This window comes from Amblyomma mixtum, chromosome 3 (genome assembly GCF_055824585.1).
Source record: "Amblyomma mixtum isolate Tamu chromosome 3, ASM5582458v1, whole genome shotgun sequence".
Taxonomy (NCBI): domain Eukaryota; kingdom Metazoa; phylum Arthropoda; class Arachnida; order Ixodida; family Ixodidae; genus Amblyomma; species Amblyomma mixtum.
Window position 1 is genome coordinate 241,119,859 of NC_143014.1, and position 121,896 is coordinate 241,241,754.

Consider the following 121,896-nt stretch of genomic DNA (forward strand, 5'->3'; position numbering starts at 1 on the left):
TCGTCGTGCACCTTGGAACCTTGGCTAAATTTTCCTTCCTCCATGTCGATGTGTGACGCTGCAGTGGCGACACCTCGAAAGAGTCAACGTCTGAAAGAAACAGCGCACGCCAAATTGTCGCGGCGCAGCTCATCGTGCGGATTCTTAGCGCCAAATTTCAACCATACATGTAAGTGATCTTTTCGTTTGGTCACACGGTTTTTTTTCTGCCATCAAATGACGGTGTATTCAGTAAAAATGCTTTATCATGAATTGTGTGCGCGAGCCGCTACTTGTTGCTATTCCTTGTTTTGAGCCGGTGGCGATGCGGCCGGAGGGAGCCGATTCGTGTACAACGCACGACCGCAGCGGCGCATGTGCAAGCATCTTTCTTGTGCTTTATTTTGCTGCAGGCTCTGATCCTTCGTCTCCTGTGCGCAAGAACATTGCCGGTCGTCTCTTAAACGCAATGTAGTTGTCCCTGCTCACGACCATTCAGTCAGGTAAGTCCAAAACAGTCTCCGTTCAGAAAGCGGCGAGCAAATTAGTGTGCACGCTTCTGTGGCACATACTGTGCGCATTGCTCACATCTACCGCAGCACTGTATCTGATTCTCATTGAACAGTAATCCTGTTATAACTGTAGCGCTACAAGACGACTCCTCCTGCCGGGTCGCTTTTTGGGATGAATGAACGGCGTCATTTATTTTTTTACCATGGTGTAGAAAGCAAACGATAAAACAATAAACGTGAAACGTTGAAAGCCAAAACATTAGCAGTTCATTTGGGCTCTGCGTTTCCTAGCGTGCGGCCATTTTCGCACATACCTTGCAATATTCTTTGCTAACCCAATGACTTATCATGCCAGCAGTTTTACTGTTAGAATGGCAAAGTGCGCTTGCGAATTATGTTAAGCTCACTCGGGCCGAGAACTAAGGGTGAAAGGTGAACTTACTTAGTTCTTTTTGACAAGTGAAAAGGTCTGGGCTAGTTGTGACCAAGCATTAGATCACAAAAGCATACAGTCTACTCACCTTTTTTTGTGCTCTTGTATTCTCTTAGTTTAGTTGAGCGCTCAATCCTTGTGGGAGAGTGTAGACTTAGTTTGATGTCACTGTAAGAGATGGAATTGGAGAATATGCAGTTTCTAATTATTTTCTGTTATGAACAATAATGATTTTGATCTGGGCTAGTTGGTTCATTGTTTTTCATTGACAGATTACCAAAGCGCTATGGAACACGGACAAAACAGCGTCCGTCCTGTCTTGCATGTCTTCCTTTGTGTTTTAAAGCGCTGTGGTAATCTATCGACAAAAAAATTCTGTTATGAATAGTCAGTCTCGGAAGCATTAACAGTATAGTTTTTTTTTATTCGAGATGTTTGTCATTAGGTATAATGAGAAAGGGAGAGAAAGTTTGAAGGAGTGTAAACAAGCCTTGCCTAAAAAGTGGCAAAAGTTCTTGATAAAGCGATTATCATGTGCCCACTTGCGATAGTCACCTGCAACGTCCCATCGCAGGCCTGCCTTTCTTAGGAAGCGTCGTCTCACGGAGGCTGTAGCCGCGCAAGTCCACAGCAAGCGTTTTTCGTCACACAGGTTTGGCACAGCACAGCAGTGGGGACACTTGTCAGTCACTTCTAAACGTTTGTCACTCCACCGATGACGCAGAAAGGGAGTCAGAGCCGCTGCTGCCCGAATCCGCTGCACAGATACCTCCTCCTCCCGGTGAGACTACGGGGGAGGGCGTACGAACACGGAGAAATTAGAGCGCGTGTTCGCTGACGCAAAGCCTGTTTCTTGGAAACATGGGACAGGAATGGATCTGGGGGAAAAGGGGAAGGTGGGGCGGAGGTCTGATGTGTCAAGGTATGTCATTGTATTCACATGAATATTATGCGGATCGTGAGCATGGCCGCGAATCTGGTGTATGCGCATAGGACAGGGATATTTTGTGCAAAGTTGGTGAATGGATTGTGTAACTTGGAATGTGCTCCGGACAGCCTTAAGCTGCTTAAAGGTGGCAAGAGAGTCAGTGTGAATGTGAACAATATTGAAAGTGGGTACGAGTGGAAGGGAAGCGATTGCATTGTGTATCGCCTGAAGCTCCAAGGTAAAGGGGGTGCAAGTATCCGCGTGAGTGAATTGAGAGGAGTGAAAAATGAGTGAATTGAGAGGAGAAACTGATGTGGGAGACCGAGATCTTGAAGGGTACGTGCCAAGAATTGCAGAGTGAAGGATGTTGTCATATGCTTTTGTGATGTCAGTAGCGATCACCGTACGAACAAGGTGACTATGTGGAGAATGGTTAAGTGCGTCCGCAACAAAAACAGCAGACCGTCTTCCGATCCAATTTGAGGAAAGAACCCAGTTTGAGATTCTAGATAGCAGTCATTCGATTCCAGCCACCATGACAAGCTAGCTGCTAGAATGTGTTCATAAAGCTTTCGGATAGTAGGCGTAAGTGAAATAGGGCGGAGGGTCGAAAGAGAAACTGGTGGCTGACCTGATGTGGAGATTGATACAAGAATAGAAGGTTTCCACTCTGCAGGAATTACTCCAGAATGCCACACCTCGTTGAATGTATTGAGTGTATCAAGGAGGGACTGTAGAGCAGGCCCTTCCAAATTGTGAAACGAGTTGGGTACGCCATCATGTCCGGGAGCAGTGTTTGTTTTGAGGCGATCTATGGAGGCCATAAATTCTGTCATGGTAAAATCTGTAGTAACGTCATCAAGAGGCTCAGAAATCGATAATATTTGAGAAGGGGTAGGAACGCTGTCATGATGTGGGAATAACTGACGGGCTGCCTGTTGTGCAAATGAAGCTTCATCTACATTCAGAGTCAAGCGAATACTTTCGGTATAATCAGCTACTTGAGAAGTACGTTCCATGGCGTGAAATACCCGTCAAATATGTCAGTTACCCTGTGTTGAGGAGAGGCGGGCGCACCATACAGCCCAGCGTTGTCTGCTAAGTCTCTTTGAGTAGCGCCGCGCACGTGCAGTAGCCCCATGGAGAGCTGGAAGAGCTGAAGGGTCATCAGCATTACGAGAAGCATAATGATCCGCCCGGCGACGAAGAGCCCAGAGATTAAGAAGGTGCATGTCCAGGCTCGAATCATCCTCATTTACAGTGGTGGAGAATGTTATGGGGGACTATTCTTGCAATAACGCTCAAAGGGCTAGAAGCAGTTGTCGCTCTCTAGCACCAGCGTGCCAGCCCTAGCAGTCAGAGCTGTGACCCCCAACCCGCGGTGCGGTGAGTCGCAACCACGGCGGGTTCGGGCCAGAGGGGACAAACACGAGTATGCTACTCGGAGGAGCGTTTATTGCTCCCGAGCAATACAATGCAGCAGCAACAATACAACCGCCGTAACGAGCGAGGATGTTCCGCTCGCGTACGGGGGTGGAAAACACAAAGGGCAGAACGCACGCAAAAATGTGGGGGAAGTAGGTTCCGCTCACCTCGCGTGGTTCCTCGCTCACGGCCCGCGGCGGTCAAGTCACACACGCTGGCCGGGCGATAAGGGCAGCGGTCTCCGTGGCAGATCTCCGATCCGTGCGTGTGCACGGCTCCCGCCAGAAGACCAGCGAGCCTCGGGAGAATCGCGTCTCCTCCCGGGCTGTGGAAGGAGGTCTCTCCGTTGTAAGAGGGGAAAGAGGGAAAGTCTCCGCGGCGGGGAGCGAAAGGAAGCGGGGGTGGCGAGAGTGCCCTCCCTCGCAAAACCTCCCGAACGGCGCGCGCAAAGCATCGCGTGATAATTACGCGCGGCCGTTACAATGGGGCAGGGGATTCATGTGTATCCCCACAATGTGTGAGTCGACAGAACAGCCAAGAGTGTAGAAAGAACAGTAGATGGGTTCAATGTAGCCAACCGATTATCTGAGCGTACGGAATCCCATGATGTGAAACGCACGCTGCGATGTATTTTCCGGAGACATGAAAGTGTGATGGAGATTAAAATAGGGCCGTGATCACTGCCCTAAGTATCTGGTTCAACAGTCGAACGAAAGTTGCCGGGCCTAGCCACCAAGACAAATCAGGTGAATACAGACCACCCCGTGGGCGCATTGAAGTTTTTGGTTGATTTAGTAGTACAAATGAATGATCTAGAGAGGTGCCATGAATGTGAGCACCCGGGGAGGAATTCAAAGGGTAGCCCCACAAAGTGTGAGCGCCGTTGAAATCTCCATTAAAGGGATACTGAGGCGGTTTTTGAATCAGCCAATTTTTAGGGTTTGGAAGTATTGCCATTGCTGATCACGCCTGTGAAATTATTTTTTCGCTTTTGGCTAAAACAGTGCCGCAATCACCAATTGAAAGCGTGATGTTTAAGTCTCCCGCGCCCCCCGCGAGCGCAGGAGAGGAGAACAGCGGAGAGGGAAATCTCGTCCATGTCGGCCAACGTGACGTCACGTTGAGGAGCCGGGGATACTTCGGCGCACCTGAGCGAGCTTTTAGCGCGCGTTGTTTCTCGTGCTGCATGCGTTGTTCGTCATACTGCGTGTGTTGTGACGTACAAAGCGTGTCAGCCGACCTTGAGAATCATGTTCAACACGAGGTACTACTCTGCGTTCGTGTCCACGAACAACCACGGCCGCGACTGTGTTGTCTTCCTGTTTTCCGCCATAAGCTCGCAGCGCAAGCGCTCGCTGCTCTGGCGAAGAATTCCAGCCGACCAAAGCAAGCGTACTCTGCTCGAAGCACTTTCTTAAGTGCGGCTACATGCAGGGCTTGTCCCTAATAGGGTCTCTGGAGATTTCTGTCGAAAAGGCGCGACTGAACCATGACATAGTTCCTTCAATTTTCTTGCGCATGAGAGGCGTGTCACCACTCCGAAGAAGCGCCTCTTCTAAGTAGAAACATGTTCACTTAGCCCCTGCAGAAACCTCATAGAGGCTCAAGCATATGTCGCTCTCCTCAGCTTAGGTGATGGCCAGACCACCTGAGGCGTGCTCAGCAAGGCTCGGTTAGGGATTTTATACTCGGTTCGACGTGTCCAAGCAAGCAAGCAAAGCAAATCACAATAAAGCAAAGCAAGCATCAAAGCTCTTCACATGCAGCATCTTGTTTAATCATAGCTAAGCGATTAAAATGAAAGCGTTCAACGTTCTGATTTCGGATGCAAATTTAAGAGAGAAATGAATGCCAACCACGTTTCTGCAAAAAAACACGATGTTTCACATCCTTATTCGGTATCTTCATCAAGTTGTGGCAGCGGGCGAGTTGCAGCCAGCTTGGCTTTTAAACACACATATAGTTGGCCACCACTTCACTGAACCTAAACTGCAAATCTAGGAAGGGCGAACGTTTCCGAGGGAGCGATTAATACTTTCTGGCATCTGCTGAACGCGCCACGAGTGAAGCAGCAGCCTTGTGCGCGTATTTGACTTGGTTTCGAGCGCACAATGATTGCGTCACTATCCTGTGGTCACATGCCTCGCAGTGCTTGGCCACTGCGCTTTGCTCATTTTGACATCAACTTTGTGCTGCTTCATCGTTTCCTTGAAATACTTTCTTGCCCCAACCTACAACGCTGGGTACCGAGAACAGGATTTTTTTCTGCACAGCGCTTTGGGCCTTTTCTTTAGGATGACGCTCTTTCGGGCGAGCCAGGAAGCGTCCGGTAGTGGTAATTGACTTGAGTATTTTTCGCACCCCTTCCTTTCCGAGAATACGAGCCGAGGTTGTCTGGCACCTTTTACGCATGGTCTGCATACGCGCCTTTCATGCTGGAGTATGCTTGTGCTAGGCGTAGAATTTTTTGCTTGTGTCTTTTTCGGTTTCAGGTAATACGTGGAATGAACAAACTGTAGTATACTTTTGTTTGGAGGCCAGTAAAAAAATAGTCGCCATATTCGCTTTTACAACACCACGGAAAGCTGCGATCTGCACTCAACGCAGCGCCGGATCCGCATCGGCAGCTTCTCCAGTCCTCAAAGTGTTGTCACGACTTCTCTTGACCAATCACGGGCGGCGCCGCGCCGCACGATGTGCCCGGCGGCACAGGCCGCATATTTCAGCTAAAAAAGGCAATTCGCGCTTGTTTTTAGCTTATTTGGATTCGATATTCCAGTATACAGCATGAAAAACTATAGGATGCCGCTGCCAGCCTGATTTTCAAAAAAATTGCTTCAATCTACCTTTAATTAAAATAGGGGTGCCCGAGTAGGAAACAAAACCAACCTAGGTTGGGAGATGCTGCTCCCGGACGACTATAGAAAGTTACAAGTATCATTGGTGTATGTGCAGGTTCTACGAGAAGGCCAACGACCTCTTGGCTAGTGTTACACCACCGTGAAATATCGATTGGTGTATGGGGAACAGAATGGTGAACATAAATTGCAGATTTACCGGGATGGAGGGAGGAAGCGATGCAGCGGCGATCAGGGATGGAAGGAGAATGGCACACGCACAAACCAGAGAGGGAAGGATATGAATTGTGCTCTTGGAGAAGGAAGGCCCAGGCCTTGAGTTTGCCATTGCACAGGCGGATGTTCACTTCAGATGACTTATTAGCAAAGCCTCGGCAGTTCCATTGCACCATCAGAGATGATGCACTATCCATGGCGAGGTCGAAGAGCTTCAACGATCAGGGTGGCGAACTGCTTTATGAGGGCATTATTTTGTCCACTGTTGGGGAGTGCACATTTAATGGGACCGGTATGTGGCTCTGTGCTGTTTGGAGATGCTTTGTGAGGATGTAGCTCGTTTGTTGTGCTTCTCCGAGATGGCTGTGAGTGCCGCTGTTCTCGGCGCTTAGTGAGTTCCTCTAAATGGTGACGAGCCTCTGCGAAAGCATTCTCGAGAGCTGTGTCTTCATCTGTGTTGTCCATGGTTTACGTGTTGATGCGGCCTTCCTTCCTCGACGGTGAGCAGCTTGTGTGTAAGAAAGTTGCTGAGCAGGCACGTTGAGAGTTGGGGAGTCAGGTGTAGGAAGTTCGGGGAAGTCGGTCTTCAACACGCTAGAGCAGCGAAACGATTGCTTGTGCTGATACCAGTGCTCCCAGACAGCTTATTCAACTTTTTTGCCTTCTTCTTCGGACAAGCTGGAGAACGAATGTTGTGATTTGGCAATTTGCAAAGGGCACAAAGGCCTGCTGTCTCGTCCATATAGGCCACTGCTGCAGGATTGGGCAGGTATTTTGCATATGTCCTTCTTTATGACAATGATAACAGAAGATAAGGCGTGGATGAAAGGGCTGTGGCTTGACAATCGTGCCATTGCAGGTTATGTAGTCTGGTAGATTGGATGGGCCTTGAAGGGCGCCCCGTAGGCTGGGCTTGGAGTACTGCGTGTGTTGAACAGCGGATATTTGTTCTCACTTCCTCAGGAGGGCTTGTGCTGTCCATGTGGTAGACGATGCATCGGAGGATGTCAAGCCCGGATGCGTAATATATTTGTACGGGTACATGTTTACTTGAGTCCAGTGGTATCTGTGTAACAGTGCACATTTTCTCAGCGGCCGCTAAGGATGGTAGGTTCACCACGATAGTGTTGGGAGGGTGATGAACAACAAATCCACAGTAGTTAGATGAGCCCAGAACATGATCAATAGCAGCTTGAACATAACGGGGAGGGGTGGCAGTTATGTCAAAGCGCAATGTAGGCTTGATGGTGACGCGGAACAGTTTTGGAGTTGGTAGAAGTGCACCTCAGGCGCTACTACCGTGGGGTTTCTGTTGAGGTGGTACGGGCTCAGTTGGTTCAGTCGGTACGGGTGGCCTTGGTAGGGAGGACACAACTGGTTCCACAGGCGCAGTTACTTGAGGCATCTGACGAGGTGTCGGGCTCAGCCGATACTGTTGACCTTGGAAAGGGATACGTAACTGGAGCCACGGGCACAGTTCCTTGAGTCAGTGCAAGAGGCACGAGAGTCGTGGAGCTGTCCATGTCACAAGTCGCAGAGTCGGAAGACGCTCCAGCGGGCAAGTCCGTAGCCGCCGAAGCTTGCATTAACGTGGAGGCAGCAGATGGCCACGTGGCTGCCACCGATGAAGCTGAATCTATGAAACAGGCGGGTAGCATGGCCTCACTCAGCAGTGACGAGCTAAGCCAAGCTTGCGCCTGGGCTTGTCGGTTAGGTTTTTGCTTACTTGAGATTTTGCCCACCTTGCTGGAAATCTATCCAGAGGGGTGTCCTTGGCCTTCGTTTGCACAGAAGGCAGTTCGTAGCCGTCACAAGATGACCGTGAACAGGAGAAACAAGAATAAAACACAGAGCTCGAGCCCTCAAATTCTTTCGTCCTTCTGCAGTTGCTGTTAGAAAATATATTATGTTAGGCACTTAGTGATAATTCACTGATACTCAGCCATTGTGCTGTAGAAGTTTGTCTAGGCTTACTGTGTCAGCAGCTGTGTGGTATAAACTAGTGCACTGCGTCAATTACGCCTCTTATAATTATTTGGCAAGTGCTGTAATGGATAAAATTTGGATTGAAATGTTGTAGTTTCTCATTTTCAAAATATTCCTGTTGTTTTTTGAGCGTGTGTGCTGCCATTATGTAGTTTAATGAATATACAAGTTATGACCATATATTGCACTAATGCTATCAATGATGCCTCTGTTGCAGTGCACCTGGCAGTAGGAAGAATGCAAAGGTGCGCAAGCACTGTCACCCTTGGCTCCGAAGTCCAGCCTGGCTTTTTCCAAACCGCACAAGTGGTCGAGATGATTTGTGTGGTATGTACGTTATTATGTAATTGTGACATTGTAGCAAGTTCATCATTGCTTGATGTCATCAATGAACATAGTATGCTATGTTGTGCAGCTACAGCCATTCTATTACACAGGTTTTGGAGCTGTTCAATGTTTTCTAGGACTTAATAGTGAAAGAATTTTTGAATATTGGTTTGAATAATTATAACCTCTTTTTATTGCACGAAGTATCAATGCAGTTTTTTTTTTCTGCAAAAGCAGGCTGGACTTGAGCAAAAATTGAGAGGCACTGCCTTCAGTTCATGTTGCTGGAAAAGTCAGAAAAAAATGACGCACACTTATGGTAATGCTTGGCAGGGTGGCATGCTACCAAGCTAATATGACTAGCACCGTTCATGCATGTGAAGCTTAATCTGATGTGCAGCTGTGTGAGAGTGTTAATCTTCCTTGCACAGTTCACACTTCCTTTTTGAGCAGGAAGGCGATGTTCACTGATATGAATAATTTCCAGTAACTCGCATGAACCCATATTAGTTTTATTTTCATAGTGGAGTGAACTTAAAATTTAATTAAGCTCACGTGGCCTGCACGTGACAGCAGATATGGAAGGCAACTGTTTTAATAGCCATTCTTGCATGCTGTTAGTCAGTATTTACAATTTCAATATGCTAGGCATCTAAAAAGATGTTATATAGAGGTTGCGTTCTAGTGTTTTGGTAAAATGTAATTTATGGGAATTGTTCCTGTTGCATATGCTGCAAGCATTGGATGAAGCAGCACTGTCTGTACAAAAAGTCGAGGTTTGTAATTTGCTCAAGCAAAAATAGTACTTTGGAATGAGATTACTTTATGCTGCCTTTGTAGTTAAGATAGTCTTTCAGTGAAGGCCGGTGCTGTAACCAAAGCTTTTTTGCACAGGCATAATGTAGAGGTGTAGTATGAAACAGGCTATAAACCTGAATAAAAGGTACCTTTATTATAATGGTCTATATAATTTTGTGTGTATGACGTCACCTCATTATCATATGAGTGGAGACAACTCTTAAGATGTGTAAGTTGGCTTTGCTATTATTTCACGCTTAGCCAGAAGCTTTTCCTTGTTTTCCAGGAGCAGTATACTAAAATTTATAGCACATAGCCTTTGTTTCAGCCTTTCTCCAGGAATTTAAACTGTATCAAAAGGCGGCGACAATGGGATGCACCCAGAAATGTCATCACAAGCACAAGCTTCCTGCTGTTTACTAATATGAAATGAATTCACAAGTAATATATGCAGGGAAAGCAGAACATACTGAAATTTACAGCTGGCAATATCACTCATTGACGCTCAGATAATCACCTACACTTCCTTTTTAGGAAAAAAATTCACACTATGCGCAACAAAACAGTGGCTTCAGAGACCAGAGCCATATTGTTAGCATGGGCTGCATCAAACCTTAAATACCATAAATATGGAGAACTAAATGGATGAGAATGGAGGGAGAGATTTGTTATATTGTATTTCATTTTATAACCTTTTAGTAGCTTCCATTTCATGCACGTGTTTTTCTGTTTGTTGACACGACCCTCTTAGTAGTCCGGCATCCGGGATGCCTACAATTTGACCCTGCAGCTGGGAACAATATTCTGGATTTTTCAGATTCCTTAGTGTTTTTTGTTTTCTTGGCCACAACTTGAATTTTCTCCTGAGAAGCCAGTGTGCTTTTGATTACATCACCATATCACACGTCAGCCTGCACTTATGGCATTGTTTTCATGCGCGTCTCTTTATCCCTGTCTTTTCTGCAGTTTGCATTTTAGTCATGAACTAAGTCCATGGCCAAGTCGTACTGAGTTTAGTGGTTGCAAAATTTATTACATGTTTTCTTCTCTGCAAGTTAAATACATGGTGCATACTGCCCCAGCTGTATAGAGAAGATTGCAAGGGTCATTGCTGTAATATGGTGTAGCATGATTGTTTGGTGAATTCTTTGTGTGAATTTTGCAGTAGTACCTGCACCTGAACAAAAGACGACACAGCCAATCTCGCATGAAAGATTTGTCGCAACATTTCGATACTGCCTGCACTTCCAGAAAGACTATGGCTTATACCATATGGGTCTACTTTAGTCCTGCATTCAGTGGGCATGCTTAAGCTATGTATGGGTATTAATACTCTTGTGGGGACATGTATATACCACCGAATAATGCGTGGACACCCTTTGCGATGGGGCATTACCTTGTACCACTAGAAGGGTAACTTTATCCACGATGTGAAGGTATAAGCTTGCGCAACAGGGGGGTAAACTTGGTTCTGTTTATGACAGCATAAGTTTACTCTTTGACAAAGTAACTTTGCACTTCTAGACTTAGCATAAATTTACCTGCTAAAGGTGCAAATTTACACCTTTCATGCTAGGATATGTTTATGCTGTCCTCAGACTAACATTTACATCTCTTAGAAAGGCGTAATGTTATACCTAACTGGATTAAAGTTACTCTTCTAATGGCAGTGTAAGTTTAGGCTATTAGAAGCATAACATTACACGGCGCATTCTAAAAAGAAAAGGTGTGATTGGGGGCTTAGTCACTTGTCGCTGTGAGACGGAACATCTGTGAGAGGGGAACATCTAGTCAGCCGCTGGTCGCTGAGCGCACCACGAGCTTCGTCGTCTCGGTGTGACACTGCGACAGCACACACGGGGCACTCGTCGCGTGGGTCCTTCGCCAGCTCCACCGTCTGAGTCAAGGAGTCGGCTTCTGCCCAACAGCGGCGGTTGCACATCGACCTGTGAGGCATGAACATCCAGTCAGTTGCCGAACTAGCCAAGCCCCTTGTTGTCTCGGTCCGACGCTGAGACAGCACACACGGGGCACTCGTCGCGTGGGTGCTTCACGAGCTCCGCCATCAGAGTCAGGGAGTCGGCTTCTGCCGCAACAGCGGTGGGTGCCGTGAACATCTAGTCGGTTGCCGAGCTCACCAAGCGCTTCGTCGTCTCGGTCCGACACTGCAACAGTGCACACGGGGCACTCGTCGTCGCGTGGGTGCTTCACGAGCTCTGCCGTCAGAGTCAAGGAGTCGGCTTCTGCTGGAACAGCGGCGGGTGCCGTGAACTTCTAGTTGGTTGCTGAGCTCACCAAGCGCTTCGTCGTCTCGGTCCGACACTGCAACAGTGCACACATGGCACTCGTCGTCGCGTGGGTGTTTCACGAGCTCCAACATCAGAGTCAAGGAGTCGGTTGCCGAGCTCACCAAGCGCTTCGTCGTCTCGGTCCGACACTGCAACAGTGTCGGCCTCCATTATTATGATTTCTTCTTCGTTTCTGCCCACCCTTACGCTCTGATTTCCCGTTGACCTCCTGAAAAAGCTACTGCACGCTTTCCAGGTGCCAGCACACCTCTGCTCCCACCGTTCCAATAAAATGGGCGCCATCTTGTCCGAAACCTTTGCCAACGCCTGTTTCTCGCACTTCCCTGTTAATTTCTGCTACTTTGAAGCCTTCCTCCTAGCTTAACTTCCCTATCTCCTGATTAATAGTAGCAATTCCCTGTCAACCTCTCTATTCTGTCCTACCACCTCCGGTTCTGTGCACACCACAATCTGCACCTGCGGTACTATTGCCCTTATATCGTCAACTCCCTGAGCTAATCAGCATAAATACAACACAAAAACTTCAAATCGAAGACCTGTGAGGTACTACTCTTTGCTAATAACGACAGACTTAGTGGTGGAGCAAACCTTGACATCACACTCAGACTTCTGCGAACTTAAGATATTTGGGAACTTTATAAGCTACATACTATACAGAATATCTCTGATCAATGTTTATTGCTCCGAAGGGCTCCAGATAGGAAATATTAGTGCCCTAGACTGCTCCTAAATCGATGTTTCTGTGCTCCAAAGGGCTTCAAATTGGAAATTTTTAGCACTCCAAAAATTGCTCAAAATTGCATTTTCTCATCACTGTTTTCGCATCACATTTTGAAAATGCCAGCAGTAAAGTTACACATGAAATACAAAGGACAAAATGTGGCAAAATCAAATTAACACATGGGTCATACCGGCGTAATGACCTAAAAAAGACGCATAAAGTATTCAGTGTTATGCGACTGACCAAAGAAATGTAAAAGTACAAGACGAGATACAGACATCGAGCTACATGGACAAAGAAAGAGTTCGAGAGAGCGCGGGGAAGCGGTGGCTTATCGGCAGAGTGGCAAGGTCCCGTCGCAAGGAGCGCCGCCGGGCTGCAGATGCCCGCTGCGGGGCTGATGCGGTGTCATGGATTCCGGTGAGCTTGGGCCGCGCATCTTCGAGGCCGAAGAATCGCTTGCTGTCGCATCCCTTGCTGGCTTCACACGCTTCGCACGCATGGACTTCCCCAAACAATCTGCCCGACTCGCGTTGTTACCGCCGCCGCGTTCGCATAGTAAAGAAAGGCAATCTAAAGGAAAGGCGCGCAAACGGTAAAGCTAGATCGCGAAAAGAAAGTGAAATGATATCTGGAGAGGCAGGACACAGTGAAAGACATGCTTACGGATGAGCGCTGAATTTCAACTGAACACTTATATCGCAGTGCGAGCGGCAGAAATGGTCAGTGCGCAAAGGCCAGGGACCCTGGAAGTATATTTTCAGTGGGAGGGCTCGAACAAATTTTTTTACTTGTTTTTTTTTCGTTTATGTACTTAGGTTTTTCAGATATTACAATCCAAGTTTGGCTCGAGAGAGAATAATTAACTGCGAGAAAAAAAATAGATGGTGCATATATATTATACAAGCATTAACAAGAAAAAAAAATTAAAGAAACGAATTTTCAGTGCCCACATTTTTATTCACATTTGACAAATTTACATACTTAGGCATTCGCGCATGAACAGAACCATAGCATAAAAGAACAGTTTAAATATCACAATACACGCAAACGCGCTACAGTACATGTATACAGTTACCAATAATGCACGCAAGCCGGAGACATTTCGGACAGTGCTGCTCTTTCTAGGTACTTAGGCGGGACCAAAGGTTGCTGCTCGCTCAGCTGTTCTGCTCACAAACTCCTTGATGACGCCGTCTAAGCTTAGGAGCGCCGTTCTTTCTTTGTGTATATGCAAAATCAGAAGATGCGATAACCTCTTTTGAGTCGTTCGGTTGCGCAAATACGTTTTTATTCTGGGCAGAGCAGTAAAAGAGCGTTCCCCAGGAGCGACAGACGCTGCTATGGAAAACATAAACTGAACATACCTCACGACCTGATTCATTAACTCGCGCATATGTTTGCGATTGCCTTTGTAGGATCTCCAAAATGCCCAGAGTTGTGGTCGAATCAGCACCGTTTAGAAGAGTTGGTAATAGCATAAACTGCGCCGAGAGTCTGCACAAGTCAAAATCAACTGCATGCACTCCCAAAGCTGCCTCTAGTTCATCTGCTGTATACCGACTACCTCCAGCGGCGCTGGTTAAGGTGTCTTCTAGTTTTACGAGCTGTTCCATGCCCGGCTGCTCATAACGCTGTTTTGTTTCACTTATGATTCGGTAGGCAGCAGCGAAATACTCCTTGCGCAGCGCGGCCTTAACGTCAAGTTCAACTGGCTGGACAGGTCTATCAGTCGCCTCATACCTCGCAGGAGGTTTTGTCGGCCTTGACATACGTGGTTCTTTCAGGCCTAGGCGCGCTGCTGTTGTGCTCGTGTGCTGCCACAACTTCTCAACGAAGTTTCAGAGCGCAACTGGGAGATCGCCTCGCAGAGAGGCTCTGCTGCCTTTTTTTGCACCTGCGATGCAATATGTTGAGCTCTGGAGAGCCTTTGCTAGTTCTTCACAAGGTCCAAAGAAGGCTACGGAAATGTCGATACTTAACAAGGTTTCAAATTTCTGCAAAAGCCGATCGTAACCTCTAAAAATAGCCTTGCTGCTTTCGGTCACTGAATCTGGTGTCTGCAAGAGCTCCTTGCGTGTCTCTTGGACTCTGGCGTAATTCTCAACGAATCTTTGCATCGACTTCACTACGGTCCATCGCGTCGGGCAAAGAGGCAGTAAGTTATTTGGCGTTGATCCACTCTCCACAGGTGACTCACGTCCTGTAGGAAGTTACTATGTTAGCATAAACACTTTTGCGCTTCTTGGAGTCGAGGATTGCGTTGGAAACGTCATTACCAGTGCTAAGAGCGTCTCCAATTATGTCGCAACTCCTGCTGGCCTCTTGCAGTACCATATCTAAACAGTGATTACTGCAATGGACATACACTGACCGTGGCTCACAGTCACTAAGTCATTTTTGCACACCCAAAAAACGACCGGGCATATTTGCCGCCCCATCGAAGCAGTGGCCACATACACAGTGAAAGCCTAGGCCTAGGCGCAAAATCATGTCCTTGATGATCGAGTGCAGGGTCTCAGATCTACTGTCAGGCGCGTTATACAGGCCGAAATACTCTTCCCGAACTTCGAGATATCGCTCTGCACCCACAGCACGCAAACGGTGAACTGCTCGTCACCATTTACATCGGTTGTTCCATCAGCAATGATACTAAAAAGTGGACTAGACTGCACGTCCTCAACAATTTCTTGTTGCACACTATGGGCCATAATCTCTATAAGCTCATTCTGCATGTCACCGCTCACCCATTTATTTCTCTTAGTCATCCACGTTTTAAGGGCCGGGACATCCTCCGATCTCTCGTCGAGAAAATCGAGCAAATTTCCATCACATTTACCTCATCCTCGAAGAGCTTGACCTATATATGCGGCAGAGGCAGCGCACAGAGCTAACTGCGACACGAAGTGCTGCCCTCGCCTCCTCCCGCAGTTTGTTGTATTGCTGCGAAAAGAGACGCAAAACAGGCATGCCTGCCTGGCTTGGCAAGTTTCGGCTCACGGAGGCCAAGGGAAATTTGCTCTTTTCATGTGACTGGAACTTCTCGGTAGCTTTTTTTAAATTGTTAAAACCAACCTTAACAAAAGCTGGTTCCATACTTCCAGCACTGTTCCTTCTTTCATAGAAATGTCGACGGCACTCGTGACGCAAGGATACATCGCTCTTGCCTTCAAAAAAAAAAAAAAGCCAAGGAAATCGCACAAACCAATCCCGTTGGCACGATCTAGCACGTCGCTTTCTGGGGAACCTGTAGGTTTCGGCTGGAAGTGACCGACCTTCGTACAGCGCTGACTCGTCCTCCCTCGTCGACCTGTTTCTTGAATTCGTGAAGGCAATTGGCGAATGCACATTGCTTGTTTCATCAAAGCTGGTTCCTCCTGCTGGTCGACGTGAAGGCCCCGGTGTTGGAGCTTCTACAAATGAATTCAAAGACATATGGTCACATTTTGCTTTTCACAACGGGCTCCTATTTTCAGTGAATGGTTTTAAAACATGCGAAATCAAGTTTCTTCAACATTTTCCCGAATCAATGTATAACAAGGAATTATCATTAGCACAGCAGATAGGGGACTTTTTTTTTGGTTGGAAACACTGAAAATACTTGCCCGCGAAGCAGTTTGAGGATGGTAGGGACAGCTCGGAATGATGGCTGCAGTCATCGCCGAATGGTTGAACATCGACGGTGTTCGTGCTGTCGGGACGGGTTGGACTAATTTCTGCAGAAGTAGCGCCATCTGGTAGTGACCGGGAAGAAGCAAGAAGTGTGGTTGAACGGATGCACTTATACAAATGGAAGTCGGGATGAAATACTAAGAGCTGTAAGATATCGTACCTTGAGATTCTCCTCTTCTTAGCCATTAAGCAAACAAGGGAAGGGGAATGAGGGGCTCGTTATAAATATGACAGAAGCCAACAGCCACAGAAACCAAGGGGCACAGGGGATTTTTTTTTATTTATTTTGTGGTGTTGATCAATTTAGAATATTACTGAATATGTTATCGCTTAAAGAAAATTGATTAGAAAAGCAGAAGAAAAAACAACCACGTGCCGCCGGTGGGATCCGAACCCACGACCTCCGAATTACGCGTCCGGTGCTCTACCTCTGAGCTACGGCGACGGCTGTCAAATCTTCTGCTTTCGGGGGTATTTATGTTTATAAGTAACCTAACCTTGAGAGTGTTCATCAGCGCCACCCACGTTCATAAGCGGCGGACGTAGAACGTCCTGAGTTACCGCAGAGTGACGTAGAACGTCATCGAACGGAGAGGGTGGAAACTGCGTGAGAACCCTCTTATGCCTCCTATGGCATCAAGGCTGCCAGAACCGAGGCCCTCGCTAAGCAATTAAGCAAACAAGGGAAGGGGAATGAGGGGCTCGTTATAAATATGACAGAAGCCAACAGCCACAGAAACCAAGGGGCACAGGGGATTTTTTTTTATTTATTTTGTGGTGTTGATCAATTTAGAATATTACTGAATATGTTATCGCTTAAAGAAAATTGATTAGAAAAGCAGAAGAAAAAACAACCACGTGCCGCCGGTGGGATCCGAACCCACGACCTCCGAATTACGCGTCCGGTGCTCTACCTCTGAGCTACGGCGACGGCTGTCAAATCTTCTGCTTTCGGGGGTATTTATGTTTATAAGTAACCTAACCTTGAGAGTGTTCATCAGCGCCACCCACGTTCATAAGCGGTCCCTGTGCCCCTTGGTTTCTGTGGCTGTTGGCTTCTGTCTTCTTAGCCATGTACGCTTTGGAGCCGGTATGAAGAAACTCTTTTTTGGGGAGCCAGACATTACGTGTAAGGCTGGAATCAATTAAAAAATGCAGTCAGTTTTCAATCGCTGCTCACATAACTGCGATGCGATGAGGCGGACGCCTGGTAAGCAAAACGAGAACACCAGGGGTTACAGAAAACTCAAGCGCCGACTGCCAGGAAAAGCAGAAAAAAAAACGTAGATAATCGCGTACACAAATACGTACCTAAATATACAGTCCGACATCTGGCTGCAACTTTTTTTAATTATGCAGCGTTATATGCTTTAGGCCTACCTCGGGGACAGAGAAAAGGCTGCCAGTATTTTTTTCCGACTTCAAGCATAGAAACCAAATCCATCAAAACAAATGGAAGCAAACATCGAGCTGCTACCATGCAGCAACGCTCTGTTATGACAACTTGACATCGTAAAGTCGTAATGTGCCGATTCGACATAGAATCTCAGAAGAGGCTGTCGCGACTCAACAAGTTGCGACAGTACGATGCGCGTGATGAAAGCGTCTTACATCATACTGCCACAGATATGGCGACTACCATAGCTGCACCGACAGCGCCAGCACATTTCTATAATTTAACCTGTATGTCTAAAGAATTTTCTATTTGAAAAGGAGCAAGTCTAAGCGGGCAAACTCAACTATAATAATAATGTAAGCGTAGATAGAGCGGTACATACCCGAATAAGCCCCCAAAAAGGCTGGAACTGTCCACGGAGGTTGACAAACGGCGCCGGCCTTCCTTGATCGCGGTGCAAGCTTCTGCCAAGCTCCCTAATGGTCGACTCCCAAGGCCCTTCAAAAGCGCTTCTTTATATAGAGCCACTGGATTTCCAGTAACGTCCTGCGCATGCGCAAAGCCTACTCGTCCGCCAATTTCGACGACTGAATTTTTGAATACTAGAGGAGTTCGCAACATGCTTTTCCACGACGTCCTCTCGACGCGACAAACTCCTGCACAATGATGGACCATTTGGGGAAATTTGTAAGTCAGCTTTCTGCAAAGCTTGTTTTCCAACCAAAAGGTCTCGTTCCGAGACTCTCGCATTCTTTGTGCAGTCGGGTTCTCCCTTCTGAGTAACTTCTGGAATATCGCCATTTGACTTCAAAATGGCCCCGACAGAGGAGGGACCGCTGTCAAGCTCCTGTTGCACCGCAGTAGAGGTTAGGCAGGAAATGCAAGGAAACGGGCTTTGCTTCCGTGACGGCAGGAGTGGGCTACCTCATACTGGGACTTTGCTCGCACTAAACTTTCTTAGAATTTTCTCCTAAACTAATTAGACTGACCCGCACCGTCGCGCCCACTTCCTCCCTTTACCCCATCCGTATACCCCTAGCCCGAACAACGAACAGCCGTATACAGCCCACCAGCCACTTTGCGACGACAAAGACCGGTCTCCTTTGATTGAAAATGAAGGGTTTTCTACATGAAGGCTATGAGATATGCTTGGCTCGGTCATTCTACTACCTTATTTGCATTTCAGCGCAGAATGAAACTAGCGAGCAAGTGGCGCTCGGTGTGGTACCTGTGTCAGAGTGTTTTTATTGTTAAAATTGCCTTTCTCATATATGAAAACCAAAAGGAGGGTTAGCACTGTAATTCATGCCTGTTCCAGAGTCTTGGGGGTGTCTTCAACGTGTAGTTTCCTACTGGGATGTCATGGGAACGCGGAGGTCGTAAGTTAGGCTACAGCAAAAAAAAAAATGTAAACAAGGCAGGAATTCAAGCGGGGGAGGGGCTGATCCCTCTCATGAGAATACTTGGGGGGGCTCTGCCACCCCCCCCTGCCCCCCCCCCTCCCCTGTTCCGGCGTCCCTGGCAAAGGCTATGATTTACAGGGGTCGAGGACTGACAACAGCAGCAAAAATAGAACAAAACAAAAAAATTATCCGCCAAGCCTCAGTGTTCGACTCACCAAACGTGGAGAAGAGCAAATCCAAACATCACTACTGTTTCGATTTACAACCACTTTAGCTATATCTGGCATATTTCCTCGTTATATCAGTAAATAAATTTTATGAACGTGTATATCACAACAAGACGAATCGTTTGACACCACCCGGAACCCCCTGCGACAAACGTTTCGGCTGTAATGGCTGTCTGAAGTTCCTCAGAATGCATGGTTTGGGGGCTGAAAGGTCGTCGTTGCGAATCCTACACATATTTTGGGCTTCATCTCAATTAGGTTTGGTTTGGTTTATGGGGATTAACGTCCCAAAGCAACTGAGACCATGAGAGACGCCGTAGTGAAGGGCTTCGGAAATTTCGACCACCTGGGGTTCTTTAACGTGCACTGACACCGCACAGTACACGGGCCTCTAGAATTTCTTCTCCAAAGAAATTCTAGCCGCCGCGGCCGGGATCGAACCCGCGTCTTTTGGGTCAGCAGCCGAGCACCATAACCACTGAGCCACCGCGGCGGCGAATTTCCTCAGTAATTAGTAATTTTATCCTCAGGAACACGCCAAGTCATTTGACACTACTTGAAACATTCTGCGTCAAACAGGTGGCCCCTCAAATTTTGTGCAAATGGTGGTTCCGGGGTAGGGAGGCGGGGTCCCACTTCGATGGCCGCAATACTGCCACATATATAACGGATCGAAAACATAGGTATCGACTGAAGCGCTGCACGCCCACTGTTGCTATGTAATATAGTGTGGTGACATGTTCACGTAGTTATTGTTTTGGTCAATTTGACCTTCATTGCAGACAGACACGTCCTTCAAAGAGCTATCGCTCTTAAAAACAACAAAAGCGCCGGACGAAACACGAAACGAGTGCCACTTCTCAGAGGCCTGCCGTGAAAAAAGACACCCTCAGGAAGCATAAAGGCGCTGAAGGAAAAAATCATAGCGGAGCGAGGCCACAAACAAGTGTGCGCCAAGTTTTGCGCTATCAAGGCCGGGTGAAAACCGGCGTTAAGCCACTTTTGTTGCAAACCAACCCGGGAAGGGTAGTGAAGGGGTGGATGAAGAGCAAAAAAAATGGAAAAAGAAATGGAGGGGGGAAAACCTCGAAAATACACAACCCTGGGAAGGCAAGAACAGCGATGACTGAAAGAACAGCAGAGGTAGACGGGAACAGAAGCAGAAAAAACCTATAGTCGCCGAATAAGTATAGTTTAAATAAAACATAAACATATGCAGGTTTATGGCAGGCCTTGTCCATCTACGGGAAGGGGTGAGGGTGGGGGAGAGGGAAGTGTCATCGCAGTACGGGCAGGCTCGCTGCTCGTCGAAGGGGGAGCATGATAGTCGTGCAGAGTAGGGTCTCTGAGCTCTGAGGGTCAACGCAGCATGCGCGCGCGCTCGAGAGGTGCGGACAGCTTCCGTCGACAATACGGCCATCCTTTTTTTTTTCAGTCGCCTTCGGTTAAAATGCGCCTGCTGTTCGTCTTGTTATATCTTTTTCACGCGTCGATTGTCTCGTTTTTGTTGCTTTTAATTTTAGATGACGCATCCTCACTGGCAGTGGTTCGTATCGTAAACGCTTCGGCCGCCGCGGTGGCTGTGTGTTTATGGCGCTCGGATGCTGACACGAAAGACGCGGGTTCGATCCCGGCCGCGACGATCGAATTTCGATGGAGGCGAAATTCTGGAGGCCCATGTACTGTGCGATGTCAGTGCACGCTAAAGAACCCCAGGTGGTCGAAATTTCCAGAGCCCTTAATTACGGCGTCCCTCATAGCTTGAGTTGCTTTAAGACGTTAAACCCCAATAAACCATAAAACGCTTCAGTTTGTCTGCAGCCCCTACTCTTCTGCACAATCGCAGTGTTCGTTGGAACCTGGGAAAGTCTTCTACAATGTGCCTTTGACTGAGAAGCTTTTTCACGGTGATATATGGGGACCAGTGTATTCGGCGCAACTTGTGTGGCTCCTCTGTTGCGGCTGGCTGCCTGCCGGGAAAGACAGCTTGTCCTGCTTGGTGACCGGGCATTTTCCTACATCGCTTGTTGAAGCTTTTTATCTGGTTCCATTGTGTTTTGATCGCCTTCCCCTACTCTCCTTGTCTTATGACAAATAAAAGTTTGTTCCTCCTCCTCCTGTTTCATGTGTAGTTAGTACGCAGCTCGAAATGAAGGGGCCGCGCGGATCGTGCTTTGCTTTAGTCGTCGTCCCCGCGTCCGCGTGTGCTCTGGAATAGGATGCGCCCTGGACGGGAAGCTCATAGAAAGGCCAGGGCAGACACGAACTCGAGACCAACTCTCAACCTCAACCCATGCATCTTTCGCTCCCTCACCCTCTTCTTCCCACCTGTGCTCTGCTTTACCTTCGCCCTCACATATTTTTGTGCGCTAATCCTCCCTCACCATCACCACACTGAGTGAAGCCATTATGAGGTGAGGGTGAGGACGCGGAGGCGTGCGGACATCAAGGCACCCTAAACGCGCTTATGAAGGCGCGCCCTCATGAGGGTGCCTATGCCTGCTCATGAGCAGCGGTTACAGCCTTCACAGCCATGCAGTTTGCCCCGATATTCTTATCCGTGCCCTCTAAGCCCTGTTACATGAACCAAATAGATCGGGTCGAGTCAGGGGTCAGGTTGAGATAGGCCACCCCAACTCGATGACTGCGTGTTTACATGAATTCGCTGTTAGCGAACCGAGACCGGTTCATCTGCAGCGACGCCAAACGGTGAGCAGCGCGATGCGAGCGAGCAGTGGCAGCCTCCGAGATCGCGGCACTCCACCCCTCTCTCTGGGGCATGACGGCGCAAGCCAAAAACAGCCCCCCGTTTATCCTCTCCCCTCCCTCTAACCCGGCTTTTCGATTCGAAATTGTTTAGAAGCCCATCGAGGCGGGGTCGAGTTGGGTCAACCTACCCTTTGCGGGGGAGTTGACTGGATCCGACCTCCCGACCCGACTTGGCGCGCGTTTACATGAACCCAGTAACCGGTGTTCGACCCGATAACGCGACTCAACCCGGCCCTGTAGTTTTCCTGTAAAAGCCGCTCCGAAGTCGCTTTTCTCCGGGCGTGGACTATGTGGCCCTCTGGGGTGAGGCGAAATGAAGCCTTCACTGCAGTGAAGCCCTCTCATGTCAATCTGGAGTCTCTCTTACTGAGGAGCCCTAAGTAAAGTCGTCCTTGGTACATACTCCGAGTAAGGGAGCTAGTAGCTGCCTTCATGCATCCTTTCGTCTTTACTTGCCCTAGAGGAGCGCTTCACCTGACTACTGCTACGGGCGGTGAGACGCGACGCAAGGACACGAGCCCCGCGTGAGCGCAGTTGAGCAGTCGGGAAGAAATGGCAGCGTGGACTGACCGCTACGCGGGCGTCCACACGCAGTTTTTTAACCGTTCTTGCGAATGTGCGTTCGATGAAGTGTACCTGTATTCTCCAACAGCTAGGTCGCTTCGCGACGCGGTGAATCCTATGGAAGTGTACTTAGAGGAAGAATTCGCGCTCAGATTCCTCACCGGTGCGGCTGGGTCACGTTTGGGCACTCGGCTGCGAGAGCTAGCGAAATCCGCCGCCACCGAAACGTAGCATCGTTGACACCTCCGGGCCACCACGTCGCCGCTCGTGGCGTACAGAGATATGGTTAGAAAAGAGCATAAATCGACGCTCTCAACTTACCATCAGCGTATGCATGCTTACGTACGCTAAACGCAGGTATTATGCGGGACGTTCCGCCATTTCTGACATTCCCATTTTTAGCTGAGCGTATGCAAACAACGACGCAACGACATCACGATTGACGATTATGTGGCTATTCCCTTTGCGTCGAGTCGGCGAGTTGTGCGCGCAGCTCAGCCTAGAGGCGCTATTTGGTTGTTAGGACGGGAACCATTTCTGTCAACAAACCGACGGTCCTCTTAAAGCAGCAGAATCGTTAATCTAAATAAAAAAAGTTAAGCAAATTTATCACTAATACGTTTCCTTAGAGGCGAGGTGAGACGAAGCGAAAGATCGGTGCCCCATTTATGGCCAGCGAACACACTGAAAAAGGCAGTAACAACGATGAATTCAGACTGAATCGAGGGGTCCTGCTTCGAAGGGCGCAACCATGCATGTTTCTCGCCGGACTGCTGGCGCCCCCTCTCGGCGCTTCCCTCGTCGCCGGAATGGGCTGGCGCCATATGGCGCACTGGAGTGCGCAGTCTGTTGTTTGCTTCAGTGATCTTAATTTAGATGTGGTTGTGCGTGAATATGTCCGGTGAAACGAAGTCTAGGCAGACATTTTGGGTTGTTGGCTGCGCTAACAGCTAGGCAAACTCGTCGAACGCTCCTAAGCCATTTTTTCCCCATTTTGGAACCACATTTTGCATACACACTTAAATACAATAAACCACTTTTGCCTGCGAAACGCTGGCTGATTAAAATGCAAGCTGCGCTTTTTTTCCTGCCATAAAAAGTTGCAAGTACGAGGTCTGTTAGAAAAGTATCCGACCTTATTATTTTTTTTTTGCGAACACCTGATGGATATGAAACAAGCGCCCTTGCATCAGCCGACCTTGAACTCTCGTGCGCATGCACGATTTTTTTCCCGCCTGCCGATAGCGTCAGTCGCTCGGACGCAGCGTTTGAGTGAGGTAGTGCGCAGTGCTCTCGTCGGTTTTTTATTGCAAGGAAAATGGCGGAGCGACAGGAGCAGCGCTAAAAAAATGCATCAAATTTTGCCAGAGACTGGGCTATAGCCAAGTGGAAACCATTGGGAGTATTCAGACGGCTTTCGGTGACGATGCTATGAGCAGCACACATATTAAGCAGTGGTACAACTGGTTAAAAGACGGCGGCACATCGGTGGAGAGCGAGCCACGTTCCGGTCCGCCATCAACATGCCGAAATGACCAGGTCATTGCCGAAGTAAACGCTGTGGTTATGAGGGACCGTCGTGTGACTATCCGAGGAATTGGGGAAGAGGTAGACATCAGCAATTTTTCTACAGATTTCATTATCACCGAAGATTTTGCCATGAAGAGAGTTGCGGCGAAATTCGCGCCGAAACTGCTCACGGTGGAGCAAAAGCAGCTTCATGTTGAAGTCTCACAGGACATGCTGGATTCCACAAACAGTGACTCCGACTTCATCAACACCATAATCACTGGTCGCGAGACTTGGGTATACGGGGACGACCTGGAAACCGAATCCCAGTCGTCACAGTGGATGCATTCCGCGTCAACAAGACCAAAGAAGGCCTGCCAAATGTGCAGCAGCGTCAAAGTGATGCTAACTGCTTTCTTTGACTCCCGCTGTGTGGCACACCGCGAGTACGCCTACGAGATGCTGCGCGGCGCAGGAGACCGGAGTTGAGGTCAACAGGAAATTGGCGCATCCATCACGACAATGCTCCTGCACATTCCTCGCACTTGATTCAGCCTTTTTTGGCGAAAAACCAGGCTCCTGTAGTTCAACAGGCTCCTTACTCTCCTGATATGTCCACCTGCGACTTCTGGCTGTTTCCCAAAATCAAGAGGCCATTGAAAGGAGCCCGATTTCAGACAAGAGAGGACATTATGGCTGCAACGACAGCTCAGCTAAACTCCATTCCGAAAGAGGCCTTTTCGGAATACTTCCAACAGTGGCAGCACCGCTGGGAGAAGTGTGGGGAGTCCCAAGGAAACTACTTTGAAGATGATCAGGTTTTCAACGCTCCAGTTATGCCAGTTTTTTTTTTCGGCCAAAGGTCGGATACTTTTCTAACAGACCTCGTATGTGCACTCGCGGTCCTCAACACTTACGTTCTCGAGGAAGTCATAATATATATGAGCAGCCAAAATCTCAAAACTTAGAAAAAAAAAATCGCGATCGCACCATTCGGCTGTGAAACTGAGGGAAACTCTTTGAAGCTAGCGCAGGACCTCCACGCATTATTAATGCGAAAGCATTTCTTGTCTCGCGAGTGGCGTGTGCAGGACCTGTCATCAGAGCGTGTCAGCAGAGTGTGTCATCAGAGCGTGCCCGCACGAACTGTCAATCATCCATTATCGAATTAATTAATAAAATAGTTGGTGAAATAAATATTTAAATGTCATGCATGAACAACTGGTCACTAAGGTGGTTAATTAAAAGGTAAATCAGTAATTTGGCGAAGTAATTACTTGAATTAATCAGTTAACAAATCAAACGGTAATTTACTTGAATTCGTGAATTGGTTAATTAGTTATTTAATTACGTAAACAATTCAATTGCATTATGTCCAGTTAAGACATGAAAATAGTTAATTGGATGGGTAATTAACTTACGAGATTAATTACCATAATTAGTGAATTACCTCTCACATTCGTCTATAATTTAATCTAACTGCTGATTTGAATAATTAATTGGTTAATAACCTGACTTAACCAATTTGGTTACTTACCTGAATTAACCAATTTGGATAATTACCTGAATTAACCAATTGGATGCTTACTAGACGCTCTAGCAACGTGACCCACGTCTTCGGATGCGATAGAACCGAAGTTAGAGCGAAGGCACGGCTTAGAAACGGCAAAGGCATAAAATAAGGAACACGCAGCAACATAATCGGCAGCTATAAGATAAATGCTGCTTTCTCATTACTACCCCTAAGCAGACTTGGGTGCACGCTTGCAATTTTTGTTCAGGGAACAGCAAGGGAAGTTTGGCACGGCGCTTCTCTCCTCCAATTCAGCCATACTGCCATCCTCCAATTCAGCCATACAGCCATACTGATCGAAAAAAACTGCTTGCGATTATTTAAGCTTTGAAAGTCGCACCACAGAACGACAGGTAGAGCCATTCTCGCCGAGCACAACCGGCTACGCCGCTCCCTCCTTGCCGCGAGCGGCACAGTTCCGCTGAGGCGACGGTGGTGCCATACAACGGTCGCCCGGTCCCTATGGGAATCTGCGGAATTTTTCCGGCGCCCCCTCCACCATGCAATTTGCACGTCCGCGCACCGTGTACTCTCGACAACCTTGCGCGGCGCAGCACCCAACATTTATTTCTGTTTCAATATCGTTTATCTGTACATAGCGTATATTGCCGCCCTACCCCTATATCCTTTCTTCTATCGCTCCCCCCTTTCTTCCATTCTCTCTCTGTCCTTTTATCCCCGCTAGCCGCAGCTGACGTGCTTCAGGTTTCGATGGCAGATTCCGCGGCTAGCAACATCTCTTCCTTCCATTTTTATTTTTTATTTTTATTACCAATAAATAGCCACTAACAACAACAGATATCGGTCCTGTACCGGTTGGTGTTCCAGTAATCAGTTAAAGATTTGTGCGACTAGCTATTTTTTTATTGAATAGCGCGTAAAGCTTGTGATGGAACCCTCAAACCCAGATGCGCGGCATGCGTTCCTAACTTGAGGAGAGGTGAGGAGAGCTTTCAGAGTAAGCTGGCTTCCTGCATCGCAGATTCGCGGAAAGGAGGCCTCGCGTAAGTTTAGGAAGACCTCGAAGGAAAGGGAGCTTTCAGAGTTTGGGCCTAAGTCATGCGGGCCTTCTCCGCTGTGGCAGGTGTGCAACATCCTCGTAAGAGGTTACAGGACGCTGCGGATCCCAGTGGCTCAAAACACGATTATCGAAACAGAGCAGTGGATTGCAGTGCACTTTCTGCAATGCCTTAGCGCGGGCTACAGTGGGATTCGAACCAAGAACTAAGCAGCAAATGCCTCATGTGTGAATGACATCGGTACTCACGACGTCGCGGTCAAGTGCCTTGAACCTGCTAGCGTGCATCGCATATGACTCGCAAGGAAAAGGCTATTGACCACGACTTCGGAGCACGGGTGAAAGTCAGTGGGAGGTGAGCCTTCTTGCAAGGGCGTTTCCCACTTCGTTCTTAAAACATATCCAATCAGAGCGGAAAAACTGCTCATCGACTTAGCGACAGAAAAATAAACAAGTGGACGAAAGAAGTGAAAATAAAACATCCAGGCCTCAAAGGAACGCGAAGTGGCTATGTCTCACAGCCTGGACCCAATGGAGTGGATGATATGACCTCGTGCCGGCGAATTTCAAAGGTGCGCTTTTTCTCGAGTTCACAAGCCAGTCATATCGGTTTCGAAGCCGTCATCTCGCTATCGTAGCGTCCACTTCTCTCCGGACAGGCTGTGAGGTGGAGCGAAGCCAGGCGTTCGAAAACGAGCCTAGCAGGGTAACCGCGCGGCCGAAGAGTGCCGGTATCCAGGCACCAAGGAAACCGTTCAACCGTCATACGAAATTTTAGCAGCCCAGGGCGGATAATAGTGCCGGTACGCCTTCGCAAGTTACCAGCGGAGCAATTCGTGATGGGCAATGTAGACAGAAAGGGCAAATGAGCTTTGGTTTGAACCTTTACCGTCTCTCGCAGCGTGCAGGGCTGTAATATTTTGTAAAGACGATATAACACGCCTCATCTAAACGCTAAGTTCACGTATTTGAATGCTGAAACTTCTTCGAGTACCCTTTAAGAATTTCCACGTGCGTACTTGTCTCTCCACAACCTTTTCATAGCGGAAAATGCTCTTCTTTTTTACTGGCGCCCTGCCGAGTCGTGCGAAAAAACAACATGTTTAAAGAGATTTGGGTAGAATAAAGCCTGAATAATTTTACCCTGTTCATTTCAACTTGCACCCACTAGCTTTTCATGGTTCGCGCGCTTGTCCCAGCACGCATTACAGCAGAGACAGCTTTGTGAGGGCATGTGGTGCCGTTCGAGAGCGTGCCCGTCTAACCAGGCTTAAATTCTAGGCAAATGACAGCCTGTGTCGAATTGGCAGCCTTCAAGGGTCGAAGGGCGGGAGGGGGGGGGGGGTGAATGAGGTTAGGCGCCGTCAAACTATCTTTGAGAAATTTTTCAGTAGAACTGAAGTGAATGTGTACGTTAATTACTAGTGCAGCATGTGATAACGAACTGAAAAACATATTCGGTCATGGGATCTCGAAAGAAGTGCCCATTAGATTAAATCCTGAAACAGGCGCTCAAAGACTGTAGTAAAATAGTAAGTACGGTATGAATTCGGTGTTGGGGGACACGTGCACGCTTCCTGGATCTCCTTCAGCAAGAGTTTTTCGAATGCCTTCAGTAGAAGCGGACTGATCGGAAATCAGAAATACGCAAGAAATCTGGACAACCGTAATTTTTTCTCAGGAAGTTGTTTACGATCGGAATTTTTCGCACACCGTAAGAGTGCGCCCTAAGAATCAACATATCCGCTGATACTTCCGCGGGACGCTTGTAGTTATCTGCTATTTATTGCCTAAAACTCACTTCACTGTTTTTTATGGCAGCCTTACCTATTCAGTACCGGACAAACTTTGAAAGCAACATTTCGCTCTACATCGGAAGGTGAACAACTCCCATCATTATGTTCATAACAGTATATTACAATATTCCACGGGGACTTGTTTACCGTACGCCCTTAGCGCGCTTTGCCTTTTCTCTCGGAATTCTAAGCGAGCTGAAAGCTAGGCACCTGTCTACGCGATTGGCTTGGTTGCCGACGCTGTGCGGTAGCACTGTCAGGATATTTTGCGCGGCTTGATGATAGGTTGGCGCCGAAAACATGATTAATCGGACCAACCTGCCCACCACTGCACTCTCCGTAAGTTTGGAGGGGGAGTCGCGAAAAACTTCTCCACCCCGCGTGCGAAAGATGAAATTCGACTGCTCACCAGCGATAGGGGCCGCGCCTGATTAGCCGTTGACCGGAGGCATGAGGCGTAGAAAAGTTCCGTAACAAACCCCTTTACTTGGGCAAAGAACAACAACAAAACGTTACAAAACCAAGCCCTACAAAGTAGCGTCCGTACACAGGCGCGACGCAAATAAGCGCAAAATGAGGACGTGAACACTGCAGTTAACACAAAAAAGGAAACATCAGGGCGATTACTACGCAACAGTGCTACGCGAGAAAAAAATACTACACAAAGGATTAAGACGAGAAACAGCGAGCAAAAAGACATAGAGTTGAAAGGAGTGGGGAGAAACGGTGGCTTAGCTGCGAGGTGGCAAGGTCCGGTCGCATGGGTCGGGCTGCGGATTCTCGTCGCGGGGCTGATGGGGTTTTGCGGATACGGGCGAACTTGGGCCACGCGGCTTCTGGGCTGCCGTCGCGTGCTGTATGCGTCAGACCCCCGCCTAGGCTCGCTTGCCGATCACACTGGCCTCACTCCCGTCCACACGCACCGATTTCTCGAAGCCAACTGCCCACTGTGCCCAGCTCGCGATTTTCCTGCGGCCGCGTTCTCGTGGCAAACACACACACACACACACACACACAAACACATACAAAAAAGGCGCCGCGTACAAACGAGACGCAGATTTTGAAAGAAAAAAAAACACGAAAAAATGGGTAAAGAAACACGAGAGAGAAAGCCACGGTTCTACCGAGGAGCGACGCGAAGGGTGCTGGGGCCTTGACCTCACAGCCCCCCGTTCCTAGAACGTACCAGCGCTCGTGTTCAGGCGACAATACAAGGAGGGGGCGAAGTGGCAGTGACTTTAGCCTCGACTGACCCTCCAGCGTCGCGAGGGGTCAGCCGTCCACGCGGGGGGCAGTTTGCGAAAAAAGGCACCTTGGCTACCTAGGCCGCAAAAGCAAAAGAAGGACAAGGCAGGCTCGTACTTTGTGACAAGCAGTTCGTATCGTACTGTTTCGCTGCAGTTGCTACGTGACGCTCATGTGACGCCGGAGCATATCTCATAAATAGACGTTGTGAAATATGTATACACTTAAACACGTCATACGAAGTAGACACGAGTTTTAAAAAATCGAAGAAAAAAGCAAACTAGATTTGAACATTGGTTTAGGTTCTCTGCAGCTTGTCTGGGTGTTATGTTTCTCTGAGATGGTGACATACCTCGGCACCATGAGAAGCAACTCAGTCACACACTCACTGCCACTCGCACTCATTTCCACTCACACTCCCAACCACTCACTCACACTCGCACCCACAGCCACTCACTCACACTTGCATTCACTACTCGCGCTCGTGACCACTCAAACTCACAACCACTCACTCACATTCACACTCATGACCACTCACACTCACAACCAGTCGTTCGCACTCATAACCACTCACTCAAGTGGTCGCTTGAAGTGGTCGCTTATCGACTATCTTCCATGCCCAGAACCAATGTTGCGCACGTGTGTTCCCGCGCTTGCTGCTGAGACAATGAGTGCCTGTATAACACAAGCTAAAATGCTTAGACACGTTTTTGAACGGCTTCCACAGCGTTCACTACTCGCACTCGTGACCACTCAAACTCACAACTACTCACTCACATTCACACTCACCACCACTCACACTCACAACCACTCGTTGGCGCTCATAACCACTCACTCACACCAACAACCAACAATGAGTGCCTGTATAGCACAAGCCAAAATGCTTAGACACGTTTTTGAACGGCTTCCACAGCGTGCGCAGGGTTCTCCATAAGGGGGAACCAAGTTTCAGCGCAGCGTCCCTTCCACCCAACCTCCTCTCCCCTATTCTTTTTTTTTCTTTACCTCAAAGGCCCACTAGGGGCATTACATGAGGGGTGGGCATACATATCATTGAAAAAAAAATCAGTGATGAATGATTTGAAGTATTCCAGGCCAGGATGGATGAAAGCTTCAGCGGGGAGGTCGTTCCAGTCTCTTGCGGTCTGGGCGAAGAATGATTTTAGGTGCGCAGAAGTAGATGCTCGAGGTGTATGAACAGCTTTCGGATGACTGATTCGAAGTGAAAGGCGGTATGCAGGGGTGATAACGGATTGGCTGAAATGCGAATGATAAAACTTGTGGAAAAGGCAGAGTCTGGCTATTTTTCGACGGGATTCAAGGCTGGGGAGGTTAGCTTTTGTTTTCAATGCTGTTACGCTCGTATGATATGAGTAATCAGAATATACGAATCTTATCGCGCGGCTCTGGACGCACTCAAGGGTTTTGGCTAGGTTAATTTGTTGGGGGTCCCAGATTGAGCATCTGGGACCCCCATCTGGGACATCTGTCTTTGTTAACTGCAAAAAAGAACCTGAAAAGATTGCCTCAAAGTGACCCAGCAGGTAAACAGTTCTTGTAACGCAAGATCATTGATCTTTGGCTGCTACGGAAAACCTGAATGGTCATAGCAGTGTACTATAAAAGTGACGGGGTAGGTCCGACAGAGTAACGGTATGGGGCAGGCCTGGCCCCCCTTTCGTGATTACAGGGGGCAGCCGCACTGCCAGCCCTCTCCCCTCCCCCCTCTTCCCTGTACACATGACTATGATGGTGTCTAAGTAACAATAATGAGTTTACATTGACAATGACGTGTCCGTGAGTCTGGATGAACGCTCTTGAGGCAAGCGGTGACTATGAATACTTTTAGCGGCTTGGGAAATGGAGAGTATCTACGAAAAGATCGAGTGAGTACCCCACGAAAAGGGCGACGGCTGGAATGGGTCCCACGTACAGGTCTGCCCTGCGGAGAAACGGTCCAAACAGTAGTGGCCATTATGGGCCCAGGAATGATAGATGATGCTGTGCTCCAGATGCGCCAGATACACGTAGCTTTCTGGCAGGGCGTCGCTGATGCTTCTGACTGGACCTAATGCCGCCTGTATGAATCCGCCGCGATGGCTCAGTGGTTGAAGTGCTCAGCTCTGAGCCAGACGACGCGGGTTCATTCCGGGCCGCGGAGGACGCGTTTTTATACTAACGTCCGAATTTTGCTCTAAAAGCTCCTTTACGTGTGAACTTCTTGTCTGACATGCAGATAAAGCATTTGCTTTGTTTCCTTTCGTTTCGGTGAATCGTTCACCGAGAAGCAGCGGAAAACAGCAGGAAACCAGGCGATCACTGGCCTCCGCCGCAGAAGCAGGCGAGGAGAGAGCGGTCGCGACCGGTTAGGGTAAATAGATAGATAGATACTTGAGGCCTTACCCTTTGTAACGGGCGGGCACCACTAAAATGAGCACCCAGACCGAAAAAACAAAAACAAAACAACAACAAAAAAAACTGGATGAAAACGCACAAGGAAAGAAAGAAAAAAGGCGCACAAGAAAAGAGAAAAAAAAAAACCCGTCTAAAGCAAGGAGTTCGCTCATCGACCGCGTTCATATCCGACTCTGCGGTTTCGCGCGGTTAGGCGCAGTGCGCCACCAAAGAGTCAGTCGACGCTTGGTTCGCAGCACACCCTCGCTCTTGTGCTTGGAGTTGTCTCCTTCGTCGTCCACTGCATGACCGTGAAAGCGGAGCGCCTGAGAGAATGTGGTGCCCTCTGTCGGCATCGGATGGAGTCTCTGGCACGACATCACCAGGTGCTCGATGGTCTCCTCCGCGTCGCCACACGCTCGGCATAGTGCTGCCTGTGCTTCTGGTGTTGCATCGAAGCGACGGCGGTACACCAGTGTTCGCAGCGCTCCGGCCCGGGCCTCAAACTGCAATGTGCTACCCAGGCCGTTGTCAAAGATCTTTTCGGATCCATTGCTGTTCTTGCACTAGCGGTACACAGCCAGTGTCGGTTTTTCGGTGAGCGCCTGCAGCTACTGCTTATTCTCCAGTTCTTGAACCCGTCTCCTTGCCTCCTGTTTCCACGCCGTTGCTGATAAGGAATTTATGGGTGTCTGGAAAAGGCCATACTTGCCTTCTATCCAGAGGAGGCGCTTAACCCATGTAGTGCGTAGGCATGTCGCAGCGAGGTATTCAAAGATCCGCCTTGCCCATCGGTCGCGGCTCATGAACTGGTGTCGACCGCGGTACTCTAGCTTGCTGCATGCCTCCCTTGCCTCAAAACTAGACCATCCAAGGTCACCTTGGATGGCTGCATTGGCCACCCGTCCATGACAACCGACTGCAGTGCGGCCGACCTCTGTTTGTCTGCGCTCTAGCCAATTCCTGGTGGCTGATGGGAGGCAGACCACCGTGTTGGCGAACGTGAGTCCTGGTACGTGCGCGAGCTTCCAGAGGTCGCGGACCATAGTGTACTGGTGGCACCCCCACAAGCACCGACGTCTGAGGATGCATTGCGCTCGGAGTGCAGGCTGACGGATCTTGGCCTCGTGCAGCCTGAACATGTCAGTCTCAGCGCACAAATTTATGCCCAGGTATTTGTACGATGTGTCGACTGTCAGGGGCTCATCGTTCAACGTAAGCAACAGCTGATCAGTCGCCTCGCCCGCCAGCTGAACAACCATGCATTTTCGTTGATTGAACTTGAGGCCAAGGCTTCGCAGCTCCGCGGCACAAACGTCTAGCATTTTCTGTACATCCTGTGGTGTTTCTCCCATAATTACTATGTCATCAGCAAAGGCAAGACCCGGCAGTCGGCTGGAATTGTCGATTCCTCTGGTGCTGTACTTAAGGCCGAATCCCAGGTTTGCCTGCAGGAGTGCTTTTTCCAGTCCGCACACATACAGCAGGTAGAGGAGGGGAGACAATGGGCATCCCTGCCGAAGCCCTTTGCGCACACAGACCCGTTCCGATTGCACATTGCCAAATAAGGCTGTGACTGCATTTTCCCGGTACAACCTCTTTATCGTATCGAGGAGTGGTGGTGCCATCCCCAGAGTACCAAGGCAGTGGAAGAGAGTTTCGTGCGGAACGTTATCATATGCCTTTTCGACATCCAGAAAGCAGCAGATGAGTCTCCTGCCTTCCTTCCTGGCGATGTCTATACAGCTGGTGAGTACGAAGAGGTTGTCTTCTAGCCGCCTGCCCGGACGAAACCCATTCTGCAGCTCCGTTAAGACGGGCGCTGATTCAGCCCATCCGCTGATCCAGGCTTTCAAAACCTGCATGAAAACTCGATACACCACGCTGGTGACCGTGAGTGCCCGGTAGTCGCCGATATGGGCAGCATTGCCGCCGTGCTTCAGCAAGAGCACCACCCTGCCATTGTGCCAGTCCTCGGGTATGTCTCCGCCGTTGATCATGGTGGTATACAAATCGGCAAGCTGTTCCCTCGAGTTTGGACCGAGTAGTTTTAGTAGGCGAGCTGGTATTCCATCGGGTCCCGTGGCTGTGCAAGCGCTGATGCGGCCCAGTGCCCGATTTATGCCTGGCAGTGCGACCTCCCATGTGATTTCCGGTTGGTCCTGGGATGGAGCTGAGGACGATGTCTTCTCAAGCTTGTGCTCAGGCATGCGGGCTGGTGGCCCATACAGGGCTGACAAGTGGTCAGTGACGTGCTGTTGCAGGTCGGTGATGGGCAGTCCTGTAGCACTATCCACCATTTCTATTGGCCCCTCCCTTTTCCTGTCCAGTGAGCTGACATACCGCCAGAATCTCTGAGCCGCCGACTTGCCCTCTGCCCGTAGTTCTTGCATTTGCTTGAGATTTGCGGCCGCCAACTTTGCCTGCACCAATGACTGCATTTCATGTTTGCGTTGCAGGTACGTGTCCCATGTCGCTGCTGCTGCCTCAGGGTCCTTATCTTTCACCGCCCTGCGGTGGGCGCAGTTCGCGTCCCTGCGCGCTTGCCATGCCTCTGCCACCTGCCTGTCCCACCATGGCTTCTTCTAGGCTTGCCCATGTCCCTTGTGAACCACGTGTGAGTGCATTATCGAACGCAGGGCTTCCATGTATTCGTCGTACGTAGCGGCTCCGAGCCGCCTCTGGCTCTCTTTTTTTTAATAATAAATTATTTATTTGAAAAATTACACAGTACAAATACGAGCCTGCCCAAGCCAACAATGTGCTTGTGGGGCAGTGCTCGGCAGAATGGAGCAAGCCAGAGAACGGCACAGTTAATCAATACTGCACAAATTTAGAATTAAACTAAGGGAATGCAGTGAGAAAGGACGGGGGGGGGGGGGAGGAAAAAAAGAAAAGAAACAAAATTACACATACAAATCAAAGATAGCAGATTTCACTTCTTTCCGAGTGCTGAAAGATAAAACATTATCTGGCAGGTCGTTCAACACATCAGGTACATAAAAGGCACGGACACGTTTACCATATCTTGTCCGTACTCTGGGCAAGGTAAAGCGGTCGCGTGGACGTAATGCTCTGGTGGGGACATACGGGAGGCAGAACTCATTGTTCCATATATACATAAGGATCACAGTTTCTTTGAATAATAGCCTGAACGAAGGCATGTGCGAAGATGAAAAAAGATTGGAATTATTAGTAATGCGCACACCATACATCACAGCCCGAATTATAGATTTTAGTAAAGAATTCACTTTGTTGCGCCAAAACACTGAACAAAAATAAAAAGAACAAATTCCATATCGCAGCCCACTGTACGCCAATGCATGTGCTATTGTTTTCATTGTGTAAATTGGGCATAGTGCTTTAATAGAATATAACAGGCAGGCTATCTTGCGCAGCCTTTCACAAACGTTAGCCGAATGAGTGTTCCAGGACATGTTAGAATCGAAATGGACACCCAGATAATTGACACTTGAGAGGTATGGAATAGGAGAGCAAGAGCAATTGTTACACAGAGGAGAATAAAGAAACACTGGATTGATGACAGAAACAGATTTCAGTGGATCGTGAAAACAGACTAATTTAGTTTTATTTTGGTTAATAGAAATTAAGTTGTTACGGTACCAACTGATAACATTTACAGTGTCAGTTTGTAATTCAGCCACGGCTTGATGGTAATTAGTATGACGCGATACTAAAAGCGTGTCGTCTGCGTATTGAAACACCCAACAGTGAACAATTGCTTGACTGAGATCATTAACGTACAGGTTGAATAAAAGGGGAGCTAAAATCGACCCCTGGGGAACTCCAGCGGTCAACTGTCTAGGTTTGCTTTTAATATTTCCGAAAACTACTACTTGGATTCGACCGTGCAAATAATTCTCAAGGAAAGTTAGGAAGGGCCCTCGGAAGCCATAGCTATGAAGTTTACGGAGTAATATTTCATGGTCTACGGAGTGAAAAGCTTTTGATACATCTAGAAATAATGCACAAGCGAATACACTACTTTCGAGAGTACTATTAAGGAAATCGGTTAATTCATCTAATGCTAACCTAGTGCCACGCCCGCAAGTGAATCCGTATTGATTAGGCAACAGTATGTTGTGCGCATCAATGAAGCTCTGCATTACGTGAAAAATATGTTTTTCAAGTATCAGAACAATGCACGAAAGTATCGAAATGGGTCTGTAGTTTGTGACAACATTAACCTGTCCGCTTTTGAAAAGAGGAACTACAAGCGCTTCCTTGAGGCCAGGCGGTATTACTTGTGTGGCTATAATGTTATTTATAATTGCTAAAAGAACATTCTTCAGGGCCTCGAAATTTCTGCGAAGGACGCCCACAGACACACCATCTAATCCAACCGACTTGCGCTGTTTAAAGTTGAATAATATAACAAATATCATCATCAGTACACTCAGGCAGGAAGGCAGACTCAACCACCGATTGTGGCATACAATAACTAGCCGTATTACCGGACAAACTTGTTGCAGTAGACGAGAAAAAGGAATTAAATTGGTCTGCTAACGTTATAGATGGTGGACCGAAATTCTTAGCAATAGTTTGGTATTGTCGTGCCGGCGCCCACATTTCGCTGGCGGGCCTGTCTAAACAAGCGCTGCGCGCTCGCCGACGCTCAAAGCAGGCCCAGACTTTCTCGGACAAGTCGCGACATGCAGCGTGACTCATCCAGCCACGCCGGCGCCGACACGGACCCTTCCTCCTTCCCTCCTCTCCGTCGGTGCGGGCTCCTCCGACGCGTCATCGGCCGTCGCCCCTCGACCATTGGTCTAATTTGAACGGTGGCCAGTGATTGGAGGATTTGAACGGCTGGCTGCCGTAACCGTTACCAGCGGCTATAAAAACGGAGCCGCGCTGAACCCGAGCAGCAGACGGGCAGCAGAAGAGCCATCACGCCGGAGCTACGCTCGCCGCCGGGGCCGCCCTTCTTCTGTGTGCCTGCCCGTGGTGCTCATGACCCTTGTATCATGTAAAAGCCCTTGTACATACTGTACATAAAGTTCATTTGACTCACCGTCGCCTCGACCGTTTCCTGGCTCGGACACCCTGTCCCAACAGTGTTTCCAGCGGTGGGATGCCCCAGACCCAACAGTGGTGATAGCGGTGGGATGCCAGAGTCCCAACAGTGGATGGCTGCTGCGGGATCGACCGGCGTCAGCTACCTCGGCGCGGTGAGTGCCTGATGTTTTCCCCTCAATTCGCCAGACTGCTCTAGCACACGTGATTGTAGTTTAGAGTAGGGCTGTGTGTTGCACTGGAGAGAGCTTTGCTGTTTCGAGCCAAGTCGGAGCGCTTTGAAACGAAAGCTGGTGCAGAGGGCGTAAACGAGGCGTTGTTGGAAAGAATTACTTGCGCGTGTCGTACTAGTAGCGCTATAGTAGTGAACGGCAAGGGAATTCTAAGAAAAGGGCAAACTACAAGAGGTTATTGTGCGCGATGGAGAACTTCAAAGTGAAGGAACTCATCGAAATTTGTGAAGAGTTGGGCATTAATTTGGGCCCCGCAAAACGAAAGCAGGCTATTCTTGAGGTCATGCGGGCAGAGGAAGTAACGGCTGAGGAAGCCAATGAGGCCTGGGAAGCGATCACAGAACGCCGTGAGCACGAAGAGGCTGAAAAACAGAAGCAGCTTGAGCGCGAAGAGGCAGAAAAACGGAGGCAGCTTGAAACAAAACGGTATGCTCGCGCTAAGAAACTGATGGACCTGGAGCTTGAAGCACACGAGATCTTTTATGAGAGAGATAGAACATTATCCGCTCTGCATGAGACCGACGGTCAGCAGCTGAGAGACAGGCCGCAGCCCTTCGTGATCGCCGAAGATATGGCGAAATATCTTGCGGAGTTCGAGCGCGTCTGCGAGAGAAAGCGCGTTGAGCGGAATGGTTGGGCACAGAAGTTGGTAGCCCTGCTTTCCAGCGAAGCGTATGACGTTGTCAAGCGCCTGTTGGACGACGGCTTGGCGGACTACGATGAGCTGAAAAGCATCTTACTGGCGAGATATAACGTGTCACCGCTGGACCTTCGCCAAAGGTACCTGCGAGAGAATAGCACCCCATCGTTTAACGATTTTCCGTACCAGTTTGAAGCCGACATTTTAGAGTGGCTCGAAAATGCTGAAGGGTCGGATGATCGTGACACAGAGGTAGAATGCGTTGCTGTAGAGCAGAGCTGCCAGTGCGGCACAGAGGAACGTAGTCCGTACGTGGCAGATGTAACTGCTGCTGTAACAGTGGGAATTGCCCCGCATTCGAGGAAACCTCACTACCCTCGTATAAGGTGGTCATAGCATCGGACGGCGAATTCGCAGAGGTATCGCCCATTGAGATTGTGGCGGAGTTACCGGAAAGCGAATCTCCTAACGTGTCGAAAGCGGGAGAAGTTGCCGAACAGGGCATCGAGGACGTCCATCTGGACATTAGTGAAAACGCTTGCGCCGACGCAAGCGAGGTAGATGAGGACGGCACACCGTGTTGTGCAGCGCGTTCGGCAGAGATGCAGAAACCCGACACTTACGATCAACGGAAGCAGGCGCATGCAGAGTTTGCGGACGCTGAGTTGTGCGTTGGTGTCTCTAGCGAGCGAGGCGAAACGAGTCCCGTGCTTTCGCACTGCCCTGAGCTTTGCGACTTTCCAGAAAGTAGCTGCAGTAGCGGAAACACCGCGACTGAGTGCAGAGCCGACCCTCATCCGAAATTGGCTGAAACGCGTCAGGAGCATGACGAGAGCTGCGTGTCAGCAGTAAAGTCAGTAGAAAACACTGGTTCGTCTGCGCCTGGAGAAACTAAGGGGCTGGACGACAGTGGAGAACAGAACGTTCCAGACGACATAGGGGCGGCAGACGTCATTCCGTCCGAGAAAGATGAGGACGAATGTGCACTCGTAGAGGCTGACGAGGAAGAACGCAGTTTGGAGGACGCTAGTAAAGACGCTAAAGACAGGTCTGATCTAGGTAGCGCACGTGAATCGGCTGAGAATCATAGTGACATTGTCAGAGAACAGGAACCTAGGCGACGAAAGCAGCATGTGCTTCCTCAGGAGAAAATGATAGGAAAGCACGAGAAAGAAAGCTGCAACCGGAAAGAAAGTAACAGCCAGTTCCGAAAAGTGAGCTATCACCACAAGGTGACCGACAAACAGTGCTGCCGCCGAAAGGTCAGTAAAGGCAAGCTCAAGAGAGAGAGCTGTCACCAAAAGACGATGAAAGGTAGGCAAAAGAAAGAGTGGTGCCGCCGAAAGATGAAAGGCAGGCAGAAGAAAGACGGGCGCCGCCGAAAAGAGAGAAAGGGCAAACGCGCGAAAACGGGTTTCCACCATCGGAAGCGCCAGCGTCGCCGGCAAAATGACTTCAGTAAAGTCAGTCACGTTGTCAGCCCTGAAACTAGCGTCGGAACCAGAGCTAAAGAAATGTGCGAGGCATTACTATCGCGCAAAGCGAAGCGCATAAGTGTGTCGGGGCACATAGGTCTGGGCAGTAGAATAAACTGCAAAAAGAAATCGTGCAAACATTCGCGCGGAAAAGTGCACCAAGGCACCAAACCGAGATTCAAGAGAGCGCTGCCCGGGAGGCGAAAAATTAAGGAGCGGGACAAGTGTGAATCTTGCCGCCAGCACAGAGAGAGCGAGACGCGCAAAGGCACGTGCTCTCATGCGGGCTCTCTTTCCGCAGCAGTCACGGGAGAAACCGCGCTCCCACAGAAAGCGGCACGCGCGCGCAAGGAAAGCGCGTGTACGGCTCAAAGAGCGAAAGATTGTACGAGGCCGCAGTGACAGCGGCAAGAAAATGGCCAAGAAGAAACCGTCTAAGCGCTCAGCCAAGCACAGTTATCGCGATAGAAAGCCGCGATTCGAAATGACGCCACTTAGTAGGCGTAAAATCAAAAGGCCGTGTAGAGGCGAACTACACACCGAGCGGAAAGGCAAACGGGTGCGCGAGAAAGTCAAGACTCGTGCAAGGTCTGACTTGCCCCCACGAACAGAGAGAAAGAAAGAACGGTCCCATCGGAAGCGTTGCGCACTCGCTATGGGACGTCGCGACTGGCGCGCGAAGCGCAAAGAAAGAGACAAGCTGCCAGTCTATGAAAGCGAATCGCTCTCGTACTGTAGCTCCCGTAGAAACTGGAAAGACAAGCAGAGAGAAAAAGAAAAGCGCGTCTACCGCGAAAGAGGCAGAGACATTAGCTACCGCGGTAGTAGAGAGAGAAAGAAAAGCGCGTCTACCGCGAAAGAGGCAGAGACGTTAGCTACCACGGTAGTAGAGAGAGAGAGAGAGAAAAGCGCAGCACAGCGAAAGAGGCAGAGCCATTAGTTTCCGCTGTAGCGGGTGTCGTTTACCGTCCGTTAGAAGCGAGGAAAACGCGAACGTAGACGCACTAAGCCGTGTGTTCTAAGCAAGGCTGGCTTCGCCTCCTCGTGACTTACATTTTGTCTCTTCGCGAACAGCTGTTTTAAGTTCGCTCGTAGATCGGGGAAAAATTTATGTCCTCATTTGTGGCCTCAGCTGAGTGTTCTTCTGGCCGAGTGATCTCAAGAGAGCGAATTTATTTTGCATTCGTTTCATTCCGAGTGTTTCATGTGTTTGACACTTTGTTTGAGTTAATTACTTTCAAGTTCTTGTATCCCACATGTGTCTCTTGTAGAAGAGGGAACAAAAAGGGGACAGAAATATAGCCAGCAGAGTTTTGTGACTTTAAGTCTGGTGTATTGACGGGTGACGGAGGGCACTTGCTCGTGTTGGGTGCCTGTTGTCAGTCGGTTCTTGGCAACATGCAGAACGATCAACGACCGATGCTGAGAAGCAAGCTCTTCCGAAGGACCGAGCGAAGCTGATCCAGTCACCTGGGCGACTAAGCTGCGGAGCAGTGATCCTGTCCTGACGAGCGGGACCCGTTCTCGGAAAGGAGCCTGGAGCTACCTGCGGCTGAACACCGGACGAGAACTTGGAGGAGCCTGGCGTACGAGCGCGCCCCGCATCCGAGCCACGCGGAAGTAGCTCGTCTTCGTGGCGCATTGTCTGGCGGCGGTGGTGCTGTCGTGCCGGCGCCCACATTTCGCTGGCGGGCCTGTCTAAACAAGCGCTGCGCGCTCGCCGACGCTCAAAGCAGGCCCAGACTTTCTCGGACAAGTCGCGACATGCAGCGTGACTCATCCAGCCACGCCGGCGCCGACACGGACCCTTCCTCCTTCCCTCCTCTCCGTCGGTGCGGGCTCCTCCGACGCGTCATCGGCCGTCGCCCCTCGACCATTGGTCTAATTTGAACGGTGGCCAGTGATTGGAGGATTTGAACGGCTGGCTGCCGTAACCGTTACCAGCGGCTATAAAAACGGAGCCGCGCTGAACCCGAGCAGCAGACGGGCAGCAGAAGAGCCATCACGCCGGAGCTACGCTCGCCGCCGGGGCCGCCCTTCTTCTGTGTGCCTGCCCGTGGTGCTCATGACCCTTGTATCATGTAAAAGCCCTTGTACATACTGTACATAAAGTTCATTTGACTCACCGTCGCCTCGACCGTTTCCTGGCTCGGACACCCTGTCCCAACAGTGTTTCCAGCGGTGGGATGCCCCAGACCCAACAGTATGCGCCTTTCCGGGGACGACCCCTTAATTCGTTAACCACAGACCAAGCCTTGGACGGGTTATTTCTAAACTCAGAAAATTTACCTTGGAAGTGCTTTCGCCTGGCACCTCTAAGCACAGCAGTGACTTTATTGCGAGCCATCTTATAAGCTTCACCAAGATGCTGATTATTAGGGGAGCAACGACAACGCGCCCAGGACAGTTCTTTTTCAGCTATCGCGGTTAGAACATTTCCATTTATCCACAGGCATCCCGGCTTTCGTTACTTTAAGACGACTTCAAATTCCTTGGCGACGACCTCTATCTGTCTTACCGGAAGGTAGATAGCTTTCGACCGTCGCGGTCGAGTCTTCCTACGGTGTTTACGGCTGAAGTCCAGACGCAGGCGATTATGGTCGCCGCCCATGCTAACCATGGCCCTCTTCATCAATGTCGAGGTGCTGCAGAAGGCTCAGTAAACGAGGCGATAGCAGCGCATAGTCATACATGTTGCACTGTTTCTGGCGCACCACGTATACTGGCCGTCGCATCTCGGGTCCAAATTGGCGATGTTGAGCTGGAGCTGTTCCGCCAGCTGGATGAGGAGGTCACCGTTAGCGTCAATGTATCCGTCAAGCTCGGAGAGGTGGCCGTTGTAGTCCCCAAGAATGATCACCTCCCCGTCAATTGCAACCAGGCGGGCGTCTCCGCACACGCACTCCACTAAACCACGGTTTCGGGACGACTGCTGCGGACGGAAAAATATACCACGCATAGCGCTGTGGGGACCCCGATAAGATCACCTACCACCCATGAGTGGTCTCTGCATCCCTCGTCATGCCCCACACGATCACTGCACTCTTGCGCCTGCCACTCCAACTCACAGCGCCACATCACTCCCGCACCTCCACCTTTCCGGCTTTCACCCAATCTGTTCTTGCCCGCCAACACCAGCTCGGGTCGACGGGAGGCTCCTCGAGGTCCCGGAGGTGGGTTTCGGCCACCGCGTATACGGATATTATGCGAAGCGTACTAGCCGCACAACCGAGCTCTTCCTTGCTGCGCCGCGCACGGCCGCGTAGCTACCACTTGACCTAAATCGGCGCACCACGTGATATGACGTCACAACAGCTGTGAAAGCTGGGGCTCAACTCGTGCGCTCGCTTGCGGACGCGCAGCCTCCACCGGCGGCCTAACTCCCGCTCCTTCCGCTAGGGGAGCTGACGTCACAACAGCTGTGAAAGCTGGGGCTCAACTCGTGCGATCGCTTGCGGACGCGCAGCCTCCACCGGCGGTATGCTTCGCTTCCTAGGCTTAACCATAAGCTAAGCCAGGCCATTTTTTTTCCTCTGTGCGAAGCGCGCTGTACAGTTCCGCCCACCTTTGTTCTCGTCAAGCACCGTGAAGGTTCAGAAAACCGACTCTGAAGCTTATTTGCTCCTTCCACCGAAGTGCTGGGCGGCGATGCTGCTGCGCGCCCCTTACTGCGCTCGAGGGTGCCTCGATGCCAGCGCCGCCGTTCAGGGTGGTGCCATCCTTTGACCGCTCCAACGCCGCCTCTCTCTCCCTGCGGCGCCATTTTGAATCACAGCGGTCGGTCGGGCTGGCTTGGTGCAAGCAGCTGAGCTTCCGTTTTTCGAGGTCCAGTGGCTGCGGACGATCGCTGGTGGCTTTATTTGTTTGACAGTGCTCCATCGCATGACTGAGGAGTTTCTCAAGCCCACCGAGGCAGCATGACGGGTTGTTGTGTGCCAATGTGCGCCGGGTCAACGCGTAAAGGACTATGCTGTTTTCGCTTCCCCCGAGACTCCGAGCGAAGGAAAAAATGGGAAGCTCAAGTAAAGCAGGATCAGCTCTAGAGTACATTGCTTTAAATGTTACACCCCACTGTGCTTTTTTACCACTCTGTCTCGTTCTGCTATTTCGTGGTTTGCATCTTTTTTTTCATACTTTGTTTTCATGTTTGCGGTGAAGGTTACACCACACTGTGCACAACATCTTCCCCTAAATCTTGTTGACTTACTTCGTGGTTGGAACCTTTTTTCATGCTTTGCTTTTATGTTTCCCCACGGTACATGCCCCACTTTTCTGTCCCAATGTCTTGCATGCTTATATTGTAGTTCGTGTTTTTTCATGACCTGCAATTACAGTTGGCATTAAATGAATAATTTGCATTATCTTTTGTTTTGTTCTCTGTACCCCGTGTAAGAGGGTAGGCTGAAAAGCTGTGTTACATATTTGTCTTTCTCAGTAATAAAGATCAACTTTTAGGTAGCAGTTATTTTTCGAACAGACTAACCCATCAGCACACAATTTTGTAGACAGAATAGGAAATACATGGATACCCAACGTTAAAAACCGCGTTGTTTTTTTAACAAAACCCTATATGGTCGATTTTTTTCGAAAAGCGTGACTTTTCAATGCCGATTAATTCGATTTCGAATTTAAAATTTTCATAATTACTGCAGTTTTTAATGACTAAAATCCAATCTTTTTGCGCAGGTTTACATGCAAGGTTTATTAATGAATACCGATTGGCTTGAATAAAATAAATATGAAAAAAGATATGTTGAATTGTGTTTCACAAACTGAGGAATCGCAGGAGAGCAACCGGTGTGTATGTCCAGGGCGCAAGCAAAGTGTGCATGCGTGCGCACGCAAGAACATTCGGTGGTTGTGCGCCCCTCATAAAAATGAAACGAGTGAGAAAGTTCCAATAATCCTTTATGCTATCGCCAACGAGGGGCGATTCGTTTTCTTTGGCCTCGAAAAAGAAAACGCAGGAGCAGTGGCAACGTCGGTGTACGGCGGCATCATTTGTATATACCAGCGCCCGCCCCATAAGCAGATGTAATTGCGCCCTTGTGAGCAATAAACGGGCGAGCAACTCGCAGTTACCCTTTGAAAGATTAGAAAGCAGACACCAGTTTTTGCGAGCAGAAGAAGCGGAAACAGCCCGCGCGACCATAGCGAAACCAGCCGCAGCGCTCGAGCGGCTGACGACACGCGGGCGTTAACAGAACGTGGGAATTGAAATTCAAATATCGTGAGAAAAAAAAGAGCAATTTCTTCTATCCGCATGGAGCAGCAGCACCTGCCCGGCAACAGATCTTTAAAATATTAGCGCGTTTTTCAAACCAACAGACGGAACAGTAAATGTTCAACCTCGACCGCCTGGGGCTGTAAAATTAAGTCATGCAATTACGTCTTCGACCCTCGGATGTTAAAATGGCTATTATGAGTGAAAAGATACGCAGTGCGATGTTGATGAAAAAGACTGTTCCAGTCAAAAACACTCTCACACCCGCCGAAAGTAAGAGTGGCGCCGTTACACACGCTAGCGCAGCTGATCCCGTGTGATTCAATATGGCGGCGTCCGCGATGTTGTCTCCACCCTGTACGGCGGCGCTGACATCGAGGCACCCTAGGGTGCCTCGATGCGCACGCGCCCCCTACGAGCGGTGGGGTCGTCGCGCCCCTGGCGGCGGCGGACGGCGTAACCCCCGGAGAAAAACTCGCATTTCTTCCGCGGCGAATGCGAAGGCCGTAGGAAAGAGTGCGCGCCCCCCTCGAGACCGGCCGTGGCTGGACGGCTGGACTCGGACAAGACTACCTCCCGATCGAGAAAAACCACGTGATTTCCTCCACATTTTTCTCAGAGGGTGTTGGGCCTGTGTCATTTATGCGGTTGTATGGGCAGGGCGTGGCCTCTCCTAAGTTTTGCTCTTTAGTGGTCTGTTTCCGGCAGCAGCGCAAGGGGTCATGGGAAAATCATCTGCTAGCCACTTCCGGTTTCACTGGTTGCCTGTCCAATGCCTCACTGGCATGCTCACTGGTTTGTTTCATCGCAGTCGCCGTGCATGGCGGCACTGTATATTTACTAATTTATTTGTGCGGCGTTGTCAGTGTTTGTACACTGCACAACGTAAACATGGACAGCCACGACAGGCAAGCCTGTGCTGGCGTGGATAGTATGCCCATGGAGGAAAAAAAACTAAGGAGGGAGCGTGACGTCACGCGGCCAGCGTTCGCAAGCCGAGTGTTTTGAAGTCGTTTTCTCCCTGTTTTTCGCTCTCCGAGTCTGTCCTCTTTGTTTTGGTTCTGGTATGTTTTAGTGCGCGCGTATGCGCGACCCGCGGCGCGGGCGTCTACAGCAAGGAAATTGATCTACAGATAGTCTGCCGCGCTATCGGCGCATGCGCGCGCGCAGCGGGGCTAGACTTTACCGCATGCTATCACGTGGTGCGATCACGGGGGGACACACTCTTTTTTTTTGCTATATCTTTACTTGTAAAGGCTAGGCTTCAAGGTTGTCGCCGGACGCTCCCTCCTCAGTTTTTTTTCCTCCATGAGTATGCCGCATAATCTCTCTGCCTCCGGTTTCACGTGCATTCGAACGAATCCTGAAGCGACAAGCGAGCAATGAGGGACGCGGTATAGTGGAGGGCTCGGGGTTAATTCAGACAATCATTAACATGCGCTGACATCGCGCATCATAAGCGACGAGCTATGCACGAGACCTCCGCTCGCGCTATGTTGCCAGGCTTCGCAACACCCCTGAAGTTGAGTTTGCTCGCGAATAGCCCGGATTTTCGTTGGTTTGACACAAAATCAACAACAGGAAAAATTGGGGTGGCGGTACGTGTTGAATGTGGCGACAGGCATGCTGTCGACCCGCCGCGGTGGCTCAGTGGTTATGGCACGCGGCTTCAATCCCGGACGCGGCGGTCGAATTTTGATGGAGGCAAAATTCTAGAGGCCCGTGTACTATGCGATGTTAGTGCACGTAAAAGAACCCCAGGTTGTCGAAATTTCCGGAGCCCTTCACTTGCGGCGTCTCTCATACTCTGAGTCGCTTTGAGATGTTAAGCACAATCAACCAGCCTAAACCAGCATGCTCTCGAATGCAGCGTCGTTCATAGGTGTTTAGAGTGCCGCGGGACTGCAGCTAAGAACCAGTCGGTAGCTCCTTCAGCGCTCTCGTTTTAGACGGGCGAATGAAAGAGGCAACCCTTGCTGATGTCTGAAGATTAAAGTCCGAAGACGACTGTAAGCTGGCACTCACGGCCTTCTATGGCACGATAACGTAAAGGTAGTGTTATCAGACCGTAGTGATATCAGAATGTGCTAATTAGTGCTGTACCCAGCTCGTTTAAAAGTGGTGCTTTAAGGTGGTTTCAGAGCGACAGAGCAAAATAACGATGAAATGGGCATCGTGTTCCGTCGAAATCCACTTTAATTAAACGGAACCTTTAGGATCCATCCCAGCTATTTCCACAGTGCGTCTGACAATGGGCAGAACGGTTTGAAGAGAAGACGGAGAGGAAACCTGGAGAGGGAAGGAAGAGGATTTTTGTTTAACGAACGATCACCCCTAGTGTTAAGCCTTTTTTTGATGGCCGATATCTCTACTGGCTACACGAAATGACATCATGCCCTCGACGCTTCATCACACCTCGGCTACGGGAAAGCGGCGGCCGCAGTAAGGCGTTTGCCGGAACGGTGGATCTTCGGTAGTGCTGCTGCGTGCGCTCATCGCTCGTTGCTGTTTCGGCCTGTCCCGGCCGGGGAGCCAGAATTACTGGCAATGCAGCCCCAATGAGAATCGCGTTAGTGAAAATTTATTGCTCCTCCAGATTTAAATCATTAACTGTAACGAGGTGCCCAACTCTGCTGATAGTTAAGAATTAACTTTTGTAATTTAGATAACCAGCTTTAAAGGACACGGCAGCTCAATGCAGTTATGGTTTTCAGTGCAAATTAAGTCTCTGGTTCCTTGTGGCTATTGTGACGCTTGTCCGGCTACAAAATACGTGTGTAAGGCATGGAAATTGCATTTAAAAATCCTCGCGTTACCGAAGAGGGCGGATTGCCACCGTGTTGAAGTGAATGGCGGTGGAGCGTCGCATCTGAGATCCGCAGCGGAAGGCCCGACACCCGCGTTGTACTTGCGCAATCCTCCGGTTGTGGCAACTCCTGTATTTCATTCTTTGGACTTTTCTAGCTTGAAAAAGCTCCTTTTTGGGTGAGAGTGGTCCGTTTATGATTAGAACGTCGTGCCCTGTCGGTAAAGGCCGACTACATCCGGTACTGCTGACACGCTAATAGCGAAGTGACCGTCTTTTTACTCCAAATACTATCGTTACGGATTACTAAAGGTCTTTACTATTTTTTTTACACCGTGTTATTTTGTTGCTGCTGTTGTGAAACTGGAAGAGTTAATTAAGGGAAAGTGCAGCTCGTGTTGACTGTGTATCGATCGCTTCATGCAGAGACGCGACACATAGCTAGGCCAGAAAAGACGCCCGGTCCTTTATTGCGCATAGATTTATAGCTGCGGCTGCAGCGAGGGAAAGGGAAAGGAAGAAGGGGCGTTGACATGTTATCAGGCCGCTTGCTTGATAGCCACATCTGATACATCTTCTTTCCTCTGTGAAAAGATCAGTTTTGACAATGCTCTAAGAAATGTGCCGAAACTTGTGATCATAAGTCAGCCGTTTAGGTTCCATGCGTGGCCGGGTTGTCCTGCGTGGAATGGCTGGCATGGTTGATCCAGCAGCTGCACCTGATGCTGTGAGCTGCGTGCTTGTGGCAAGTCCATCACGTGGCAAGTCCATGCTTGATCCACCAGCTGCACGTGATGCTGTGAGCCGAGTGCTTGTGGCAAGTCCATCACGTGGCTCACCCTGGCCATCGGCGGTACCAGGACTTGAAGTTCTTCTAGCCTCGGAGCGGATGTCCGCGTCGTCGTCGCTGTCATCGATGACGTTGTAGTGCTCTTGGGTTCGCAGCAGATGTTGCCTATTACGCCTTAGAAGACGGTCGTTGTCCATTCTCACGATGTGGGATCGTGGAGCCACCTTCTGGAGAACCATCGCTTTGCGCGACCATTGGCGGTCGTCACGAACCCGCACCGTGTCTCCTTGCTGCAGTGGAGGCAGTAGTTTGCCCTTGGACGACTGGCGGTGCTTGTCTACCGGGCGCTCCTGTTCGACGCTGCATTCAGGCAGAGTAGTGCGCAGCCGACGACCCTGCAACAATTCTCCCGGTGATTGTCCGTCCTCTAATGGGGACGCGCGATATGATAAAAGACCCATCCAGAAGTCGTCACGAGACTGCAGTTTTCTTCATAATGCGCTTCACTATTTGTACTCTTTTCTCGGCCAAACCATTCGACCGCGGAAATTCAGGGCTCGAAGTAATATGGACAAAGTCATAGCGCCGTGCAAACTCCGCGAACTCTTGGGAAGCAAACTGAGGTCCGTTGTCGGTACACACTTGGGCAGGAATTCCGTACCGCGCAAAAATAGACGCAACCTTTGTAACGACTTCGCGCGCAGTGGTGACGGCGAGTTTCTCAACGTCTGGAAAGTTTGAATGCGCATCAAACACCACTACGTACATGTCACCAGCGAAATGAAAAAGGTCGATTCCCACCCGGTGCCATGGCACCTTGGGTGTTGGCCACAAAATAAAAGGCTCAGAAGCTTGCTTGTAGGCGTACTTTTGGCATGCGCTGCATTTGCGAATGAGCGTTTCAATGGCACTGCCCATTCCTGGCCAGAAGATCAGGCCCCGAGCTATGGCTTTGCTCTTATTCAGCCCAAGATGTCCCGCGTGCAACTTCTGCAGAATCTCCACTCTCATTGTCTTCGGTACGACAATTTTGCATCCTTTCAGCCGTATTCCATCAATTTCCGATAGTTCTGCTGCAAATGGCTTTAACTCTCCTTCAATCTTAGTTCCTTGTGCCACCTGCTCCAAGACTTTGCTCAAGTATGGATCCGCTAAAGTCTCACTTTGCAGGCGCCGTTTTGTTGGTGTGCTTACTATGCTTGAGAGGACCTGTACAGCCTGAACGTCGACGACTTCGGTTGACTCCAGGACGGCACGGAAGGCAGGAGCACGGGACAGCATGTCCGCCAACAGCAGGTCCTTGCCAGGAACAAACTGCAGTTCGTAGTCATAACGAAGAAGACGAAACGCTGCAGCCTTGGTGGCATATCTCCGATTGCCTTTTTCGCGATTGCCAGCAAAGGTCTGTGATCCGTTTCAGTGACAATCTTGCGGCCATATACCAGCTGGTGAAACTTTTCGCATGCGAAAACAATGCCCAGGGTTTCTTTCTCGATTTGCGAGTACCGTGTTTCGCTATCGGTGAGCGCTCGCGAAGCGTACATGACTGGGCGCCACTCACTGCCATGCTTCTGCAACAATGCTGCGCCTAACCCTAGCCCAGATGCGTCAGCCGAAATTTTGGTTTCTTTCTTCGCGTCGAAGAAGGCCAGCACAGGAGGCGTTGTTAATGCTTCGCAGACCTCTTTCCACTCACGCCCATGAGCCGAACTCCAGTCAAAAACGACGTTCTCCTTCACCAAGCTGCGAAGTAGGGACGTTTTATCGCTCAGTCGAGGCACGTACTTGCGGAAATAGTTATCGACTCCAAGCATTCTGCGTACTGCATTTTTGTCATTCGGGTGTGGCATAGCTTGAATGCTTGAAATTAGATCAGAACTCGGCAGTATGCCATGTCCACTGATGACGTCTCCAAGAAATGTTATTTCCTTCACACCGAAGGCACACTTCTCACGGTTGAACGTAAGACCAGCTTCCTCTGCCCTTCTCAGTGCTGCTCGCAAGCGCTCATCATGCTGCTGTTTGCTGTTGCCACAGATTAGCACGTCGTCAACATATACATGAACCCCTGGCAGGCCGTCGAAGATCTCTGCGAGCGTCTTCTGGAAGACCTCACTAGCAGACGAAATACCGAAAGGGAGCCGAAGGAATCTGTAGCGGCCGAACGGAGTCGCAAACGTGCATATTCGCGACGTGGCCCCATCTAACGGTATTTGGTGGAAGCCGGAGTTGGCGTCAAGGCGGGAAAACAGTCGCGCCCCTGACAATTCGCACTCAATGTCTTCACGTCCGGGCATAGGGTAGTGCTCACGCATGATGTGCTTGTTAATTTCTCTCGGGTCCATGCACACCCGTAGGCTTTTTGCGAACTATGACCAAGGGACTCACCCATTCGGTGGGCTCGTCTACCCTTTTGATGATGGACGCCTTCTCCATGCGGTTGAGCTCTTCACGTAGTGGTTCCCTTAGGGAGAAGGGTACCCTCCTAGCTGGTTGTACCACTGAAACCGCACCGGGCCGCAGGACCATCTTGTATTGTCGTTTGACGCAGCCGGTTCCACTGAAAAGGTGCGGGGCCGTTTGCTCCGGTGTTTCATGCCCATCCTGCATATTAACGGCATCGACAACTGATGGAATGAGGCCAAATTGCAGGCATGTGTTAAAGCCAAGGATTGCTTGTCGGCCTTTTTTCACGATAAAAAAATTCGTCTCGTGCTTCGCTTTGTTCAGGAGCAGTGATGCTGTGGCGACACCCACGTGCTTGATAACGCTGCCATTGTAGGCAGTAAGAACCGCTGTACTCTTGCGCAGGGGCGTTGTACTGCAGATGCGTCGAAAGATGCGGAGGGGAAGAAGGTTTGCCTGGGAGCCTGTGTCAACTTTGAAACTGATGACGCATCCGGCAATCTGGCCTTGCATTGTCCAATCTAGCCCTGCTTGCCTGTTGACACCACATATGCTGACGTCCAAAACTTGGAAGTTTTCATCGTTTTCCACCTCTTCCTGTACTTGGTTGACTTGGCGACTTCTGCAGCACAACGAGAAGTGATTCATTCTGTTGCAAGTGTAACAGCGCTTCCCGTAAGCTGGACACTGTCGCGGCGCGTGCGCCTGGTTGCACTGCTTGCATCGAATCCGCCTTTCTTTACCAGGATGGTTTCTTACGGCGTAGTCAACGTGGACGTCGCCTTTGGACTAGGTAGCATTTTGCTGCGCGGCAGTCTCCGCTGCCTTACACATCTCTTCTGCTTTCTGCAATGTGAGACTCTTACCTCGTAGCATTTTTTCTCTGAGCGGGGTACTATTAGTGCCGAAAACAATCTGGTCTCGTACCATGGATTCTTCAAGGCCACCAAAATTGCAGAGCTTAGCTTGCGTTCTGAGGTCTCGTGCTCAAATGGCTCGGACTCACCTTGTATACCCGCATACGAAATACATTCCTCTCGTAGACTTCGTTTTCTTTTTCGTCGAATTAACTGTCAAATTTCTTGAGCAGCGTGTCGTAATCATCTTTGGACTCATCTTTCGCGTAGCTGAAGTTGTTGTAGATGTCCAGTGCCTCGTCGCCGGCAGCGCTTAGAAGGATCGCTGCTTTGACCGCTGCTGACTTTGGGGTGGCGGTCGACGTCGCTGTCAGGAACAGTTGCAGCTTAATTCTGCTTGAATATTAGCCAGTTTCTTCTGACATTCCCAGTCAACTGAAGTGGTCCCAGCGGTTTCACGATGTCCATTGCTTCGGCTGCTTGAATAATCCAGCTGGGCACACCGGGCCACTTCTGACACCATGTATCGATCGCTTCATGCAGAGACGCGACACATCAGTAGCTAGGCCAGAAAAGACGCCCGGTCCTTTATTGCGCATAGATTTATAACTGCGGCTGCAGCGAGGGAAAGGGAAAGGAAGAAGGGGCGTTGACATGTTATCAGGCCGCTTGCTTGATAGCCACATCTGATACAGACTGCTGCACGAAAAACCGGACAACCGTGTAACCGCCCCAATTCGGAACCTCAGCGCTCAAGAGTTCGCACGCTCCGCATGAAAGGAACTCAAGCTAAGAGGACGCAACGCGCGAACAAAATCCGAGACAGGGGGATACGCTGGCACGGAATTCGCACTCGTTCGTTCCCTTCTCGCGTTCTACTTTCTAAGCGTCAGACAAACTTCAGAAACGCGAGACTTGGAAGAGGAACAGTTCACGGTCCCAAGCTGAAGTTCCTAGCCTTGTGTCATTTTGCATCTGCTAGAGCAGCTATCGGACCGCGGGCGCGCAGGGGGCGCACAACACTGTGCTGTTTTATCAACGCACTGCTTTTTTCAGCCTACTGTTATGACGCGTGCTATTTTTTCATGCCCTGTTTATTCACCGTGCAGTTTTCCGCCTCGTGCTTTATACGCCGCCAACGCCGCTGCTCAGTTCGGTTCTGTGCTATTTCGACGCGTTTTGTTTCTTTCCATGCTGATTCCTTACACACTCCAAAATGGCGAGCTAGCTGTCGAGGGAGTTGGTGTGACAAGCCGAAGAAATTGAGGCGGGCGTGTTAGATCAATTCTATTCGCCTGTGTTTCATGAGCTACATAAATACATCGAGCTGCTGATCTCCGCCATTCGCCTCACCGGGACAGCGCCTGCCTCTGGGCCGCAGGTCTCCAACGCCAGGCGGTCCACACCGCCCCGAATCGTCCGAATCAGAGCGCCGCCATTCGCGCGAAATACCTGGCACCTTGCGCACGGTTGTGTATCTCGCGTCCACGAATTGACTCTGCAGGGGTATCGAACCGAGCGTGCGCTTTCATTGACCGTTGGGCAGACGCTTATGTTCGGCCTATTGCAACAGCGAGTCTGTAAGGTAACTTCGCGGTTCGTCATCCAGCATGAATCACCCAGTGCAAGCGCTTGTACTAGTGGGCATACGCTGCGCTTGCAGTGTTAGAAACATTGCGGAGATATGAGGAGCGCTTGTGTGTACGCATGCATGCGGGGTTATACGCAAAGCGCAGATCATGAAGCTATCGTATTTTCTCTTTTTCATCTAATTTCAAATCAGCATGTCGGCAGAGGCCCGCCAAAATTTCACGTACGTGCATGATTGATATATCTCTGCTTCTGCCCAACATTGCTCCCGTAACGTGGCCAAGCGTTTCGCGAACGCCACTATGGGTCAACACAGTACCTCGATTCTAAACTCCGCTTCAGACATCACGTGCAGCGCTGTCAAAGCTAGCGCTCTTGTTTGCGCTGTCTGCATCCGCGACCAGAGAGTAATGCGCTCCTTATGGTGAGCGAAACATAGTAAATGCTTTGCCTGCAGGCTTCTACATGACACTTTTGTCATGAGCTTCATATAAACACACTCTTATAGCTGACGACACGCTCTCGCTCTCTCGTATCATAGACCGCTCCGCCACAAAACAAGGGCGGAGTAACACGCCTCCCTTTATTTTTCCGTGCGGACTACTTCCGTACCTTTCACAGCGTTGCGTCTGATGCATGAAACGGAGTATAGAGTTGGACTATACACGCTCTCCATATGGCTGAAGGGCTATGCTTACGCGATCTCATCCTTGGACAGCACACACGCGCCGAAGACAATTTCGAGGTGACCATTCAACGGCCGTTTTCGACTCCTGGAGCTGCCGCAGATGCGTCGCCAGTCAATGCCACCTGAGCATGCATATAAGCGCCGCAGGATGCGCCCCTCTGAGCTTTAGTTTCGGCGATGTCGGTGTCCATCTGGCTGCGGGTGCTCACATCAACCGGCTGTCTGGTCGGCTTCCTCTGTCAGACCAGCTCCATGCTGTCTCTCGTCTTCGAGTAACCGTTCTCAGTGCCACTGAGAATCTACTGTTGTATCCGGCTTGAAAAATTCACCGCCGGGATACTACTGTAACGTTATCAGGATGTTTTAGCACAGCGTTCTTACCGGTCAGAGATGTACACGTACTATCGGAGACAAAAGTCTCGAATTCACCCTAGAGAGGCAACCATAGAGCATAAGCTTTTTTATCAAGGCGAAAGCCTTTAATGGCTCATCGTTGTCGTGAGAAAAATGTGTCCCGCTTTGAGGGGTGTCCACCGAGATATGTGAGACAGTTACTGCGTAATTTCCTTTCCTTAAATAAAATTTTCATTTTCTTCATTACGCCCCTTTTTCTCTTTCTTTTTTCACTCCCACTTCCTTCCTTCCTGTACTGTGCGGTTCAGGTGTCCACTAGGATGACAGAGGATTACAACGCCATTTCCTTTCCTCAAAAAGCGTTGCGTTCAAAGGGCCAGACATCGCGCCGAACGGGTGGTGGCGTTCCGTGGACTCCCTGGCAGCGCTACAACACGCTCTCGCGTTCCACTCCTAAAGGCGAAGATTAAGCGTCATTATTTGGCAGTTAATAAATGTACCAACAGAATGTGAAAGTGTAGTCGCTCAGTTTACTCGTGGCAGCATTCATCGCTACATGCGCAACAATCGCGTAGCAGAATGCAGCACTCAGGCTTTCGCCTTTCACCACTTTAGTCGCTAAAGTTCCTCGTAATTTTTTGCCTGGTGTGTTTCGAAATTCCACTTGTAGAGGCGAAAGTTGGACTTCTGTATAGTAAAACCAGGCCATATTTCGAACCTATCGCTGCAGTATCCCCAGATCGCTATTTGAACGTTCAGGCTGCTTTTCTCCCAGATAGGTGCAAAGCTGCAGGCACGGACGGTAACAGAACACTAAAACGTTCCGCTGTTCTTTTTTTTCTCGAGGCTCCCCCAAGGGGGACTTCAAGCACCTAGGTGCGCATTCGTGCCTGACTCCACGGAGCTGCACTTTGCGAAGAGGTGCGCTCAGGGTTGAATGGATAAACCTGAGCCGTGATTTAGTTAGACTGGGGAGTAGCGAAAGGCCCTGGGGCGTAACGTTCGGAGTACCATTCCTGTGATACTTGGGATCTCTCTGGAAGGTACCCTTGAGCGGTCGGGCGTTTAATAGGCCTTTCCAGAAGGAATTCCCTTTTTGTTTTTCCTGTGACGCCACATCCGCAAAAAAGTTCATCGCGAAAGGGCACTGGGAGCTCAGCGGGCGAAGGCTTAACGTTTTAGGTTAACTGCGTCCAGTGCCTGACGGCGCTTGCGTCCAGTGCTGACTCTCGGCGGTAGAGAACAAAAACTCTCCTAATTTTACACGTCACTCAGTCTCATCGTAAGGCACTGCAACTTCACTCTTATCTGCGAATTCTGATAATGCCATTACACTCGGCGGTAGGTGATCCGTAGTTAGTAAGCTGGGTAAAGATAGCCCGGTTAGTTTTTGTAATTGTGTGAACTTTAATTCTCATCAACTCTGACATGCAAGGAATCCTGGCTTTCAGGCTGGCATAGGACAGGGTTAATTGCAGACATGAGAGAAGCCTTTGCCCTGCAGTGGGCTTAGTTAGGCTGATGTAAATGTGGTATCAGTTTTGATTTGCACAAGCTTGAAGCAGGTAGCAGAAAAAAAAACACTTATAGTATATAGTAACCAGTTGTCGGTAGTTTTCATTTCGTAGTTAAGCAACGGAGGGATTGGAAAGAATGCAATTAAATAGAGCGAGTGGACAATACTCACATATGGATCAGACTCAGATATTAAATGAAGTGTGCTATCGGGACCATGACAACTACTCCAGGAGATAAAAAGCTTAGACGACATGAGTGACGAATCAAACTTTGGTTTTATTCTCTGGATTCCATAGGCGAATCCCGATTCCATACGAATAAAGGGTCGAATTAAGGTAGTGCTTTTTTTATAATAATCGAAATATATTTAATGTAGAATAAATTTAACCTCGATGTGCGGTTCGCGCCGGTCGCCGTGGCGCAGGTCATCGAGAGACAGTGATGTGTACATCCTGCCGCAGGCCCGTGTCGTGCAGATGTGCAGCACGCTGCAAGAGGAGAACACCGACTCGCCGACTGCTGCGCGGGACGCCATGGAGACCCGCAAGACTCCGGCCAGAAGTATACAGCGGGGCCTGCGGACCTGTTCTTGAGGGTCCCAGCCTCGGCGTCGCAGGTCCGGGTGACGAGGGGCACGACGAGCTGCGCAGACGAAGAGAGCTCTTGGGCGCCGGTCGCCAGCTAGGGCTAACTGTTACAAGAGGCTTCGCTGAACTCGTCAGACATGATCAGAAAAGTTGTGTTCGTTGGCTTCACGTAAATACCGGCACGACCAGCAAACCTGATTTTATTACGTGAACACACTGAGACTTGTGTAGATTACCTTATTTTACGAGGGCCAGGTTTTAGTCAAATGTGGTTTGGGAGGGGGGTTAACGCCCCGAAACATCCCAGGCCATGAGGGACGGCCGTAGTGAAGAGTGCCGGAAATTTCGACCATCTGGGGTTCTTAAACGTGGAATCACATCGCGCACTACACAGACTTCTAGAATGAGATCTGAAAGAGGGCTGTGCGAACGGTATTCTTTCGAAATCTAATCGAATATTAATAGTGTCGGTAATAACCCAATCGAATACGAATCGAATATTTCATGAATATCCGGTACTTCCAATAGCATTCGTTCGAAACGGATACTTGTGGTACACAGTGAAGAGCTAGCGGCGGCGCTGCGTTAAGGCGCTAAAACTTTACAGCTTTATGGCTGTAGCTGCTAAAATATGCGACACTAATCTCAAGAAAGGAATACGGGTCGTGAAGTCAGCGTAGTAGATCGGCGACCTTCATGTCGGACGTATGAGAAAATTGCGCTTTGCTCCTGTTCACGAGAGCGAATAAACTAACACCACAGCTCACAGCATAAGGGCGGCGAGAAAAATGTACCAGTCATGGATTCCCACGTTGGGCATTAAGGCAGGGCTTAAAAGACCTGCCTGAGCCCTGCCACATCGCCTAACCTTGGAGGCCATGTGTGAGCATTCTGAACGCCGCCACATGAATGGACCGCGTCGTGCCGATGAAACATGCCTTCCCGTGCATATCCATTGCGGCAGCATACTGTGCGGCGCCGGAGTGCACCCTTTTCAGGGAACAGTCGTAGAAGAAAACTACGTAGAGCCCTTTTCACAGTTAGTGCCAATCATTCCAAAACTATCAAAAAACTTTAAAACATATTCTCTTCCTTTTCTGATAATTTTCTGAATGAATATTTCATTCGTTCAGCTAATCGAATTGGAGGACATTAAATTCTTTATTCACGGTTTTCTATAATCGCACACCCAAAAAATCATTTTAGTGCGTGTTCATGGTATCTTTAATCTATCGGCACAAATTATAGGCTGATAATTATAGCCATCATGAATCCTCAACCACGGGAACTCAGGTTGACTGAAAATGATGAACACGAAGGGCTACGTAAACGAACAGCGCTTGTGACCTCCTACTCAATTTGCGCCAAATAATTAGTGGCCATCCTGTACCAGCGAGCTTCCGATAGGCTTGCGCTACGGTGCGAATGAAGTACAGGCTCGCACGTTGGCACCTATATTCGCTAACTGCACAGCGGCCGCTCTATGCGCGATCCCCTGTGACGTGAACGACGTCGGCCTGCAATAGTATGGCGGAACCGGGATCAGATGATGATGATGAATTTTATTCGCGCAAGGGAAACTTTGGCCAAAGAGCGCCGAGGCACAAGCTGTTTTTCGTGCACTCAAGGTGGGGTCACAGACCCATATTTCCTACCCCACACCTTCCGCATACGAGGCGGATGCTCAAAGCAGTAGGCCACCGCAGCGGTACGAAACCGGGACCGAATCCTCAAGCGGAAACATCCGCATTATCTTGCTGGCTTGGGAGAACGGTTTTTAAGTTGTCCTACGCCAGAAGGACTGCATGGTCATGGCCGCTATCGAGGATGTGCCTGATATCATGTTTGCGAGGGCTGCGCAGTGGCTCATTCGTAGGGAAGGATATATTGCTATCGTTCTCAATATTAAAGGCGGGTTGTTGCGAAGAAAGTACGATCAATGTTCGTTAAGACACTTCAGTAACGCAGACGAAACGAAGTTTGACCCCGCTGCGGTGTCTCAGAGGTTGCGGCGTTTGGCTGCTGACCTGGAAGACGCGGGCTCGATACCGACCGCGGCGGTTGAATTTCTTCGTCACTACGGCGTCGCTCATAGTTTGAGTTGCTTTAGACGTTAAACCCCATTAAACCAAACCAAACCGAAAAGAAGTTTGAATCTCCGACGGAATCTAATTTTCCGCAATGATTTCGTAGACGCGTGAGCGGCAACAATATGTTCCTGTTCCTGGATTAGATTTGACACCTTCGCTGTCGTGCACTAGTCTATCTGTGACGTAATCTTGTTAATTCATCTTCAGAAACAAGTTCCGCAGTTGCCACTCCTTAATCCATGCTAGACTACATGCTTCGTTTGTCTGGCGTCCATCTCAAGGTTATACCACCGACGATTAAGAAGCGATTCTGAATCGCTTCGGCCTTTTTATCGCCTCACATTATTCCGAACACATCAGCGTAATCTCTATTTAAAGAACAGTGACTTTACACGCGCTTACGTCCCCTCACTGCCTCCTTTTGTTTGTACTACTAGTGTTCGTACTCGTGAATTTCACAATTTTTCGGGCACACTATTGGCGTTTTCGTACTTGTTAGCTGCCCACGACGTCCTAAGGATGTAAGTAATTGTCCCTACAAAATTCTCATTAACTCATGTCCCTCAGGAGAAACCGCGCAGAAATTCGGCGAATGACGGAAAGGGCACAGCACTAGCACTGCCTGCCAACTGTTGGTTTCAAGTTCAGCTTTTTTGGATATCACTTTAATTTGCGACGCAAATGTAGAATGTTGTAAGGTACTGATATTAATATGTTATTGGGAATGGTCTAACTTGCCGATTTGTAAAAAATCTGGCTTTTAAAATTTGTCCTGCGCTTGAGCAAAGTGGTTAAGATTGCGATATAAAAACATTGGGTTGTATTTCTATCAAAAATAGAAGAAAATCAACCGCGTCTCGGGGAGAGATTTGCGGATATATTGATTGCTATTATGTAAACTTACGATATGTGAAAAAAAAAAAACCTGGAGGTTTGGCATTGCTAAGCACGGAATATTATGGGGAAGCAGTTTTTTGCAGGCGACCTCCATCGCCACCTACCTAAAATCGCAACTGAGGTGCTTACAAACCCAGGGGGGGGGGGGGGGGCAGTTATGCGCCTTTCCTTTCCTAAAAATGAACGGAGTCTACAATGTTCTCAACGTCAACGCCAATCAGACCCATAAAGCACCGGCGGCATATTTCTCCATCGCGTTTCGGATAAAACCCTGTCAACGCATACGGAAGCAGCGCACATCTGTGTCACTACCGCCACGCAGGTCAAAGCACGATTGGGATGTCCACTGACTTGGAGCCAGTTATACGCCTTTCCTTCGTGACTTCGTGCGCGCAGATAAAAGCTGATGAAGACGACGATGTGCAGACAGCCTCCCGCCAGGCAGCGGAGGAACATGGTTCAGGCTCGGCAGCTGGTGGGTCGGTGCGGCCCCTCACTGGGGTTGCGCCGGCTCCTGGCCAGAGCTTCACTGGGGTTGCGCCGGCTCCCGGCCAGAGCTATTCCGATCACCCTTAAATAAATACGACAAGATGGCTAGCAGATGTAATAGGAATGCTAAAAACTTTGAAAAATTCCAGATCATCCAATGGAACTGCAGGGGTTTCAGATCTTGGAAAAAGCGGTCACACCTCCAGCTTTACCTGCAGTCCCTAGGTGACATGCCGGCGCTCATTGCTCTACAGGAGCCCGGCATAGACGCTAAATTATCAGGCTACAGCACCTTTCAGGGGGGCCCCTCTACGTGCATCCTGGTGAATAAGGCTTACATCGTGGTTCAGGTCGACTTAGACTTGAGTACCGAGCAAGAATATACGAGGGGGTACCCAAAAGAAACCGGACTAAATTTTTTTGTCGGCAAAGCTTCTGTGGTAACGCGTTTTGCCACTAGGAGCGCATGGAACGAACATTCCAGAGTCAGTTAGCAGAGTGCCGTCGTTGAAGGAGGTCAGACTAGTTTAGGCAGAGTTTTAGAGTGACGACCGTTTTGTGTGAATGTCGTTTTTGCAATGGCTGATTTTCGTGAATTGCGTGCGCCGGTGAAATTCTGATTTTTGCTCGGAAAAAGTTGAATGGAAACTCTTGAAATATTATGAAAGACCTACAAGGACGATGCTATGGGGACAACTCAAGTGTTCCTGAATCGAATCCTGAATCAAAGCAACAATCATGCCAATGGAAAACTTCAAATTCACCTCGCCTCAAGAAAGCTCGTCAGGTGAAACCAAACCTCAAAACAATGCTGATTTGTTTTTTCGACGTGAGAGGAGTCGTCCATTGAGAATTTGTTCCGCAGGGTCAGACAGTTAGCCAGGCTTTCTACTTGGATGTTTTGAAAAGATTGGGCAACAGTGTGCGGTGGAAGCGGCCAGATTTGTGGCGGTCGGGTGACTGGTTTTTCCATCATGGCAATGACCCTGCTCACACAGCCTGTCCTCTACGACAATTTTGGACCGAAAATGGCATGACCCCTATTCCTCAACCCTCATACTCTCCCAACCTTGCCCCGTGCTACTTTCTTTGTTTCCTATAATGAAAAAATGGAAAGCGTTTCGCTGATGTTGCTGAGGTGAAGAAAAAAACGACGGAGGCACTGTCAAGCGCAACAAAAGATGAATTTAAACAATGTTTTGAAAAATGAAATGAAAGATTCGACAAGCGTATCATTGCAAGTGGGGAATACTTTGAAGGAGATTGAAGGTCTGTGCTTAAAATGTGAACAAATAAGATCAAACAAAAATAAGTCCGGTTTCTTTTGGGTACCCCCTCGTACAATGGTCCGAGTACTGCCTCTCAGACGCCGCGACCCGTCAATACATATCCTCAACATATACTGCCCTCCGCGTAAGCCGCGCGTAACTTTCAATGAAATCTTCCTTCGCGCGATAAAATTGGCAGCCAAAGAGCCTCTAGTGATCGTTGGAGACTTCAATGCTCCCAGCCTTCATTGGGGCTACCACTTCGAACAGGCAAGAGGACGTAAGCTGGCGGAGCTCATCTCCACCCTCAGCCTCACGTTGCTCACGGACCCGGCGTATCCCACTCGAGTGGGGAATTCGGTAACCCGCGACACGTGTCCAGACCTTTCTCTCGTTAAAAATGCTAGAGCGGCTGCCTGGGAGAACTTGGGAGATTCTCTAGGCAGCGATCACCTCCTTCTCCGGATTACACTCGAGGCAAAGGCAGCGCGCAAAAAATGGAGTCAGGCCAAGCTGACCGATTGGCACAAATTCCGGAATCACACTATCCCTCCCGTACTATTTTCCGGCGGCTACGCGGAGTGGGCTAACCACATATACAACATTCAGAAACAACGCGTCACAACACTACAAACCACCGAAGAGATCCCCGCAGTGGACACCCACCTCCTGCATTTGTGGGGGGCGCGCCGGAGCTTAACTAACGGTGGAAAAAGCAGAAAACTAATCGCAAATTACGCGACCGCATAGCCAAACTCACAGAGCAGGCTGTAGCGTATGCTGCCGAGCTCTCAGATTAAAATTGGATAGCACGCGGCGACGCCGCAGCTCATCAGATGAGCTCGAAGGGGACGTGGCGTCTCTTTCGCAGTCTAATCGACCCCTCCCAAACGAGAGGGGAGACGCAAAAGCAGCTCCGGCGGGCTCTGCAAGGGTTCGAAGGTACGACGGCGCAACTTGCGGATACTCTGTGCGACAGATATCTCTGTCGTATGGAGGACCCGCCTGGGCCAGAGTACATCTACTCTGGCAGGCCTAATGAAACACTCGATGCCCCTTTTGAGTTGCACGACCTTAAGGCGGCCTTAGCAAAAATGCGCCGGGGTACGGCTCCGGGACGGGACCACATAACAGTGAACCTGTTGGCGAACCTACCGGACTCAGCCTACCTTCATTTATTAGAATACATCAACCAGATCTGGGACGGGCGTCCACTCCCTCCCGAGTGGAAAACGTCACTTGTGACGTTTATCGCTAAAACAGGTAAGGCCGTGAATACGGACAACCTGAGGCCCATATCACTGACCTCATGTGCGGGCAAGCTTATGGAGACGATGGTGCGGGATCGCCTCTCTCCATACCTGGAGAGTAAGGGCTTCTTTGCAGTCACCATGTCCGGGTTTCGCCCTCACATGTCTGCACAGGATGTCCTTCTCCAGCTGCACAGGGATGTAATACGACCCACAACTATGCAACACAATGACAAAGCCATCCTCGCCCTTGATCTGAAAGGGGCTTTCGACAATGTGAAACACGGAAGCATCCTGGCCAACTTGAGTTCTACCGATTGTGGGGCTAGTACCTACGCGTATGTAAGAGATTTCTTGTCTAATCGCCATGCCTTTCTTCGGATTGAGGACGAGGAATACGGCCCTTACATGATGGGAACACGGGGTACCCCTCAGGGAGCAGTGTTATCACCGCTCCTGTTCAACATTGCTATGATGCGCCTCCCAAGCCAATTGGCCCGGGTGGAAGGCATTCAACACGCGTTATATGCAGATGATATTACAATTTGGACCACTCAGGGGAGCCTTGGGGACATGGAGGACCGCCTTCAGCAGGCTGCTTCCATAGTCGATGCGTATGCTAATGACTGTGGGCTCCAATGTGCTCCAGCAAAATCAGAGCTTCTGCATGTCAGAGCGAACCCAAAGGATAGGACAGCAATACACATCTCTCTGTCAGGAGGTCCTATTAGAGAGGTGGAGGAGCTCCATATTCTGGGCCTCTTCATTCACCAGAGCCTCAGACCGGACTCCACTATTTCGAAACTCAAGAGGCATGATCCGCCGCGTTTCCAACAAGCGGGGTGGTCTGCGGGGCAGGGACGCGCTTCGGCTTGTCTATGCCTTCGTGACTAGCCGGATCCTCTACGCCGTGCCATATCTCCGCACTACTAAGCAAGACGAGGCGCGAATAGACGCCATCATCCGGAAGGCAACTAAGCGAGCCCTGGATCTCCCGGTGGCTACCTCTAATGCCAAACTCAAGGCATTGGGGGTGCTAAACTCCTATCAGGAGCTGCGGGAGGCCCACCTCGTGAACCAATACACGCGGCTCACGCAGATGGCTCCTGGGCGCCGCCTGCTAAACCGCTTACACATCCAACACGACTGCACTCCAGAGGAGACGGAGCGTATCCCAGTACTATGGCGCCATATGCTCTGGGTCTCCCCGCTCCCCCGTAACATGGACACCGACATGCATGAAAACAGACGGCAAGCGCGGGCTCGGGCTCTTGAGAGACAACACGGCTCCCGACCCGGCGTATATTATGTTGACGTAGCAGGGCCATCGCCCACGGGATTTTACTCGGCCGCTGTCGTTCACCAGGAAATGCACGTTGATGGACTCTCCTTTCGAGCCCCGAATTCAATGCGGGCCGAGGAAGAAGCGATAGCGCTTGCTGCCGCCCACGCCAATTCGAGAATAATCATCACGGACTCCCGAAAAGCATGTGTCGTGTCCGGTCGCTGTGTTGAATGCAGCGAAAGACGCACACGGTACTTTAAGACTTCGTTTATTTAAAGCCGATGAGGGTGCGACCAGCGTCGACCGAGGCAGGAGCCGAACTGGCCGCCCGAAGAAAGGAGGGAATGGAGAAGCGTCCACGGCAGGGAGTGGCTTCCCAGAACAGGAGGAGGGTGCGGGGGCGCACCGTGGGGGGGCATCCGGTGACAGCGTGCGACGAGGGGCAAGCGGTCGTTAGGAGGAGGATTGAGTGGTCGTTAGGAGGAGGATTGAGTGGTCGTTAGGAGGAGGATGCGAACTGTCGTTAGGAGGGGAATGCGAGTGGTCGTTAGGAGGGGGCGCACACAAACAAAAGCAATAAGGGGACACAACACTTCCTTCCCCCTTAGAAAGTTGCCTGGTATCGTGCAGGGGGTCGGCGCTCACGCGTGGAGGCGCGCTGGCTTTGTGCGCTCGGGGGAGAAACACTTGTAGGCTGGCTGTTGTTCGCTGTGCCTCCTAGGTCTGTCCTGGGCGAAGTCTCTTCTTCCGGGAAGAGGTGCCAGGCTATGTGGGAAAATGGTGCACGTGTTCTCTCCGCTGGCGGACAGCTCTCAGACGGCGTCGTAAATCTACGCAGCTGGTTGAGATGTCGGCGTGCTACTGTGCCATGTATGTTGACGAGCCAAGAGCGCAGGCCTATGCGTCTGACAATTGTAGCTTCCTCCCAGCGTGGCTTTTTCAGAAACTGTCGGGCGAGGACGCGCTGCCCCTCATTAAGCGTGCCGCAGCGCGGAATTGCTTTTTCTTCCCGGAACGTCTCTGCCTTTGGCTCGGGGAGGATGGCTGTGAGCTGGGTTCGCATTTCACGCTCGAACATCATTTTCGAGGGGGTCTCGCCTGTTGTGCTCTGAACCGTCGTGTGCTGCTTGAAGAGAAAGCGCGCAAGGCGGCGCTGCAGCGAGCCTGTCTGATCTCTTTCAAGGGCGCGTTTTAGCTCGGCTACGTAGCGCTCGGCTTGTCCGTTTGTCGCTGGGTGGTAGGGGGCCGATGTAACTGATGAGATCCCGTTGTCGCGATAAAACTTGAGGATCTCCGCAGACACAAACGGTGTTCCGTTGTCCGACACTACCTTGCGCGGCAGGCCGAACGTTGCAAATAGTGATCGGAGGTTGTCAATGACTGCTGCCGAAGTCGTCTGTCCCATTTGCCTTATCTCAAGCCACTTTGTGTAGGCATCTACGACCACAAGGAAAGTGCAGCCCTCAATTGGTCCTGCAAAATCAATGTGCAGTGTGTGCCATGGTGTGTCTGGCTTTTCCCATTCTGGGACAGGAGCTTTCGGCGGGGCGCTCCGGCTGCTCTGGCAAGGCTTGCATTCTCGCACCACTGTTTCGATGTCGTTGTCAATGCCAGGCCACCACATGTAGCTTCTGGCACACTTTTTCATTGCAACGATGCCCCGATGTCCGGCGTGGATGAGAGACATAGCTTGTGCGCGTAGTTCTCTCGGCATCACAACTCGGGACCCAAATATGATGCAGCCGCGATGGGTGCTCAACTCTGTAGCTCGCCTGCGGTAAGCGTCGAAGTTGTCCCCTTTGAGTTTATGCACGTTGCCTTGTTGAACAGCTGTGTAAACTAGCCGGAGAGCTGCGCACTTCTGCGTAGATGCTGCAACTGTGCCTGCTGTAAGCGGAGGTTCTGGCAGTGCTTCGAACATCAGAACGTCTCCTGGTGGAAATGGTTCGTCAACAGTTGCGTCTAGTGGCAGACGGCTTAGCGCATCGGCGTTTTGATGTTTACCAACCATGTTCTGGCTCGGCGTCTGGTGTATGCCGCATATCATCACGCCTAGTGGAGAAAACCAGTTTCTCCCTAGAAGGCTTGATCCTGTGCCCTTCACAACAAGCAGAGGTAGCGTATGGGTCTGGCCGTTGTAGTTAACCTGCACGTTGGCAGAGCCCAATAGTGGCAGATTCTGTCCTGACCACGTTCGCAGGTGCGTGTCGTCTTGTTGCAGGGCGGATGCGTCAGATGGCCATGAAGTTCGGAACGTGTCCTCACTGATCAGAGTACAGGCTGCGCCGGAGTCCACCTCGAACTTAATCAGCTGGTGATGTACGCTTACTTCTGTAAAAATCTTCGGTCGCGTGCCGAGATTCATGGTGTTCAGGTCGTACAACACAGATGGTGTTGCTGATGTTGTTCCATGGAGATCAGATAGCGGCGTATTCTCTGAGGCGTTGACGCTGTGATTAGGCTTGGAAGGTGACTTTATCTTGGCAAGTCTCCGTTTCGTAATGCATGCTCTTTCGATATGCCCTCGCTTGTGGCAAAAATTACACGTGGCTGACTGGAATCGACATCCCTGGGGGTTGTGTTGGTCGTCACACCGCCAGCAGCGTAGTGCCTTTTTGACCGATTTTACAACAACAGAAGGCTTGCGCACCTGGTTGCTTGTCTGGTGTACCGGCTCGGTGTTCCGGCGAATCCCTCTCTGCTGGTGACCGGCGCTCTCCGCTCGAACGGCGATGTCGTAAGCTTTGCTGAATGTGAGGTCCTTCTCAGCGAACAGGCGCTGCTGCAGTGACTCGTCACTCAGTCCGCACACAAATCTGTCGCGTAACATCACGTCCAAGGGAAGCATGGTGGTGTTAGCAGAAGAAGCTGCGTCTCCCTCCTGCCCGGTAGCTGTTGTCGACAGCGTTCCAAAATTGCAGTCGGCAGCGAGCTTCTTGAGCGCGGCTACGTAGGCGCTCACAGTTTCTCCTCCCAGTTGATCTCGTCGTTGGAAGCGAGCCCGGCTGTAGACCTCGGATGGCCTTGGGTCGTAGTGCTTTTGCAGCGCTTTCACGATGTCGTCGTAAGACACTGCCGCTGGTGTGCTTGGCTGAATAAGGGCGCAGACAGTATCGTAGGTCTGCTCCCCGCACAGCGTCAGCAGGTTGGCCCTCTTCAAGGCTGGGTCTGTGATGTTGTTAGCTTCAAAGTAGAACTGAAGGCGTCCAACCCACGATGACCACGATGAGCCGTTGAATTCTGGTATCTGATTGGGAAACCCTCGCGTAGCCATGGCTTGTCAATAGCGTTGCGTAGCGCGGGTCGAATCCACTTTCTCGTCGCCACTGTCGTGTCCGGTCGCTGTGTTGAATGCAGCGAAAGACGCACACGGTACTTTAAGACTTCGTTTATTTAAAGCCGATGAGGGTGCGACCAGCGTCGACCGAGGCAGGAGCCGAACTGGCCGCCCGAAGAAAGGAGGGAGTGGAGAAGCGTCCACGGCAGGGAGTGGCTTCCCAGAACAGGAGGAGGGTGCGGGGGCGCACCGTGGGGGGGCATCCGGTGACAGCGTGCGACGAGGGGCAAGCGGTCGTTAGGAGGAGGATTGAGTGGTCGTTAGGAGGAGGATTGAGTGGTCGTTAGGAGGAGGATGCGAACTGTCGTTAGGAGGGGAATGCGAGTGGTCGTTAGGAGGGGGCGCACACACACAAAAGCAATAAGGGGACACAACAGCATGTGAACATTACTTGGCAGGGGAGATCTCCCCCTTAGCTGCTTGTATTCTACGACGGACTGCCACTGGTCCAACACCCAAACGAATCATTTGGGCTCCTGGCCACCAGGGCTTACGAGGTAATGAGGCCGCTGACGCGGCTGCCTGAGCGCTTACTCACCGGGCTCCTCATCCCAGCTCTTCTGGCTCAGAGACTAACCAGCCGCTGCTGCGATTCAGGGAAATATTAACACATTATAGCGACAACCACCGCCTTTTCCCGGCCCCTGCAAAATGGCTGAGTAAGACGGAGGAGCGAACTTTAAGGCGCGTGCAGACAGGTACTCTACTCTGTCCTGCAATAATAAAACATTACGATCCTAACACGGATGGGCGATGCCCACACTGTGGGGAGACCTGTGATATCTTCCACATGGTGTGGGCATGTACTCAGAATCCCCACCTCACCCCTTCCCCTACCCCTTCCAGAGAGGCATGGGAGACTGCCCTCCTCAACTGCTCCTCGTCATGCGGTGTCCCGGACTAGGGACGCCGACCATGTAGCGGGGCCACTCTGTGGCTCCCAAACTCTTTTTCACAAAATAAAAGTTTTCACCACCAGTGCACAGCGCGAGAGTGTATTAACGCGAGACGTGACCGGCTGTGGAGATAGCCTACAGTGCTCTCGTGCAGTGGCCAGCAAAGCTGATCTGTTCGCGTCGCCGCGATTCGATACCAGTCAAGGCAATATTTATTTCGTTTCTGCCGGCATCTGAAAATCTTCACAAAGACATAGCCTTTTTCAAGATTGCTAGCGAAGTAGAGCTTTCGCATTAAATGTTTCTTTCATAAAGAACTTCCCTTAGAAAAATTGCGCGTTACCAGACTTGCTGGGTATGTTACCGCTAGAGTGCAATACGGTATTAGCGAGAGAGCAAAATAGAGACCCCTGGAATCGCGTGCCAATCCGTGCCAAACTACACGCAAGCGCCGCCCGACAAAGCAATCCTGGCCCGATCTCGAGCAGAGCGAAGCAACGACCGCGCTGCGCTGGTCTCGACATCAGCAGTGCTTCGTCAGGGCGTGCTCGCATTCAGTTTGCTATGGATTGACACGCGATGGCAGAATCACTCAATTTGTTCGCGATAGTAATACGCCTCAACATGTCATCTTGAGAGCAAAAACATTCTTCGACTTGGGGACTGCTGATATTGGCTTTATTGGTTCCCTCCACGGTTTATTTCCTCGTTTTAATTCGACAGCACTTCTAGTAATATTGCTAAAACAGCCGGCGGCATGTGTGTACAAGCAGACGGTATGAAAAATTCCACCAATGGCAAGAAAAATAGGGTGACGAATTCATGGGGCGCTATGAGGCACCTCTACTTCAACAATTCTATAAATGACGTTCGTCTGTATATTCTCGCCGCTGGCCGACCTACACCTAGCTGGCGCCAGTTTTCCCGACATTCGTATCAATACTGTGACGCAACCGTTCGTTGTACAGCGTTCCGGGTGGTGTCATGCGTGCGCGCGTGTCTGTCCGCCAATCCACCTAAGGACAGTAATGCTGTCGCATTCCGTGAAGTCTTGAGTGTGCTTCCCGAATTTTTTGTGACGTTCACGTATCATATTCTTGCAATAAAACCAGGGGATGATGGTCAGCGCCCGAGTCACTCCTTACAAAAACTGCGGTGCAATTCAACCTGGACTTGACTTAATTATGCCTCATTGCCCCTGTCTACAGAATTCTCTGGACATGAAAGCTGAAACTCAAAGTCAAATTTAAAGGAGGACATACACTTTCAAGCAAAGCAAGAAGCATGCAGTATATGATAGCTGCTTAAGCTCCATTTAGCTCAGACTTTTGTACCTTTTTCCAGCACAATGTGTTGAAGGTATACTTGACCTGAAATTTAATGTTCACACTATGTTCATTTGCATGTTTTTTTTTTCACTTTCCTCACCTTCAAAGCAGAGACCTCTGTACCTATACTCAGCAAGCTCCTGAAAGGTTTTCATAAGTTCTGTTTCATAGCTAAATCATTCTTATCTAAAATGGGCAGAGTGGCCACCATGCAGGGATGCTGGTGCTCCCCATTAATTTAGGATCAAAGCTCCCTCGCCCCTACTTCTGCTTTACAGCAATGGCAAAATTCTCCTGAAATAGATTATTGTGTGCATTCAAAACAGCGATATGAATTAACTGAATTTCATCACTCTAGCATTTGAAGAGAAGATAACAGCCTGCTTTGTGATACAGAAATCTCTTTGCCTAAAACTGAACCACAAAGTGCATGCATTGACTGACCTGCCTTGGCCTCGTCTAGTGAGCTGGTGGGCAGCTTAGCAGCTGCACTACGGCGAAATCCATTGGTCTTCCCAGAAGATAAGCTTCCCACAAGAATAAGGAGAAGGACTGCTCGAGAGGTGGCCTCGTGACTGGCCCCTTGACGGGAAGCGTACCACGGCCGCCCGTCTGACAGATGGCATTCGCCGAGAGGTCAGCCCCCCGTGCAACGGACACCTTCACAACAGGCTCATCTCCTTTGCTGCCGCTGTGCACGGCTCCTCCTGCTGCAGCCGGGGACGCCAGCTTCAAGGCTTCTGGTTTATTGATCTCGCCCAGTGGCACTAGAATTTGCACGCAGTTAAGACGTGTCGTCAGAGGAACTGCAAATATGACTTAATAAGGTAATAACAGCTGCCATAAATAAGATATACGGGATGGAGATGATTGCCGGAAAAGAGGCTATGTTAGGGTACGCTACTTATGAAGGCAATGAAATAAAAACTCTTCAGGAACCTTAACATGATCGCGTGCAAAAAATAAGGTGCAGTAAGCGACATCACAACCTGATTCAGTACTATCACTAGAGAAGGATGTTAAGATAACAAGAAAAAAATAACATGACAACCACTTTTTACATCCCTGCTCGGTTCATTTTTTCAGCCATGCCATCATCACCCTCCTCCAACACGCGAGGTCTCCTTCAGTGTGTTCACATGCACAAGTTTCTCAAAAAAACCAAAACGTGTATACGAATGTGGCTCACAGAGCTTTTAAGGTTGACTAATTAGTTCTATCTTGCCCCTAGAACATACATATGCGGCTTAAATCGGTCACACAGCGACCGAATTCTATTTTCCTTCTAGCTTGCAAATGCTATCCAGCCAAATTGAGAAGGCAGTCACTTAAGCTGCTTTTCTGGATATCTACCACAAGAAAACTTTTGCAGTCATCTTTAGATCACAGTATACCTCTCCCGCATGTGGCATCAGTGCACGTGTTTGCGGCTCAAAAGATGCGGCCCCTGACAACATGCTGCAGCCGGTGTGACGCGTGCCAAGGAGTCTCTCATAGCAAGAAACAAGGCGGCGGAACACTCGACCCATGCAGTAGCAGTTCAGAAGCGATAGTGCGCGATATTGCCCATTGGGGCCACGCTCATCCGACGCCACAGGGAGAACCCAATTATGAGCCATATTTTGCTTTTTGCTACGAGCACCGCGAGGCAGGGGTAAGTGCTGGTCTGCGGCGCACAGTGTGCAAATTCAACAGAAACCTAGACATCGATGCCATATTTGCACCTACATGCTTTACAAGCCACAACAGATTTTTTTGACAATGTTTTCTTACTAGCATGATATCCACATCTTGTTCTTTATTAGACCAGGAAGAGGAAGAAAAGGTTTCAGAGAAAATGTTGTCGGATCATCATCAGCAGCCCGACTACGCCCACTGCAGGGCAAAGGCCTCTCCCATGTCTCTCCAATTAACCCTGTCCTTTGCCAGTTGCGGCCACCCTATCGCCGCAAACGTCTTAATCTCATCCGCCCACCTAACTTTCTAACGAAGTGGATTCCAAGAGAAGGCAAGCGTAGTTAAAATATAGTACGAAATAATTTGGAGTAATGCAACAACAAAAAGCATTAGTTCAGTAGTGTGCACATACGTTTTCTACAACGAAAAAAACTTGTGAAAGTCGCAGGTTTTAAGTTCGTACTGACATTTCTGTAAACCTCACGGAGCAGCAATTGGCACTCACTCTGCTTGACTGATGGCATTGCTGCGTCGTTCTCCTTATCTTTATCGCCTTCCGCAGCCCTGCCCAGCTCGTCTGCATAGATCTTCTTGAAGGCAGCGGTGTGGTCTAAAGGAAACGAGAAAAGCATGTTTGTTAACTGTCACCAACTGCTCTGCCTGAAACACATGCTAAATATATACTCATTCAAAGTACAGGCAATGAAAGTAAGCTCAACAAGCTGCAGAAAGTACACGAGGAACATTCTGCAAGTTGCAGACACGGCTAAAATCACAATTATGATTTAAAGGCAAAGTAACTAAAAAATATGGGTACCAAATGAACTTATTGGTTTTCAAATGTGTTTTTAATACTGCGATGCCCCATCTGTCCTTCATCGAGTTTCTGTGCTCCTTCTTCAATATTCACCTGAACCAACTCGACTAGATGAACCATCTAGTGGGATTCATTCCTGATGTTTTATTTCTGGAACTTTACAAATTGAAAATAGTTTTGCTGGGAGGTCTTATTCAATACACCTTTCATTCATGCCCCGAGCCGTGTTTTGAGACATTATACGACGCGTTTTTTTACACCATTTGATCCCGCCCCGTTTTACGAAGCCCACCGTCAGTCAAAATATTTGTTCAACACTGTTCCCACTTCGAGTTATAGATCAATTCGCTCTCGCCCTACCATAAGCTTGCCGTCCCGGTTAGCTCAATTGGTAGAGCGACTGCTCCGGTGTGGCGGTGGTCCCGGGTTCGAACCCCGGACCAGGACGAATTTTTCTTTAACTACGAAGTTTCTGTGAAAGCTGTATAGCTTTCCTTTGTGGCCGTATGGCTGCGCTCGGGTGGACGTCAATGAGTAATTACTCCCTTATTACAAATCTACTCCACCTTGGGGGATTCCCCTAAAAATATTTGTTTTATTAACCGCAGGTGTTGCTTCTGCCAAAACCTACGGTATCTATATTTGTCTAAATTTTTGGTCAGAAAGGCATTTATGCGACTGTTCTTGGCGCCTACGACACCCTTTTTTTTTCTCTCACTTTTTTCCTGATAATACGATACATCTGTGTGGGTGTTCTTTGCGGTAGCTAGGCCTAAAACTTCGAGCACGGCTCCGGCGAGAGCAGCTCCTGCGTGTTCTCGTTTGCTGTGACAACTACTACAGAGGAAGAAAAGCACAAGGAATGTCCAGAGCACTCAAAAAGTCCCGATCGGTGGCGGCGCAGGGCGCCTGAAGTTTCGACCGCCTGGGGTCGAACGCAGGCCTCTAGAATGACATCAGAAAGAGGGCTGTGCGAACGAAATTTTTTGAAAATCTAATCGAATATGAATAGTGTAGGTAAAAGCCAAATCGAATACGAATCGAATATTTGACTTGCGTCAGTATTCGTGCGAAACGAATGAATGTGGGACACGGCGAAGCGCTAACAGCGGCGCTGCGTTAAGGCGCTAAAACTTTACAGCTTTATGGCTGTAGCTGCTAAAATATGCGACACTGATCTCTACAAAAGAATACGCGTCATGAAGTCAGCGTAGAAGATCGGCGACCTTCATATCGATCGTTTGAGAAAATCGCGCTTTGCTCTTGTTGACGACAGGGAATGAACTAACAGCACAGGTCAGTACATGAGGGCGGCGAGAGCAATGCACGGGTCACGGATTCTCAGATTGGGCATTAAGACAGGGCTCAGAATACTTGCGCGAGCCCTGCTACATCGCCTAACCTTGGAGGCGTTGTATGAGCATTGTGGACGCCGCCTCACGAATGGACCGCGTCGTGCCGATGAAACCTGCCTTCCCGTCACATATGCATTGCGGCAGCGTACTGTGCGGCGCTCGAATGGACCCTGTTTAGGAAACGGTTGTAGAAGAAAACTATTTAGAGCCATTTTAGCAGTTAGCCCGAATTATTTCAAAACTATTCCAAATCTTTAAAACATATTCTCTTCCTTTCCAATAATTTTCTGAATGAATATTTGCTTCGTTCAGCGAATCGAATAGGACGATATTTAATTCGTTAATCACGGGTTTCAATAATCCACCCCGGAACTAAGGTGGGAGAGATCATCACCAATCATAATCTTCTCCGCTACCTCATCGTAGCAAGTCCGCATACGGTATGCTCACTCGATGGCCGCTGGCCCTGCAAAAGTGCGACACCAAAAGCGGGTCCAAAACGGGAACGCCGACGCCATGTCGAGGCTTGTGTGTTCCAGTCAATCTTGAGCGAGCTGACTGCGTGGGGAGGAGGCTGCGCATTGTATTCCTTTCTTTCTTTTCATTGTGTTATTTAGTGTTGATCGGGAGGAGGAGGACACAATATTAGATCCCGCCTCGTTTCACGAAGTCCATCGCCGGTTTTCTGGCCGCTGAATATAGCTTCTGGCAAAACGTCAAGTGCTAATTTTTATATAAATTTCTGGTTATAAAAAAGTTTTACGCGACTATTTTTCGTGCCTAGGACGCGATTATTTTTGGACGCGATTATCGTTTTGTCTGATTATTCGGTAATTTTTTGTGTGACTTTTTTTCGCTAGCCAGACATCAAACTTCGAGCAAGCCACCGGCGAGATGCCCCGTAGCAGCTCCTGACAGTTCTCGTTGGCTGTCGCAATTTAGACAGGGGAAGAAAATCACAAAGAATGGCCAGCACACTCACGAAGTCCCGATCGGTGGCCGGCGCATGGAGTCGGATGGCACGCACGGCACGCACGGATGGCAGGGATTCTTCCCGCTCCCGTTACGGCGCCATTGCGAGGTCGGGAGTCGGGCTGCGTGCCAGCAGCACAAGTCATCCGGCCCGAGCTGTAACCCTGTGTTGCTGAAGTACAGCTCGGAGTAACGCCGACCGGTCCACGTCGGCTTGCTCCAAGGAAACGCCCTATATTAGGGTTGAAGGTGAAAGTGTAGCGACAATTAACAACAAATTGCACAAGGAATATAAAGCAACAAATCCCATGGTAAAAAACCGTAGGTGGGACCTCCCGTTCGATTATCTTCCCCCTTGCGTCTCGCGCTGATTCATCCTTTCACAGACTATCAAGCTGCCTGAGCGAAGCGCCATACGACCAGACATGAAAATCTGAAAACGACGTTTTCTATTTTAGCCCAGCAGCAGGAGCGGCTAGACCCGAGTTGATTTGCAACTACATCAATCCTCGTCTGCATATCTTTGCCAATGACTCCGAGAAGTTTGGTGTGCATAGCGGGAGCTACTGATGTTAGTGCTTTGATTTTTATTACTCAAAAATTGTTAAAAGACTGGGATTATGGGGTTTAACGTCTCAAAGTGAGTCAGGCTATGAGGGACGCCGTGTGTGAAGGGCTGCGGAAATTTCGGCCGCTTGTGGTTCTTTAATTACAGACACGTAGTTTCGGTTGCATGTTTTCTTCTCTGTAATGACGCATTAAGCGCTAGTATACCTGGATCGTCATGTGGTATTCGCCTGGGACCACTAAATAGAGGTTTCGATTTCATCAACCGAAATAAATGTGGTGGCAAAAGTGGCTTGAGGTAACGTGAAGCACAAAAAAACGAGAAATATCATCGATGAGGCGTCGTTCGTTGCCTTTTCGGCTCTTGAAGTAGGGTGGCTAAACCGTTGTAGAGAATTTAAATCACATATCAGCGATAATACTGCCGTTTTTTTATGCCTTACTTGACCTAAAGCATCTGTGACATCGAAGCCATAGTTCAGTTGATGAAGCTGAAACCGAAATAGCATCAAGAAATACAAATATAATTAATTTAGCCATCGTACGGGAATACCACAAGATGATCCAAGTATACTAGTGTCTAAACTGTCATTTCACAGATGAAAGCACGCCAGCAAAATTTTCCTTTCTATGCCCCTCTAAGCCTAGCATATTCACCAATCGCCAGCGGTTGTAGCTGCCTTCCAACACTCAATGATTCGCTCGCACGCGCACCCACAAGGACGTTTCCCTGAGCGAATGAAACAGTCAGTGATGATCTAGAATGCAAGAGAGAAAGCCGATCCACGAAATAACTTCGATAAATAACAACATTGCAGTCCAGCCAGCTGATCAACATTGTTACCATCTAATGAAGAATTTTCAGACTTCATTAAACACTATATCCAACAATCTGAGTTCCATTGGGTTCAGATTGCAAGCCGACATCGAAAAGTCTAACAATGCAGAATAAAGATCAAAACGCAAAAACAACCCATTCAGCGTAATTAATCCCGCGTATAACTCGTTTGCATATGCTACGAATCAGAAATAAGAGTTACGGTAATTAAACTGTGATCATATGAACCGTTTAGTGTCCTCGAAGAAAGCAGTCCAAAGTGTGCAACCCATTTCTTGAACGTTCACTTACATGGGGCAGGAGAGGGAGAGCGTCTACGGAAGGCAGGGGCCCCAGACGGGGCCCACTTGAAGCCAGATGACGCCACATCACATCCGTCCGTGGAACCCGTTGCAGCCACAGCCGCAGAGCCGTCTGTCATGCGCCTCGCTAGGGGCTGCAATCCACGGTTCCGCTTCCATTTCGAACGGGTGTACCAGCAGAGAGCGGTGGACATGGCAGAAGCTGCCGTTGTTCTTTTCCGCCGCCTGTAAGGCAGAGTGCCAGAAAGCGTACGGCGTTCGAAACGGAAGACGCTTTGTTGCTTGTATATGCTTGGCTCAAAAAACTGCCTGTAGGGTTCGAGTTTAGAACCTTTGAGCAGCTGCAATATGTCTGGGCTCTTCTGATTCCCCGAACCACACGGGAAGTGTACTGTACGGTCTCAAATGAGATAGATTTAGGTACACAACGTTGAATGCACAGCCAAAAATAGTTGTTAAAGGAGCACCCTAAAATATTCTGACTACGATCCTAAGAATGCTTGAACGAAGTGAAGCAAGGAGAAAAGAAAAGGATGAAAAAAGGGGGGGGGGGGGGGACCTCCGAAGGCCCCTATTAGAGAACTCCTCGACAGCGCGTTAGCAGCTCTCGAGGGCAGAAGTACGGACTGAACAGGAGCTATTCGTTGCTGTGGCGTTATATGTGTTTAGAGTAATGGACACCTTTTTGATTTTCCATTCCGTACTTCATTGCTTCTGCTAACTTCTTTGCACATTTGATTATTTTGATTATTATTTTATTACTGGATTCGATAGCATTTAATCTGGCAGTGATCAGCAGGTACAGTACTCACGGATTGAAATAGGACAGTCGAGGCGCGTGGCCACGCGCTCCGAGTGTCCTATTTCAATCCGTGAGTACTGTACATCGCATAACAAGTGTTTTTGCACAGATACACCTTTCCGGAAAATTAAAAAAAAAATACGTTACAGGTCAGATGCAAGCGATTAGCCCCGAACTGCAAGCAAGTTAATTGCCTGGGTGAACGGAATCTAGCTAACCAAATGGAGTTTTAACGTGATCAATTCATGTACAATGCTCATAGAACGAAACGAAGTGAAAGGGGCGCGCGACCTTCGGTACATCCACCACCCCGTGGATGCTTTCCACGACCGTCGCAATGGCGCAACTCGCAGTGGCGCACCTTGCAAGTGAAACCAGCGCTAAGCGAAATGCTTAACACCACGCCATCACAAAGCACCAAATTCTCAAATGGCTGTTCCCTCTTAGAACACCGTTCCTTCAGTTGGCGACGGACAGAGTCATGCATGGCTGGCTGTAATCAGTTATTTACGAGACGCGACAAATGCGGAAGTCGGGTTCCACAGCACGCTCTGGTCGAGAATTTCAAGGCCCTTAGCTGCCGCCAGCAGTTAGGAGATCAATAAGCCATACCTGGTACGTCCCCGTTTTCGCGCCTGAATTTCATCGCATGCGGCAAAGAAATGCAGTGCACGCTGACCTCCCCCAGCCAGTGTGGACTCCACCCACTTACAACAGCGCAGAATCTATGCGCTGGAGGCCAATATGCATTTCCAGACTATCTATAGCGCGGATTGCTCATGAGCACTTGATTATAGCTCACATGTGGTAGCCGTCGCGTGCGCTGCCTATACTGGAAGAAATAAAGAGACGAGGCGCGGACTCTACTAAGCTATTCTTCCTGTGCAGTGTGCTTGTGCCACCCACGTGAATCAAACACAAGAAGCAGCGTTGTTCTAACGCTGTCAAAAGAGCTCGGCGGTGATAGCCTGCAGGCAAAACGAGCTTAAAGGTGCAGTAAAGAGGAATCTGTACTCGTCTTTTTGCAGCGGGAACTCGATCTACACGTTCCGAGCATTCTTAGAAACTTCGAATGATTGCCCTGTGCGGTTGATTTCCCTAATTTCAATCGGATTAACGTCCGGCTCCCGCCATTTCTTTAATACCCCGCAGAAGGTGGGAGGAGTCATCCAGCGCATGGAGTGCCTCTCAGGCAGTCGCGTGGCGGCTTTGCTTTCGCTTTTATTTTGTTTTGTTTTTTAGCTTTCCGTGAATAAATAGATCTAGTCAGAGACTACATAGCTGCGAATTAGGCCCACGGAAATAAAACACCCGTGGACTCTTTGTTTTCGCCAATCACTACGTATCACTCCGCCGATGGCAGAGCGGCAAGCCACCATGCGACTGATTAAAAGGTTGGTTGACTCCTCCCACCGTCGGAGGAAATGAAAAAAAAGGCAGGAGCCGGGACGTTTAATCGGATTTAAATTTTGGAAATCGGCCGCACAGGGCAATAATTCGAAGTTCCTAAGAACGCTCGGAACGTGTAGATCGAGTTCCAGCGGTAAAAGGAGAGTTCAGATTCCTCTTCAGTACACCTTTAAACACACCCAGAAAAGGGTACATGATTATGGGTCGTCCGTATTTTCGCCTTGTAAAAATGCCTTTGGGCGTAGTAATCATGAAAATTAGCTTAAAACGTCAGGGCGCAGATTTAATGATTACAAACGCTTTTTTACTGCCAGTTTCGGACGTGGTCGGCGCCAGCGCTCAAGTGCACGTTGCCGTCACGGTCGACCGGCCAACCTGCATGGGCTCCCACATTTCTGAGGAGGCCGGCATCGCGGGCAAGTCCTTCGAACAACCACTGGCTTCGGTGACGTCACCAGAATTGGAGCAGGTTGACCTTGACGTCCCTCCACTCAGATCAAAAACCTTAGCGGGTCCTCGGACAACATTCAATGCCATATTAAATTATGTTCGACTCTAATGCTTTCGACCGAAGCTTTCTAGAAGGCATCGCCCATGAAACAAATGTCGCTTGTGCGCGTTCGAAATTTTGCGTCTGTAACCCTTTAAGCATCCCACGAATACAGCGAGATTCTTGCCTCTGAAGGAACTCCGGGATCAGCTTCCTGCCTGGTCGGCTGGCCCTCGCCACGGGCTCCGTGGCTGGCGCTTGGGAGCCAAGAGGCGGCGCCAGCCGACTCCTCCGCGTCTTGCTGGAGATGAGATGATGACTTGTCATGGATCGGACAGTCCCGTGTGTGGATTCTTCACTGGGCCTGTCCCGTCGGTGGTGATGGGGGCTCATGCCGACGACGCCTTGCTTAAAGGGTCAAAAACGACCTGAAAATTTGAACAGACCCACATGAGTGTACTGCAACAATTAAGCTCATCTGCTGGCAGAACCAATTATATTTCTTTAATTTAAAGAACGTTATAGGCAAACATAAGTTCAAACTAGTCTGGAAGAATAGCGTCCCAAAATGACGAGGCTTTCGTAAGCTAGGAATGAGACGAAGTCGAGAAGCAACAGTGACAAACATGTTTACGTTGCACACGTTTGTGTGAGCGGTGTGCCGAGTACAAAAACGAAGAATAAAGGGTACAGTTGAAAGCACGCATGGAATGTTATTCGATCCGTATGCATACAGACTGTAAAGGGTGAATGGCACGAAAAAACGGAGACGGGCGGATCGAGGCACACCGCCTGTCCGGCAGACCGAAGATTGCGAGGTCGAGCGGATCGCTTAGTGCTCCCAGCGGTCTGCACGAGCAGAAGAACGCCAGGATGAAGAAGCAGAGAAAAAAGACTCCGCCTCACCGCCAAAACTGCAGTGCACGTTGCCCAATGGGAAATTTGCAGTGTACGACAGGCCGTGCGGTCAGAGCAGCGACAGGTAGGCAGAGCGAGTCTAAACGCACGTGTGACAAACGCAAATGGCGCAAGGACTGCAACAGCGAGGAGGCGACATGTACAAAACCCGGCAAAAGTCTACCCCCCGCAGGGTTTGCTTTGCATCCACTTGCACGTAGGAGATTTTAGGCACCCTTCCAGGTGTTAAATTATGTAAGGCAAAAGGAGCGTTTAGTCTAGCCGTTGCCAGCCGCATTAGTCCTTAAGGGTGCCGTGAATCCTCCGTTATAATGCTCATAAGAGCCGACCATGCGGCTGAGTTTTGACCGAGCGTATACATAGCCCCAATAGTCTCGCTGAAGCTGTGTACGGCAAGAGAGCTTACACGTAGGCGGTCCATTGCGGAAAGGGAATGTATTAGGGGTGTGCGAATATTCGAAATTTTCGAATATAATTCGAATATTATACTTTTAGTATTCGTATTCGATTCGAAATCCAGGTAATCGTGTTGTCTCGAATATTCGACCCGGCGGAAATATTCGTATCTAGCCGAAAATTCATTGTGAGCACCGTCGTTTATTTCGGTCCGCAAGCCCTATTGGCAGAGACATAACAACAAGGCAGCGCCCGCAGCAATGCGCATTCCTTCCTCCGAGGGCCATGCCGCAGCTGACTGCGCTGATGAGCTTCTTTGTGGCTATACCTGCGAAGCTGGTATAGTCAGAGCTGTTGACGAAGTACCTCGCAATACGTGCCAGTTCAGTGCCAAGTGAGAGGGCATTTTCTGTGGCTGGATGAGTCGCTTCAGCTAGAAGGGAACTACTACTGCCTGAACATGTGGAGCAGCGGGTTCTCCTTCACGACAACCTTTTATGTTCAACCCAGCAACGCGCGTTCGTGCTGATTGCAAGCTAGCCTTAATCAATGCTGTGTACCAGCCATCTTCTCTGATATTTCCACTCTTCTAAAAATAATGTTCGAGTCTGATACTTTTTGTGCAGCCACACATACCTTTTGTGTTCATTTAATCATCGATAGTTGAACTGTGATGTTCTTGGGTGCTCAAATAAATGTTTTGTAGTGGTTAAATGCATCGGTCCTTGATTATTTGATATTCGAATCGATATTCGGAGCCAAGTATTCGTATTCGATTCGTATTGGAAGAATTTGATATTCGCACACCCCTAGAATGTATTTATTTCCATTGCAAAAGCCACTATCACCGTGGCGCCAAAGGTCGAACCTGAACTCGAGGCACGAGAATTCACGACGGCGCCGCCTCTAGTTGCAACGCGTGGTGTCGCGTCAAAAATGATTGCGACGATTGTTTTCGGTTTCGTTGCGCCAACCGCAGCGCCGCGCAGGCAGGACAGGTGTCTTAGCAGGAAGTTTTAGCGGAGTGCGATCGACAAGTTTGATTCAGTTGGGCGAGGAAACCCTCAAGAAAACCAGCGTTCTTTATAATTTTACCAAGCGCCATCGCCTTCCATGAGCGCAGGAAATGTCAGTGCATCGTCTGTCGCATTGCCTTGAGGTAGTTGCACACCAACGGACGTCCGAGGCCGTACCTGCAATATGCCTGCCCTTTTTTTTTTACTGCGATAACAGTAGCAGTGGAACTGAGGGAAAATCTTGGCGTCGTGTCTGAAGCCTCCACGCTCTACAAGCACATACCGCAGAAACCTCCCCGCTGCACCACTCCATACTCGGGGACAACTTTCTGTGTCTATTCAATGAAAACTATGAGCACGAGGCGAGAGGCCTGCACAAGTGCGCACTTCACACGCACTAACGAGCGAAAGACACTGGCGACAGGCGCATAAGCGGCCGGTACGCGCTCGTAGCTTCCAAAGAGTAGCCACAGAAAGCTGTCCTGTAGGACTCATACAGGGTACCCCCCCCCCCCGCCCCGCCCACCGTGTTCCTCGATCTACCTCCCCCCCCCCCCCCCCCCCCCCCCGCCCAACTTCATCTTCGAGAAGAGCGATCCACCACCCACCAGAAGCACATGCAGCAGCGGAAGAACAAAAACTTGAGCGCCTTCTTAACCACACTCTTCAAAGAAAAAAATCCGGTAGCATTTAGGTTACCTGCTATGGTGTCTACAATGAGTGTCTAATTTTCTTCTTGACACACACAAACTGGACGACGAAGGGGAAAGGACTCGTCATCGTCTTCTCTTCATACTATTTTCTCGCGAAAGCAGAGGTTTGAACAGGTTCCGTTGCCCTTGATTGGTATGCAGGAGTCATCACCTTCTTGTTCCAGTACCTTCCGTTGGATTATAATATGTGATTATGCTCATCTGACCCACCAAACCACCTTAATCCATTTTCTGTGCTAGGCGATCTTCAAAATTTTGGAGGCCCTTAGGTTTTCATATTTGGCTGTGCCTTGTGATAAGTCCACTGATGGTCACGTGGTGTTGAAGACGTCATGACCCTTTGAAACGCATTCTTAGATCGCGGTGAGTCTGGGTACGAATGCTGGTGCAGTGGTGCGATGGTGAAGCCCCACTGCCCCTGCAGGTGGCTGCTTAAAACTCAGCCACCCGTGGGGCTTGGGAGACCCAGGTTGCTCTTACAAAGCTCCGGTGAGGCTCATGCGCAGCGCCACGGTGGGCAGGTGGCAAATGCATTGAATTTGGCAACGGTGGGCAGTTTGCTCACAACCCGGTGAGCAGGTTGCCACCTGCCACGGTGGACGGGTTGATGATGATGCCGCAAGGTCACGTGACTGAATCAGGGAATTTCGTAACGGAGACAGCAGAAGCTGCGCGCACTCTAAACAGGAATACACCTATATGGGAGCAAAAAGGAGGCAAGCTCTCCTCTTGGGTGCAGCCTTTTAAACGAGGGTGTGCGCTGGAGAAGAGCTTACTCCCTTTTTCTCCTTTCCGTTTAGTGTGACGACGACCTAAATGCTGCCGTATCAAAAGCGACGACGAAATTGAATATCAAGGACGTAGTCGGAAAGCCAGCTATTCTCCAGAAGCACCTCTCGCCAGCCACCAGCAAATCGTGCGGCCATCTATAAGACATTCATTGTAGACATGGCAAGGACCTGCGCTGCAGTCATTCCACTGTTTCCCTCAAATGTGTCATCCAGAGCAGCTTTTCGGGAAACCAACACTATAGAGCATTTTACACGTTACGACACAAGCGAACACGCCACGTAAGGCTGCGCCAGAGCACGGATGCCGGAGTCTCGAGCTATGCGACTGTAGGTGGCGTCGATAAACTGCTGCACGCCCGCCTCAACGCTGTTACCTCAGCTCGCTAGGAAAAGCTTTACGAGAAATTTCAGTCATGCGTTATACATCACAAATGCATTCAACAGGCTGAACACTGAAAAACCGAAGTTCTAATGGTCTTCCATTGATATTAGACTGTTCGCTGGATTTCGAACCAAGCGAAGGAGCTATTCTACACTCCAGTGCGAGGGACGCTTGGTTTTTGGCCGTTCTTTACCACAGCAGACCTCGGAAATATATCCGTGCGAGACACTCGGCTGCTTCCAGTTATTGCTCTGGGCAGCGTCGCCTCCGCATCATCCCCTCTCTCTCTTATTCGAACCAAACAGTCCGCCTTTCGTCATAATCAAGTAGCATTCGGCGAAGGCACTTATCGCAAATGCGGCAAGCGCAGGAAGGAACTTTCGCTTATTGCGGTAGCCCACCATGGTGCGCAGTGTCTTCAGCCGCTTTTGACCGCTTCGTTTAGCGACGGCGGAGGTATGCGCCCCTGGGGTACTTGCAGGCCGCGCTTGAAGAAATATGCTGCTATAGTTACGTCGGGTTCATCGTAGTCTCGTGTTAATCACAGGTCTAGCAGGTTCATTTCAACAAATGAGGTGAAGGGCACAAAATTTTCGCTCAGTGAAACTGTGCATAAATACACAGCTGCTGCCAAAATATAGAAGATAGGAAGAAACAAAATTTAGCATACACTTTGAAGAGAAAGCTTGTTTGTGTTCTCTTTTTTTGTATAAATTCTTACAGATGGTGCCACTCACATCGAACTTGTTACTCTGTGCTGTGTATGATATTTCATTCCTTTTCTTTACATACTGTGCGTCTTAAATCATGTCGTGTATTTCATGATGCTTCTGAACCAACTACCTAGCCTTAATGCAGTGAAAAGTACTGCTTTTAAGCTTAAGCTTCCTGAAAAGCTGTCCTGGAAGCTTTCCATGTCCAGCTTCGAAGCAAGGAGGCTTCGTATTTGTGAACATAATGATATTTGTGAGGAGAGCTGTTACGTGCCCGTGAGGTTGTAAAAAAAGTCGATTTGCGAGAATGAATTTAGAACTTCATGCATGAGATCATTGAGCAATGTTTTTGATCTCGGGTTGTTTGCCTGCTATACACGCCTAAATGTGGCCCACATACTGGCCACACTTTAATCACGCTCTCTGGTGGATAGCACAACCATCTGTTTTATGCTGAATAAGTGTGCATGGGCCTGCTTTCAGCAAGGTCATGAAGAATGCTGCCATGCCTGGTCACACCACAGCTTAGAGTCAACCTGCCTTATAATGCTGCGCTTGATGTTGAATATTGCAACCTGCCTCCACTGGATATATGTTTGGGCAGCTGGTTGTGCCAACAGTGCCTTCTGCTGCATCATTGAGGACAAGAAAAACCTGCAGTATATTGTTCTTGGTCTTGATTACTGTATTTATCTTCAGAGCATGTTTTCGTGTGGCTCGCCATGACAGGAGTAAAGTTGTGCCGGTGGTGTTGGTCCGGTGGTTTCCAGCAACTGGATGCACCGCTCGAAGGGCTTCTCGATGAAGTGACTTCCAGGCGAAGCGATTCAGAGAGAAACGATGAACTTTTATACAGGCTATTTACAGATGGGTACAAGATTCAGTACGGCCAAACTATCCGCGGCCGGCCTAGCCGACCGCCTGCACAGAGGCGAGGGACACCACGTCCCAACAGTCGAACCGGCGCGCCTTGCACCAGCTCTCAACGGCCGCTACCTCCGCGCTCGGCCCGACCGAGCGCCTGACAGCTACGAGTAGCTAGAGACAAAAGCCCTCGGGCGCGGGTCTCTTCACGAGTTCACCCCGATCCCGCGCCCCTTTCCACACGCAAAATTGAACTGTGAACTGTGTTCCCGCTTCCCGCCTGACGTCAGTTTTAACGAATGGGAAAGCTCAGTACTGATGTCAGGGTTTCTCCCTCACCCCGAAATTCCTCCCTACGTGGTTGCGCAATCCTCCGCCAAGTGGACCGGATGCGCGCTAGACGTCTGGGGCCAACGGACACTTTCGGTTCCTAACCGTGCTGGCCTAGTATACCGCACGTTGCGTAACGCGACGAAACCGAGACCGTTCTCGCTTGTTTATGGCCGGCGGCTTCTCCCCCCGGGAGACAGGATTCCGGGAAGATGGGGGACAGGAGCCCAAGGTCGATGTCGGCAGAGAGCCCCGCCGTCTGGAGTGGCAAGGGAAAACGCAAGAACGAGCGGGGAGACCAACCGAAGAGCATGGGCGTTCGAGCCGCTCCTCCCCTTCTAACGGCGCGCACTAAAACCAAACAACACAAACAAAACAGGACGCGCAGCCTAGGCCACTGCCCTCTCGCGGAATGTTCACAACACATGTGCAAAAAGAGGTGGCAGCGTGCCGAACCCTACAACAGGAATGCTTTCTCATATAGCAGAAAGGATGGGCAAATATACTAAAAAGTTTGGGTTCTCGTCCCTGAATGCAAAATTTCGTATCATAATGGGTTGATAATGCTGGCAGTGCCAACAATTACAACTCCAAGAGGCACTCATAGAGGTGACAAAAACGGCGAGGGCTGACAGTGCCTATATTAAGACGGCAGAGGAGGATTTATGGGGGGGGGGTCACCCTCCTCCAAAAGCCTGGAATTTTACTTAGGAAAACATGCTGGTCAAATGTTTAGGGGAATCCCCCAAGGTGGAGTAGATTTGTAATAAGGGAGTAATTACTCATTGGCATCCACCCAAGCGCAGCCATACGGCTACAAAGGAAAGCTATACAGCTTTCTCAGAAACTTCGTAGTTAAAGAAAAATTCGTCCTGGTCCGGGGTTCGAACCCGGGACCACCGCTTCACCGGAGCAGTCGCCTACCAATTGAGCTAACCGGGACGGCAAGCTTATGATAGGGCGAGAGCGAATTGATCAGTTACTCGAAGTGGGAAGTGTGTTGGTCAAATGTTTAGGGGAATCCCCCAAGGTGGAGTAGATTTGTAAGTTGAAGAATAGAGACGCAAGGCTCACTCCCATGGAGGAAGAAAAAACTAGGAGGGAGCATGACGTCACAATCTTGAAGCCTAGTCATAAAAAATATAGTGGAAAGCATCATGGGAAAAGGGCCCTCACGTGACAAGGCAGCGGTAGTTCTTAACCGGATTTTGGTTTCGGTTTCGCTCTCTCGCTCTACGAGCAACTGCGCGATCATCTGCTTGTGTTCACTGACGGCTCCGTGGTGAGCACAAACTGCTCGCTCTACGCAGCGGCCACCATCCCCGAGCGACGCGTGCGCTGACTGCGGCGCAGTGGAGACATTGGAGCACATTTTCCTTCGCTGTGCCGCTACTGCAGTGCCGCGTCGCGAGGTGCTGGCGGCCTACAGGGCGCTGGGAATCATCCCGGACAGTCTCGAAGCGCTCCTGTGGCCGCGAGGCAGTGCGCGCATCCGTGACAGAACAATAGTGAGCCTCTGTGCGTTCATCGAGCAGGCGGACTTGACTTCCCGCTTGCTCTTCGCCATGTAGTGCACGCGTGACACGAACGCTCCGTGGGTGCTACCTCGGACGGTATACGCGGCCGGGCGTCCCACCCCGGCCGCTAGTGCACTGTGCCGCGCGCGTGATTAGTCCGAGACAGGACGATACGTGCGCGCGGCTATGTAGTACATACGGTTTACTTCTTTTTGTAAGTGATTGTGCGCAGTGGCCGGGAGACCCCGCGCAGGGGCAGACGTAAAGCCGCCGGCTCTCTCTCTCTCTGGACAGCGAGAGAGAGAGAAATACTTCACTGCTGCATTTCACGTCGGAACCGCGATTGTTCGCGAGCGTACTCGGCGCGACTTGTGCTTCGAGAATAGCGGAGAACGGCGGGCCCATGGGCCGGCCGAAGTCCGCCTGCCGAGAAATAGAATCTTGCGCAGCGCGCCAGAACGCTCGTTAAACACGCGTACGTCGGTCCGCCGTGAGCGCTCTGGAAGCCACTGCGCCCTTTTTTAGAGGCTCGTTTTCTTCGCCTACTCTCGAGTTCTCCGCTTATAGCATGTGCTGAAATAAACGCTCCGTATGTGTGTATAACGACGAAAGGAATTCCTCTCCATTCTCTTTATGAACCACAGTTGAACGGTGACGAGGTCGCGGCCGCAATCTTTGATGAAAAGTTCACCTGCAGTTTTCTACAGTGCTCCCAAAAACTCAAGAGTGTAATCAACAGAAGTGTTGAGACGTGGAGCCTTCAGGCAACCTCGAGCTCGGTACGCATTCCGCCAAAGCTGCAACACAGGCGCTGCGCTTCTGCGCTACATCGGAGCACGGACGTTCACTAAAAAGCACCGCTGGTTGGCAGTCTGGTAACTGTGGAGGGCCTATTTCACAAGAGTCAGTGCGCAAAAGGGCCCTCGGCAGCGGCGTCAGAGGAGGATGGCTTGCAGAGGCTGAGCGCACTCTCTCCTAGTTTTTTTTCCTCCGTGCTCACTCCTAGTATTTTCTTCCTCCATGCCGGACAATACGGTCTCCCGATCGAGAAAAGCCACGTGATTTTGGTGGTCTGTTTCTGGCACCAGTGCGAGGGGTCGTGGGAAAATTATCTGCTAGCCACTTCCGGTTTCACTGCATGCCTGTCCCAAGGAGGTTCTGTCCACTGCCTCATTGATCTGTTTTCTCGCAGTCACCGTGTATGGTGTCACTGTATATTTACTAATTTATTTGTGCTGCGTTGTCAATGTTTGTACATTGCACAGTCACAGGAACAGAGGGTGCTGCGTATAAGCATGACTTGAACGCAAACATGGAATGTCGCGAAAGGCAAGCATGTGCTGGCGTGGATAGTATGCCGCATTAGAAGTTGCGCATAATCTCTGCCGCCGGTTTCACGTGCATTCGAATGAACTCTGAAGCGACAGGCGAGCAATGAGGGACGCGTTATAGTGGAGGGCTCGGGGTTAATTCAGACCACCTGAGGTTCATTAACGTGCACTGACATCGCGCAGCAGACGGGCGTACGCTGTAAATAGCAACGTTACTGGAACCAACTCAGTTTCACAGCTCCCCATACCGCCCAGCGGAGAAGAGTGTCCCAAGCGGCGGTCACGAGAACTAACGGCGCTGCAGTTGAGTCTTGCTCCCTGCCGGGCGCGTCGTCTGCTACACGCAGCGCCGAATCGTGGAGCGGCCGGCACATATGAGGTTTTGGCGAGCTGCATTCGCGCTCTACATGGCTGCAGTAAAATAATACTCCCACTACGGCAGGACAACGCCAGGAGCCGCCGAGCCGTGTGGACGCGCGTCGCATGAGCTCCGGTTTAACAGCCCGCCTTTGGCGATTCTTTTCAACCTACGGCCCCGTGCCTCGTCCCAAAAGGTCAGTGAAAGTGGTCCGCTCCCACCGACACCACTTTTGGCCCGGAGACTCCCGAATTTAGCCCGCTTTCAGGGCTTTTACCGCCGCTCCGTGCCCCACCTGACTAGGCCTAACGCTAGGTCTAGCGCGGGCCGCGGAGCCGCCGGGGCTCGCCACCGCCGCCGCAGTCATGGAGCCCGGCATCCTGAACGCTGCAATGGAATACACCGTAGTAGGTGAAGACGCTACCCCAGACCAGCTTGCCGACAAGAACTGGGAGCTCATCACTAGGCTTCAAGACCGATATCGACGCACCGGCCCGAACGCCGGGAAGACCGCCCGCGACGCCAAGGGAATGCCGTCGACGCAGGAGCGCAGCGTCGCTGTCGACGCCCCCCCCCCCCCCCCCCCCCCCCGTCCACGGACAAGTCTAAGTCAACGCTTAAACAGAAGACATCGCCACCGAAACGCAAGCAGCCGCCGCTTCCCCGCCTGCCGACAGACGAATATAAAGTCGTTGTCAGACCCCGAGGTAGCCTGGCTCTACGCACCATAAGCCCACAAGTTATACACGCGGCAGTTTGCCGTGAACTCAACCTCCCGCATCAAGAGGCAACAGCCCATGATCGCATCCGTATCAACCCCATCAACAACACGTTTACCATCAGCACCCCCGTAAAGACCAGAGTCCTGGTTTACGTCAACCTCAAATCTCTCAAGCTGGGTGACCAAACGTACGACATGGCCGCATACATCCCACCGCCAGACGAGTCCGTAAAGGGCATCATATACAACGCCTATTGGAACGAGACGCCCGAAGAGATCATCAACGGCTTCCTCGATTATAACCCGGACATTCCCGTGGTGGCGGCCCGCCGCCTCGGCAGGTCGACCTCTATCGTGATCACCTTCGCCGGAAGAAAAGTCCCCCGCTCGATATGCTTCAGAGCAGGCCTCTTCAATTGCTTCCCCTTCCACAGCCGCGTTGAGACGTGCTTTAACTGCCGCAAGACGGGCCATCGCACCGACGTGTGTCCCAAACCTGCGACGCATCTATGCCGCAGATGCGGCGAGAACCACCCAGCCCCACCCGAAGGCGAAGAACCCAAATGCACGGCCAAATGCATCGTTTGCAACGGCTCCCACATGACGGGCGGGAGGAACTGCAAACACCGCTTCATCAAGCGCCCGCACCAGCCGTCTAAGAACGAACAAGACGCTAGCTCCACCCCCCAACCGGACCAGCAGCTGCAATTTCGCAAGTCCCGCTCCAAGGAACGCTCCAATCAAACACCGAAGGAGCGCAAGCAGAGCAAGTCCCGCGACCGATCGACATCCTATCCACCGCTCGGTTCAAGTAGAGATTCGAGTGCCAGCCGAAGGAACGCCGACTACAGCCGCTCCGACAGAAGCAGCAGCCGCTCCGGAAAACAGGTGAGCTGGGCGGCCATGGCCTCCAAAGCCACTGCTCGGGAACAGGAGCTGTTAGGAAAAATACACACATTAGAGGAGGTAATTGCATCCATGCGTCGAGAAATGGCAGAACTTAAAAACCGTCTCCAACCTACACCCAATCTAACCCCCTTAAGCAAACCTACACCTCAACCACCCTTACAGCAGACGCCCACGCGCAAACCGCAGACGCAAACCCCGAGCTCTCCCACAAAAGCGATGGAACTCGACGCGCCCGCCAGCCTTAAACGCCCAGCCCCCACTGAAGTGGAAGCAGGCCAGAAACGCACCGCCAAAGCCTCCCATGAGGAGGAACCGCAACCCAAAGCCAAACTCACCATAATGGACAAAGTCAGCGCAAAGATTACTGCCTCGGAAGAGATTATCAAATCCGCACTCAACGCCGAGTTAGACTTGAGATTCGCGGCGTTTGAGGCCAGATTTGCGCACAGACTAAATTACGTCTTTCAACAATTCTCGGACCGCTTGACGGCCGTTGAAGCTAGACTCCCACTCCCACCCAGCCCAAACCCATCTCAAACACTGACTCCCCAACTGCCGCAACATGGCCCCTCGGCAGCAGCAAATTAACGTATGGCAGTGGAACTGCAGGGGGTTCCGCAACAAGCGGGGCAACCTGCAGCTTCACATTCAACACTCGGCAAACAAGCCGGACATTATAGCGCTCCAGGAATCCAATAGCCCGGTCAAATTACCGGGCTTTAAAGCCTTCACCCCGGCAGACTCGACGGCGACGCTAGCCCCGGTCACTGCGACGCTGGTCCAAAGGAACATAACCGCGATCCAACACACCATAGACAGTTCGAGCGCGCAATACACGCTCCTCGAAATCGTACCCAGAAAGAAGGGGGATGCCAACCTCTTCGTACTGAATCTGTACAGCTCGCCAAAAGACAGGGGGCCGGGAATTCCTGACCTCCTCCAAAAAGTCACGCGCTTGGCTGCCAGAGCACAACTATTAGTAGTGGGCGACTTTAACGCTCACCACTCGGCTTGGGGTTATCGCAATACCAACCCCAAAGGCACTAGGCTGTGGCAGACAATCCAAAACTTAGGTCTCACCATTCTAAACGACCCCCAAGCGGTGACGCGAATCGGCAATAGTGTTAGTGCGGACACATCGCCAGACCTCACCCTGAGCAAAAACGTGCGCGAAGCGCAATGGTCAAACACCGGACACACGCTAGGCAGCGACCACTACATCGTATCCACGACTTTTAATACCACGCCACACAAACCCCCACCCGCGCGCACCAGAATCACAGACTGGGACAAGTTCAGACTTCTTGTGTAAGTAATTGTGCGCAATGGCCGCTCGCGCGCACTTATTTTCGGACAATGCTTGGACATTAGCGCGCGAGCGGCGCGAACTTGATTACTTTTGTATTTTGTAAATAGTGTACAAAGCTCTCCCCTGTCCTTTCTTGCTGTCGCTCCCCTCTATACTTCTCCTCACTATCCTCTCCCTTTCCCTTTCATTTCCGCCGGCTGCAGCTCGGGTGCTTAAGATATTAGATAGCAATTGCCGCGGCCGGCAACACTCTTTTGCTTCACTTTTTTATTTATTTATTATTTTTTTAATAAACCACTACCACCACCACTACCACCAAGTTCAGACGCCTCCGGGAACAAACCGCACCCACGCACATTGACGACCTCGCTGAGTGGACTCGCACGCTCAAAGAGGACGTCTCAGCCACCACGGTAGACACACAAACCACGGACCCACATCAAACCACGGACATGAAACTCCTGCACATGTGGGAGGCGAACGCCAGCATACTCAAACGCTGGAAGACCCAGCGTCACAACAGACAGCTCAGACGCCGAGCAGCGCAGCTAGAAAGACAGATCGAAGCGTACACGCTAGAACTGGAGAAACAACAATGGGGACAGATCTGCGACAATCTAACCGGACAACTGGGAAGCAAAAAAACATGGCTCCTGCTCCGGCACCTGCTAGATCCTACGCAGACGAAGTCCACACAGCGTGATCAACTTGCACAGCTCATACACCAACACCAAGGCACGAACGCAGAGCTGCTTGCAGACCTGCGAAACCGTTACCTTAACACGTCACACACAGACCCGCTTCCCGCGTACGAGGGACTCCCCAACGAGACCCTAGACGCGGACATCACGGACGCCGAAGTGTGGTTTGGACTCGGCAAACTCCGCACCACCTCTGCGGCGGGACCAGATGGAGTAACCAATAAGACACTCAGAAACTTAGACCTGACGTCGGTGACGGCACTGACAGACTTGATGAATTCGTACTGGAGGGAAGGCGGTACTTTAGTGGAGCGGGCGAGGTTACTTTTAACCTCAATCTACTTTCTGGAGGGAAGGCGAGATCCCGCAGGTATGGAAACACGCCAGGGTCACATTCATCCCGAAACCAGGCAAAAAACTCTCTATAGAAAACCTCCGCCCCATATCCTTAACATCGTGCGTGGGAAAGCTCATGGAGCACGTTATCCTCAACAGGCTACAAAGCTACGCGGAGGACCGCGACCTCATCCCACACACGATGGTAGGATTCAGAGCGAACCTATCCACGCAAGACGTCATGCTCCAACTCTCGAGAGACGTCCTAGACCCTTCATACAGGAAAGACACGAAGGCCATCTTAGGTTTAGACCTAAAAAAGGCCTTCGACAACGTTTCACACGAAGCCATTCTCACGAACCTCTCGCGCATCGACCCAGGGGAGAGAACGTTCTATTACGTTCGCTCTTTCCTCTCGGAGAGAACGGCTGAGCTATCGCTCGGAGGTCTCACGTCCGATCCCATCCCCCTAGGAAGCAGAGGCACGCCACAAGGCTCGGTCCTCTCGCCCTTCCTTTTCAACCTCTCCCTAATCACGCTACCCCCGAAACTGGCTGCAATCGAGGGTCTACAACACAGCTTATAGACCGTTTACAGGGCGCAGTTCTTCCGTTTGAGATTAGATGGCGCCACAGGTACGCTCGGAACACGGCGTCATTACTTGCCTCGTAAGTCGCCGGCGTGTGCCTCGACGCAGCAGTGGAAATGTAGAAAGAGAAAATACATGCTCTGTTGTGGATTGCAAGAATTGCGACAAACAGGTAAAGGGGCGGGATGCGATCGTTTGCGAGCTTTACGGAACCGAACTGCGTAAGGACGTACTGCCCCTGACCGCGCCCGTTGGACATCCACCCTTTCCGAACGGGTGAACGCAACACAAATGTTCGCAAGCGCTAGACAGCGAATACAGAAGGAAATGTCTCGACCTTGGAAAATCTCCGAGGGTAAGTGCACAACATAGCCGCATGAACAAGCTGTCCCGCCACCGAAACGTCACAAAAAAAAAACGACTTACGCTCCTATACCGCTTCTGCATATTGTGCAGTGCATAGCCGTGCGAGCGCTACTGTTGAACTTCGCTCCAAGTAGCGCGGTTTTCGTGGACCGCAATGGGAATAAAGCATTTGTGTTACGGCTGCTGTGCTCTGCGGTTGTCACTTCCTCGCGATCCATGCGAGACAGTCACTAGAAGTGACTCCGGCTGATTACTTACAACCAACGAGACCTCGAGCATTTTCATGTCCGCATACCGAGCACGAAGCGTACCACAATTTTATACTATGTGAGGCTGATATAATTGTAAACTTCTTGTAGTGAACGCTCTGCCATGCGCGCGTTATAACAATTATATCGCGGAATCCTTGGAAACGATTGCATGCAAGCTTTGAAGGCTGCTTGATGCATGGTACTGCATACATGATCGGGTAACATTTGTTTGGTTATTTTTGTCGCCTTCCTTTGTTTAGCAAACCAACAAAATATTTTAGGCTTCCTAAGCACCTTTAACAGGTTGTAAACAAATGAGTAGGATTTGCATGTGAGCGTTTTAGAGCAGTCGCCGCATGCATGTAGACAATACGACAACGACCTGCGCAGCCGCAGGGTCATTAAACCTTGCTGTTTTAGATAATAACAATAAAAAAATATTAAGCAAAGCCTTCAGCGGCATTCAGGCGATCCACCCGTTGCCTCGAACAGGCGAGAGCTCAGCCGCTCTTCGCGACATGAAGCCCGATCACGTTTTCATGCCTGAAGTGATCAAATTAGGGTTTTCACATGTCCTTCGAAGCTTCGGACCAACCACAGTGTCGTCTTCCCACTCCTTTACAACCGTATCAGCCGAAACACTGCCTGTCGGAACGAAACATCAGACGCAGCAGCCGTCGCGACGAGGCGCGCGCCGAGCGGTCAGGAGGCGAGTAATGGCGACGTGATCACGTGATCAAAGATGGCAGCCCCCATGATACGCCGCTGTAAAGCGTCTATACGCGGACGACATCACCCTGTGGATGTACACGGGCAGTGACGGCCAAATAGAGGAGACGCTGCAGGAGGCCGTCAACGTAATCGAGTCGCATGCCTCTGGCGCGGGGCTCGAATGCTCGCATCCTAAATCAGAATTGCTTGTGCTCAGAGACAGACCGAGAGGCAGCCTCACAGGCCAGGCACCCCCACCTTCACTACACATAAATGTAGGAGGACACCCTATCAAGGAAGTATGTACCATTAGAATTCTCGGGATGCTCATTGAGAGCAACCGCAGGAATAGCAAAACGATAGGCAAACTGACCGCCACGGTCAATCAAACCACCCGGCTCATACGACGAATAGCAAACAAGAGACGCGGCATGAGGGAGAACGACCTCTGCCGACTGATCCAAGCATTCGTCCTCAGTAGGTTCGTGTACACTCTACCGTACCTGCGCCTCTATCAAGCGGAAAAGATCAAGATAGAGTGCCTCATCCGTCAAGCTTACAAGACAGCGCTCAGTCTACCGCACAACACGCCTACCGACAGATTGCTAGCCCTTGGCATAAACAACACGCTACCCGAACTGTGCGAAGCACACCTCACTTCCCAGTATGCACGTCTCACGCGATCCAAGGCAGGTAGGGCCATCCTGCACCGTATAAAGATAAACGCCGAACCCCTAACCGAGGACTCGAAACAACTCCTCCCCGAAGTACACAGATTGCTCACTGTCAAACCCCTACCTAAGAACATGCACCCTACGCACCACGAGGGAAGGCGCAAGGCGAGAGCCCGCGCCTTACACGCCAAATACAAGGACTACCCCGCGACCGCTTACGTGGACGCGGCGGAATATCTAACACCGCACAAAGCGTACGCGATAGGCGCAGTGACCGGGACCGGTTCGCCCCTAACAGCCGCCACGATACACACCATCTCCTCCGAGACGGCGGAGGAAGCGGCAATTGCAATAGCCATAGCCAACACATCAGCTGACATTATTTTCAGCGATTCCAAAGCAGCCATACGCAACTTTGCGAGGGGCCGCGTCTCCCCCATCTCCCTCGAAATCCTCAAAAGCACCCGCCGCACCCCCGCAAGGGAGATCGAGTTGTTATGGGTTCCAGCCCACTCGGGCAACCCGGGGAACGAGGCAGCCCACGATTACGCCCGAGGTTTCGTCGGCCGGGCAGTGGGCTCCTCTGACTCGAGTTTCTCGAGGGATGGCCTGAACTCGTTTCACGACATAACACACCACTTTCGCCTCGAAAGACGTATCTTCCCTCCACCGCATAAATCGCTCACGAAGACCCAGGATACCACCTGGCGTCGCTTGCAAACCCATTCCCACCCGAACCCGGCGGTACTTTCGCTCAATGTAACAAGTGCGGCGACAAAGCCACACTAGACCACATCCTGTGGAACTGTCCAGAGGATCCACCTCCCCCAGACCTAATTCAGCTCCTAACTTCCGAGCAGTGGGAGGCCGTGCTGCTCAGCTCCGACCCGGGGATCCAACTCCGGGCAGTGGAGCGAGCCATCGAGGTCGCCGTAAGCCACGGGCTGACGGCCATCTTGCGCGACCAAGAACTCACCTTAAATCACTTTTTGCCGGTGAATAAAGTTTTCCAATCCAATACAATCCACTACGGCAGCTTTTCCTTCGAAGCTGCGTGTTATCTTGGAGAACACGTTTGTGTGATGCGAAATTAGGCTGTTAATATTGTGAAAAAATTGCAAAAACGCTGAAATGCCTGTCCGTGGAGTCATCGTTGGGATACCCGCTATTGCATCCCGGTGCAAAGCAGGTCAACATGAAGAGGCCCGATGTCACAAAATACTAACAAAAATTCAGGGGCCACGTTGACGATCTAAAGTGCGAAAGGCGAAAGCCTTGCCACGATACTTTGGCCGCACGGCCGTTGGCACACACGAGGCGGCTATGGGGTGACTTGGTTTGGCTAGCCATGACAAATTGGGTCGAGACTAATTAGTCATGACCCATGAATAACTAGTCATGATTGATCAATTACGAACTAGTCATGTCTGGTTAATGACTGGCTAGTCATGACAAACCAGTCATGACTAACCAGTCACAACTACTAATGGCTGGTTAATGACTAACTAGTCATGACTGCTTAATAACTAACCAGTCATGAGTAATTAGTAATTGGTCATGGTTAGTCATGATTAACCAGTCATGACTAATCATGACTAGCGGCTAACCAGTCATGACTAGCCATGACTGGTTCATTACTAACTAGTCATGACTAAGCATTCATGACTATCTGGGTCATGACTTGACCCATGCCTTACTAGTCACGATTGGTTATTGACTAACTAGTCATGTCTGGTTAATGACTAGCTAGTCATGACTAACCAGCGATGACAAACCAGTCATGATTGGTAAATGAAGAACTAGTCATGTCTGGTTAATGACTAGCTAGTCATGACTAACCAGCGATTGCAAACCAGTCATTAACTAGTCACGACTGGTTAATGACTAACTAGTCACGACTGGTTAATGACTAACTAGTCATGATTGATTGATGACTATCTAGTCATGACTAATCAGTCATTGGTCATGGTTAGTCATGACTAACAATGACTAATGGCTAACCAGTCATGACTGCTTAATGACTAACTAGTCATGACTAGTTAATTGATGACTGGTTAATGACTACCTAGTCATGACCAGGTAGTCATGACCAACTAGTCATGATTGGTTTATGACGAACTAGTCACGTCTGGCTAAAGACTAGCTAGTCATGACCAACATTACCAGAACTAGGTTCTAGTAACGTTGGTCATGACAAAACAGTCATGACTAACCAGTCATAACTAGTCATGAGTGGTTTATGACTAACCAGTCGTGACTGGATAGCTAGTCATTAACCAATCATGACTAACTCGTCATGAGTTAATGATTAATTCAAATGCCAAATGAGTAGTTAGTGACTTCAAATGTCAAAGGCCCTGGTTCGATTCTCAGCCTCGACAGTTTTTTTTAAGTAGTGACGCCGAAACGCGGACATATCTGCCGACACGGCTGCTAACGACAGTATGAGGCATTAAAGGCTTTCGCCTTAAAATTAACTGACAAGCAGACGACACAAAACGGCTGTCGCGAGCGAAGGGCGCGGTAGAGCCAGCGAGCCGCAGCGACCGGCGACGAGGGAGCAAGACTCGATCGCAGCGCCACTAGTTCGCGCGACCGCCACTTGGGACAGCTCTCCGGGCAGAGCTGTGAAACTCAGTTTGTTCTAGTAACGTTGGTAAATAGCAACGTTACTGGAACCAACTCTAGTAACGTTGGTAAATAGCGTAAACACGAAACTTTTACTTGGCCGTCCCGTGGTGTCCCGCAGGGGCATGTGCAAATGGTAGCCCCATCTAGTGATAACACGTTAAAGCACATCAACGCTGAGTTGAAGAAGGTTTCATCCTTAAATTACTCATAACGAGAGTGGGCGCATTACGAGCCTTTTTTTGTTCCAAGAAGAAAAATTATGCGATTAGAAGAAAATGTAAAACATGAAAATGACCTGAATGAGAACTGCTTCGCCAGGTGTCGTTGTAACAAGGAAAACACTGAGCTTGAAAATCGCCAAATTATCTGCAAAACAGGGCTAACTTATCGCTTATACCTCTACGTGCGGGATAGCGTGTGCGAAATATAACCAAACCGCTACCATTTGAGCGAGCTATGGCGTCAAAGAATCCAGCGGTGACAGGTATTTATTCTAAAACGGGCGAGCAGGCGTGCCCTGCCGCGGTGGCTCAGTGGGTAGGGCGCTCGGCTATTGAGTCGGAGTACCTAGGTTCGAACCCTACCGCGGTGTCAGCGTTTCTATGGAGGAGAAACGCAAAAAGGCGCCCATGTTCTTTGTGATGTCAGTGCACGTTAGAGATCCCCAGGTGGTCGAAATTATTCCAGAGCCCTGCACTGCGATTACAGCACCTCTTCCTGCCTTTGTTCTCTCCGTGCCTCCTTTATCCCTTCCCTTACGGCGCGGTTCAGGTGTCCACAGAGATAAGTCTGACAGGTACTGCGCCATTTCCTTTCCCCCGAAAAACATTTGAATTACTTAATTATTAAGCAGGGGAGCGTATGCCCACCTAAAAGTTTCTAATATTTCATCCGTTCGTCTTGCGCAGTAAATTTTCGCGGAGATCGACCCCGAAGAAAAAAATTGGTTTTCGAAGGAAAGAATGCGCAGGTATGGCAGCTGTCGTATTTGTAATGTTATCAGGAAAGGAGGGAAAGAAGAAAAAGGATGCCGTAGTGCACGTCATGATTAATTTGGATTATTCCGTGTTCTTCCTACCACACAACCGCGACCTACAGCCTGTCGACGCAGCAGCGGCAGCGGCGACCGGCCTGCGTGTTCGCCAAATGCAGCCGGTACAGCCAGCGATGACAGCGCCGCCCACCGGCAGGTAGCAGCCACATTAAGGCTGGTTATAAATATTCATTCAGAACGACGGCTTGACATCGCCGCTATGGCTCAGTGGATTAGAGACACGTGTTGCGTATGGAAGGTCGGCCGTTCGATTCCGCTCTCTGTACTGTAATTTTATTGTTTTTTTAATTTCATTTTTTCAAATTTTTTCCCTTTTAGGTCGCAAATCGTGATGCTTAGTGGCATATAACGCCGTTTAAGAGGATTTATTATCCCTTTTAGGTAAGCCGTTGTGACAATCTACAGTCACCGTGATCAATTCACTGTGGTTTCAAGCCTTGTGGCTGTACAGGCTGCAGTTGGCGAATACGCGACCGGCCTAGGCGAACGTTCTAGCGTTCTGCGCAGCACGTGCTGGCGCCAACCCGCTTCTTTCAGCACGTGGCGACAGCTTGTCACGCGCGTCGCCACACAGAAAGCTGCGAAGGATGCCGCCGCCTCGCGCTCTGGCTCGCAAGAGAAAATGTGCGAAAGAAAAAGTGGGTAATCTCGGAGGCTTTTCAAGACTCCATTGCAGCTACCATTGTCTATAAGCAGTTCTGTAATACGATACGCATTTCCTGCAGTGCATTCTGTGCGTCTATTCTCAACGACGAGATAAGCCTGAATGTTCAAAATGGCTAATATCTGCTGCTATTCAAGACTCCATTGCGGGTACCAACTTATATGAGCAGTTCTATAATACGTCACGCTTTTCCTGCGCTGCATTTCAAGGTTAGATCTACTATAGACGACGAGATAGCCTATGAAATTATCCAGTCTGCCTAGCTGCATGCTGGAGGGCGACGCTGCGAGGCAGCCGAATGTAAAAAGAGCGCCCGGTATCGACCACCGGAACGCGAAGTCCCTTTTCAAAGCGCTCTGCAGAACTAGCAGTTCTTTTCGCTGCCTCATCTGAAAAACATTCAGCTTCTGACAACAGAGGCCAATGCGCTCAGCGCTAAAGGCTCAAGACGATTGTCATGCGTTGTGAAACGTGGCACTGCATGGTGAGGGTGGCGTTCGAACTCCCGGTACGAGAAAGCAAGACTCCTCGAAAGTTTGCCTAAGGGAATGCTGCTAAATCAGCACGAATAATTAGGACAGCGCAGAATTGAGAAACGGTGCTAACGGCTCCGCCGTGGCAGTCAGTTGATGACCAGCAAGAAGAGAAATGCCACTCACCCACAACAAGTCCTGCCGCAGTCACTGGCCGTGTGAGAATGACGACGGCCGCAGCACAAAGGAACGATGACACGCTGTCGCGCGAGTTATGCACGCACTGCGTTGCCACGCGCTGCTCTGCTGCTGCTTCTTATTCGTTACACTTGGAAGATGACCACACAAGTACTTTTTTTGCCATCATTCTGCATGCCTAATATTTTCATTTATATTCGATTCTTCTATTAATTTCTTTTCAGTGTACCATTGGTTCCAGAACGTTAGAGTGGCATTCGCGAATGAACTTGTCCATGCAGCACCTGGCGGCGCAGGCAAAAGAAACGAAGAGTGGAGGTCCAGTAGCAGAAGCCCATCGGCAGCCTATTGGAATCACGTGCTAAAAGAAAACAATACGAAAAAATCGAAGGGAAAAACAAATCTGCATCCTTCCGCAGTCCGTGTCGACACAGGGGCACATCGTCTAATAAATGTTCTTCGTGCTAACGATCGGCCCCGGAGGATTGGACGTACTGCTTTTTCCGCGGATTTGGTAAAAGTCACACCGACCGTACTATTTTCGCCACTTCTGGGGGTACGATTTCACCTTTCCAAGTATCCAAAGGACCGAAAGTCTTGCAAGCTGTTGTGCTCATATTCACCTTTGCGATCGCAACGTCGGTGCACATAAAGAACTGGAACTACACGGATCATACCCCACTTCAAGCTCGTCCTGTTAAGTTAAAGCGATCGCTAAATGCGTGCAGGGGAGCAATCTATGATTGTCTGCTTATTTCACCGAATATATTCTCAACGAGCCAGTGGCACAGGGCTCAATACTGGACTGCACGAGTAACTGTGACGAGCGTCACTTGCGAGATCGTTCGCATGTTCGGCGCCGCTCGGCGGACTGTAAATGTTTGCCCTTGAGACATGAGCCGCGTATTTGTTTTGCGTGGAGTCCAGCAAAGCGACGACTAGCCGGCACGCCTAGAAGCCAAGTCCACGCACAGAGCAGTGGGTAAGCAGAGACGCGCGCTGGAAGGCATGCGTTACTCGCTCGGAAGGAGGTGTCACGGTGGCATGGAGGAGCTCCTTCTAGATTTGATGTGCGTCCACATGCACAACAGTTTTAACATTCATACCAAGCCACACTTGATGTTAAAAACCTGCTAAGCACTGAATAATAAGCCACACAGGCTCAGCAGCGAGTTAACCAAGGAGGCTGTCAGGAATTCCTGTCAGTAGATTTGCACACTGTCATAACAAGGCACTGGTGTTTCTGTGTCCCCATGATAGGGACCTGCTGTACATAATAATGCATCTGCATCCAATGTACTTCTCTTGATATTATTTCCTACGCTAGTCTCACTTTCGTAGTTTACTTCTCCCTAAGGATTAGTGGGCAACTGCAACAAGTGTGGCAATGTTCGAGTTGTGCCCGAGAATAAAATGGTAAGTTTGGGGAAAATATGATACAGAAGCCATGTGGCATTACTCACAAGCATGTGTTAAGGCTTGCTCTACAGTGGCTTACATCAAATGGAAAACTTAACCACACACAGAGACAAGGTTATTAACATAGCTATTGGCTGCTACATACCCACATAGTCTGCACCACCACTGGAGCTGCGCTTACCTTAAGCCTTCACTTCGAGTTGACGTACACAAGATTATTTTCTTGAATTTTCAGTTTTTATAGTAGTGTTCTGCTGCCTCGACCAAAGTACCATTATAATAAGCTTGTACTGAGAAGGAATTATGTTGTATTTTCATGAGTAAGCATATTCACACAGACACTATGCATGGAATATTTTTAATATAAACCACAGAAGAATTACACACCAGTTTTCACTTATACGGCTGTGCCAAACACATCAAAGCCCTCTCCTAGTTTTAAGCAGGGAGGGAACAGTACAGTTAAGTGTCAGTGATACCATTTGCATCAAACAGCACAGTTTGATAAATAAATAAATGAGACTAGTGTTCACACTAAGTGCAAAGTTGTATTTATTTTTGAAAAAATTACACTGCTGTCTTATGGCACTCTTATCTCAACCATTCCAACCACTACTTCACAGCAGTCACACACATTCACTTGCAAAACGTTATCACACTTATTTGAGCCCAGTGTAGAGAATGCATACCAATCTCCGCCAACAGTACCCACACAACACTGGTGAACATCGTAGCACAGTGAAACCTCAGTTGAACTAATTACAGAGCACCAATACAAAAACATTGTTGATGTGAATCCGTGCAGAGCTACAGAATACAAACAGCGACCAGATTGAAAGCAAATATCTAAAATATCTAAATGAGATAAGAAATTTGAGGGGCATTAAAGTGACATCAGGTTTCATACAGCCACATGAAGTCTTCTTGACAGCATAAGTCATTCTGAAGTTATGAAGCCAAACTACAGCCTACCAGATACAACGTGTGATGGACATGAGGTTCCAGAAAATGTTTAACTGATAAATTGGCATTCATTCCGGTGGTATTTCACTGTATGCTGTACAGGTTTAACTCATACGCGGAGCGTGGCCCTAGTTTACAATTTGCGTATATTCGGGTAAATGTATGCAGTATTTACCAATGTGGATGCACACTGTGTTAAGCTGCAGGATGGTGACTGAAAAATTAATAGTTTATGAACTACCTGTGTGAAAGCCAACATCAATTAGGGATGCCAAATACCTTACTTCCTTAAGGAACTGTGACATGACTTGTACCATGTACGTTTCGTCAATCAAGGTTTTCAATGCCTGGAATGGAGTGGCCTCAAAATGTACACTATTATAGCAAAGGTATTGACTGCAGAAGATGAGGGGCCTCTTTCATATGGTGCCATTCAAGGTAACTATTAAAGAAATTTTGCAGCTTCATTGGGCATATGGTCTCCAAACCATCTCTTGCCCTCCACACCACCTCCATGACAAACGGCTGACGCCATCAGGAGAGCACCCCAAGAGAACTGAAGTGATACCTATCCTGCACATCTCAAGACCTTGGCTCTATTTCTTGCCATTTTTCTATGAAACAGATACACTGTTATCTTTCGTGGTTGAAGAAGCCACAGCTAGGGTGCAGATAGATTCACTTCTTTAGATCTGAGTAAGGAATAGATACGAGGTCTGTTAGAAAAGTATCCGACCTTTGGCCGAAGAAAAAAAAAATGGCATAACTGGAGCGTTGCAAACCTAACTACCTTCAAAGTAGTCTCCGTGGGACTCAACACACTTCTCCCAGATGTGCTGCCACTGTTGGAAGCATTCCGAAAAGGCCTTTTTCGGAATGGAGTTTAGCTCAGCTGTCGTTGCAGCCATAATGTCCTCTCTTGTCTGAAATCGCGCTCCTTTCAATGGCCTCTTGGTTTTGGGAAACAACCAGAAGTCGCAGGGGGCCACCATATCAAGAGAGTAAGAAGCCTGTTGAACTACAGGGGTCTGGTTTTTCACCAAAAAAGTCTTAATCAAGTGCGAAGAATGTTCAGGAGCATTGTCGAGATGGATGCGCCAATTTCCTGTTGACCACAACTCCGGTCTCTTGCGCCGCACAGCATCACGTAGGCGACGGAGGACATCCCTGTTTGAGTCTTTGGTCATTGTTTGACCCTGGGGCGTGCGTACTCGTGGTTTGCCACACAGCGAGCGTCCAAGAAAGCAGTCAGCATCACTTTGACGTTGCTGAGCATTTGGCAGGCCTTCTTTGGTCTTGGGGACGTGGAATGCTTCTGCTGTGACGACTGGGATTTGGTTTCCGGGTCGTACCCGTACACCCAAGACTCGTCACCAGTGGTTATGGTGTTGATGAAGTCGGGGTCACTGTTTATGGAATCCAGCGTGCCCTGCGAGACTTCAACACAAAGCTGCTTTTGCTCCACCGTGAGCAGTTTCGGCGCGAATTTTGCCGCAACTCTCTTCATGGCCAAATCTTCGGTGATAATGGAATGTAAAGAAAAACTGCTGATGTCCACCTCTTCCGCAATTTCTCGGATAGTCACACGACGATCCCTCATCACCACAGCGTTTACTTCGGCAATGACCTGGCCATTTCGGCATGTTGATGGCCGACCGGAGCGTGGCTCGCTCTCCACCGATGTGCGGCCATCTTTAAACCAGTTGTACTATTGCTTAATTTGTTTGCTGCTCTAAGCATCATCACCGAAAACCGTCTAAATATTCCGAATGGTTTCCACTTGGCTGTCGCCCGTTTCTGGCAAAATTTGATGCATTAGCGCTGCTCCTGTCGCACCGCCATTTTGCTTGCACTAAAAAACCGACGAGAGCACTGCGCACTACCTCACTCAAACGCTGCCTCCCAGCGACTGACGCTATCGGCAGGCGGGAAAAAATTCGTGAATGCGCACGACAGTTCAAGGTCTGCTGGTGCAAGCGCGCTTGTTTCATATCCATCAGGTATTCGCAAAAAAAAATAAGGTCGGATACTTTTCTAAGAGACCTCGTAGATGCGTGATGTGAATTTTGAAGGAAGAATATTTGCACAAACAAAAAATCTATAAGCAGTACTTGCAGTGAAGAGGCCCTTTAGGTATCTGAGCCACTTTACAGAATGTTACATGTCACAAATTCGATTTGCCTCTGGCCACTTTGTGTGCTATATATTTCATACACATGCCTCAAGATATCTTCCAGTCTTCTATATATGCTATTTAGCTTCCTCTAGCAAAGTAGTCGGGCATGAATGACAGGCATTTTCAGCTGCACTGTCAAAAAAAAGTCACAATCAGAACATTGAAAATTGTTACCTGCAAACGAAAGAGCACTACGGTTTGCAAAAATTGCATAAAAAAAACTTGTGGCTGAAGAAAACCTCGGCAAAGAATCAAGGCATATAACCTCTCTGCTTTCATGGCTAATAAAAATTAAAAATGCATTACACACCCAAAAACTCCATGAAGAGGTAGGCAAGTGGATTCGGTGAAAAAATTTGGTTTGGTGAACAAACGCTTACGTTAATTGATTATTGCAAGAACCATAACAGTGTGGAACCAACTGTCTTGTAACCAAATGCGTTGTACTAATGATCTTTTTTCCACGTTGCAACCCGTCCCTGCTTACACACAATTAGGAAAAGAGGGGTATCTATGAATAAAGACTTTTTGTAATTTCATCACCAAAATTATGTGAAGTTTCAGAAAAGAAAAACAACATACTATGCCCCCATAGGTCCCCCACAAAACAGACAATAGACTTATGCTTCTCTAAGCTTCTGTCAACATACAGGGTCTGTTCTGAAAGTAGTAGGACTGTTTTTTTTCTGGGCGAACGGGCAGACGAGAGGTGGTTTGCGCGTGCAGGATCGTTGAAGGGGAATATTGGGAATGCTGGGGAAAATCGGCAGTCGGCTCTCGGCCGTTGAAGAGAGCAGGTGGCTTGTACTGTGAACCCCTGTCGAAACGTCTCGTCACGCAGAATCACAGAGCATTTACTGGATCAGCGATGCACGACCAAATTTTGTGTAAATCTTTGTAAAATGGGCAAAGAGACTCACGACATGATTAAGGAGGCCTACGGTGACGCTTCCATAGGTAGATCAGGTGTTTTTTGAGTGGAACAAGCGGTTCCGAGAAGGTCAGGAAAGAGTGGAAGATGTCGACTGCTCCGGACGCCCTTCGACCAGCAAGACCAAAGAAAATGTGTAGCGAGTGAAACATTTACTGAACAGTGATCGTAGGATGAGTTTCAGAATGATTGCTGATGACATGAGCATTCCTCAAACCCAAGTTTTTTAGATTGTGACAGAAAACTTAGCCATGCAGAAAGTGTTCCCGAAGTTGGTGCCGGGAGTGTTGTCAGAGGAGCAAAAGGCAACCGGAAAGCGATCTGCCAGGATCTTCTTCATCATGTGAATGAGGACCCCGATTTTTTGCCCAGCACAAGGCGGCAACGCTGCCTGAGGCCGCCTACAGCCCCGACTTGGCCCCGCCAGACTTTTTTCTATTCCGGAGAATAAAATCGACGCTCAAGGGGAAACATCACGGATCGGTAGAGGCGGTTCAACAGGCCGTGACGAAGGAGCTAAACAGCACTCCGGTTCAGGGATTCCTGGCGGCGCACGAAAACTCCAAAACTCATTGGCAGCAGCGTGTAGGTGTGGAAGGGTGCTACTTTGAAAAATTCTAATCATTTGTACTATTCTCTTGAAGAAATTTTGTAAAAAAAAATGCGTCCTAGTACTTTCAGAACAGACCCTGTATATTTCGATGTATGTCGTTCGAGTCACATGTGAGCATCCGTTTACTGGCGGGCTGCTTAGCAGAATGCATGCGTGAGAGTTTCTGAGGCCCTCGATTGGGAACATGTATATGGTGTCCGATAGCTGGGAAGGATATATAAAGAAAAAGAAAAGGCTACGTAGAACATGGACTTTTCTCGAGTGTCCCCTATTACATTCGCGTTGTCGCCTCCACATTGTCAACTTTCTCTGAAGGGTAGCCATTTCGGCTTGAGCATTAACACAGGCAAACTCACAATATCGAGAGAGGTAACTGACACAACTGATCACACAAAAATTTTGTCACACTCATCATCATCAGCCTGACTACGACCACTGCAGGGCAAAGGCCTCTCCCATGGCACTCCAATTAACCTTATCCTCTGCCAGCTGTGGCCACCATATCCCTGCAAACTTCTTAATCTCATCTGGCTACCTAACTTGGTGCTGCTGCCTGCTATGGTTGCCTGCAGAAGCCTATTTCTTCCTCTTGATTTAGACTAGGATGTCTTTAAATCACGTTTATGGTGAACGCTCTATCCAAGCACAAGGCCTAATCACTTTGAAAGCATGTATATCATTGTGGGAACGTGTTGCACACATTCATGTCCTGATTTATTCCGCTGGCCCTTCCCTCCAGATAGCCGCATACTCTCAACTGAAAACACAACAGGCCGTCGCCTCGACGTGTCCATTGCTAATTGCCACCAAAAAGTTAGTGGCAACAAACGCGGCACATAAAAACACAACTGGAGTCACCCCTTACAAAAATTGCTTTAGCGATTCCTTAGAACAATCTTTCAAATTTAATCATTAGAATGTAATGTGTATCTTTTATATCTGAGTAGAATTTTATCCAAAGTTTCAATACCTAATTGGTCATCGTGGTGTTATAGGAACACGGCTAACCTCCTTTGAAAGAAATACTGTAATGACTTGATTTAGAGCCTCCTTGAGCGTATGTTTAGAAACCCTTTTCAGTGTACTCGTTTCATTCTGAATCTGTGTAGAATCTGTGTAGAATTTCGGTAAAATGTTTCAATAACTAACAGGTCACCATATTGTTATACAAGCATGGCTGATGTCCTTTAAAAGAAACTCTAACAACTCACTTTTCAAACTAGTAAAAGTATTTCTTAGGAATCCATTTAAAAGCATTCATTTCACTGAATATGACACTTTTTACCAAATAATATTTGAGTAATGAGTTCCAGTAACTAACTGGCCACCACATTCCTACAGAAGCTTAGCTAATGGCTTTGAAGAGACACACTGTAAGACTCTAGAACGTTCCTCGGGAGTTATTTATGAATCCTTTTTCACACTTTTTTTGTTGCAGAGTGCTTCTTTTGAATCTGCAAGGAATTCTGCAAGGCATTTGGTCACTGCATTGCTCTGGAATGGGATTACACATTGATCTCTGTTTCCTGGTGGGAAGAAAAAGAGCCTGTACATACACGATGTAACCACTGTTATTGCTGCAAGCATGCAAATTATACGGAGCTACAGCACTCCACATGACGTGAACTATATTTCACTTAGCAACTTGTACAGAAGCTTATGGAAATCAATGTTTACAGCTCCTGGTGAGCCTTAGTAATTTGCAGCAATTATGATAAAATAACTGAGAGGACGCATGGCATATAAGCAGTACCAGCACATTTTATTTTGAGACAACCAGGTAACTTAGATTAAAATTATTTTCTCCACCACTGTGCTACAAAGAGCAGATTTTAAAGGGAGCATGTTTTGGTGAAAAAGCAGCGGCATACCAACTGAAAACAAATACCCTTTCGGCTTGGATACCACTTAGAATGAGCCTACCTTAATTTTTATTCATTTATGCCCTACATCACGTGCAAAATCCTAGTCAGAGCCACAGCGAAAGGTTTATGGGGATTAAAAGTCCCAAAGCGACTGAGGCTATGAGGGACGCCGTAGTGAAGGGCTCCGGAAATTGACCCCCTGTGCTTCTTCAATCTGCACGACCTCGCACAGCACATGGGCCTCTAGAATTTCACCTCCATCGAAATTCGACTGCTGCGGCCCGGGTCGAATGTCTTTTGGGTCAGCAGCCGAGCGCCGTAACCACTGAGCCACCGCGGTGGCGCGCCACAGCAAAAGGCTAGCTGCAAGTTAATTCTGTGAGAATTATAGTTAGAAAGCACTGTGTACCCTTATGCAGCATTCTGAAAGGATAACATTTACAGCTATTCAAGCATTGTGAGCACAATATAAAGAAGTGAACATGATGAAGGGGTCAAAATTGTTTTAACGAGCACAAGCAAGCTCTGCTGTTCAGTATTAAACTGCCTCTTATTAAAAGAGTAAAGACACCTAATTTTGGTGGAATGTTTTCTTCTCTACAATGATGTGGAAGACACTACTGGGCATGGATCACTGGTTGGTATTCACCTAAGCCCGATAAATAAATTATAATTGAATTTTTCTGTCTTGCTGCTTCGTTTCAACAGCCAAACAACGAATGTAACGTTAAAGTGTGCTCAGAGGTCAAATGAAAAAAAACAGCACTACATTTGTTGTCATTCCGGCTGTTGAGACCGGCTGGCTAAGGCATTGCAGTGATTATACCGCAGTTTGTCTCATGTGACCTATAAGCACACATTGATGTCACAGGCATCGTTCAGAAGTTGAAACAAACAGTGAGAGAAATAAATTCGATAAAATGATTCAGTGGTCGTACCAGAATACCATATGATAGTCCATGTATAATAATGCCTTATGCATAATTACAAAGCAGAAAATGCTCACCCAAAATTAAGGTGTCTATACTTTTTTAAGCAGAATAAATTATTAATTAGAGCAAAAGAAAAAGTGCAACAATCATTTCTACTCTACATGACTAAAAATCGTCTCAGGAGAATTCAAATTTCAAGGAGTACTTAATGTCTGATACTGAGCAATAATAAGCCAGATAACCATCATGCATATTACTCAACAGTAAAAGGGTGCGCCTTGTTTGGCATTTCAATTATGCCTTGTTTCACTACCCGCTATTAACCACAAAAAAGCTGTACATAAAATCCCTGACTGTGCACAACAAAATGCATGATTCTTTTCTTATGTACCCATCACTTGACTTTTCCTGCATGGCTTTACATGTACAACTTTGTCTAACCATAGGGAATAGAGGGCAGCCAGAATAGGACGTTTTACAGTCAGCAGTTCGATAGTCCTTGTTAGGTGACGACAGAAGCTGTTTATGTATCTTCTACAGCCCCCTTTTTTCAGTGAAGTGCTGCTGTCACCAGGCAACTAATATTATACCTGTGCACATGCTTTCCCACACTACGTTTAAGTGCTGCCTGGATTGAAAATGGCTAGCTTGCTTCCAACATCTGAGGTCATCAGAAGCAGGCTGCCAAATGCACTGCTCAAGAAAGGTATGATATGCTGTGGGCATCATGTGAAATAAAAGAAAAATGTGAACAAAAAGAATACAGTTTAGAGGAGAAACAAAACAAATATTTCAAAAACCAATCTCTTTGATGTGCATTTCATTCCTTTGTAGTAAATCATAAGGATGATAAGTGTGCAGGGATATTAAAATAGAACTCAAAGCACACATTTTAAATATGCATATGCCCAATATGTGGCCTTCCTTTCTAACCACGATACAGCAGACATATTTAGCTTGTATTTGATATCTTTTAAATGAGTGCATGATTTTTAAAATAAATATTGGTCATAAGGAGGCAGTTATTAATTCATATCGGCCCTTCCAGCCAAGCTTTGGATGTGATCTTCATTGTGTGCAAACCACAGTACAATCATTCAATTGCATAGATCTCAGTATTTTCTTTCATAAAATGCTCTGATGACTTGCAGTAAGCCAATGATGTGACCTGGCTGGTAGCATATTAGGTGCATCATTGTTGTCTGTGCAGAGACGAGGAGGTATCAGGTAGGCACCACCGAGGCTTGCCAGTCTAAAGTACCCAGACATCTGCATATAGGCCAAAGAAAGAACGGTCAGTGAGGCCTAGTACACAACTGCTTTCACACTAATGCAAACAGAAGCAGCAATCATATGAGTATCTCCAAGCAGTAGCACTCTGGCCATCTAGGTTTGCAAAGAGTGCAAACAGCACAACACAGAAAATATTATTTCAAAGTAAATGAAATGTTCCTTTACAAAAGAACTGTAAACACCATCCAGCTCTGACTACTACCTCTGCCATATTGGAATATTTCATTACAATGAATAATAACTATTACATTTGCCTGTAACACTATTCTTCTAATGCATAACAATATTTATTGCCACTATAATGCAGCGACATTCACAACCGCTTGTTTTTAAAAACTAATTCACCTTCTGTTTTAGAAATCTAATTCACCTTCTGTGTCTTACGAGTGACTGGTTAATTGCAGTAAGAAAATTAGGCGCAGTGAAAACTGTGAGAACAGCTGTGAACCAACCTGAAAAGCTCACAGGCAGCACAAAGCGTCTACATCTGGGTTTCTCCTCAAACACAGTAATTGCAGTCACTAAGCATCTGACAAGATGGTGACACCGAACAACCCCCCTTGGAGAGAACTTCATGGATTCTGATCCTGCTACAGTTAGAAAACTTTTCATTTTCCTGCTCCACTGATGCTGTGTTGACACTGCTGAAACAGTTGTAGAAAGACAGAATGTGTATTAACAATGTCACATAACTATTTTAAACCGCTAGCCAATATAATCCTTCGCATCCATTTAAATGACTTCCTTCTGTTACAGACACACATTAGAACCCCACAATCTCAAGCTCTGGTAGGGAGACCAATAAAACTATGTTCCAGTTGCTGCAGAAAAGCAATGATAATATAGCCAGGCAAATGAACCCGTGCCAAAACCACAGACATGACAAAACGTAATGTAAAACAGTAATCTTTGTACAGCATGACACTATAGCGAGTGGAAGCTCCAACTACACATCTCTGCGAAACCCAAGTCTCAGCACTTCTCTCATTGAAGAGCTCTGGCAAAACTGCATTTGTCACCATTGCACGCATAGAGTATTTAGAAATAAAAATATTTAAAACCACAGTCAAAAACATTACATGCAGTTTGCGATGGTGCAGTCCAAAGTGCGCAATTACAAAAATGAAAGAATTCGCAGCGCAGTGCAGCGACATGCTGGAAGGTGTAAGTGTGTTACCATTTTTTTTCTTAGTAAAGATTCATACTGCACCAGTTCAAAGTATGCTTGAAATGTCACAAAAAAACAATTAATCAAAGCCAGTGCACACAAAATGCTTAAAATTCTCTATGAGCGAACAACGCCGGAGAGTGATCAGCAAAAGTTATTTGTGAAGCGAAACTCATCAGCAACATTTCTTGTGCATGCTAAGTGCGCACCCCAGCAGTTGGAGCTACATCATCACGCTACTTCCACGCACTGAACGATTGCGTACTGTGCCCATTTGTAACGTGGAATCGGCAGACCATGTTTTGTTCAGCTTGGAATTATACCTCGCACGCACGCACGCACGCGCGCGCGCACACACACACAAACGCGCGCGCGCACGCACGCACGGACACGCATACACACACAAACACCGCCACTGAGGAGCATACGTCGTTCCAATACACAGTGCTTTCCGCGCGTTGGTCCCATTCATCGCAATAATGAGCCCAACGATACCATGCGATTAAAAACAAGCAACTGTACTTCATATCAGAACTGCTTCGCTGCGGAGAGGGAGTTATGGGCGCGAAGCGACGGTTTCCGTGGTTGCGTGAAAAGCCTGCGGTCACGTGAAAACAGCGCACTCGCGGAAGCCGTTGCGCCGAACTTGAACTTCCACTGTACTCCGAAGAAGTTGTCACACAACACTCAGCACCATTTCCAGCACTTCACGCACCCCACCACAACGCTCTGGAAGATCATTTCAAGGACTTTACTCACATTCGTAAGCAATCACAACATGTCATTCTTTCTTCCATGTTGATGCCGGCGTTGTCACGGCGTGGTGCAAGGCGCAGTACGACGTCCAATATCTTCAGAAGGTCTCTAGAAGCGCGCAGGTCGCACACCAATTTTGTGGCATGTTCGAAGAACCACAGCACGAAAAGGTCACGCAAGGCGCAATACAAAAAACTACGCCCGAACGCAACCCGCGACAAAAAAAAAACCTTGGCGCCGAAGCTGGCGACTTGAGGATTGGACTGGGTTGGCTTTGGCAGGATTTTTTTTTTGCCGCGGCTTGAGGCGGGAATTTCGTTTTCCTTGGGAGCTGGTCATTCTGGGGTGCGAACATTCCCTTTCCACATCAGGACACATAATTAGGAGCAGTGATGGCACTTCCTACAAACATGGTCATAGTACGCATCTCTGTCCTTCGAGAAGACAACGTCTGGTTCAGCGTCCTTGAGTCAGGGGCCGACTCTCATACAGTGCGGTAGGCGTCCGCAGGCAGTGCTCACACATCTGCTCGGACTAGAAAAGGCACCGTTGCTCCTAAGGACTAAATCCTCGAGGTGAGGCCATGCCGACATGGTACAGGAACTTTCGCCATACAGTAAAGTTGACTTGTAGGCCTTGCAACTGGTGTGTCACGAAATCTGGTCAGCGCTTAAAATATGAATATTGAATCGAGCAAACAATATTTATTAATTTATGTATACAGATGCTTGCGAGGACAAGAAACACGTTACGAACATAATGGGCCTCTTTCCTCTGGCGGCCGCCAGTCTCAACTACAGATTTGCTCTGCGGGAAAGAAATACGCCGGTGTGCGGCCATTATAAAACCCTCCACAATAGCTTCGTGGGCTTGCTTTAGGGAATTGTCAAGAGGAGTGTTGGCATCGCATGTGTCCACAGATGTGGTTGACCAGCTTGACGAGCCTGTGGACATGCCATTCACGCAGTAATTTGGCAGCGCTGTACTTATTGCACTTAATCGACTTCAGAACGAGACTCCATGTTCTCGATTCAGGCCGGGGCCCGCTGGGATGACGTGGGAATTTCTGTAGGAACGACCCTTAATTTGCAAAACTCTCGAAGCCAACTTCTCTTTACAGAGGAAGGGTCTTTACCATTCAGGCCAAACTTGTTTTGGGGGACAGAAATGGGGTGTAGCACTGGACAAATGTATTGTCAGAAACACGTCGCGCGCCTTTCGTGCAAAGGGATAGGCGCAGCTTTGCCAAGCCATTTCTTTGCAGCTGAAATGCGCTACCCCCTCGCAGCAGTCGAGACGGAAGGCTGTAACGCAGCTTTGCCAATCCTCAGTGCTGCACCGAACTCCTGCCTCTAGCGGGCCGCAACACCATGGTAAATGTGGTTTTGCTATGCAGGAAATGTGACTTACGAAGTTTAGGAAAGACTCTGGTAATACTGCATCGAATTACTGTCCCACAGTGCGTCGTGTGCTTGGTCGACAAACAGTGCTCGTGGTAGAACACGTGAACAGCGCTTATGTTATACACAGGACGTTACGGGAAGAAGCCTAGACCCCGTTTTTCGCCAAAAGAAAAATAAGAAATAATTGATGCAGACTCAAATCAACAAGAACTCGAAAAATGGTGAATGTAATAACATCGGCGATAAACAAGGCTGTTCCTATTCGTGCTCATATTGAGAGTTGCTGATATTTTGTCCTTCATTGAGGAAGAAGTTGGCAGTGGCCAGGATATACATAGCGGGAGGTAAAGCCAAAGGGATTGTTCGTGAAGTCGGCTTCGAATGTCCGAGTCGCACTTGCACTTTCACTCAGTCTAATCACGTGATCGGTTACACGGCGGGCCTTCATGTTGTCCTCCATCGTCGCATCGCGTTCCAGTGAGGCCAGGGCACGCCGCTTCGCGTCCCGACACCGTGTCTTGGCCAGGCGTTCCTATCTCTGCTCCGGCGTGTCCGCCTCTCACTTGGCCTTGCGCCGTTCGTTCTTATATGTGTGGTTCTTATGAATGGGAAATAATTGTGTGCAGCATGTCGAACTGTCTCTCTTGCTTGAGATCACCTTCGCTGCGCTGCACAAGGGGAAGGGGAGGAAAAGAGAGAAGGTCGGGATAATCAGAAGGGCACTGGGAAAGCACAAACAGCGGGGGCGCCATCTCACAAAGCCACAAAGGCGGGTCGGCGGGTCGCGTGTGAGTCGTTGTGGGGGAAACGAAGCCAGTGAGCAGGAGGGGACGCTGCATTGTCTTAGAAGCGTCTGTGCAGGCCCACTTTGTCGATGAAACTGACAAGAGCTGACAGTGCACTTTGGGCTTTTCGGAGGGGGCCTTGTGGGAAGGTCAGGGCACCGACACTGTCCGATGGGAGACCAGGCTTGCGGTATTCGGAGCACATCTCCGCACGCCCCGTCGCGTGAGCAGGGCACAGGCACAGCCGGTGTTCGACAGTTTTGTCGCCGCCGTTCCGCGCAGAGAGACTCGCCCTCTCCGGTGAGGGGTTGGCGGCGTTCCGCCGTCCACACGCATCCAATTCGAAGCCGCAGGAGGACGGAAAGGGCTGCGTTCCCGAACGCGTGGAGTGGGAGAGGACAAGGCATCCTTCGCGATGCGACGCGTGCGTCCGGGTGGGAGAGGCTTGCATTGTAGCGGATGATGTGGCGAGCCACATCGAAGGCCTAAATAGCGTCCGAATTTGGGGCAGAGGAGTTGGAATGAGCAGCTTTGGCCAGTCTGTCAGCAGACTCGTTCCCAGGCACTCCCACGTGTGACGGTATCCATCGAAGAATAAGATGACAGCCTCGGGCGCAAGTAGCAGACAGTTTCTGATGAAGCCATTGCACACAGGTTGCGTTCCGGGTGTTGCAGTTGCATGAGAGCGACGCGTGAGTCGGTCAACATTGCCACCCGCGTCAGTTGAGGTGCTCAGCAATGATGTCCGCGGCGAGATGAAGGGGAGCGATTTCGGCTGTCGTTGAAGGAGCTAGAATTCACTCCCGAAGTTACTCCTTCAAAGACGCTGTTTTACTTTATCAATCTGGCCACGGTCTTTCTCCCCGCTCGTGTAAAGGTCTCTCAAAGGCGGAGCAGCGGCTTTTGCTTCGCCTGTATACAAATACTTTGCTGTGCCCGCAGCTCTCAAGCACCCTTCTTTCTCTGGCAGCTGTCCGCATTGGGCGGAGAAGTCTTCGGACATTTACCACATGGTGTGGCCTGCCCCTCCAACCCTGGTATCGCCCCTCACCTCAACCCAACCCGGGAGGAGTGCGAGGCGACCTTGCTCGGCTGCTCTGACCTGCAGACCCAACGGGCCCTGGTCGCGCGAGCCCGGGCGGCGGCCGACGCCATGGGGGTCCCGAACTAGGGACCTCCACCTATAGTACTTGTAAGGGTTGTCCCCCTTTGGGGCAGCTCATGCATAACCTACTGAAGTGTATCTGTACATAAATGTTTTCCACCACCACCAGGAATGCTGCCGGTGGTCCAAACTTTGTTGTATGCTGCGAACAGAGCTAGTCGTTGCTACGTGTAAATGTTGAACAGCATTTGATACGTGATCCCATCGGCGCCAGGAGCACTGCGGCTGCATCTTCGGCGGCGTTCGAGGGCATTGTTGAGCTCGTGCGGTGGGGGGCAATTTCGACACTGCACAAATCATCAATGATGCGTGCAAATTGGTCAGTGATAGCCGGGACAGGTGAGCTTTGTAGCGCAAGGCTGTACGATGCACCGTTCGGTGTTCAGAAGTGTTCTGCCATGGCTTCGGCCACGGCAGTCACGTCGATGCCACGAGCGATGGCGACGTCCAGGGCAGGACAACGGGAAACAGGGGGGTGTAACATAGCATGAAAAATTTTCCATGCCCGTCCTGGTCTGCGGGTGTCGTTGAGAGTTGGATACAGGTGTGCCCAGTGACAGGCGTTGCATAAAGTCCAATGCTCTGGTTTTTGAGTGCGCGAAGCTCTACGCTGCGCTACTCTTCGTGCCGCTCGCAGGTTGAGGAACTTTGTCTGCGCCGGTGCGCCCGCTGGGACTGTGCAGCGCACGGTGGCCGCACGCGCGCATGAAACGACGTGGGTGAAAATGTCTGTCGTGATGAGCTGCGCAACACGGCACAAACCGCGAAACACATCCCACTTCACAACGTTATATGTGCGAGTTGCTGCACGGACGCTGTATACGAGGACGCTGTTCTCGTATATGAAGGGACGAGAACTATAGGGAAGGTGATCAGAGCCCTGAGTGTCCGGTTCCCACTTCCACTGGTAGGAACACATTCCGGAGACAAGAGTTAAGTCTGTGTTAGCCCACTCTCTACACGCGAGTGGGGCTTCCAGAGTTTATAATGTTTAGTTTGCACTGTCAGCGGCTGCTAGGAGTTGGCGTCCTCGTCGGTCAGTGTTAGCACATCCCCAGGTGGCATTTTGTGCATTGAAGACCCAATATAAGATGGAATCGTTTCCGAGTCGATTTGTGAGCGCGGTGAGAAAACTTGCATCCCTCTGTGTAGCTGGTAGAACGTGTACACTTGACTCTGCGATGTCTCCTCCAGTCTTATCGGTTACAGAGCCTTCCGATGAGGTTACTTCTGATCTAACTATGGCAGAATTGCTAGCCTCCATTGAACGCCTCAAGACTACCACTTCTCCCGGGCACGACGGCATACCAAACTCTTTATTCCGTAACTTGGATGGGTCTGCTTTGCAAACCCTACTGGATATTTTCAACCAAGTGTGGCGTTCTGGTGTCATCCCTGGAGAGTGGAAGCATTCTATTGTGGTCCCAATACCCAAGTCAGGTCAGCCTCCAGTATCTCTTTCGGCCCTTCGTCCAATTTCTCTCACGCCTACCATCTGCAAGCTTTACGAAAGCATTCTCGCCGCACGTTTGTCGTGGTGGCTAGAATCACACGATTGTTACCCAGATTCCCAAATAGGTTTCCGTCCCCAAATTGGAACGGAGGATGGTCTTGCTACTTTGGCTACTGACGTGCTTCACCACTCTCCGCAGAGTCACCTCGTTCGAACGGTGATCGCGACAGACATAACAAAGGCATATGATAACATCCTTCACTCTGCCATTCTTGCCTCCCTTCAAACTCTTGGTCTCCCTCACCGGTTTCTCCTATCCATTCACGCCTTTTTAACAAATCGAACCTTCAGTGTACGGGTCCATGGAAAGCCCTTTGGTAACTTCACTTCCAATAGAGGAGTGCCCCAGGGCTCCGTTCTTGCCCCCACATTATTCAATGTGGCTTCTATTCCTCTTGTTAGAGCCCTAGAAACCATCCCTTCTATCCGTGTGCTTGCGTACGCCGATGACATAACCTTGTGGTGCTGTCACCCAGATGCGTCTATCCATCAGTCGGCCCTCCAACATGCGCTAGATGTCTTGACATCTCGCCTCCCACCTCTGGGTCTAACCCTCTCGCCTACTAAGTCATGTTTCATTCGCATTGGAAACAAAGCCGGCTTACGGAAAGCAGTCCCTTTAAACTTTACAGTAGATAGTTCTCCGATTCCTCAGGTAGAAACTGTTCGTATTATTGGCCTCCTCCTTCATACCTCTGGGACTGGCACCCCTTGGCTGACAGCCACACGTAAATCAGCTCACGCTACTATAGGTCTGATTCGTCGCATAGCTATGCGATCTGGTGGCGCACGTGCTCATACGGCCTGCCAGCTTGTGCGCTCTATCCTTCAGCCACGGATAATATATCAGGCACAATTTCAACGTCTCACCCGCAGACAGTGGGACTCCCTTGAAGCTATCAATCGTGAGGCTATGCGCGCAATAACATTTTTGCCTCGTTTGACACCCATACCCGTGCTTCAGGAGTTCGCCCAAATTAATACTCTCAGTGAACTCATCGACCAGCGGGTGGCAAACAGAGCTCGCAAACAGTCTCTACAACTTCATCGTTTAAAGACGCTCCCTCCGTGGTCGTATTGTCAGCTCACAGACAATCGCCCCACTGTTTCCCCGTCGGTATCAGCCGCGCATCTGCCTGAAGGGTGCATATTGTACACCGATGCGTCACATACTGCAGAGCGGGGAGTTACCGCTGTATATAGTCCCTCCCATTCGCATCTCAACTCTCGTGCGACGTACACCGCAGATACATGTACCCCCCTGGCAATGGAACTTCAAGCCATTTACAATGCCATTGCTTCCCTTCCGCTCGTTCCCACATTCAATGCAGTTCATATTTATACAGACTCCCTCGCCGCCCTTAAACAGCTTAAGGCTGTTCGACGCACATTCCAGATTACACAATCAATTCACCTACTCTGCGCAAAATACCCATGTCCTGTACGCATACACTGGATTCGCGGTCATGCTCACGATCCACATAACATTCAAGCAGATGCTATGACTCACATTGACACATCAGACGACCCGCCACCTTCCCCTCTTCCCCCAGATCCGTTCCTGTCCCATGTCTCCGATTCACAAGCTCTGCGCCAGCGAACACGCGCTCTAATTCCTCCGTGTTCGCACCCTCTCCCCCGTAGTCTAACTCGGCAGGAGGAGGTATCAGTGCGCCGGATTCGGGCAGGGGCGGCCCTGACCCCATCTGTCCGTTTTCGGTGGGGTGATAAATATCTGCCAGCAACTGATAGGTGCCCTCACTGCGGCGCTGCACCGGACATTTGTGATGTGCGGCACCTGTTGTGGACTTGCCCAGCGACGGCCCCTATTAGAAAACGGCTCCTGAGGGAGGTCGGCCTGTGGTGGAACCGCGACGGGGACTATGTGAAGTGGACTATGGACAATCACTTCACCAGCAGCCTATGCGAGTACCTCGCCGAAACTGGTCTACACTCCTTCTTTTAACTTTCTGTAACCTACATTCCGCTCCCCCTTTTCTCAACTTATGCCTCATGGCAGACTTCACGAATAAAAAAAAAAAGACTCTGCGATGTTGGTGTTACGAATGCGCGCTATGAGAACACAGCACTCAACTGCGTCGTTTACAATGTCTTCTACCGGGATGATATCATGCAGGAGCGTGTTTCTCACATATAGGGCTGTGCGAGGTTTTTCCGTCAGGGTGAGTGGGATCACGACACGGGACTGCTTGGCATACCACCAGTGCACACCTCGTTGGGCCGCTGTAGCCAATCAATCCTGGCAGTTTCAGCTCCTCCGCGCGCGCGTAAGTCTCTTGCAATGCAAGTATGTCGCGCTCGAAACGCGGGAGGAGCTGCACCAGTTCAGCGTGACAGCGGCGCAGGGAACGGCAGTTCCAGTGCCTTATGCGCGGCCTGGGAGTTCTCGGCGGCCAGTGGCCAGGCCGCAACCTCAGGAGTCGGACGAGTTGAGATTCTCCAGTCTAGCACCAGTGGCCCGCTGCATTTATACGGCGACGCAGCCTCCTTGCACATGCGCAGTAGCGCCCACCGTGCATGCGCACAGCTGGCGAGGCGGCGGCGGACGTAGTGACGTCACTCGGCTCCTCGCCCATGCGCACAGCTGGCGAAGCGAAGCGGTCGGAGTGGCGGCGAGGCGAGTGGCGAGGCGCACGGCGGCTGCGCGCTGTGTCGTCACTCAGCTCCTCGCTTATGCCCAGGACTGCACCAGTTGGAGGCACGCGAAACGCCGAAACTGTGCCCAATGTAGCTCTCGGTACAAAAATATTAGTTTACTTATATTTGTATGCTTTGTTGATCCCGTTTCCTGAGATTTCACGCGATCGGAACGGCACTGAGGTTGTTTCTTACTCAAGAAAGGAAACGAATATATATGAGCCGCTGAGATCTGCCAAATTTTTTCTCGAGATCAGTGGTTGAGCGGTGGCTTTTGAAAATGTAATGCTATATGCTTGCGTCGAATTATTTCTAGCTTGCTGATGTGCAGTTTGATTTCAAATTTTACCGCGAAGAGAGCAAATTGACATAGTGATGACAGTGAACAGGCTCAATAAAATTTGGCTTATTAAGAAGTCTTACCGAGAGAATTCAATGGATTCTTTTTTGACTGCGAACGGAGCGATTTCATTTAGCGAATGCACGAAACAAGCTTTATAAAACAGAAGCATTATGAAGCCTTACCGAGTCAATTCTACAGAGCTAGTTTTGACTGCGAACGGAGCCAGTTCAAATACACCTCCTTCACCACGCGACGTCACGAATATGCGGTGGCACTGATGTCAGTAGCGACTTTCGCGCGGTAGACGAAACAGGTTCCGCCTGCCCATGCCTACAGGCCGTTGTACGATCGTTTTTGGGCGGATCCGCCAGCGAGCGAACCGCTCGCTTTCGGCCTTCGCTCGGGCGTGGGGCGGAATGGGTGTTGTACGATCATTTTGGAGCTGGCGGACGAGGCGGATGGTTTAAAGCGTTCCGATTGGCGCGCCCGGGATTGCCGTCTGTCCAATAGCATGCTCCTGTTGGCAACCTAGACGGCGCGAAAACGTGGTCATTTTTTTGCTCCTCGGCGACTGGCACTTAGGCTGAACTTCGGCATAGCCATGGCGTGGTTTTTGAAGTTCTTGCTCTTGTACGCGGCTCTCGTCAGCTACCAGATGAGTAGCTCGGCTGTAGAGGTTTTGACTGCTTACATGGGCAACACAAACAGGGTGAACTGGCCATTAGTCGCGCAGTTCGTCGCTGCCGACGCAGTCATTCAGCAGCAGCGTAAGCGTAGGCGCAAGCCTATACGACGTTGCGTAGGGTTCTCTGTGCTGCTGAATGATAGCAGTGATGTCGGGTGAATAGGACTGTTATTATTTTCAACTGGTAACCGTCTGTGCAATCAAACACATGCTTTTAGTGAGTTTCCATTGTTTGCAGAAGCAAACCGACATCCTGAGTGGAGTACTTTAACACAGACGTTGGCTGCCTACCTATAACATAACTGCAAGTAAAAAAATAATGGTGCATTTCATGACAATAGTTTGCTAGATTTGGGGATGGTGACCTTGTGGAACACACATCAAACATCTGAACAAGATGAAATTGCTGTGACTGAAATTTTATGATTCTGGTTCACATACCGCGTACCTCATGTATAGTAGGATAAAACTTCAAAGAAACAGCAGTTGTTAGCACTCGGTCATGGCCCGAGGCATCCTGTATTACTCCACTAACCAATAACAGTAAACAAAATAAGTTGTTCGATGTTTGACTTTATTAATCTATCCAGGTATCAGAATTCTAGAGCTTATCATTTTTTCTTGTAATAAGCTTCTTATGGTAGTATACAATAAAAGTTTTAACAGCGGACTACTTTTTTTGGCGCGGAAGAATTCTGTGCGGCGGTCCAGATGGCAGAGCTTCACTTCAGACTTAAATTGAATCTGACTATAGTGTTCGGTGATAACATGTTCTGACAGCCAAAAACCAAAACTGAACATTGGTTGTTGGCTGAGCTTAGATGCCAATTCAATGCAAACAAAAATATTTGTTGTAGGAATAGATACGCATAGTTAACATGAAACAAAAAGAGACAACCCGCAACAAACACCTCACTGATACTGCCAACTGTCCAAAGCAATATCACGAACAGTGTATGCTGGACTCTCCTACACAAGAGGTGACGTAGAGCAGATGCCTCTGTGTGCTCTTAGATAAAAGGGAATAGTACCGAGGCTTAGTCCATGCTACTGCTTCTGACGTCAAGGTGACCTTGACAAGATTGGTTGTTGCATCTGTAGAGAGGGAATCTGCTGCTGCTGATGTGGACTGCTTGTTCACAGCCTTTAACAATGCTCTGTCATAGCACGTTAAAGAACCCCAGGTGGTCGAAATTTCTGGAGCCCTCCACTACGGCGTCTCTCATAGCCTTAGTCACTTTGGGACGTTAAACCCCATAAACCAAACCAAACCAAACCAAACCAGATCATTTTTGCCCAGCTTGGTTCTTCAGCTGTGGGAAATCCAGCATCACCTGTATATCATTCTTCTTGTGTCCCTGTTCACTCTCGCCGCACTTCAACTCTATCCACATCATAGTATGTGTGGTCAAATGACATCAAACACGCCACTGTCTCTCATTAAAGAAAAGGTGTATGTGTGTATTATGCATGCATGAAAAAATCAGCATATTTTAGCATGTTACCATCAGATATGAATGCATCTATACATGAGGAAATTACAATGTTCCCAACCTTTACTAATATGGAAGATCAGTGTTAACTGCAGGTGTTTACAATATCACAGAAAAATGACGACGCAATAATACTGATTTCTTTTCTGATTTTTTTTCGTCATGTTTTTCACACCATTACGAAAATCGAAATAGAAATACCACTCAGTGGCTTCAAAGCGGATATGGTGCGCATCACTGTACTAAAGTGCACGCTTTTGTTCTGCAGTGACAGTGGGCAGGCCGCTTCCTTTTACCAGTGCTTCCTGAGGTGACACTGCAGTGAACATTGTGCAAACCAGTATGCAGCATAGTAAACAAGTGTCGAAAGTTCTGTTGAGAGCCAATCAATGTTGACATGCACAGAAACAAGGTGGCGTATTGTGCGTATGACCACAAAGCATTCTTAACTGTCCCATGAATTTAAAACAAAGTGGTTGCTCCGTA

General features: G+C 49.5%; 1 protein-coding gene, 2 long non-coding RNA genes and 2 pseudogenes across 4 annotated transcripts; 1 reads left to right on the forward strand and 4 right to left on the reverse strand.

Moving 5' to 3' along the window:
- Positions 1-13,624: 13,624 nt before the first annotated feature.
- LOC149354166 (uncharacterized) lies at positions 13,625-14,108 on the reverse strand (annotated as a pseudogene).
- An 18,132-nt stretch (positions 14,109-32,240) lies between these two features.
- Positions 32,241-42,521, reverse strand: LOC149354167 (uncharacterized; annotated as a pseudogene).
- On the forward strand, positions 36,630-41,569 carry LOC149354168 (uncharacterized). Its single transcript, XR_016289634.1, has 2 exons — positions 36,630-37,250; positions 40,848-41,569. It is a non-coding gene; the product is annotated as an uncharacterized LOC149354168 (long non-coding RNA).
- Positions 42,522-56,065: 13,544 nt separating the features above from the next.
- Positions 56,066-99,328, reverse strand: LOC149354169 (uncharacterized). Of its 2 annotated transcripts, XM_089583103.1 has the most exons (7): positions 99,238-99,328; positions 78,521-78,761; positions 75,621-75,856; positions 73,935-74,156; positions 71,286-71,390; positions 69,548-69,870; positions 56,066-56,318 (listed from the first exon to the last, which is right to left on the reverse strand). In XM_089583103.1, exons 2-6 carry the CDS (start codon positions 78,724-78,726, stop codon positions 69,563-69,565), a joined length of 1,077 nt encoding a protein of 358 aa, XP_089439229.1. In that variant the 5' UTR covers positions 78,727-78,761; positions 99,238-99,328; the 3' UTR covers positions 56,066-56,318; positions 69,548-69,562. The 2 variants fall into 2 exon arrangements, with proteins under 2 accessions (XP_089439229.1, XP_089439230.1); XM_089583104.1 differs by lacking the exon at positions 99,238-99,328 and having other exon boundaries at positions 78,521-78,831.
- A 1,874-nt stretch (positions 99,329-101,202) lies between these two features.
- On the reverse strand, positions 101,203-111,632 carry LOC149354170 (uncharacterized). The gene is made up of 2 exons (XR_016291198.1): positions 111,369-111,632; positions 101,203-109,417 (listed from the first exon to the last, which is right to left on the reverse strand). It is a non-coding gene; the product is annotated as an uncharacterized LOC149354170 (long non-coding RNA).
- Positions 111,633-121,896: the final 10,264 nt, after the last annotated feature.

Excerpts from the sequence above, each read along its gene's own strand:
- LOC149354169 (XM_089583103.1), bottom strand. The coding sequence starts at position 78,726 with ATGAGCCCCCATCACCACCGACGGGACAGGCCCAGTGAAGAATCCACA. Across the intron at positions 75,857-78,520 it reads ATCCCGGAGTTCCTTCAGAG|GCGGCGGAAAAGAACAACGG; the intron begins GCAAGAATCTCG and ends TCTGCCTTACAG. Across the intron at positions 74,157-75,620 it reads CTCTCCCTCTCCTGCCCCAT|GGCGTTTCCTTGGAGCAAGC; the intron begins GTAAGTGAACGT and ends ACCCTAATATAG.